The sequence below is a fragment of the Zingiber officinale genome, chromosome 3A, assembly GCF_018446385.1.
Source record: "Zingiber officinale cultivar Zhangliang chromosome 3A, Zo_v1.1, whole genome shotgun sequence".
Lineage (NCBI taxonomy): Eukaryota > Viridiplantae > Streptophyta > Magnoliopsida > Zingiberales > Zingiberaceae > Zingiber > Zingiber officinale.
In genome coordinates, this window is record NC_055990.1 from 1583241 (window position 1) to 1725391 (window position 142151).

The 142151-nt window shown below is 38.0% G+C and overlaps 13 protein-coding genes across 21 annotated transcripts in view; 9 read left to right on the forward strand and 4 right to left on the reverse strand.

The window, feature by feature from the left end:
• The first annotated feature begins 14856 nt into the window (after window positions 1-14856).
• LOC122050959 (peroxisome biogenesis protein 2-like) lies at window positions 14857-22018 on the forward strand. The gene is made up of 8 exons (XM_042611836.1): window positions 14857-15131; window positions 15245-15358; window positions 15452-15608; window positions 18097-18233; window positions 18318-18418; window positions 19592-19709; window positions 20829-20992; window positions 21558-22018. The coding sequence occupies exons 1-8, from the start codon at window positions 14973-14975 to the stop codon at window positions 21706-21708; spliced, it is 1101 nt and encodes a 366-aa protein (XP_042467770.1). The 5' UTR covers window positions 14857-14972; the 3' UTR covers window positions 21709-22018.
• A 1623-nt stretch (window positions 22019-23641) lies between these two features.
• Window positions 23642-24583, forward strand: LOC122053447 (transcription repressor OFP8-like). The gene has a single exon (XM_042615499.1). The coding sequence runs from the start codon at window positions 23642-23644 to the stop codon at window positions 24581-24583; it is 942 nt and encodes a 313-aa protein (XP_042471433.1).
• Window positions 24584-28881: 4298 nt separating this feature from the next.
• Window positions 28882-31782, forward strand: LOC122050960 (mitochondrial import inner membrane translocase subunit TIM17-2-like). 3 transcript variants are annotated; one of them, XR_006131284.1, is made up of 3 exons: window positions 28882-29707; window positions 31039-31261; window positions 31420-31782. XR_006131284.1 is itself a non-coding variant. In XM_042611837.1 (2 exons), exon 1 carries the CDS (start codon window positions 28964-28966, stop codon window positions 29666-29668), a length of 705 nt encoding a protein of 234 aa, XP_042467771.1. In that variant the 5' UTR covers window positions 28882-28963; the 3' UTR covers window positions 29669-29707; window positions 31420-31782. The 3 variants fall into 3 exon arrangements, 1 of the variants encoding a protein (XP_042467771.1); XR_006131283.1 differs by having other exon boundaries at window positions 31104-31261; XM_042611837.1 differs by lacking the exon at window positions 31039-31261.
• Window positions 31783-32048: 266 nt separating this feature from the next.
• Window positions 32049-37700, forward strand: LOC122050961 (proline iminopeptidase-like). Its single transcript, XM_042611838.1, has 10 exons — window positions 32049-32336; window positions 32783-32919; window positions 33006-33179; window positions 34768-35004; window positions 35095-35195; window positions 35265-35337; window positions 35606-35674; window positions 35770-35877; window positions 36545-36670; window positions 37339-37700. Exons 1-10 carry the CDS (start codon window positions 32075-32077, stop codon window positions 37531-37533), a joined length of 1482 nt encoding a protein of 493 aa, XP_042467772.1. The 5' UTR covers window positions 32049-32074; the 3' UTR covers window positions 37534-37700.
• Window positions 37701-39335: 1635 nt separating this feature from the next.
• Window positions 39336-84877, reverse strand: LOC122050962 (E4 SUMO-protein ligase PIAL2-like). 3 transcript variants are annotated; one of them, XM_042611840.1, is made up of 17 exons: window positions 84559-84877; window positions 75012-75090; window positions 70239-70310; window positions 61884-61949; window positions 61709-61788; window positions 59590-59641; window positions 57376-57441; window positions 46122-46189; window positions 45998-46046; window positions 45833-45917; window positions 45620-45721; window positions 43727-43778; window positions 42310-42361; window positions 42122-42238; window positions 41351-42050; window positions 41179-41279; window positions 39336-40423 (listed from the first exon to the last, which is right to left on the reverse strand). In XM_042611840.1, the coding sequence occupies exons 1-17, from the start codon at window positions 84801-84803 to the stop codon at window positions 39839-39841; spliced, it is 2571 nt and encodes an 856-aa protein (XP_042467774.1). In that variant the 5' UTR covers window positions 84804-84877; the 3' UTR covers window positions 39336-39838. The 3 variants fall into 3 exon arrangements, with proteins under 3 accessions (XP_042467774.1, XP_042467773.1, XP_042467775.1); XM_042611839.1 differs by having other exon boundaries at window positions 45620-45724; window positions 84559-84876; XM_042611841.1 differs by lacking the exon at window positions 84559-84877 and having other exon boundaries at window positions 39337-40423; window positions 45620-45724; window positions 61709-61777; window positions 75012-75081.
• Window positions 84878-95884: 11007 nt separating this feature from the next.
• Window positions 95885-97569, forward strand: LOC122050963 (probable methyltransferase At1g29790). The gene has a single exon (XM_042611843.1). The coding sequence runs from the start codon at window positions 95983-95985 to the stop codon at window positions 97423-97425; it is 1443 nt and encodes a 480-aa protein (XP_042467777.1). The 5' UTR covers window positions 95885-95982; the 3' UTR covers window positions 97426-97569.
• A 2399-nt stretch (window positions 97570-99968) lies between these two features.
• LOC122050966 (uroporphyrinogen decarboxylase 1, chloroplastic-like) lies at window positions 99969-105926 on the forward strand. Of its 2 annotated transcripts, none has more exons than XM_042611845.1 (6): window positions 99969-100139; window positions 100233-100341; window positions 101416-101798; window positions 103108-103392; window positions 103612-103847; window positions 105583-105926. In XM_042611845.1, exons 3-6 carry the CDS (start codon window positions 101472-101474, stop codon window positions 105758-105760), a joined length of 1026 nt encoding a protein of 341 aa, XP_042467779.1. In that variant the 5' UTR covers window positions 99969-100139; window positions 100233-100341; window positions 101416-101471; the 3' UTR covers window positions 105761-105926. The 2 variants fall into 2 exon arrangements, with proteins under 2 accessions (XP_042467779.1, XP_042467778.1); XM_042611844.1 differs by having other exon boundaries at window positions 99970-100139; window positions 100233-100357.
• Window positions 105927-108358: 2432 nt separating this feature from the next.
• Window positions 108359-110707, forward strand: LOC122050967 (aluminum-activated malate transporter 9-like). The gene is made up of 7 exons (XM_042611846.1): window positions 108359-108501; window positions 108579-108901; window positions 108998-109138; window positions 109231-109500; window positions 109569-109708; window positions 109771-109917; window positions 110106-110707. Exons 1-7 carry the CDS (start codon window positions 108401-108403, stop codon window positions 110670-110672), a joined length of 1689 nt encoding a protein of 562 aa, XP_042467780.1. The 5' UTR covers window positions 108359-108400; the 3' UTR covers window positions 110673-110707.
• Window positions 110708-110827: 120 nt separating this feature from the next.
• LOC122050968 (magnesium-chelatase subunit ChlI, chloroplastic-like) lies at window positions 110828-112514 on the forward strand. 2 transcript variants are annotated; one of them, XM_042611848.1, is made up of 3 exons: window positions 110828-111012; window positions 111084-111193; window positions 111245-112514. In XM_042611848.1, the coding sequence occupies exons 1-3, from the start codon at window positions 110895-110897 to the stop codon at window positions 112304-112306; spliced, it is 1290 nt and encodes a 429-aa protein (XP_042467782.1). In that variant the 5' UTR covers window positions 110828-110894; the 3' UTR covers window positions 112307-112514. The 2 variants fall into 2 exon arrangements, with proteins under 2 accessions (XP_042467782.1, XP_042467783.1); XM_042611849.1 differs by having other exon boundaries at window positions 110829-111012; window positions 111257-112514.
• An 18499-nt stretch (window positions 112515-131013) lies between these two features.
• LOC122050969 lies at window positions 131014-134829 on the reverse strand. Its single transcript, XM_042611850.1, has 2 exons — window positions 131300-134829; window positions 131014-131213 (listed from the first exon to the last, which is right to left on the reverse strand). The coding sequence occupies exon 1, from the start codon at window positions 134724-134726 to the stop codon at window positions 132603-132605; it is 2124 nt and encodes a 707-aa protein (XP_042467784.1). The 5' UTR covers window positions 134727-134829; the 3' UTR covers window positions 131014-131213; window positions 131300-132602.
• Window positions 131334-131852, forward strand: LOC122053449 (RING-H2 finger protein ATL70-like). The gene has a single exon (XM_042615500.1). The coding sequence runs from the start codon at window positions 131334-131336 to the stop codon at window positions 131850-131852; it is 519 nt and encodes a 172-aa protein (XP_042471434.1).
• Window positions 134830-135856: 1027 nt separating the features above from the next.
• On the reverse strand, window positions 135857-140199 carry LOC122050970 (sodium/calcium exchanger NCL1-like). The gene is made up of 7 exons (XM_042611851.1): window positions 139712-140199; window positions 138343-138531; window positions 137440-137621; window positions 137167-137312; window positions 136829-137096; window positions 136441-136743; window positions 135857-136363 (listed from the first exon to the last, which is right to left on the reverse strand). Exons 1-7 carry the CDS (start codon window positions 140127-140129, stop codon window positions 136115-136117), a joined length of 1755 nt encoding a protein of 584 aa, XP_042467785.1. The 5' UTR covers window positions 140130-140199; the 3' UTR covers window positions 135857-136114.
• A 623-nt stretch (window positions 140200-140822) lies between these two features.
• The window catches only part of LOC122050971 (putative pentatricopeptide repeat-containing protein At1g74580), a 4485-nt gene continuing 3156 nt past the window's right edge, over window positions 140823-142151 (reverse strand). Inside the window, exons 2-3 of one of the 3 annotated variants that reach the window (XR_006131286.1) lie at window positions 141869-142151; window positions 140823-141214 (exon numbers count right to left, since the gene is read on the reverse strand). The exon at window positions 141869-142151 is cut by the window's right edge and continues 2358 nt beyond it. Coding sequence is in view for 1 of the 3 variants with exons in the window: in XM_042611852.1 (XP_042467786.1) it covers window positions 142138-142151 (14 nt within the window). In the remaining 2 variants the exon portion in view is untranslated. The other 2 variants (XR_006131285.1, XM_042611852.1) reach the window with 2 other exon arrangements.

The window sequence follows — 142151 nt, forward strand, 5'->3', positions numbered from 1 at the left end:
AAGAATGCGACGCGCTCAAGATTTGAAGGCATATCCGAGCTCTCTCCTGTGATAGCTGCCGATCATGGTGAGCCACTTTATATGTACTTGTCTTCAACCGAGCAAGCAATTGGCTTGGCATTAGTGAGGGCGAGCGGAGAAGAGCCTATTTTCTTAGTCATATTTTAAAAGATGCTGAATCTTCCCCCAGTGGTCGCTTGCCCGTCTCGCCGCCGCCGTCCCTACTTCCTAGCGCATACAATCATTGTCAAAACCAATAGCCCGCTCGGGCGTGAAGTTGCTGGCCGGCTCATCAAATGGACAATGGAGTTATGAATTTGACTTCCGGCCCACCCCGCAATCAAAGCGCATCCTGGCGATTTTGTGACCGAGGTGCGTAATCTGAGCCTAAGCTATGTGGAAAATATTTGTGAACGGATCATCCACTCGGCTAATATTGCTGCTCTCCTCAAGAAGAAAAGATGCACTTATCCGTCCTACTGGATTATAAAGCTACGAACAATGAAGGTAATATGAGGCCTCATAGCCGCTTTGCAGCAAGACGCATGTGGCGCCGGCCGGTAACGCTCATTCGGATTCCCACGCCAAGCCTCACGTGTACTTTTGAAATCAACAACGCTCAAGTCTTCGAAAACTCAGGGCCGACTTTAGAGAAGTTATTATCCAGAAGATACCCCGAGCGGAGAACCAAGCGGCTGACGAGTTAGCCAAACTTGCAAGCTCAATAACGCCGATCGCCATCCAGCAGCCAATTGAACAAGTATCTTTGGTGGCGCACGTCGACCGGATGGAGAGCCTCACGTTTCCGAGCGACTGGAGGACACCCATCACGGAGTTTCTGCGCTCGGGAGCCACACCGTCCGATCAGAATGAAGCCCAGCTGCTAAGGAGGAGAGCCGGTCGGTTCACACTCATCGGCGATCAGCTTTATAAGAAGGCTTTCTCACGCCCGCTGTTGAAATACGTGAGCTCGGAGGACTCGGCTTACATCCTCCAAGAAGTACATCAAGGATCATGCGGAGGGCATCCGGGCGGACGATCGCTGGCTAAGAAGATCCTGTTGGCAGGGTACTTCTGGCCAACCTTACAAGCAGACGCCGCTCGGACCGTGTCGACGTGCCTTTCGTGCCAGAAGTACCATAACTTCTACCACCGGTCGGCAGAGGAAATGAAGGCATCAACAGTCTCATGTCCGTTCGATCAGTGGGGAATGGATATTGTGGGTCCATTTCCTATGGCGACCGGACAACAGAAATTTCTGCTAGTGGCGGTTAATTATTTTTCCAAGTGGGTGGAGGCCGAGCCACTAGCCAAGATCACCGAGCAGATGGTCAAGAAATTTATTTGGCAGAACATCATCTGTCGGTTCGGCATCCCCCGACGACTTATTTCCGATAACGGGCGGCAGTTCACAAGAAAATTGCTTAAAGATTGGTGCCAAAGTTATGACATCGAGCAACACTTCACGTCCGTAGCATATCCCCAAAGCAATGGTCAAGCTGAAATAGCTAATCGTGAAATTCTTCGTATTCTGCGTGCTCGGCTCGACCATTTAGGAGGAAGTTGGGTGGATGAAGTGTCGGGCGTCCTATGGGCCATCCGAACGACTCCAAAGGAAGGGACGAGCGTCACGCCTTTCCACCTGGTGTATGGCGGCGAAGCGGTTATTCCTGTCGAAGTTGGAGTCGAGTCCGCTCGGATCCAGAATTATGATAACAACAACGCCGAGCGGAGGAACCTGGAGCTGGATTTGGTTGAGGAAGAGCGAGCCAAGGCGTCCGTTCGGTTGATGGCGTACTGTCAACGGATGAAGCAAAACTACAACAGGCGCGTAATCCCCAGATCATTCCAGGTCGGCGACCTTGTCTAGAAGAAAGTCAAGCCGGTCGGCGACGTCAGCAAGCTGGAAGCTCCGTGGGTGGGTCCTGGAGGGTGAAGACGGACGACAGCTGGACCGACCTTGGAGCGCAAATCATCTCCAGCCTTATCGAGCTGGGTGAAAGGTGCACTGATGTAATTCATTTTTGTGTATATTCTAGTCGCCCATGTCCTTGTAATGCAGGAAGCAGAAATGAATTAAAGGATGGCTAGTATACCCGCCGAGCGACTGTGTTAAAGATTAGCCGTTAAGGCCGTCGAGCTCCGACGTTAAAAATCGAGAGACGAGCCGGCGTCTATAAACCCTCCGAGCAGAAGATCGTCGAGCTCCGACGTTAAATATCGAGAGACGAGCCGGCGTTTATAAATTATCCGAGCGGAAGACCGTCGAGCTCCGACGTTAAATATCAAGAGACGAGCCGGCGTCTATAAATCATCCGAGCGGAAGACCGTCGAGCTCCGACGTTAAAAATAGAGAGACGAGCCGGCGTCTATAAATCATCCGAGCGGAAGACCGTCGAGCTCCGACGTTAAAAATCGAGAGACGAGCGGGCATCTGTAAATCATCCGAGCGGAAGACCGTCGAGCTACGACGTTAAAAATCGAGAGACGAGCCGGCGTCTATAAATCATCCGAGCGGAAGACCGTCGAGCTCCAACGTTAAAAATCGAGAGACGAGCCGGCGTCTATAAATCTTCCGAGCGGAAGACCGTCGAGCTCCGACGTTAAAAATCGAGACACGAGCCAGCGTCTCTAAATAATCCGAGCGAATTAAAGCATCTAATGTCCCGAGGCACGCGATTTCGATATCGTTCGATCGTCTCTACGCTCTGATTGGCCTAGTATCCAAAAGTACTTGGCATTGGGTAAACGAGCTCTACCATCAGAGAACACAGTATATTTCGCCGAGCGGGGAGATCACGACGATTACTTTGTTAAAATCCCTTATGGGGGAGTACGAGAAGTAATAATGGGCGAGCGGATAAACACACATCTTGGTTATGAAAGGAGACAACAAATACAAGGAAAACATTGCATTAAAGGTAAAGCTTTAGGCCGAGCGGCCCAATTACAAAAAAGGATGATATCCAGGCGGGTGACTGAATTACATAAAACTACTCAATATAATCATAGAGGTCCCTGGGAATGTTATTCAGAAGCTCCACTTGATCGCCGGCCGGAATAGTAGTGACTCCGGAAGAAGACCCTTAGACTTCAGATAAGTAGTGGTGGCGGTCATAGCCAAGTCGAAGGCTGTGTACATCCGCTCGCATATTTTCTCCGAGAATTCGGGCGAGCGGATGTAGCTCTGTCTTAAGGCAGCGATTCGACTCAGCTCGGCATCTTGATATTCTTTAAAAGCCGCCTGGGAGCCAGTGAGGGCCTCGTTCAGATTCTGAAGCTTTTCCGCGTCGGCCGAGCGGCCCGCCTTCTCCCTGTCGAGCTGCTCTGTCAACTCCTTTATCTTCAGCTCTAGGCCCCGAGCATCCACGTTCTTTTTCTCCAGATCGGAGATAGCTGTATTTTTTCGAGTGGTGGCCAAGGTTATTTTTGTGTCGAGCGACTTGACTTGTCGCTCGGACTCGGCCAGGGCGTGGGCCTGATCGACTGTCTTCTTCTGCTCGGCCGCCAGCAGATTTTGAGTCTTCTTCAGCTCCTTTTGCAGCTCGGAATATGAAGGGCCCTGAAGGCCGGACGGACCAACTGCTGCCTTCAGTTGTCGCAACTCTTCATCCACCAAGGCCAAGCGATTGGAAACTGCAATTTCCTCCACCCATCTCTGACGAGAGAAATTAGAAGATGTTAGTGGCCGATCGGAAGGAATGAATACAAAAGTTGGTAGATTACAAACTTACCCCCGTGGCCTGCTGCATATGGCTGTTAGCCAAATTCCCGATGGGGATCATGGCGACGCGGGCCCAAGCGTCGGCCCACATCTCGGCGATGTTAGGATCGTCGTACTCGGCTAGAGAGGGGGAGTGTGAATAGCCGACCCCAAATTGCTCGTTTCTTCCTACGATTAGGGTTAGCGCAGCGGAAATAACTAAATAGAAACGCAAAAAGGAAAGATCAAACCTCAAACTCGAACTCGACGATGTAACGAGGTTCGGAGATGAAACTCCTACTCCTCGGCGTGTCCGTAAGGTGGACGAAGCCTATCAATCCGTCGGTGGATGAGTCCCCGGAAAATCGGCTAATAAGAACTCCTTCTGGGTGGAGAAACCTCGCCACAATAGCTTGCAACAGCAATATGGAAATACAGAGAAGAGCAAGAACAAAATGCACAATGAATGTACAAATACTCGTTTGCCTTCTCGTCGACTGAAGTCCCGGATGAAGCACCAACTCCACGGATGAATGCCAACAAGCAACTCAGTCAAAGAAGCTCACCCGAAGCTTCGGAGCTCAGCAAAGCTCAAGAGCACAGCTTTCAGAAGAACAGCAGCTCAGTTCAGAGGAGGAAGAAGAAGTGTCAGAGAGAGAGTCTCCACTGTAGAAGCCCTCAGCCCTTTTATAGCCTGCATCCACCTGCGAGAAGAACAGTGGCCAAAGACAGCAGAAGAATCTAGCCGTTGTCTCAAGCTGCATGATCGTGCATCACCGATCGGTTCTGATCCGACGGCCGGGGACCGATCAGGGCTTTATGCCGATCGGTCCCGGACATCGATCAGAATCTGCCGCAGAGTTGCCCAACTCTGCAGCGTATCTGATCGGTCCCGGACCGATCAAGCTTCTGATCGGTCCCGCATCGATCGAAGCTCCTGAGGCACATCGATCGCTTTCGATCGGTCTCGCACCGATCCAGTCTTGATTTTGCCCAAACCAAGTCCAAACCAATATCCGGTCAACCTTGACCTCTTGGTACATCATGCTTAGCATCCGGTCACTCCCTTGACCTGCTAAGACTCCCCACCAAGTGTCCGGTCAATCCCTTTGACCCACTTGGACTTTTCTCTTCGTGTCAAGTATCCGGTCACTCCCTTGACCTACTTGACCTTCTCAATACCAGATGTCCGATCACCCTTGATCCATCTAGATTTTCCCTTGCCCGGCTTCACTCACCAGGACTTTCACCTAACTTCACTCACTAGGATTTTCACCTGGCTTCACTCACCAGGATTTCCAATCTGCCCGGCTTCACTCACCAGGACTTTCCAACTGTCTGGCTTCACTCACCAGGACTTTCCCACTGCCTGGCTTCACTCACCAGGACTTTCCCACTGCCTGGCTTCACTCACCAGGACTTCACCTAGCTTCACTCACTAGGGTTTTCACAACTGTCTGGCTTCACTCACCAGGACTTTCCCACTGCCTGGCTTCACTCACCAGGACTTATCCGTCTGCCTAGCTTCACTCACCAGGACTTTCCACATCCGGTCCAGAGAACGAGCTACCGAGCCCTCTCTGACCACAGTTCGGGGAACGAGCTACCGATCCCTCTCCGACTTCCATCCGGTCCAGAGAACAAGCTCCCGAGCCCTCTCTGACCACAGTCCGGAGAACGAGCTACCGAGCCCTCTTCGACTTCCCATGTGCCAAGCTTCCATACTTGGACTTCTCCGTGCCAAGTCTCCATACTTGGACTTTTCCCGTGCCAAGCTCCCTGCTTGGACTTTTCACCATGCCAAACTCCCTGCTTGGACTTTTCACCATGCCAAACTCCCTGCTTGGACTTTTCCCGTGCCAAGCTCCCTGCTTGGACTTTTCCGAGTCAGGTCAACTCACCTCGGGTCAACCAGGTCAACCTTGACCACGGGTTGCACCCACAATCTCCCAAGCTTGTATCCTTGTAAAACTACAAGATACAACTTTTCTGTTCACGTCAAACATTGTCAAACATAACTCGTCAAACATCAAAACACAACTCGAGTCAAGTCAACTCGAGTCTGGTCAACCAGGTCAACCTTGACCTAAGGTTGCACCAACAATCTCCCCCTTTTTGATGTTTGACAAAACTCATAATCAAGTTAGGTTAACCCGATAACCTAACTTAGGTTTTTTAATGTTCTTCCTTGAACGTTCTCCCCAAACCTACACTCTCCCCCTTTTTGACACACATCAAAAAGAGTGAATCAAGGTCAAGAGTTTCTTTCTAATGAAGGTCTCATACCTTTCATTGAAACCCTTAATTTCCCCCTTGATACTAAAGTCAACAATTAACTTAGTGATAATCTCATCACTCAAGTCTTTAGGAGTAAAAACTCCCCTTAAAAGTCAACTCTCCCTTGACTAATAGGTAAAACTCTCCCTAAAGGTCAACTCCCCCTTGACCATTGCACCAACAATGTCTTGGAGAGTTTCAAGCCTTTAGAAATTCAAAACACCAACTCCCAGCTGAAATTTCAGACAAAACAGTCGAAAATCAGCAAGTTGGCACGCGCTGATCGGTCACCTGACCGATCAGACATCCACAACTGCCTGGACCGATCAGACTCCCTTCTGATCGGTCCACAACCTCTGATATCAGTTTCTGAATTTCCTTCCGAAATTCAGAAACCCCTACAAAATTCCAGAAAATTTCAGAAATTATAAAACTTTGAGGATACATTCCTCATAACATATACTATCAAGGAAAAATAGTTTTCTATGAAAATATCTTCCATTTTTCAATCTTGATACAAAGTTCAAAAGTCTTTGAAATAGCTCAAAGTTAACTCATCTTTGTATCACTTTGCTCAATGATGAGAGCTATCACTAGAAAAGCTTCATCAAGGTTTTTCAAATCAATTTTAAAATGATTTTAAACCCTTTAATTTGGGACCACAATCTTAGGGCTAAATGTACATGACTTGTACACAAGCTTTCCCTATGATCCCCAATTAGAATTAGGCTCATTTAGGTACAAGAACTATGCACCTTGATCCTAACTCACAATCCTAATATCTCACACACATCTAAGGTGTATCAAACACATCCAAGTCAATTTTGATGTGAGATATGGGTTTAGGTTAGCTTAATCTAAGTTCTCATGCATTTTTCTAAATAACAATTTGATCTCCATATCAAATTGTGTTTCTTATCCTTAAATTAATTTCATTGATCATTAATGCACAAGATGATGACATGGCATATAATTGTATCATAAATGGAAACATGTGCCAATGTCATGATGTCATGGCATAAAGTATGAACTTAAATAAAGCATGACATTTAACTAACGTAAGCATTATCATGACATTTTAAATGATCATAAAATAAATATGATGTAATGACATGGCATATGGCAAACAATCTATGGCAAATAGCACATAAAGGTATAGAAAATACCTAATTCTAGCCTTAGTTGCCATTTTTGATAATTTTGATCATTTTGCCATAGGTTCTATATTCCTAAGTGTAATAGACCTAGCATCTTATACCAAAGATTTTTAGATCACTATGTGCCAATTAGATTGACTCTAGAAAACTCCTCAAATTTGATTGGCACATTCTAATCACCTTAGGAATAATTTTCCATTTCATTTTCAAGGCTTGATTACACCTTGAAAATTCCTAAAGTGTCACCTTTTGCCATGATTAGGTTAACTACCTATTCAAGTGAGGTTGGCATACCTTAAACCATCTAGCGTGATGGAATCACGCTCCTAGGAACCCAATACCTATTGGAGCTCATTGGGTTCACTAAATATTCACTAGGGATGACTTCCCTAGCAACCCTCCTAATGACCCTCCTAGGCTTTAAAACCTTAGTCATTTGGGACTCATTAAGATCAACCCTAGAGGCGACTCCCCTTGTGACCTTGGTGATGGTCTTCCTAGCCCTAGATTTTGTTCCATAATCGAATGGAACATTGTGATAAGTGGGCTTGACCACTTGGGTCTTAGGTTTGTGACCCAAACCTTTCATGTCCTTGGACTTGGGTTTTTGACCCTTAGACTCTAGAGTTGACTTCTCTAAATTTTTAAGGGTCTTTTCTAAAGTGTCAAGTCTTGACCTCAAGACTTGATTCTCCTTTTCTAATACCTCAAGTTTTAATTTGTCATTGTTCTTTGAGGTACTCCTAGGCATATGTCTAGTTGATTTGGGATTCCTACCTAGGTTTTTCTTAGCCTTAGATGAGTTAATTCTAGGGTTGGCTTTCCTAGTGTTATCCTTATCTAGGCTCACATGTTTGGCACCTAAGCATGTGTATCGATTTCTAATGTTATCATGCTTACCATTATTAACAATAGCAATAAGGCTACTAGCATGTGTCTTATTATTATTGCAATAATGTGCCTTAGAGATTACCTTAGGGTTTGCCTTAGCTCCCCCTATCGATGTGCTCGTTTTCTTGTCCTTATGAGGTTGCCTCCCCCTCGGACATTGGCTCCGATAATGTCCCCTTCGCTTGCATTGGAAGCACACCACGTGCTCCTTGCTCTTGCGTATCGGGACTCCGGCTTCCTTGATCTTTGGCGCCGGTGGAGTCTTCCTAACCCTCTTTGGGCATTTACTCTTGTAATGTCCAAGTTCCCTACACTCAAAGCATAATATATGCAATTTACTAGAACTTAAATTGCTTGAGTTACCTAGGGTTGAGGTGGGATATAAGCTCTCTCTTTCATCCCTTCCGGAGGTAGAAGCTTCTTCTCCTTGCTCCGAACTTGAAGAGGAACTCTCCTCCTCTTCTTTTTTAGATGTTGAGTAGCCCTCAACTTCTAAATCCATCCCTCCATGATGTGAACTCCTTGGCTCACTTGACTCCTCTTCATGGCTTGAAGTGGAGTTCCCCTCATGGAACTTAGCCAAGTTGTTCCACAACTCCTTGGCATTGTTGTATCCACCTATCTTACATAGAATGCCATTAGGTAATGAGAATTCAAATACTTTCATTACCTCATCGTTGATTGTGGAATGGTGGATTTGTTCCCTTGTCCACTTCTTCTTCTCGAGTGGTTTTCCTTCCTTATCCATTGGAGGCTTGAAACCTAATTGAACACAACTCCAATTTTCAAGGTTAGTCATAAGAAAATACCTCATTCTTACCTTCCAATACGCGAAGTCGTCGCGATCGTAGAAAGGTAGAATTGTGACGTCTTCTCCAAATAACTCCATTCTCTAGCTCGTGCTCCCCCGGGTGTTGATCTAACTAAGAGCGACCTCGCTCTGATACCACTTGTTAGGATCGTCGTACTCGGCTAGAGAGGGGGGTTGTGAATAGCCGACCCCAAATTGCTCGTTTCTTCCTACGATTAGGATTAGCGCAGCGGAAATAACTAAATAGAAACGAAAAAAGGAAAGATCAAACCTCAAACTCGAACTCGACGATGTAACGAGGTTCGGAGATGAAACTCCTACTCCTCGGCGTGTCCGTAAGGTGGACAAAGCCTATCAATCCGTCGGTGGATGAGTCCCCGGAAAACCGGCTAATAAGAACTCCTTCTGGGTGGAGAAACCTCGCCACAATAGCTTGCAACAGCAATATGGAAATACAAAGAAGAGCAAGAACAAAATACACAATGAATGTACAAATATTCGCTTGCCTTCTCGTCGACTGAAGTCCCGGATGAAGCACCAACTTCACGGACGAATGCCAACAAGCAACTCAGTCAAAGAAGCTCACCCGAAGCTTCGGAGCTCAGCAAAGCTCAAGAGCACAACTTCAGTTCAGAGGAGGAAGAAGAAGTATCAGAGAGAGTCTCCACTGTAGAAGCCCTCAGCCCTTTTATAGCCTGCATCCACCTGCGAGAAGAACAGTGGCCAAAGACAGCAGAAGAATCTAGCCGTTGTCTCTCAACGGCTAGGGCCAGACCGATCAGGCATCACCCTGATCGGTCGTGGGGACCGATCAGGCTCTATGCTGATCGGTCCCCGATCAGAAGGCTTCAGAGAGTTGCCCAACTCTCTGTGCGTACCCTGATCGGTCCCGGGGACCGATCAGGCTTCCTGCTGATCGGTCCCCAGACCGATCAGTAAGCTCACAGAGGCACACTGATCGCTTTCTGATCGGTCTCCAGACCGATCCAGGTCTTGGTTTTTGCCCAAACCAATATCCGGTCAACCTTGACCTCTTGGTACAGCATGCTTAGCATCCGGTCACTCCCTTGACCTGCTAAGACTCCCCACCAAGTGTCCGGTCAATCCCTTTGACCCACTTGGACTTTTCTCTTCGTGTCAAGTATCCGGTCACTCCCTTGACCTACTTGACCTTCTCAACACCAGATGTCCGATCACCCATGATCCATCTGGATTTTCCCTTGCCCGGCTTCACTCACCAGGACTTTCACCTAACTTCACTCACTAGGATTTTCACCTGGCTTCACTCACCAGGATTTCCAATCTGCTCGGCTTCACTCACCAGGACTTTCCCACTGCCTGGCTTCACTCACCAGGACTTTCCCACTGCCTGGCTTCACTCACCAGGACTTCACCTAACTTCACTCACTAGGGTTTTCACAACTGCCTGACTTCACTCACTAGGACTTTCCCACTGCCTGGCTTCACTCACCAGGACTTATCCGTCTGTCTGGCTTCACTCACCAGGACTTTCCACATCCGGTCCAGAGAACGAGCACCGAGCCCTCTCTGACCACAGTTCGGGGAACGAGCTATCGAGCCCTCTCCGACTTCCATCCGGTCCAGAGAACGAGCTCCCGAGCCCTCTCTGACCACAGTCCGGAGAACGAGCTACCGAGCCCTCTCCGACTTCCCATGTGCCAAGCTTCCATACTTGGACTTCTCCGTGCCAAGTCTCCATACTTAGACTTTTCCCGTGCCAAGCTCCCTGCTTGGACTTTTCACCATGCCAAACTCCCTGCTTGGACTTTTCCCATGCCAAGCTCCCTGCTTGAACTTTTCCGAGTCAGGTCAACTCACTTCGGGTCAACCAGGTCAACCTTGACCACGGGTTGCACCCACAATCTCCCAAGCTTGTATCATTGTAAAACATCAAGATACAACTTTTCTGTTCACGTCAAACATTGTCAAACATAACTCGTCAAACATCAAAACACAACTCGAGTCAAGTCAACTCGAGTCTGGTCAACCAGGTCAACCTTGACCTAAGGTTGCACCAACAGGCGAGAGGCCCCTTCAGGGTGATAGTATGCTCGGGCGCAGTCCGTTGGTCGGCCTTTGGCAGCAGCTCTTCAGTCGGGAGATGAAGAGTGACCCGAATCGTGCGGCCATGCCCGGGGGTCGTCCGACCGACGGTCGGAAGGGGATCAGAAGCCGGCGCAGAAAACTGGAAATGAATGGTCGAGCGCTGGACTGAGTGACGAGCGGGCGGAAGGGTGCTGATCGGAGTTGCCTCAACTGGAGCAGCTGGCTCGTCCCAGTCAGAAGGCGTCCGGTCGGACGAAATGGTTTCGGCCTCTGGCGCCTTGCCCCAAGCAGTCACAGTGACTCGCTCGGAGGGTTGGACCGCGGAGGTAGCCGAGCGCAGCGGAGTCTCCACTCGGCGCCTCTTTTGCAGAGGCTGCTCCTCCTCCCGAGCGGAACCTTCCTCGGGGGCAGTTGGTTCTCCAGGAGGGGTGGCTCCGCTGGCCACGTTTTGCTGAGAAGCTTGAGCAGCCGACTCAGCTTGAGTCCTGCCATTTCTTTGGCCGCCGCGGCTTCCAGAGCTGCCGCCTTTCTCTTCAAAACGCCGGCCATCACCGAGTCCATGACGATGTCCGCTGCAAAGGAAAGAAAAGAAATCAGTTAGCAATCAAAACAAATGCCAAAGCAAAATTCTTACCGAAGCCGGCCGGAAGAGGAGTCCGTATGGGACTCAGGCCGAAGATGTACATCACTCCTTCGTGAAGAAGCTTATTGATGTCAAGGCGCAGACCGACTAGCATATTTGCAGCATGGAGGTAGTCCGGTCGGGTCTTGAATTTCTTCAGCTCGGGAGTGGGAGGTAGGCTGACCTGCCACTGGGTCGGGAAGTTGGCCCGATCGGGCATACGGATGTAGAAAAAATAATCCTTCCAATGTTTATTGGAAGTAGGTAGCTTGTTGAAGAAGACTAAGCCGGGTCGAGCTTGGAACATGAAGGTGCCCGGCTCGGCTTGCTTAGTAGTAGAAATAAAAGAAGACCTCCGGTCGGAGGGGGATGTTGTGAATCTTGAACAAAACAACAACACCGCAGAGGAGACGAAAGGTGTTGGGTACTAGACTGCCGAGCGGCACACCGAAAAAATTACAAACATCTATGATGAAAGGATGTACAGGGAACCGCAGACCGGCGGTAAATTGGTCGCGGAAGACACAGAAGGCTCCGCGTGGCGGCCTGTGCAGCCGAGCGGAAGGACCGGCTAAGCGAATTTCGAAATCATCTGGGATTTCGAAATTGTCTTTTAGAATATCGAAGTCCCGCTGTTCGAATCGGGACTGCATGGTAGTGTACCATGGACCGAGGGACTGGTCTTCCGGATGAGAAGAACTAGCCATGGTTCGATCGGAAGGAATTGAAAAGGCAAAAAGGCAAAAGGAGGAAGACAGCGAACGAAAGGATATCCCGAGGATGAAAATATGGAAAAGGAATGTAAGGAAAGCGCCGGAAACAAGGAAAGATGGCCTTACGATGAGAAGGAGTGGAAAAGAGACGCCGGAGGTCGTCGGAAAGCAGAAGCGGAATCGCCGGAGCTCCAAAGCGCTGGGGGCAGGGGTCGAAATCGCGGAGGCAAATGAGAGAAAGAGAAGAAAATGAAGAATTTATAGGGTGGAGGCCGGGCGGCCTCCACCGTTGGATCCAGGTCACGGGAATCAAAGCGTGTATCGTACCGTCCATTTCGAATCGCTTCGATCCCATCAAAGCACCATGCCACCGCCGCCGTACGATGATGACAGTGCGCCACGTGGCATTCGACTATTCGAAGTATTTAATGAACGCATGCTCAGCCTTAATGTCGAAGATTGGCGCAGATTACGAGAGGATCCAGTGAATGCCATTAAATCAAGGCCATCTCTGCAGCAGGCCGATCGGGGGATACTAGCATGGAGGATCCGCCCGGCTAAATTCGCAGTCCAGTCAGTCGGACAAATTGCCTCCTTCGACTATACTTGAAGGGGAGGCAAGTGATCCGGTTGTAAGAACAGGGGACCCCCGTCCGGTGAGGTCAACGCCACGTGGAAGTCAAAGTGGCAGGAGTCCGGCCGGAGAGGTGTGGGTCCGACCTGCCGGACGGCCGGCCGGTGTGGTTAATGGTTAAAGGGGTCGTCGAAAGTCAGGGTTCCGGCGCTCAGTGGACAGGATTGCATGGCCGAGCGGACGACACGCTCGGCCGAAGCCATAAGGTAGCATGCTGCTAATAATCCCCACAAAGCAGGTGATTGAGAATCTCCCCAAGTAAACCACCATATACGTCCAGCCGGATGTCGCGGAAGCTGGCCGGCCGGACGCTAGGTCGGGAGCAAAGGGGAAAAGGACAAGGCACATCTCTTCATGACAGCGGGTATGCTCCCCATGTAGGCCATACTCCAAATCTTATGACAGGAGGTTCCGCTGTCCCATCAAGGACATGTCTGGACTGTAGCAGTATGGCGTCAGGTAAGCTTTCTGACAGACACATACCGAGGTATGGGTTGCGGACACGTATGCGCCTCGGAGGACGTGCAGGAACTCTTTCACCGCTCTATATAAAGAGCCTCATATTTCGCTGGAGGTGAGCGTAAGACATCTTTAGAGCCACTTTTTTCACTGCTTGCTTGCCTGACTTGAGCGTCGGAAGGTCGCCGCCGGGAACCCCTTCCCGGCCCGATTTCTGTGCAGGTTCGCCGGAGCTTCGTGCAACCAGTCGAAGATCCACACCAGCAGCCGGGGAGCGCCACGTGCCCAGCGTCCGTTGGTTCAGCATTCGGACAAGATCAAATAGGTTTGCAGAAGAGTATTGTGTTTGAATAAAAGGTTTTAATATCATTTTTAGGTTTTAATTTATGAATACATATAAATTAATACCTCAAATTTATAAATTGGATCGGTAGAGATCCATGAGGTTAGTGGAATGCAAAGATGACGCTTGAAAATCTCACCCACCAAGATCATGTAATAGTGCAATCGTCGGGGCTATATAGTAGTGCAATGCAAAGGTTTGAGAACTCCAACTGTCAAGGTTATACAGTAGTGCAACGCAAGGACAACGCTCGATAACCCTAGCCATCAGAGTCATGCAGCTAACCCTAGTCGTCATGGCCATGCAACCGCAAGCTATTATAATTGGCGTCCCCTCATAAAAAATTAATTTAAATTTTTATATTATAATTTAATTTTTTATATTAAAAATTAAACTGATAACAACATAAGCTACTTGATATTAATTAAAAGATCGAGAAAGATATATTTTTCAATGTTACCAATCCAAAATATTTATAGAAACTTCTCCGCTCATGATGTTTCAATTTTAAAATGTGAGATTAAAGAGAAATATGACAGTGTATATTTTTTATATAAAAAAATAGAAAAAATTGTTAATAAAATTTAAAATTATTTTCAATATAAAAAAGAAAAAAAATATTAATATAATTTTATTTTAAGTTCCACCAAAATTAGTTATTAAAAAGATTTAATTCTTAAATAGTAAAATAATATCAAGTGTATTATTTATATGTAAAATTATTAATATATTTATATATAAATTATTTTTTAGATATTTTTATTATTTATTACTTATATATATAAAATTTTTAGGATTTTTAATGGAATCGTAAGATTTTATCATCCGATTCGATCTTGATTTTAAATTGGTAGTATCGTAATTTTGACTATCGCTCAACTCCAACTGAACAATTGAGCAACTGTCAAGATCAAAGTGGTCTGAGATTAGCGTCTAAACTATCAAGATATGATAATATTGGATTGCTATAATTATGCCATAATGATGCTTGTAAAAAAATATATATATTAATATCTTTATATTTTTATATGAAAAATTATCAAAAAAAAATTAAAAATTGGAAGCCCATTAGACAAGTGTGAGTATTTGTAAAGACCGATAGAGAAAGGTGTGTGGGCCATCTAATAAAAAGCCGTATAATTGTTATTCTGCGCATCCTCGAATCCTTGATTATTTGACAAAACTACCCTCCCGTCGCTGGAAAGTACGCGGTCCCTGCGCTCGTCGGTTCTAACCTCAGCCTCTCTCTTCGCTGCGCCTTACTCGAGACGAGAGGAGCGAAGGCGGCCGCATCGATGCCTTTCGACAGGGATCCTCTGGTTCCCGTTTCCCTCTCACCTTCCTCCTCTTCTTCTCTGCCGTCTCTGAGGTCGGATCCTCCGCCGGAGAGTTCCTGGGTCGAGGAGTACCGCCGATCGTTCGCCCGGTGGAAGTCCTTGCGGGATTCTACTCAGGTAGTTCCTTGTTAGCTTCAATGCGTTCGTTTACCTTTCTTTGACTACAGAATGGCGCCGAGTAAAAATCTCCAGCGAGATTGATTGGAGTCGGTGATTTTGTGGATGAACAGCTTCCTATACAGCTTGCTGTATCGAGGGTTAATCAGTTTGATGCAGCGCGATTAGATGTGGAGATGTCGGCCATGCTGAAGGAGCAGCTTGTCAAAGTCTTCTCCTTGATGAAGGTAACCCTAGAAATTACAAAAACTTTGATGCCTCGTTGGTTGGTTTGCCAAGTTGATCCTGTTAGTTCTAAAGTGTATTTTTGGGGGGATTAGCCAGGATTTCTATTTCAATATGAGCCGGAACTAGATGCTTTCCTGGAGTTCCTGATTTGGAGATTCTCTATTTGGGTCGATAAGCCCACGCCAGGGAATGCACTCATGAACCTTAGATACAGAGATGAACGCGCTGTTCCTGCTGGTGGCAAAGAAGGCAAGTATAATAGAATTTCTGAATTTCACAAAAGTATAAAAAATAAAAAATAATTATGATACCGGGACACATTATAATGTAGTTTAAACCTACTATCATTGTGGGACATATGATGCTTAGATGACTATGAGAGAGTGGAATTAGCTAAACAAGTAGGTGCCCTTTATGAATAGTCTAAAAATGCAATTTTTGATTCTTATAGCTCACTTCTAGAGAACAAATAAAACTTCTACCTGCTTCTTGGACCATATTGTTTTTGTGGCCTTGTTTTCTTCCTCAAATAGCAATTTAAAACTTCCATGGGAAATATTTAATTTAGGCTGCTATAAGCCTATGAGACAAACCTGATAATTAACTGTCAAATGATTGTATATGTTAAATAATTCATGATAGATAAAACATATGAATCCAGATTGGTAAGGTATGATAGATCAACAGTGTGAACGCCAGATAAATTATAATAAACATCAAATAAGTCACAATAGATAGAACATATGAATTCCAAAATAGACTTATAGCAGAAGCCCGTTTGAGGTGGATATGCAATTCAAAGGTATCAAGTTCAACTTGATAGACCTACAATATCATTTCTGTGCCCAGATTTTAGATAGGTAGTACTTGTGTGATTGAGTGTGTTTTTATTATGTCAAAAGCAAAAAGAGAGAATGAATAAAACTATATTCTCTGATTTCATTATTATTAAATAACTTCATTTCATACCCATGAAAATTTTTGAAATTTTTGTGCGATGGAATATCTCCTAGATAATTCGATTGGATTCATTATTGCCTCCAATAGTTTCCTTCTTTCAAGGATCTTGAGATACATGATGAATAGGGTAAAATATTATATCTAATTTTAATGGATTATAGGTTCGTAAGAAATGGAAATTAAGAACTTGTATGGACAATGAGGTATGCAAAGAACCATTTCATTAAACGGAGAATGAGAACCATTATAGCAATCAGGTAATAGAATTGAAAAGTGAAGGTGGAAAGCAACATGCAATTACTTGTTATAGGAGAACATGCATCAAAATCAAGCAACCATAAAATCCTATTTCACAGTGGAAGCTATGTTGTGTATGCTGGACAAAATAGTGAACACGTAATAGGTACGAATAACACGTGCTAGCACAACCATATTCTACTCCATGATATCGTTTAATAGCATAAGCCATAACATCCAATGAAAGGTAATGGCACTTGAAATACAGGTGCAGGGGTAGCATAAGGTACTCAAACTAAGACATTCAATAGATATTATTGAAGAGCACTGTCAGCATCATTAATGTGAATAAAGTTGCATAAAATTCTTCAAATTGATATTTTAAAATTTTAGATATGTGGAGATAACCATAATGAGAAGGTGACAAGACGAATAAATGATCTTGGGTATAAACAATTAAATAAAGAAGATAATAATTATATGAAGAGGAAAGGAATTTTTTTCAATGGGTTGTGAACACAGATCTAAAAGAAGGATAGTAATGGTAGAATAGAAATAGAAAAGGTGAGAGAGGGATTGAAATGTGAGTTGTTAACCTGGGTAGGTGGAAAAAGATTGGGAATTCTGGACTAGTGGGATTGTGAAATCGCAACAGGAAAGGGGAGGCTCCATGAGAGGTTGAATTTGAGAAATTGAGAGGAAAAGGCAGTTCAATTGTGAGAGTCTTGTGTGATAGGAAATCTGTTTGAGAAATGTAGCAGATAAGGTAGCTACTTTATGTTATTTGAGAAATCAGAAAAGTAGGGTGGGGCTGGGGAGGGTGGTATGACAGGTAGTTGCCATTGTGAAATTGAGAGGTGGGATTGTTCCTGCTAGCGTTAAGCAAGCTAGAAGAGGAAAAATCACAAGGATTTGGCAGGCAAAGAAATTGTGGCAGTGAGGTGAAGCGAAGGGTTGGTTCTGATGCCCACTGACATGGTAGGCTTTTGTATTACTACCTCTTTATAATATAAACCATGTGCATATAGCCTCTAATTTAACTAATTCACAAAAAGATTGGATGTTGGGCCTTGGTCTATTGTTCCCATTATATATGACAGACCTAAGCAACATAAAATATGCTTCTTTTGTCTATTTGACAAATCTGATTTTCCTAAATCAATACTAACTTGGGCATTACCAAGCAAGGATTGATTTAGCTTGCACAATCCTTATATGACTAAGTGAATGCAATTCCAATCCAACAGTACATGCTTATGCTGCCACAGAAGAGGCTTATGTGGAGTCTTTTTTAATTTTCTTCAAAAATTTAACTCCCTTTTCTTATGGACTTGTCTGTATTGTCTGATGTGCTTCGTGTGGTAGAAAGTCACTTACCATTATTTATAGTAAAATTGTTAATTGACTTAATGAGTATTATAAATGTATATTTGGCTGGAAAGCTTTAAATGCTTCCCTATGATAAACTTCAGTTTGTAGGTCAGTTGATTTTTGTTGATGTTTATTGCACTTATTCATGTTATTATTGTTCTTCTTTCAGTCAGAACTGGGCTAGAAGGTCCTGGGCTTTCTGTTTCTCAAAAGCTCTGGTATTGCATTACCACTGTTGGTGGGCAATATATATGGTCTCGTGTACAATCATTCTCAGCTTTTCGCAGATGGGGTGATTCTGAACAGGTAGTCTAGAAGGTTTTCCTTCAACTTGGTAAGTTGCTTTGGGCTAGCAAAGCTTAATACTAACCCAACCTCTTTGCACTTTAGAGGTCATTGGCACGCCGAGCCTGGATTTTATTACAACACATTGAGGGGTTATACAAAGTTGCCTCCTTTAGCAACATGCTAGTTTTTCTTTATTCTGGAAGGTGAGAAACCTGTCCATATCATATTGATAGTTGTTAAGGGATTTTTTTTTCCTTTTCCATTACAAGTTTGTTTCCTTACTTTGATAGTTTTTAAATTTCTTGTATGCTGGTAAAGTAATCTGATGTGTTATTGTTAGTTCTACCTGTGAATTATCTAGATGGCTGGGAATATGAAAGTGTAAACACTTTCAGATAATCATATATGTGAACTATGTTACACATTGATACTAGCATCAACAGATTTGGGCATGTATGCATATGTTTGACGAACAACATCCAAAGAAAATTAAAATTTAAATCACTAAAAGGTCCATTGTAAATAACTAATACATAGAATAGTGAAAAATAAAAATATAATAAAAATTAAATAGAATTTTTATTAAAAATGACTTTCAGGAATTCTTTAATAAGATGCTAAACCAGGTTTTGTAATTGTTGGGAACCTTTTCCATTGACACATTTGTATGTGTGAGCAGTTCCTTAATAAATATGTTTTAGAAAGATTTTATGCTGTTGAACAATCAATTCAATGGTGACATAATATACTAATATTGTTTGTTTGCTGAGATTAGATAAGATGAAAAAATGGATATCATGACACATAGGAGCTTATCTTAATTAGGAGTATATATTGTGAATTTCTCTCATGTCTCGTTACTCTTTTCCAATAATCTTAACCTTGAGTTTGAGCTGGAGATTGGTACATTGGGTTAGGAAATGTTTCTCCCTTTCTTCCTTTCTCCCAATGCTATGCTATAGTTAGATGGCTCCATTAGGAATACTGCTGCTTCTTTCTTTCAAGGATTTTTTTGATATAGGGCGCTCTCTTCAAGAATTAAGTTGCCTCATGGTGTCATGGGCATGATTTCTGATAATTTAATATGTTCCAATTACATTCTATGAACAAGTGAATGTTTTATTGTGGCCAAGTCGGCTAATTGAGTGTTGGACTGATTCATTCTGAGAACTCAGTTCAACAAGAGCAATATTACCACTATCCCTTAGTCAAAGCTCCATGCAATTTGAATGGGAGGTGCATCAAACATAAATTGGTGCAGCTATATAATGATGCCTGATGAAGGGCTTAGACATACAAGCAACAACTGTAGTGTGGGTACACATGATGTATTTGTCTTTGCAAACTTTAAAATTCATGATATATTGGTGATGCAGGTACAGAAGTATCATTGAAAGGGTCCTTAGAGCAAGGCTCATATATGAGAGTCCTAACATGAATCGTGCTGTTAGCTTTGAGTACATGAATCGACAGTTGGTGTTGAATGAATTCTCGGTTAGTTTTTCCCTGTTACAAGTATTTGCTTTCTGATATGTTGCTCAGTGAAAAACTTTTTGTACCTTTTATTCTGAAGGAATATTTTGTTTCCATATTAGTAATCGGGAACTCTGTGTAGTCTAGGCAACAGAATGTAATTTTTTTTTTTTGTCAAATTTTTGTACTTTTAACTTGCTTTTCTTTGTAAGAAATCATAAGCTTTGAGCCGACGCAGGACTTTTGTTATTCTTCTTGCACAAAATTTCATTTTTTCCTAATCCATTTCATATCTAGGTGGTTACATCTTTTGCCAGAAGATAAGCAGTCATTACAAAACAAAATTTTCTTATATCTGTAAGTTTATCAAAGGTATTCGCAGAATGATTTCCTTGTTTAGTATTGGGAGATCACATATGCCCATAGTAGTACTCTGGGTGCTTTGTGTAGTCTAGGCAACAGAATGATTTTTTTTATCAATTTTTTGCACCTTTAACTCATTTTTCTTTATAAGAAATCATAGGCTTGAGCCAATGCAGGACTTTTCTTAGTCTTCTGGCACAAAATTTCAATTTTTCCTAATCCTTTCCGTATCTAAGTTGTTACATCTTTTGCCAGAATATAAGCAGTCATTACAAGACAAAATTTTCCCATATCTCCTTCTGTAAGTTTGTCAAAGGTGTTCGAGTTGTTTAATTGCTTCTGTGGAAGTGCCCTCCTTTGCCCATTTCACCTCAAGTAATCAAGGGGTCTGCCTGGATTTCCTCAAAATTGGATCCCTTTCTGTGGAAACCAACAAAATCACCCCAGCTAAACAATTCTTAAATGTTTATATTCAGTGATGTTCTCTAGAATTGGTGCTTAAGTGAGAATTCTGGAAACAGTTATTCTGTTATGAGATAAGTAGGGTATTTTTTTTAAAAAAATTGTCTTTATCTTGTTGGTTAATTTGGTAGTCATTCAACCTTTTTGTACAACAAGAAGGAAAATATTTCATGTTGGCTATGTTCCTTGAAAGGAATATTCAATCACTGTCAAGCATGCTGGTAAAGCATTACTGTTTTACCTGTCTTGTCGATATTTTTTGCATGGGAAAATGAAATGCATTTGTATGTATCTGAATTTGCTAATAATATGCAGGAGATGTTGCTCTTGCTTCTCCCTCTATTAAATTCTTCGTCTGCTAGAAGACTTCTTCCATTCTCCAAAGATAAGTCATCAAGTTCATCGAGTAATGAAACCGTCTGCCCCATCTGCGAATCAGATCCTGCAATTCCTTTTATTGCACTTCCTTGTCAACACAGGTAGTGGTGTCCATCGGAAGTAGTTACAAGTATTTTTCCTAACATATTTGTTTTTGTTTGTATTTGATTTTGATCCAATGTCTTGTGCTTTTAAAGGGCATTAGCACGTTAACCACACATACCATTTGTTTGTAACTAACACCATGAAGTGGTTACAATTAACTTTCATCATCATGGAATGATCATAAAGTAGGGGTGGGCATCTAGAAACTGAACCTGATAAACCATTAACCTGATTAGCAAACTGAACCAAAGCAATCGAAACTGAAAATTTTGGCTTATCAGTTTATCAGTTTGGTTTTGATTTTGATACTTGGTAAAATTATCAGTTTCAGTTTGAACATGTACAAATTATTTAAACTGCCTTTAACTGTTGAGGTTTTATAAGATGTATGTATGTATATATATTATTATCTTATTGATCTCAGCTTATATGTCTCAATTTTCTCTTTATTATTCTATAAATGAGCTAAAACTAAAATTGATTTCAGTTAATAAAATAATATTTGCTGTTTTTCTCCTAGCTTGTGTAAATTAGCACTGAATTCTCTATTTTCTCTTTCAGATTTTGCTATTACTGCCTCCGCACCCGCTGTTCTGCCGTCAATTCATACCGTTGTGCCCGTTGCAATGAACCTGTCGCTGCTATTCAACGATACGGGGCTAGTGAGATCAGAACATCCACACAAGGCGAAAGCAAAGAAATCTACAAATAAGATTCCTGATGTCCGCGACACAGATCTTGTAAATTACCTGCAGGGGCGAAATATTTATTCTTAGGAAGAATCTCACAACTTAGAGTTAGGAGTTGAATGAAATTACCAATTGTTTACACCATAGCAATGTAGTCTGTTTTAACTACAAAATCATTACATTCAACTGTGAACGGAATATGAAGCTTCAAGGTGTCTGTGTGACTCCATATTTTTTTTTAAAGAAAAATATTCAAGATCATGTTTTGCAGAATATAAGCAAAATATGAATTTTATCTAAGATTTTGTCATGGTCAAATTCAATTCTTAAATTGAAGAATGTCGAAGGAGTCTTTCTTTTACACCACCTTGTGCATCCTAATTTCTAGGGGGATTTGAACGCACTGAACGATCTGCTTGAATTCTTTATTAATTTTGAGACAACAGGAATCTTCAAGACAACGCAGAGAAACTGGAACCACATGAACGCTACAGGTCTGAGGATGTACCATTATTTTATATCAACTGTTGCAGTTTTCTCCTTTTCAATCTGTCATCATATCTCTAAACTTTCAAACTATTTTTTTATTGCAGAAAACAAACACAGGCTTCAGGTCACATATGAATGATGCTTCTGCATGAATCAAATGATGCCCCATCAAAAAGAAAAGAAAAGGTGATGAAGCTCCATCTCCTCCCTGTACTCACCCATTTGGAGCTCTTCCTTTCGTGTCCCAGAATGTTTGGACCCCTTTGCCTTCACTGTATGCAAGCTCTTGGAACCTACATCCTCTGAAAGATGCATGCATCCCCATCCCAATTCCCCTCATGGGAGTCAGAAAAATGTTAGCCCCACATGATGCCAAATTCCACATCTCACTGCTCATCTAGTGATGCAAATATCAATAAAGTAATCCTTGTCAACCTCCCTTCTTTCCCTTTGCTCTTGTCTCTTCTTACCTCTCTGACAGGTGCCAAGGGGAGTGAGCCACCAAGGACAAGAGAGGTGACAAATCTCACCACCTCCTCTGTCTGCCTGCCCTCTTCCCTCCATGCATGGATTTCAAAAGCCGGGCACGAGCCCATTGCTGATTTGCTATGCTTCTTGGGGGACTGTGATCCCAAGTGGGTGGCATACCAACTACTTTGTTTACTCATACCTTGTTAATGTCCATAATCCTGTTTAAGCTTGAGAGTCAATGAGGTTGTCACTTCCTTGATGTACTTCCACTCGTATGGAGATCGATGCCCCCTAATTGTTATCAAGTCTGAGCCTTGTCCTCTTCTTCTGGAAAAACTCACTGTTGTGGGAGCACAGCACATGCATGCTTGCTTGATTTATCCATTATGATTTCGAGTCGATGATGATCAACATCATCAACTCGAAAACAGGAATGTGCAGCTTGACGATGGAGAGTTGGCTGTCTTTTTAGGCATCAGAGACAAAGGAAAGAATGGGAATTTGGTGCAGACGAAATAAATGCACTCTCCCTCATTAATGCACTGGGCACCAGCATGTGAACAAACTGGCGAGTAGTTGGGCATCTTCAGCCATGAAAATGGCCATGCACGTCCAAACTGAGGAATGTTTCAATAAGAAAAAAAAAAAAAATTGGAATTTAGCGGGCTTTTAACTCCTTCAGCTACAAGAAAAAGCAAGTCTGGACAGAGATGCCATGCTAAAAAGACCCCTTTGAAGAAATGGCAAGAAAAGATGAATCATTCTCTGGCAGTGTGTGCCAAAAGCTTCTATGTCAAATGGCAGAATTCAAATTACGTATTTTTTTTTCTCTTTCTCTCTCCCTCTCTTAATTATGATACAATGACAATGAGCCATTTATATCACTATTTAATTAATGTTTTTGTTTGAAATTGAATTCGCAGGAGCAGAGCCGATCCAAAAGCTTATAAAAGGCCACCATGGCGTCTCTTCTCTTTTGCATTAGTGTTCTTTACAATGGAGAGCAGCAGCAAGCTGAAGCAGCGCCTCTCTCGCTTGTTCCGCGCCGCCTGCAAGCCGTCCACCTCATCCGTCCACCACACCGCCGTCGACCCGGCTTTTGTGGCCACCGTGGACTGCGGCGGCTGCCGTCCGGCAGCGGCGCAGGTGTGCGAGAGGCAGAGCCGGGGGAAGAAGGAGAGGCGCGTCAGGGAGACGGGCGGGTACTACGAGACCGGCCAGTGGGAGGGCAGTACGTGCCCTCCGGCCTCCCCGGCCTCCCCTTCCAAGTCCTCCTTCCCCGCCTACTACTACTATTGCATCCACGGCGACGACACCAAACGGCCGGAGCTATGCCCTTCGAGGTCAAAAGCAACGAAGAAGAGAAGCACGGTGCGGCTTCGGTCCAACGCGTACGGATTCACCAGCTCTTCGTCGACGGAAACCGACGACGACGGCCGTCAGGGTGACGGATTCTTCAGTAGCGAAGAGAGGGAAGCGTCGACCACGACGACGTTCTTCTCCTCCAGGAGCCTCTCCTCCGACTCCTCCGAGTTCTACGCGTCCGCCAAGAAGAGCAAGAAGCCCGCGGCGCAGCAGCGGAGTCGCCGGCGAGGGAGTAACCGCCGCGAAGCTTCATATTGGCCGCCGGGCGGGTGCAAGGGCGGATGCAAGGAAGGTTTCCGGCCGCTGGTCGCCTCCATCGACGACTGCAAGAAGAAGAAGAAGAAGAAGGAAAAGGACGAGAAGGGAGGCGGATTCGCAGTGACGAAGCGGTCCAAGGACCCATACAGCGACTTCCGTACGTCGATGGTGGAGATGATGATGGAGCGGCAGATGTTCGGAGCGCAGGAGCTGGAGCGCTTGCTGCACTCCTACTTGGCCCTGAATTCTTCGCACCTGCATCCGCTGATCCTGCAAGCCTTCTCCGACATATGGCTACTTCTCTTTGCTCAATGATCAGCTCAGCTCAGCTCAACTGTGTTCAATTCCTCCCTGCTCCACACAAAAACCTCGATCGATATCGATTAGTTTGATAAATGAGTAGCAGAGGCAGTGGCAGTAGCAGTAGAAATAGTAGTTGATCTCGATCTCTCATGCCTGCTGTAATTTTAACGTTGCATGTTCTTGTTTCATTCTCCAACTCCATCGTCTACCTCGTTTGCAACTTTCAAAAGTAAAATAAAAAAATAACTAAACAATAAATAAATTTCAGTTCCAGCATTCGAAAGTTCAAGCAATCCATCAAAGAAGCAAATTCTCACCCATCAGAAAAATGGAGGGAAGAAGGAAAGCTAGATTTGAGCATCACCCAGAAGGGAAAAAGAGAAACTAAAATTAAAACTAAACAAGGACAGGGGAATATCAGAAACAAAAAGACAGTAGAAACAAAAAGACAGTAGCAAGAGCTAGCGACAAGTCATTGCCTTCCTGCCTTTTTATGAACCCACTTTTGCTCTATTGTATGCGAATAACCACGTCCAATCTTTTTCATATCTCCGTTGGGCAAAAGGCCACAATTAAATTGCCGGCTGCTGTTCTGCTCAGTTATGATCGCAGAGAATGCTCTGTCGCAGAGGGGCGAGGAGAGGGGGCCTCCTGGATGGAGAGGAAGAAGAAAGGAGACAGGGAAATTAATAGGAGCAGCTTTGGTGCTGCACATATCGCTTTGCCCACAGTGGGCATGCATGCATGGCATGCAAGCCTAGGGGAAAGAGCATTCCTTGGTCGAGTGCAGTGAAGTCTGCATCATCTACAGGGGTTTGGGGACGAATGAGAGCAGCAGGGGAACTTGATTTGGTAGACGATCGAGCTCCAACGTCTGCACTCTGCGCCTGCATCGATCATGCTTCCTTTTTTGTTGTCATGCAATAACTGATATAGGAATAGGAGGATAGGCCAACAACTTCCTTGCTGCCTGCCTGCCTACTTCTTGTGCTGCTCCTGCACCTCCCTCCCTGGTCTCTAGCTAGCCACTGCACGCAAGGGAAACTCATCGGTGGCTGGAAGAAGCTAGATTCTCAGTTTAGGGAACAAATTGTAATACTAAAATTTTTTAAGTAAGACATGTAAATCGAGATTTTCTACATTTATAGAGATCTAAATCCAGATTTTTAGTGTTAATCCTGTCCAAAAAAGATAAAGGTAGTTGGCTGGGGATGTGACTCGACAGTTGATCTTATGAAGACTCCGTTCCGTTCTACAAAACTAAGAACATCAATGTCGGATTAGAGAAAGGGTCTCCACTATTGATCCTCCGACGCTCAAGTCAGTCACCAGACTAGTAGAAAGACAACAAAAAACTATAGCAACAATAGGAACCTAATGACAAATAACACATATCTACGTCGGTGCATAGACACCTTTTTATATAGTGCTTCAATAGTAGACGTGCACGTTTCTCAAGATGCATGCATGTGTTTTCCTACTATCATATGAAAAGGCACGTCTGAAAAATGTCCTTAACATCATTCTTTAACAAGATGTGTAAATCTCTGACATGACAGTAGAAGCTTCCGTCGTATGATTTATTTGTTGACCATGCCCCCTGTCAGCGGCACCAACTCCCAAAAGGATATAATGAGCTAAGCAAGAGGTCCCACTATTTTACCGAGCGGGGAAGCCGCTCGGCCGGAATTCCCCGCCCGATCACTCTCAGTTGTTCTTCTCCACGGTTGCTCAGTTCAATAGGTTGTTCCTCACACGACCAGATATGCGGTCTAGTCGGACTAGACCTTATAGGGTCTTCACAGTTATGAGGATCTAATGTCTCTCTATAATCATCCCGGTCGAATGAGCAATCTGCTCAAATAAGTCTCTAGCAAGGCTGAACAGACCCTTCAGGCCCGCTTAGTCCGTTACCACCCGCTCGACAACCTTTGATGACCAAGTAATTTTCTATCTTTGAGTGTCTTAACTTTGACCTCCATATCAATTATTGTTTCCTCCCTTGATTCATATTTGGTGGGCTCCTTTTTTTACCACCCATCAAGTGCTATTTAAATTTAACATTCTTGATAACATAATATGAGCTCAATGACAAGTTAATTGATTTATTCCAATAAAAAATGTTAAAGGAATTTGAAATTGAAATTCTGACATGTTGTGAGTTATAGGACTCGTATAAAGCTTGACTGAAGAATCAAGGTGAGCTTAGACATTTGAGGTTTCCAACCCTCAAATAATTTAACTAGATTAAATTAAATTTTTATTAACATATTTAAAAATATCTTTAAATGGGGCAATTCACGGAAGTTGTGAGTTTAGGGATCGACCCTTGATAAGCTTGAGTTGGCTCGTAAGTTGAGAAGAAAGAATTCTAAAATTTAATGGACTCCTGGGTTGGCCCGTCCAATCGTAATCCAAATCTAAAAATTTTAGGTGGCGTTTAATTTAAGAATTTAGGAATGAGGGAATGAATTCATTTCCAAATTTTATATTTGGTTGATGAGAATAGAATCAAGATTTTGGAATGAAACCTAAAAATTTAGGTATGGATAAAACTCACCCCCTCCCTTGAGTTTTGATAGAATAGGAATGTGAATTAAGTTTTGAACAAAAATATACTTAGTATATTTGTTCAATTTTTCATTTCATTTCACACTCTCTCTTCTTGTTCTCTCTCATCATATTTTCTCTCTCATTATTCTATCATCGCACTTTCTCTCTCAGTATACTTTCTCTCTCCTCATTATCTCTCATCACATATTCTCTATCATTTTCTCTCTATATTCTCTTCCGCCACACATACTCTCTCTCCTCATTTTATCTCTCTTTATTCTCTTCCATCATACTTTTTCTCTCATTACATACTCTCTCGTCATTTTTTCATCATACTTTCTCGCTTCTTAATCTCTCTCACAATTCACTCCTCATTTTCGCCTTTTTTGCCATCATTCTCTCCTCATTTTCTCTCATCACACTTTCTCTATTTTCATTCTCTCCCATCATTTTCTCTAATCATACTTTCTCAGTTTTCTCTTATCACACTTTCTCTTTCTTCATTTTTCTCATCACTCTTTCTCTCTCAATACACTTTCTCTCTCATCATATTTTGTCTCCCCTCGATCTTTCATTTTCTCTCATCATAATTTCTCTCTTTTCATTTTTTCCATCACCCTTTCTCTCTCAACTCACTTTCTCTCTTAACACACTTTCTCTTTTTATTTTCTCAATCTCTCCTATCATGTACTCTCTCTTCATTTTTTCTCATCATACTTTTCACTTTTTTTTCATTGTTTTTCACCACACTTTCTCTCTCATCACACTTTCTCTCTCATCATATATTTCTCTCACATTCAACTTTCCCTTCCATCTAATTTTCTCTCTTATGTTCCTCTAAAGGTAAAAAAGAAAATTTAGGTTCATTCCGATTGAAAATATTCAACTAACCAAATATTATTTTTAAGAATGATACCAAGCTCATATCAATTCTCATTCCATAATACTATGATACTCATTCTCATTCTGATTCCTAGGAGAAAATCAAACACCACCTTAATTCTTTTTTTTAATATTTTTAATGGACTCGTGGGCTTGTGGATGGATCGTGTAATCTGTAACACACCTTGGATTGACTAGATTGAGAATTTCTCAACAGGTTAAGATGGAGGATCAGCCTTCCCCGCCCCACTAGATTACGAGTTTTTGACGGACCGATTTGCCCTGTCATGAAAAGGTCGGTTTGACAGATCTAGACGCATCAAGTGTAGTTTGCTTAAAGAGTTTGCACATGAAGCCATGTTAGCACTTGCCGGTATATTTGAGTCGGCTTGCATGATTTTCAAATTGTAATGTGAACTAATTTATATTGGAGAGTTCTAAAGTGAGATGAAAATATTCGTCTATTCTTACTCATGTATAATTAACACTATGAACTTTGAGAAGGCAAGTGGCTTAAAGTTTCAAAAATCTAATAGAGAAAATATGATGCTTTTATTGTTTAATTTATTTTTATAAAACTATGATTTTTTTAAATAATAAACATATATTCTCCATTAAATCTTTGTCAAAAAAACTGTAATTTGTAATTTTATTTTAGGAATTTTTTTGGTTTGTTTTGTTTTAATGTTTAATGGACAAATTTGATTTGCTTGAAAAAAAAATCCAAATAAAATTTAAAATCGTATTTAAATATGGAAGAAATATTTTTTTAAAATAAAATTTAATTTTTTATTCTGGCCGACTTAAGATTCGGACCAAATCATCGCCACCTCGCTCTATTTAAGCTCTGCGCTGTTAGCGATTCAACCCTAGTTCGTTTTGCACGCGCTGCGGCTGCACCGACCGGAAGTTTTTAGGGTTTTCTATCCGTTCTCGAGGAGCCAGGAGAAGCAGGCGATGGGCACGCCGGAGATATCACGGGAGCCCTGCCCTGACCGTATTTTGGATGACGTCGGCAGCGCGTTCGGCATGGGCGCGGTTGGTGGCTCCGCCTTCCACTTCATCAAGGGTCTATACAACTCCCCCAACGGGGAGCGCCTTGTCGGAGGTGCCCAGGCCGTCCGCATGAACGCTCCACGCGTCGGAGGTAGCTTCGCCGTCTGGGGCGGCCTTTTCTCCACCTTCGATTGTTCCATGGTCTATCTCCGCCAGAAGGAGGACCCATGGAACTCCATCCTTGCCGGCGCCGCCACCGGCGGGTTCCTCCAGATGCGCCAGGGCCCAGGCCCTGCTGCTCGGTCTGCCCTCTTTGGTGGCGTCCTCCTCGCCCTCATTGAAGGTGCCGGCATCATGCTCAACCGCGTCCTCAGTTCCCCCCAGTATCTGCCTGCCTTGGAGGACCCCAATGTCTCCGCTCTCCCTCCCAACATTGCTGCCGCTGCCCCTACCTCGGGGTTCCAGCACATGGCCTATAAACACGATTCCCCTGGCAGCACTTCTTCCTCCTCTTCAACATCGTCTTCTTCATCCTGGTTTGGAGGATTTTTTGGTGGTGGTAAAAAGCATGATGATATTGAAGCTAAAAGGGGAGGCAGTAAGACAGAGGTGTTGGAGAGCTTTGACACACCAAGCACGCCAGCTCCAAAGTTTGAGTACAACTAACTTAGCAACCGTTCAATTTTCCAATAAAGAAGTTAATTTGTAAGTCATCTTTCTTGATATCTGATTTGCAATCTTGATATGTAGGTATAACTTATATTCATATCTTTTACAATGTTTACTGTTTCGTTCGTTCTCAGTGTTTTTAATTTTGTTTGTGTATATATGACAATATTAATATTAAAATAATTAGCATGATGAGATAATCAATACAAACTATAATCTCATACAAGAATCAAATAATTATCTGATTTGGAAGGAAGGATTATGATTTACTTTTGGAGGAAGAGGATGAGGCAGGGGCATGTCATAGCAATGGAGAAATCGTAAGCAGACTAGATCAACAGATGAGGGGAGATTGTTGTCATATTGGCATAGGGTAATGTTTCAGAAAGCCTAACCTTAGGAGAGCCTATTAGATACCATGTTAAATGGGAGAGAATAATGGTCTATTTGATCTTTTTATTATGATGTACCTATTGCATTATTTGTAACGGACGTAAACCTTATACCCCAAACATTTAATCTGGGCCAATTCACCAAACATGACTCATAATAGCTTCTAGCATTCTTGATCATATATAGTTAGCTCTGCATCTCGAAAACTATTTAGGGGATAACTAAACAACTATTTATATAATTATATATTATTAGCTGTTATGTAGGCCTATCTGGTGTATATATGAGCTTGCAGGTGACCTTGCATGACCAATTTTCTTATATGAAATTAACCATGTTCATGTGTGAATTGAAAACTATTGGGGTTCGATGGCTAATGAATACGACCATACGGATATGGTAACTCGAAGCAAATTTTGTGTGGTCATAATAATACAGGATGATCCTTGTCCAGATTTAACAAGAGCATGATCTATGTCTGGGTTTATTTGAACAGGAAGTTAGTAGGGGGAGGGAGGATGAGCGAAGATTAACCAAATTACATATTTTGTCTCAATTTGCCTTCTCTACCGCCTATATTTCTGTTGAAGAAAATCCACTCTATGATTATCCTTAGAGACATGGTCTGATGAACTTTTCAGGCCATGCAACATATCTGTAATTCAAGTCTCAGCACAGTACAAAGATCTGTGACTTCTGATATCGTAAAAAATAGCATTTTAACTTCATGATCAGCAACTATGAATTGCCAGTTAGCCCTGAACTCGTATATATGCACCTTACATATCTAGCTATTCTATTAAATTAAGTTAACAAGTTAAGTAATGGAAAGTATGGTACAAGTGATAGCCAAGAAAAGAGTGTGGGAAGCGAAAACAATCACTTTTCACAGTTGCTGACAGTAAAGGAATCTGTCAAGTGGTGAATGCTAATTTCTTTCTATGTTTTCAACTCACTTATGTGTGGTTGTGCAGGAAGGGATCATGAATCCTTTCTCTTTTCCACCCACTTATGTGTGGTTATGCATTTGCCCTGGCAGAGTGGCCCTTTGTATGGGTGAGGTCATATATCCAGCGAATCGTTTTGCATCTGTTGGGAATTGACCTCAAGATCTATTGGAGCAAGCGCTCATTCAAGTATCAACTGTGCTAACCTGTGGGGGCACTTTGAAAGTCATTCATGCCACGAAGATGAATGGTGAGATGCATTTTCAAGACATCTGCCTATATGCTCTGATTTTTTAATGACTTCTAGCCTTCGTCAAAGCAGAAATTAGAGTTTTAAAGTGACAGGAATTCAATCTTCACTGCATTTATTGGTTCAATTATGTGACTATTTTCATTTTGGTTTTCCAGAAATCTGATCGTAGAAAGGCTGCAGCGCTACGTCCTGGCAACTTCCATCCATGTATTCGTATCGCATAGAACCAGCACAACCTTTTTATCAGCTATACTTGATAAATATTTGTAGTACTGGCGACGTCAGTTGGATTGGATTAGTTTTATACGGCATGTTTTATGTTTTCATTGGAGAAACTGTTGCTAAGTCTGTTTGTACCTAAATCCTTCCATGCTTCAGTTTATGTTACGATATTTTTATCCTTTCTCTGCGGAAGTCAGGTGGGGAAAAATCATTTTTCGCCCCCCTTTGAACTTGGGGAAGTTAGTAACCTCGATGAGATATTCATTTATTTGTAATGTTAAACCTTGACATCTTTATATTCTTGTTGTTTTACGCACCAAATCCATCAAATGTGCTTGGGAGATATTGGCACTAAGGTTATAAATAAATTAATTAGAATTTCAATAGTAAAAGCATATATATATATATATATAATGAATAAAATTGAACAGTAATAAAATTAATTTATTAATATTTACAAATATGATTTATAAATAAATTTTAATGATTTTAGATTTTAGGAGTCCGTAGGAAAATAGTTTTAGATAGAATGAACAATAGGTGCGGCCTATTTAAATGTGTCATTACGCGTTGCGCCTGGCATCCCCGATGATCTCATCTACCGTTTCCATCTGCATCCGCGGTTCTAGATCCATCGACGCCCTCAACCCGCTGCGCGCTCTCTCCAGCCGCCTCTCGCCCACTCGGGTCTCGATATCGGCCATGGCAAACTTGGAAGCGGTCCACAACGCCGGCACTTGGTACTCCGTTCCGGATCTGAGTCTGCGCGACCACCGATTCACTGTGCCCCTCGATTATTCCGCTTCTTCCGGCGCCAACATCGCCGTCTTCGCTCGCGAGGTCGTCGCCGGTAACGCTTCCTTGCTCCCTGGCTTCATCGGATCGATAGAATTTTTTCAGGATGCGCAGGGTTGTAAGAAATAAGTGTACTGGTCCGACGATCGGAACCGCTGAACGCTAGCCAGTTAGGGTTGTTGAATTAAAATTTGTCTCATGTGCAAGAGTTTGTTAGTTTCAGTCTGAGAAAAGTTGGTTGTATCAATTTATTTCCTAGTACGACTAGAGCCAGTTAGAATCTCCACTGTGATTTCATGCCCTCAAAACCTTGTCAGCACGCGAAGAGGATTGGCGACAAAAAGCTGGCTCTAAATCTGAGTAAAATAGTAGTTTGTTATACCTGGATACTTCTACGTGTGTACCAGGGGAGTGTGTGGTCGGCAGTCTCTCTTATGGACTGTAGGGTTGTATACAAATAAGACAATGTGAATTTTAATTGTCGTATCCATCTTCTTGTAGTTGGGAAAGAAGATCAGCAATTGTCATACTTATTGTACCTCCAAGGTGGACCTGGATTCGAAAGTCCTCGGCCAACTGAGGCTAGTGGGTGGCTAAAGCGAGCATGTGAAGAATATAGAGTTATTTTGCTTGATCAGGCATGATCTTGAATTCTAAAGAACTTTCTCTTCTTTGATTTCATTATTTCACTTTATATTATTCAGCTTATGCCTAATGTTGTCAGCGAGGAACAGGTTTATCAACTCCATTAACAGTATCATCTCTTTCACAATTCACAACTGCAGCAGAGATGGTTGAGTATCTGCAGCATTTCCGAGCAGATAATATAGTCAAAGATGCTGAGTTTATTCGCAAACATCTTGTTCCAGATTTTGGTACTTGGACAGTGCTAGGGCAAGTATAAATTCTCACACAGATTATTTAATTTAGTTTTACTTTTCTTTATTAAAAAAAGTATAAATTCTATTTTCATTTAGAATTGAATTGAAATGGACAAGATGGTTCATCACTAATTGTTTCCAAGAATAGCATATTCATCAACGGTTTGTCTTTCTCAATTAAGTTCTAGTCACAAACGCACGGTGGCATTGACATTGTGTGAAAGGGGAAAAGGAAATTAACACTACATGAAGAGACAAAAATGAACAAAACTTCAACATATTAGTACTACTTAGTCTTCATTGACTCCAACCTTACCACCTTTGAATTTCAATGTATTAAACTTGTTATTATTATTAATTATCAAGTGTGGAAGCCCATAGGATACAACCGATTTCATGTTCTTGATCCTGTGTTCTATTAAATATAAAAATAATGATAGGAGATATGTTCTGAATCAAAATAAACTATTTTTAAAATTATAATTTGTCCCTTTAAAGTTTGATCAAATTTATGTTTATGCCCCTTGATTTGTAAATGTACCCATTAGGCTATTGTACAACATATCTACCTTATGAGTGTTAAGATTATCATGCATCTCACATGGGTATTGATGGTTAGATAAAGAGCCTATTTCCAGTTAGGGTAAAAGTTCATAGGGAAGTATGTGGCAAGATTTCCATAGGAAGGAAAATTTAAATTTCTAAAATCAATTTAAGACAAACATTAAAATAAATCAATAATAAATAGATGTGAATATAATATTTTTTGGATGGACTTATCAGACATTTTATAGAATAATGATTTTCTATCAAAATCAGGCAGAAACATCTGTGGTTGGAAATTGAGGAGAGTCTTTTGTAGCTCTTTTCTTCCCTCTCTCCGTTTTCATTCAAGGAAACATAAGAATAGAGCAGCTGGAGAATTCTTTATTCAACTATATTTCCTTTCTTTGGTGCTTCTGCTATTGGATATACACTCTAAATATTTAAGGTAATATCAAACAATAGATCGAATTACTAAAATCAGCTGATAATTATGAAGAACAAGATGTTCCCCCTCAAGAATTACATGGCCTTGTTGATCAGGGACATAATTAATGGGTGATGAGTAAGGTATCTTGAACCTATTGAATTTTTCCAACATAGTTAATAACCTTGTTTTGTTTGAAAAAATATATATTCTCTTTAAATTTGCCCTTTCAGTTTATTGATCTGATTCTATCTTTTTATTTTATGAGTATCATAGTTATATAAAAAAATTACTAGAAGATATGTAAATATTAAATAATAGACTTTCAATCATAAATAAATACAGTAAAAATTCACAAGTTGGTTTTTGTTACAAGTTCTCATCCATAGATAAGATTTTTTAAAAATTTTTACATATCTTATCAAGCTTAATTAAAAAAATTACATATTATGATTGTTTGGGCTTTATGATGTCCAGGTTGTATTTTTGAAATTTGAATGAATCACAATTTGCAATTTCAGAAGATACAATAAGAAAATTACGCTCTTAATTTCATACTACACTTATTCCTATGCATGTTAATGTTATGTTTGTCTCTTCTCAATTCCTATGCATCTATTCTTTTACTGGTGTAGAGCTATGGAGGCTTTTGTGCGGTTACCTACTTGAGTTTTGCCCCAGAAGGCCTCAAGTCTGTTCTTCTAACTGGTGGACTTCCACCAGTTGGTAAGGGTTGCACTGCAGATGTTGTTTACAAAGCATGCTTTGAGCAAGTTGTGCATCAAAATGAGAAGTACTATAAGAGGTTTCCTCAGGATGCTAAAGTTGTTTGTGATCTTGTAAATTATTTGGCCAAAGCTGAAGGTGGAGGGGTTAGTTACTTCATTACTCTTTTTTGATAATCTAGTAATGCTTTAGAGTTTAGCCTGAATGATAGTTCACAACCTTATCTGTCTGAATAGGTGCCTCTGCCTTCTGGTGGAATTTTAACTCCAAAGGGGTTGCAAACTATTGGACTTGCCGGTTTAGGCTCTGGTGGTGGTTTTGAACGTCTACATTACATGTAAGGGATCAATCCCATTATTAAAATCTTTCATCATAGCTTTTAAAGTTTGCCTTAACATCACTGCAGGTTTGAGAGAGTCTGGGATCCTGAACTTGTTCCAGGCACAGGGAAGCGAATAAGTTATTACTTTTTGAAGGCTGTAAATATCATTCCTTGACCTGTCCAAATATTTTTGTTGAATTTGCAAAGTCTATTTTATATCAGTCTTGGTGTAATTATTCTCTCGATGCAATGATTGCTTGTGAAAGCTATAGGGAAGAAGATTCTAAGAATCATTTATCATGGTGTATGGATCATCTCGTCTTATAACTGTTCATGTTTGTGCTTTAATCAATTTCGAATTTAGGGATTCTATAGGGACTTGAGTTTGATACATCTAATGTTATAACTTTCCTCTCTTTTTGCAGTTTGAGAGCTGGATAGAATTTGATACAAATCCACTCTATGCTCTTTTGCATGAATCTATATACTGTCAGGTAAACCAAGTACACTCTCTAACTAACTTCTTTGTCAAGCTTATGGGAATTAATAAATTAATGCATATTATTTGATTTACTCCATTTTTCTTCAGGGTGCCCCATCAAAATGGTCTGCTCAAAAAATAAGGAGTGAACATGAAAACATATTTGATCCAATTGGAGCTGCTAAAGAATGTCGCCCTGTATATTTTACTGGAGAGGCAAGTGCTAGCCATAAAATTGCTAGAAATATTTTGTTCTGGTTAAGATGCATTTTGATTGACATAATTGAGGCCATGCGGACAAAGAAAATATATTCCTTCAATTTAGGTTGCAACTTGCAAGAAGGTAATCAGGACATCTCCCTCTGATTTTTCCAAAACTACCCCTGTGCTTGTGCATGGGTATTGGAACATAACATTTATCATCTCTTCCATCCAATTTGCCAGACTTTTGTTTCTACCATAGTCATCAGTGTAAGAGTATTCAATCCAAGAGTTAAGGTACTTAAAACTATCTGTTGCAGGGTTTGAATCTTCACACACAATTTCTCGGGGAACAAGATACATATTTGTGATCTTTGGAAATTAAGAGAATTTTCTAGCTCAAAAACTGAAGTAATATGAAAAATATTGACAATACTTAGTGCCTGATTAAAAGAGATTAATAATTGCATGCATGACTGTTTGTTGTTTCCTTGCCTTTGTAAATACTACCTTTTTGACAACCTTTTGAGGTTAGATCCTTCAACACCAGAGAACAAACTTCTCATGTTTGCTAAGTTAACTAGCATTGTCACCTCTATCTATGCATTCACAAGTAATAAGTAAAGAATTAACTAAAATATTATATCGCTAGTGTTGAAGATCTCTTTTGCTTTTCTTGTAGATGATCTTTCCGTGGATATTTGATGAGATCCATGCCTTGAAAAGTCTCAAAGAAGCTGCTCATTTGTTGGCTGAGAAGAAAGATTGGCGTCCATTATACGACATTGACAGGCTAAACAACAATAAGGTATGATTTTCTGTTATAACTGATTTCTTCTGTGTAATATTAGTAGATAGGTCTGCATTGGTTCTTGAAGATTGTTTGGTATCGTTTTTTGCCATTTTGTTACGTGCAACAATCATTTGATTCAGATATTATTATATTGCTATCAAAATCATTGTTGGTAGAATTTAGGCGAGTACCAGGTTTATTAGGAATAAGCTAAACAATCGCATTCATTGGTTCACATAAATCAACAAAAAAAAAATGATAATCCCAGTTAGCCTCATTGACTATCCCTGGGTGATCGGCCCGATCCCTCGGAAATTTTCCACCGGCCACAAGGATAAATCGGAAAGCACACGCAGCGGCCAGCCCAGAAACTCAGCATCTTTTGATTACGCTCTCCATTTGAAGGAAAAATTTCTGCAAATACGTCGTGGCTAAGGTTTGAATTACGGATATCTGGAGGACAACCTAGATGTCCTACCACGGTACTATTGTCCTGAGGACACATAAATCAACCAAAGCACCTGCACAGTGTGAGAGAGAGAGAGAGAGAGAGAGAGAGAGGGGGATATAGAGATTTGACAAATGAAGCAAATGAGGCAAATATCGCATTCGCGTGAAGTCAGACTCATTGACTTTTTTTTGTTTCTTGATCCTAGTTATACTCCCATTATATTCTCATGCAGGTTCCTGTTGCTGCTGCTGTTTATTATGAAGACATGTATGTCAACTTCAAACTTGCAATGGAAACAGCTGCTGAAATTGCTGGGATCAGGCTTTGGGTAACAAATGAATACATGCATTCTGGACTCCGTGACAGTGGGCATCAAGTTTTCGATCAATTGATGGGTATGCTACAAGGAAAGAAACCTTGTTTCTGATTTTTTTTTTTAAATATATTTGCGAGAGCAATTAAGTTGAATCGTTTTTGCTGATTGCTTCCATATTACTAGAAGTATACCACCTTGTTATGGTAGCAAATGCTTTATTAGTATGTACTGATTCTGATTCATGTTGGCTTATATGGATAAAACGACATCTCTAGTTATGTTTTGTCCAAAATTTGGAGTTAATCAAGTCTGGCAAAAGGAAATAGCCATGGCTTGTGAACACGGAAGGTAAAACAACAATTGAAAGCGAACATCGAAGAGCAAGTTCTTTTGTTTTTCCTAATCTAGGCGTGGCAAAGTGGCTGGGCTGCCTGCAACATGACTAAGCACGACATAACATGGGATGTGCTCGGCATGGTTTGCCAAAAGCTTGGTTGTGTTTACTAAGGGCGTAAATGAGCCAAATCTTTCGTGAGCTATTTGCGAGTGGTTCCGTCAAAACTCGACTTGATTTTGAAGGTGATTGAGCTGACTTTGAGCTGAATTAATTAAAAATTGAGTCGAATTTGAATCTAATTATTACTGTCTTAGTGGCTCGTTAGTTTTGACTCGATTTTGAAGGTGATTGAGCTGACTTTGAGCTGAATTAATTAAAAATTGAGTCGAATTTGAATCTAATTATTACTGTCTTAGTGGCTCGTCGAACAAAACAAGTCAGTAATAATATATATTTTATAATATATAATATATTTATTTATTTATTTATTAAAAAATAATAAAATTTGAACCTGAGCCCATAATTAAATATGGAGCTCGATCTCAACTCTACAGGCTCGAGACTGGAGCGAGCTTGAGCTTGAGTTAGTCCGTATAAATCGAGCTGAGCTCGAGTCTAGGTTGACTCAAACTCAGCTTAGCTCCTTTGCAGCCCTAATGTTCATCAACCATGGGGCGGGCGGGCTCTAGTTTCCTGTTCTCAAGTTGTGCTCAACATGACCTATGTGTCGAGCATGACATGGCAGCTTAGTACGACCCTATGTCATTCCTGCATGACATGGCTGCTTAGTACGACCCTATTTCAAATAGGTTTGCGTGCTATTTAAAAAAAGGTTCTCGTCAAGAATCTTGAGAAAGAATTGAGTTTATTGTACATGATCGTATTCTTCTGCTTTACAGGAGATAAGTTTTTGAGATTCAAAAATCTCCTTTTCAGCATGCTATTTTAAACCTAGATTTTTTTAAATAGTAAATCTTGGTCAAGTTACGTCTAAAATATTATTATTATTTTGTTTGAAAGACAATTTTTTTTTTAAAAAAAAATATACTCTCAATCCCATTTCTTATTAACTTATTTGAAAGATTTTCATTTTAAGAGTATCCACACCATACCTTCTAGATTTTTTTTTATTCTCTTATAAATAAATTTTCTATTATATGCAATCTGATTTTGCACTCTTACCATGTATAACATTGGTGATTTATTTAAAAATTACATAAATAATAATTTAGATAAAATTGAATGCTCTTATCGCGTGTAACATTAGTGATTTATATAAAAATTACAGATATAATAACTGATATCAAACTTAACCAAATTTAGTCAAATAAGACCGTTTTTTCATCAAAATAATGATTGGAAAACAATGATTGGGAAATGGAGTCGTAAACGCAAGAAATTTAATCAAATACGACCGTTCTTGCATCAAAACAACTGGAGGAGACATAATCGTCGACTAAATTGAGAATTAGTTCTAAAAGCACAATAACTAGTCCAATGATCCAGCAAAATTCAGAAAGCTTATCAACGATTCTATCAAAAATATTTCATCGTCTAAACATCGATCCATCACCATCAAAATTTCCTTGCCACCCTATAACACGACAAATTTGACAAAGTAGGCTTTCACCCTAATTAAGGTTGGCATTCATCGTCTTATCACGAAAGTTTCATGCCTAATCCAACATCAAGTGTGTAACATACATTGAATTACAACTCCCTTCAAAAAACTGTGTTTTACATCGTGTCAAATATTAGCAACATCACAAGCTCTACCAATGGAATCAACGAGGTGGGAGGTTAAGGCTTCAAAGTGCTTTTCATAGAACCAAGGCAAGGAAAGCATCAATGACTGTTCTTTTTTTTTTTCCTAATCTTAAGATTAAACATGTTCTTAAACTATAAACCATTTTGTTAGTCCATTTAAACGTGTTATAAACAACTGAGAATCGTGAGCACAAATGTGCCATTCAGTCTCCAGCTTGTTGCCTGAAGAGACCACAGTTGAAAACTGTCAGTGAAGTTTTTTATACACCACTCAAGGTAGATAGCTACTGTATGAAGTCATTGTACCCCTCTTCACTTAAAATCAGTCATCCATTCACTGTCTTGACAACTTATCATGTTGGCAATTGATGGTTGTTTCTCGTTGGTAGAAACACTAGCTGAGAAAGGTGGAATTGGAGCTTGGGATGTCTGAGTAACCGTGTGATGATTAAGGGCAGCTTGGAAGGCATTGCCAGTTAGACTTCCTCTCATGCGCCCAGTTGGCTGCCAGTTCTGCTCAATTGGAAGGTCGGGCAAATGATCAAATACTGAAGGTAGCGGCCTACCTATATCAAGTGAGGGTAAAAATGCTTCTCTGGTTGATGGAATTCTTGCTGTGAGGGAATGTGCATGTGCAACACGTTGAGCAGACAAAGGTATATTACAACTACTTTGCCCTAGTGTTGAGTGTGCTGGATTGGTTGACGGTTGCTGAACCCAACTTGAAAGTGATGCACTAGATGGATTTGTGACACTATGCCTTCTTTGAGATTGATTGTTTCCTCTATAAGCGCCCATCCCTCTCAGATGGATTGGAGGTGCCTGAGTGCTGATATGGTTTGCTGCAGCAAGGTTTGCAACCTGTTGTACTGCAGTGTTACTCTGGTGGTGGTGACCCTGAATTTGGGCAGGCAAAAAAAAAAATTAATATCTACTACTAAAAATAATCCAAGATTAGTATAGTTAGCATATTCCAAGGAGTTGGCAGTTGCAAGTTGTTTATGTTTATTCCTCAGCTAATGAAGCAAAAAAGCAAGCAAACTATGAGTCCGTGCAAATGTCATATAATAAATTTTCACCTATTTAATGAATCTCCACGTGTCTGATTTGTTACTCGTACAAAAATGAGATGCTACCTTGGTCGCAAACATAAAGAATCAGCTAAAGGGAATTTACACCCTATTGCAGCCACATTTACTGGTCCAACTAAGAAAGATGTACAACTAAAAGAATATAAATAGTTTTCAGGGATAAGCTGTTGAAGCAAGATTACAAAAACTAGAATGTAGGATAGCCTCTCGAGCAAAATTAAGAGTGCTAAAAACTTAGACTCCTAACGTGGGAGAGATTGGATTAGGACATGGAGACAATCTTAGATGCCATGTACTATAAGTTATATTGGGTATCAAGGTTTGGTATACTAACAGTATTTAAGTCCATTAGGGCCAGACATTTGAATCCTTGAATTAGGACCATCATGATTCATTCATAGAACATAATCTATGTTTGACGCTAGCTGGCAATCTAACACAACCCTCAATCTTTTTCATCTAGGCTTAGGACCAGCATTGGCGGTTTTAGGACCATCATCATCCTTGAGAAAAAATTAATCCTCCTTTTATAATTTAACATAGCCACTTAAGCAAAATTACCAGAGCCGTGGAACGCATTGCTGTTGAAGCTGCATAGTTAGCCCTCGCGAGTTCATTGAATTGCACATTACCAATAACTGAACTGAACCTACTGGGAGTAGCTGTTAAAGAAGAAAGTGAATGATGACATAGAAAAGCAATATTGCTGGAATTATAGAATCACAAAAAAAACCTGTCTGTAGCCTTGGAAGTGAAACAGAACTTGGGGTTTGTGAAGGAAGTGCATGCGTTATTGTTGGGATTCTAGGAATATTAGGTATTGGAGATCTCCCAGCTTCATTGGTACTAATTGAACTTCTCGCATGCAATGACTGCAATGGCATACTTTCAGAAAGATTTGACAATCGTGGTTCATAATTAAAGTTCACTGAAGCATGTGAAACTCCAAAATCTGTGGTGCCCTGATTTTCTGCTGGAGGAATAGCATCAGCATGAGCAGGATTCAGCAGAACACTAGGCACAAGTGACTCCAATGTTCCCAGTGCATTATCTGATATTGCCAAAGACATAGGACAAATACTGCTTGCAGTGTGGCAAGTAACTGATTGGTGCAAAGAAGTATTTGCAGATGAGGAATTATACAAAGGATCAAGATTATCGTTACTTTCCCTGAATGGTTTCCTATCTTCTAATTCAGAGTTACCATTTTCACCTCTGTCTAGACTCTTTGTTCTATCAGGTAGGTAATTTTCTTCCATAACTAGATTCACAACATCAGTTGAAGCCACTGTGCCATTCTCCATGCTTGTTTCCTCCTTTCCAGACTTTCCTCCGTGCAATTGGTTGACACCTCGGTATTCAAAAGATGTCTTCCATGATCCATTGGAGAAAATAACAATATCTGTTTCATCCTCTCCTACCTCTTGTAGTACCTGGCAATATATAAAAGAATATGAGTTGTTTGGTAATGTATACCATAATTACTGTTGAAAAAATTACATGCCTTAACTATCTTTTGGTCAATGCGCAACTCGATACAACTAGTAGATGTGTTACAACATGGGCAACGCCACGAGGGCTTCCGGGAGTTCAATTCCATGAAATTGTCATAATCAAAACACTGCACAAACATACTTGAGTCAGAAATATTTCGAATGATTTTCATGATTAACTAAACAAGAAGAAACAGACCTGATGATGATTACAGAGACGTCCTTTAACGGGAGTTTTTATGCGCTTGAAACTGTAAGAGGCATAACAGAATAACATTTACAATTGTAGCGTGTAAAATATCTATGAATATAATAAACTTACAACAGTTGTAACAGTGGCATTACAACTATATCCGGGAACAAATGAAAATGATAATAAATATGAAATACAGGTTGGCTTTATGATATTAACATAAGACTATGACCCAATTAGACTTGTCTAAATGAATCATATCAGAACTTAAAAATAATTCAATGATTCCAGTCTCTCCCAATAGCAATAATTGGATCCAACAGGACAATGCTAATGTAGAAAAACTACATTGATGTTTATTGTTGTTAATTGTCTCTATAAATGCCTGCCACAAACAACCTGGAACCAAACCACCAACCATACTGACATGTGCCATGTATTGCATTAGTGCACATTGACTTCCCATGTTAGCATTGCATTTTTGGACTGCCACACGTAAAAGGTTAGCCAACATGTACATGGCGATTCCAGCATAAATAAATGGAGTCTTACTACAACTCAAGACACCAATTTTATGATGGAAGGGAGATTAAATAAGGAAATGGATTCAGTATTTCAGATTCCTGTTTAATAAGTAATAGACAGTTTTTAGGAAAAACTTTCTGCGATACTTGAAAGCAAGTCTTGTTATATTGATAGGCTATGCGAGGATAGGTATTCAAATCCTTCAGTTAGGATTAGTAGGTAGTCGTACAGTCTAGATTAGGGATGTCAAATAAAGAAATAGCCCACCTTCAACTAAATTCTGATGTGGAACTGTCTACATTTTGAATTTCATATAATTGATATATATATATATATATATATATATTATAACCAGCACAAATATTCAGGACAAGTCTGAGATGACACTAAGGTGTAACCAACAATGAATCCAAGTGGCTGCACACAAAGGCCAATCAGATTTAGCAAAAGAAAGATTGAGATTCAAAGCGCACATAGCACATGCAGGATAGTATGAGAGACAAATTAATGAAAATAAAAACAGCACTAAAATAGAAGGTGATTCATCAAAAACTTCCTTGGATCAACATAGATAAGAGAATGAATTTCTTAACAAATTATCTATTTACTGAACAATAATACCAGAGCCTACAAGCAATTTGTAAGGGACCTAATTGTAACTACCATGAGTATTAAAAGTTGCATCTACACCAATCAAGTGTAATGGGTAAGTCTCTCTTATGGTCATAAGAAATGTAGTACTTTTACCTTAATTAAAGATGGTTAGCACAATACTTAATTAATCCATGCAAAACAAGCTTCTATTAAACATTCATTAGAAAAAAAATAAATAAATAACAAGGGAAGGAAATAAACAATCATGAAAGCAATGCAAGTAACCAAGAAGCTTGCAACTCACCTTATAGGGCAATTTAGTGAGATTCTTGATGGCCCCTCAATTATGTCAGAATCTAAAGTCAATTTCAAACAGAAATCTTAATACTCATTGCAATTTGTCCAAATCAACAAAAAAAAGCAATAATTTTAGCATAACCTAGGCATAAATGTTAATTAGGAAGAAAACAAGTTGCTATACTAATAGCTCCACACAGTTTATGCACAATGACTATGAAGACAAAATTAACCAGGGAGGAAAAAAAATTACAAACTAAAATGTCTGTTCTCTGCATAGATCAGCATCATCGACTATATTTTTAGGCCAAAATTAATCTGAGTCCACAAAGACCAAGGTTTCAAAAAATTAAGCAGGCAGGGCACAGTTGATCCACTGCATACATATGAAATACATAGGACATATTTCAATGCATATATGGTTGATATTAAAATAATTTTTAAAATCCACTAACAATCTAAAGTACCTATAACTCGCAGAACAATTGCTTATGTTAAAAGTTACTAACTAAGCTTAGGATTTCAAGGATTTTTTTTTTGTAATATTCTCAAAATATTTTAGTTAGTTAATCATGAATTAGTTTAATTATTTGTATGTTGTGCCAACTGAATATTTTTTTTTGGGGTTGGGTGAGGTTAGTTGTGGGCATGTAAACATACTCAAGTCATTGCGTGGATGAGCGTAGGACAAGAGGATACAGTTTGTATTTTTTACAAACTTGAGGCTTGGAAATCAAAAGCTTGGGAAGGATTTTTGGTTATTTTATATTTTAGAGGAAGTTTATAAACATTCCATTAATTAATCATGAGGAAAAGGAAGAAATAGTAAACTTTTTGGAAATGATTTCAACAAATAAACCATTCAACTTTGGCTGGAATGGTGTCTATGACAATCAAATAGGAAAGTAACAAGGTTAATTGAAGAAAAAAAAATCATATATCACAATCATGAGCATTTGTTGGTCCTTCTATGGGTCCCTACTTCACAGAAAGCAGTAACAACTAAAATATTACTATGCACGCACTTCCCTCATGGTTTGGTTCACTAATTTATACAAAAGTTACAATTGATCCCGCACATAACACACAATGAACCTAACTTAAACTTTTTGTCAACCGCATCAAAATAAACCAATTGAACTTAACCACCTGAGGCATGATTGTACCAACATAAATTTCTTTTGTGAACAATCAACTTTCACATCACAGTGGTCCAACGTAAACATCAGGCTAGTTCCACTAGTATTGTTTCAGCATAGTAGTCCAGGCAACCTTTTTTTTTAAGTATAGAGGTTACTCGCTTAGAAGGAAAGGAGATATCTATATCTTACAAGGTAAGTATGTAAATATGTTCAAGGAGGTTAGCATGTTAGGAACTAAACCTGTAAATACTTCTATGGACCCCAATGTCAGATTAGCACCAAGAGAGAAAAGCGAGCCACCGAGTGATCCATAAAAGTATAGAAGTTTAATAGGAAAGGTGAACCATCTCACAATCACTAGTCTCAAGATTTCATTTGTTGTGAGCGTGACCACTCAATTTCTAGAGAGTACATGTCAATATCACTATGTAGTTATGTAGTTGCTGTAAGGATTTTACATTACCCAAAGGGTAGTCTGTGCAAATGTGGACCAAGGTCACATTAGATCATAAGATGTTCTGATGCAAATTAGATTAAGCAACATGCGACATTTGGATTGAGCATCTGAGGACCAATCTAGGATACACCCTTGTAGAGCTAGTGAACTATACTATGATAATCAACTGGCAATATGTATAACTTAAATCATTCTCCATTTCATGAGAGATCAAAGCATATAAAGAATCTTTATTATTATTTTATTAGAGAGAGTACAGATCATTGCTGTGAATGATGAGAAAGGACATGCATTCCATTACCTGAAACCATAGTTTGAGTCACTGGCTGCACATAATCTTCCAGTCTTGCAGCAGTCGGGGTCGCTATCATACTCAAAAAGGCTATGGCTATGACATAATTACCTGCTTTAATTTGAAGAAATTGTAGAAGATGTTCACAGGGAGAAGGTACTAACTATTGTATGTCAGAAAAGGTAAAAACAATTGATGCAAACAAAGCTTGAATAAGCATACCAGTGAAATACCCGATAGCCTGAAGAATATTCATCCCATATTTGAGCATGCTAGTAATATCTGAAGGAAACTGTGGTCCTGTATCCTACAAAATAACAAATTATACAATAGGTATTAATACTAGCATTGTGAAGGTAAATATCCCAACAGTCAAGTTCTACAAACCATTGAAGAGTTTGTCCTCCTTGCAACACCCTTCCCGTTTACCAAAAAGCTGAGTATAAAGTGGGAACAAAACAATTCAATATTCTCTCACTGAAATAGAAGGTAGGGATGGCAACAGATATACCTAACATGTTGGGGGTTTATGATACACGATGAAGTCTCTAGATTATCCATTTGAGCAACTAGTAGACACTGCCAACAGAGAGATCAAATTATATCTAAACCCTATCAACTCAAAAACAAGTAATCTGATGAAAAAATTGCAAACCATTTACAGCTAAGGGAAATTAACTAAGCAAATAGCTCTCATGCAGGAATTTTTAGAGAGGGAAGAGAGCAACATACATATTATCATCTTAGAAATCAATTAAGAGATATTGCAAATTCCCAGACAATGAACAGAAATTCTGTGTACATTTATCAAGAACTCAACTGGCATATCTCTTTTCAACCAGAAAAGGCATGAAACGTGACTCTCTCCCTTTTTAATGGGATACAAGGAAGACCTCTTGGGATCTTTAGAATTATATTGCTAAGTGTTGTCTCGAATCTTTCCCTAAAATCTTTTGAGTTAGCAAAGAGTTGGTTAGCTTTGGCTCAGGTCAAGGTTGAACTCAATACTTATGATTATCATCAAGTTGTGCCAATACCAACTATTTGAAGTTCTACATGGATCTTATTGTGACTCAATACTATATCTCTAGTGATATATTCAGACCTCTTAAATCCCTTTACTTCACTGGCAAAAGTTTTCTTTGGTTTTTCCCTACTCTTCCAGCCCTTTCTTGTGAGTGAAGGAAACAACTAGAAGAAAGAGTTTACAGGGGGAAAAAAAATCATATGAAAAGGATTGGAAATAATTTCCTAGTTTTGGTTTCCTTGGAGAGAAAGAAAATATAATTTTCCTTCAGACCATTTCCTTGGAGGATGGAAACTTAATTTCATACTTCATTTTTTAAAACATAACAAAAAACATAAATCAAAAATGGATTTTAAGCGTCCAAATCGGATAGAAGCAAAATTGGGGCAAACTAGGAAAAGGTTTCCTAAGCTTTTCTCTTCCCTCCCTCAGTTTCTGATGAAGGTAGCAGAAGGTAAGTGTTACTGGGAAATCTTTTTGTCATCTTGCTTCCATCCACATTTCCTTCCCTTATAGGAAGCAGACACTAAACTTTCATTCTAGTTGATTGAACTTGGCTATGTATGTAATCTAACAACCATCTTCACATGATTGTATTATCTTAGTGTTTTACTTCTCATTTTTATCTTGTATTTAAGCTACCTATAGTTAGTCACAGAGAGTGTTGTTCATTATCTTTTCTTACTAACTCAACATAAGCATCTTAGCATTTTACCTACACTGCATTAAGTTTTTGTACAAGTTGTAATCTGACTGTCCAACGCATTGGCCCATATAATAAGACAAATTGTAGTCTTAATATTATTTTTCCTTTTATCTTTAATAAATTTACATTATATAACATAATAATATATATACACACACGCACAAATACTATGATAATATAAGCTATAATTTTTTCCTGTAAATGAGATGTTATCCCAAAATAATGTCTTGATCGAATAATATCAAAGATGCTATTATTATGTAATTTATGAGTTGGCATAGTTGCAGTTTAATCTATTATATCGAAACACTATTCACTAATTTTCAATAAATTTAATTCCTTTCCTTGGCACTTTAATTTTTATAGTAAAGTATTATTTTGTTTTTGTAAAGAGATGAGATAAAAAGTATATGTCTTTATTGAAAAGTGAGGCATATTTATATACAAACACGGGATCTAATTTTAGGAAACTATAATTAGGCTAATTGACAAATTAGCTTAATTAACATATATCAATTAACTAATTTGTACCAATAATATGGTAACTAATATATACAGTTATGGTAACTAATATATATAAATATGGTAACTAATAATTATATATATAATACTCCCCCTCAAATTGGAGCATAGATATTAATCATACCCAACTTCTTATAAAGATTATCAACCCGAACCTCATTTAAAGCTTTTGTGAATATGTCCCCAAGTTGTTCTCCGATCTTCACATATCCGGTAGAAATTAAGTTTTTGTTGAATTTTCTCACGAACAAAATGACAATCAATTTCAATGCGTTTGGTTTGCTCATGAAACACCGGATATGATGCAATATGAAGAGCAGCTTGGCTATCACACCACAATTTAGCTGGCACTGAAATTTTAAGTCCTACTTTAGTCAAGAGTTGATATATCCATATTATCTCGCACACAGACTGTGTCATGACCCTGACTCTGCACTGGATCGTGACACAACGTTTTGCTCCTTACTCCTCCATGAAATTAAATTTCCTCCAACAAAGATATAATAACCTGAGGTAGATCTTCTATCCATTTTAAAACATGTCTAATCTGCATCTGAAAAACATTCAATATGAGTGGTCCCATGAATTTTATATATGATACCCCGTCCGAGTGCTCCCTTCAAATAATACAAAATTTGTTCTAACACTGCCCAATGATAAACAATTGGAGATGGCATAAACAAACTAACAAGACTAACTGAATATACAATATCTAGACGAGCCACGGTAAGATAATTTAACTTCTCAACCAACCTTCGATATCTCTCAAAATGTTCAAATCGTTTCCCATCTCTTGTGAGACACATGTTCTGAGTCATTGGAGTACTAGAAGGCTTTGCCCCCAATTTTCTTATTTCAGTAAATAAGTCAAGGACATATTTTCCCTGAGATAGAAATATACCTTTTTTACTCCTTGTAACTTCAACACCCAAGAAATACTTTAGCACCCCGTATGCAACTGAGTATGAATGAAAGATTTAAGAGATGAGATTCCCGTAGTATCATTTCCAGTGATAACAATATCATCTACATATACAACTAATAGAACGATACCAACTCCTGACTGCTTGTAGACACAGAATGATTAGACTCTTTTCATCATACCAAATTTTTCAATAATTTGACTAAATTTTCAAACCAAGCATGAGGACTCTATTTCAAACCATACAAAGATTTTCGAAGACAACAAACTCGCCCTGACTCCCCCTGAGCAACAAAACAAGGAGGTTGCTCTATATACACCTCCCGAATATCACCACGAACAAAAGTATTCTTAACATCAAGTTGATGTAAAGGCCAATGATGGGTAGCGGCTATTGAAATAAACAATTGAACAGATGTTAACTTTGCAACAGGAGAAAAAGTGCCAGAATAATCCACCCAATAAATCTGAGCATAGCCTTTAACGAAAAAACATGCTTTTAATCGAGCAACTGGCCCATTCAGATTTACTTTAATTGTGAATATCTATTTGCATCCAATAGTTCGTTTCCCTGAATGTAGATCAACCAAGTCCCAAGTGTCATTGTCATCTAAAGCATTCATCTCCTCTATCATTACTTCTTTCCAGCCAGGATTAGATATGACCTCACACACATTCTTAGGAATAGAGACAGAATCAAATGGAGCAATAAAAGAACAAGAGGAAGACGACAAGCCATTATAAGAAACAAAAGAAGAGGTAGGATAGTACACTATCGTTTACCTTTGTGTCAGGACTAGATCTGATGACGAAGTCATAGGTGCAGGATATGAATCTAGAGGGTGACACCTAGAGTAGACTTGAATAATAGGAGGCTTGACAGAAGCTGATTCTGGGGTGTGATAGAATACACCATCAAATCCTCCTCCTTTTGATGAGTCAAAATAGGATGGAAAATAAGGTGTCTTCCATGAAGGTACCATCAATTGAGATAAGATACTTGTTAATACTAGGACATAACCTTTCTGAAGATGAGAATAACCAAGAAAAATAAACTTCAAAGACTTAGGATCTAATTTAGTAATATATGGACGAACATCCCAAACAAAACAAATGCTACCAAATATCCTGGGGTTAATAGGAATTAGGAAATAACGACTTGTTAGGAAAAAAGATTTTGTAAGGGATCTCACCATAAAGAATAGAAAACAACATGCAGTTAATGAAAAAACTTGCTGTGGAAACTGCATCAGCCCAAAAAGGTTTAGGAATATTCATTTGAAATAAAAGGGTCCGTGCAATTTCAAGAAGTTGTCTATTTTTACGTTCAACTACACCATTTTGGGATGAAGTGTTAACACAAGAGGTTTCATGAAGTATGTCATTTGGGCCATATACGATTGGAATAAACTAGACATATACTCCTTAGCATTATCACTTCGTAGCGTACGGATGTATTGAATTGAGTTTTAATCTCAACACAAAAGGCACAAAACAAAGAAAATAACTTAGAACGATTTTCATTAAATATAACAAGGTTACATGAGAGTAATCATCGACAAAAGTAACAAACTACCTAAAACTAGGTTTAGATGAACATGACAAGGACCCCAAATATCAGAATGAACTAATTCAAAAGGAGTAGTAGTATGTTTATTTACTCTAGGACTTGAACTGAGACGATGATGTTTTGCAAACCGACATGACTCACAATCTAATGAAGACAGCTTACCATATTGTAGACAAAGTTTTTTGAGCAAAGGTAGAGATGGATGTTTTAGATGACAATGGCACTTGGGATTTGGATGATCTACCTTCAAGGAAACAGGCTCTGATACCATTCAGGGCGAGTTTGTCGTCTTCAAAAATCTTTGTATGGTTTGAAACAGAATCCTTGTGCCTGGTTTGGAAAATTTAGTCAAATTATTGAAAAATTTAATATGATGAAAAGCAAATCTAATCACTCTGGGTTCTACAAGCAATCAGGAGCTAGTGTCATTCTATTAGTTGTTTATGTAGATGATATTGTTATCACTGTAAATGATACTACGAGAATCTCATCTCGCATGTATGAGGTTTGTAAAGCATTTTATCGTGTGGAAAAACAAGATCAACCTCTCATCAATTATTTTATGGCATTCAAAAGCATATTAAGCTCCTCATATGTCTTCTTGAATGCCATAAAATAATTGATAAGAGGTTGATCTTGTGTTTCCATACAATAAAATGCTTTACAAATCTCATACATGCGAGAGAGATTCCCTTTCACAGAATACAGAAATTCCAAGTAATTCATTAGTTCTTTAACAAATTCACAATGATTAATCAAACTTATTACCTCACCATCAATATAATTCCGAATCCGAAGGAACAAGCGAGCATCTTCTCTAAGCCATGTTTGCTTTGAGTCATCTTGAACGTCATCAGTCAAATGACCAACTTTGTCAATACTTCGTAGATAAAGATGAACCGTCTTATTCCAATCCAAATAGTTTAGGCCATTTAGCTTATAGTTCGTGATTTTAGACATCACTAGTACCATATCCATCACAAAAGAAAGCTTATTTCAGCCATGAGGCTTTATCCCAAAGAAAGTCAAATAAAAGATGAAAGAAGGAAGACTTCTCTTATTTCTGCCAAAGGACGATGGAGCAGCAGCTGCTGCTTGGAGAGAGAACAGCATCAGAAAGTCTGGAGGCGGCGGTGTGAGGCGAAGCAGCAGCTGCTGCTGCTTGGAGAGGGAACAGCAACAAAGGAAGACTTCACTGCGTTAGGGCTAGAGGCAGCGGTGTGAGGCAGCAACAAAGGAAGACTTCATAGAGCAAGCGAGACGAAGAAGTAGCTAATAGAGGTTGCTGTCCGGCGAAACAGGTTAATGTCTGGTAACTTTTCCTGCTGCCCATTCACTTGAAGATCAGTAGGTGAGGGCTGTGATGGCCGAAAACTCACTGGCAACCAACAGTTGGCCGATGATGAGCGGAAGAGGGCTTGGTTTGATAAAGTAGGGCTGTAAACAAACCGAGCTGAGCCGAGCTTTGGGGTGTTCAAGCTTGTTTAATAAGGTAACCAAGCCGAGCCGAGCTTAAAATGAACCAAGCTTTTGAAATGACTGTTCAAGCTTGGCTTGAGCTTGGTTCGAGCTTGACTTGAGTTTGGTTCGTTTAGATGTTATCAAGCTCTCAATTCAAATTTGTTTGATTGTTTGAAACTTTTAGTTGTTTGATTGATTATTGAGATTGATAATTTAAATTTATTTATTTTATTTTATTTTATTGTTTATTTAGCATATTGAAAAGAATTTTATTAATGAATATGGTTCATGAACGTTCAGTATTCAAAAACACGGGCTAGGCGGCCGCCTAGGCACTGTGTGGCAGCAGGCCGCACCGGAAAACCCCAGGCGAGTGACCTAGGCGGCCCTCGGCGTAGTTATTTAGGTTTTAACTTTTTATATTTTGTACCAAATTTGCTATTTCCGTTGTCGTCTCTCAGCGTCGCTTCATCTTCTCTCATCGTTGCTGCGAGCCTGCGTCGAAGGCTTCGACACTCCGGTAAGTTTTTACACGTTTTTTTTTCTTACGTTCTGTTAATTTTTTTATTCCTGTTGAGTCATCGTCGTGGGCCTCGCGGCACGTCTCCGGCGGCGTCGAACGCGTCCGCAGCCGCCAAAAGCGATGCAGGACGCGTCCAACAACATCTCATGATGCTTCCAACGGCACTGGAAGCTTTCCGAGACGCTTCCGGCGCCGCTGGAAGCAACGTCGGACGTTGCCGGACGCGCCGGAGGCCTCCCGCGAGGCGCCGGTGGCGTCTGGGCTGTCGCGCGAGTCGCGACAGTGTCGCAACGACGTTTTTTTTTTAGATTTAATAAATTAAAACAATTCCTAAGGGGGATAATTTCAATAATAGGGTATTAGGGTTGATTCATAAAGCCTAATAAAATTACGATCCCAATTAAATATATTTAAAATTTATTTTTTTATAATAAATATTATTAATTTATATAAAACAAATTTAAATATATAAAATTATATATAAAATTCTAATAACCATTATTAATTTTATAATTTATATAATCAGATTTAAATATATAAATAATATATTTAATTTTTTAAAATAAATAATATTAAATATTAATTTATATATTAACAGATTTAAAAAACTATAATAAATATTATCATTTATCAGATTTAAAAATATAAAAAATATTTAAAATTAAAAACAAATATATAATACATATTATTAATTTATATAAATTATATTTATAAATTTTATATATTATTAATTTATATTAATCAGATTTATAAATATTAAAATTATATTAAAATTTTAAAAATTCTAATAAATTTATTAATTTTATATAAATCAGTTTTAAAAATATGAAAAATTAAATTAAAATTTTAAAAATTCCAATAAATATTATTAATTTATATATAAAAGTATAAAACATATTTAAAAATATAAAAAATATATTTAAAATTTAAATTATTTAACCAAATATCTAATAAATTTTATTAATTAGATTAAGATATATAAAAAAAATATTTTCAGACTTGTTAATGACTTAATGTTATATTTCATTATTTTGTATTGTATGCCTGTATGGTATAATTAAATTTTATTACCATGCTATGCCTTGTTATATATAATTTTTTCAGATTATCTGTTATCAATGGCAAGCAATCCATCTTCGACAGCATCTGTCACTCAACCCGAATCCGGGATTCTTAAAAGAAAGTCAAATGACATCGGATGGGAGTTTGGGATATTGATTGATCCTAAGAACTTCGACAAAATTAAATATAAGTTATGTGGAAAAGCAATGTCAAGGGGAGTGTATAGGATAAAGGAGCACATTGGAAATATACCTGGAAATGTATCTGGTTGTCGAAAAGCATCTCAAGAAGACAAAAATAAGTGCAAACAAGCTATTTTAGAAGGGAGGAACAGAAAAAAGAACAAAATAATGGAAGAACAAAGTTGTAGAACAGAGGTGGCTATTTCTCTAGATGAAGAAGAAGGTCTTGAAATTGAAGGGATGGATGAAATTAAAAAACCTCTTCCACTTGGCCCCATGGATAGATATGCATCGGCAATTGCTCCAGAAAATGCAGGCTCCCGTGGAAGTAAAGTGCTTCGCCAAAAAAATATAAATGAGGCTCTTTTCAAAGAGAGAACTCAACAAGTTCAACAATAGGTTGGGAGATGGGTTTATGAAAATGGAATCTCATTCAATGCTGTTGATAATGATAGCTTCAAGCAACTAATGGAGGCAATGGGTCAATTTGGACCAGGATTCAAGCCTCCAACTCAATATCAACTTAAGGAGCCTCTATTGAAAGCCGAATTTGAAAGAACAAAACAATTGCTGAAGAAATATGAAGAAGAATGGGCAAAGAATGGATGCTCGATCATGATAGAAGCATGGAGTGATAGAAAAAGAAGAAGCATCTTAAATTTGTGTGTTAATTGCAAAGAGGGTACTACATTTTTAGAGTCTAAGGAGTCTTCAAACGAGGCGCATACAGCTGAACTTATTTTTGAGCATGTTGACAAGTGTGTTGAACAAGTAGGAGCTCAGAATATTGTTCAAATTGTAACAGACAATGCCACCAATAATATGGCTGCAGCTAAATTGATGAGAGAAAAGCGACCTAGGATTTTTTGGAGTTCATGTGCAACTCACACGATTAATCTCATGCTTGAAAATATTGGCAAACTTCCACGATATAAAAAGGTTATTGAGCAATCCAAGCCTTTTACCATTTTCATCTATGCTCACCATAAGACTTTGTCATTGATGAGAAATTTCACGAAGAAGAGAGACATAGTCCGACCAAGAGTTACCAGATTTGCATCAAATTTCCTTACATTTTAAAGTTTGATTGAAAAAAAAAAGCTAGTTTAAGGGCCATGTTTACAAGGGATATGTGGGAGAAATGTAAATGGTCAAAAACAAATAAAAGAAAATTGACTTACTCTACAGTGATGAGCATGAGTTTTTGGAATGATGTGACACTTTGTTTGAAAATATTTGCTCATTTGATAAGAGTTCTTCGATTGATAGATGGAGATAGAAAGTCATCGATGGGGTTTCTATATAGGGAGCTTCTTCAAGCTAAAGAAGATATCAAGGTGGCTCTGAACAACGTGGAATCAAATTATCAGCCTATCATAGCCATTATTGAGTCAAAAATGAAGGATAGACTTGATACATCATTACATACCACTATTTTTTGTTGAATCCTTATTTTTACTATAAAGATGGTTCTATTGCTCTTTATGAGGAGGTCACGATGGGGATTTTTGAATGCATGGAAACATTGCATGCCAATGAGTTAGATCTACAAGATACAATTATTAACAAAGAATTTCCAAAATATAGAAATAAGATAGGGTTATTTGGAAAAACATTGGCAGCATGTGAAAAAAATGATGATACATTTGATCCATGTGCATGGTGGAGTACATACGGTGCTCACACACCTAACTTGCTAAGGGTGACATTGAGGATACTTTCATTAACTACAAGTTCATCTGGGTGTGAAAGAAATTGGAGTATATTTGAAGAAGTAAGTTTTAAACTTTCAGTCTTTAATTAAATTAGCTATAATTTTTAACGTCTATACTCTATATTCAGGTACTACCCATAATATTTACTTTCTCTGTTTTTTTTAGATTCATACAAAGAAAAGAAATAGGTTGGATGCCAACAGGTTGAACAATCTAGTATTTGTCCAATTTAATGCTAGATTGTTGAACAAACAAAAAAGAGAAAAAGAAAGGAATGTCGATGTCCTTCTTGCAAAAGATGTTTCAAATGCACAAGGTTGGATTGTGGATGGTGGGGAAGATGATGAAGTTGAACTAGGTTCTGGACTCACTTGGCAAATGGTTGATGAAGCAAGTGAAGCAGATGAAAATCTACAACCCCGAAAAAGCTCTAGAGTGAGAGAACTTCATGAAGATGATTTTGAATCCGAAGAAGAAGACGAGGATCACAATAATGATATTGAGTTTGTGTCCGATGAAGAAGAAGTTATTGAAAATTATGGAGAAGAAGAAGTAGAATAAATATGAGTCTATGAGATATTATTAGTTGTGTAATTTTGAACTCATTTTGTTAAGACATGATTTATATTATTCAACAATTATATTTTGCTTAGTGGTTATGATTACTGGTTGACAATGCATTGTAATCTTGAATTAAACTATTGCTACTATTTTCTAATCTTTTCCACCACTAAAGTTGTTTTAGCTTATAGCAAGGTTTTAAAATTTGAATTGGATATATGTTCTACTGTTTACTACATGATTATGATAACTTACTTCATGTTCTACTGTTCAACTGTCCACAGTCCACATGAAACAAGGGATACCGAGGAATCCGCCTAGCAGCGCCAAATCCCCGCCTAATCGGCCTAGGCGCTGGTCTGCCGCCCGACTAGCGCCTAGAGAATTTTCGAACCTTGTGAACGTTGTTCACGAACGTTAACGAGCTGAACACATATGTGTTCAAGCTTGTTTGTTTAGCTTAACGAGCTGTTCAAGCTTGTTTGTTTAATTAATCTTATGTATATTGAACGAGCATAAACAAGCTCTTACTAAGCCAAACACCAAGCTTGTTCACGAACACTTGGTTCATTTACAGCCCTAGGCGGCAGCACAAAACCTAGCTGGACAGCAGCGAACAAAATCTGTTCGCCAACTCCTTTGCTATGGAAGGCGGTGGCTGACCAAAGGGATGTCCTCCGGGGTCCTGGCCAGCAAAGAGGCGTTGTCTCGGGCTTGATGGCCGAAGTGGCAGATTTGGGGAAAACATAGCAGCTTCCAGACGAACCCTAATTTCAAATTGATGCTCTGATACCATGTAAAGAGATGAGATAAAAAGTATATGTCTTTATTGAAAAGTGAGACATATTTATATACAAACACAGGATCTAATTTTAGGAAACTATAATTAGACTAATTGACAAATTAGTCTAATTAATATATATCTATTAATTAATTTGTACCAATAATATGATAAGTAATATGTAAAAATATGGTAACTAATAATTATATATATATACAGATAATAGTTTTATTAAGTGATCTGACCAATCCAATATGGCTGATTGTACGAATTGTGGACTGACTAATCCCAGAACTAGTTCAACAAACTATACACTCCCATGCCATTGCTTGACTCTTCAATTAACCACTCTCCAACTTCCATAAAATATTTATTCTACAATGCATTCCTATTATATTTGTCAATCTGACCTAACTTCTCATAACAAAACGAGCACCTAAACGATTGTCATTTTGTATATATGAATGTGTGAATGATATATGTATGTTTATTTGTAGAAGAATGACATTTCATCAGAAGAACCACCAGGATTATATATCACTGATCTAGCTCAAATCAAGTATGCGGCAAGAGTAGCAAATTGCTTGACATCATAAATTGATTCACAAAAAAAGATACAAACACAAATGCAAAACTTTGACTGGAATTTGTGGTTTGTTCATACAGTCAAAAATGGACAGACAAAATTTTTACTCAGAAACCTATGATAAAGAACATCAATGAAACTGCTTACAATCCTTTCATCTGGAGGTATGTTCCTCTGAATGGAGAAATCAGCCACTAGAACATCATAACCAGGCTGCAAAAAATGAACAATGAATTACAAGATGTATAAATACATCCACGAGAAACATCATAAGTAGGCTGTGACTAGACAGAGGTAAATCAACCATTGTAGCATCAAAATTAGGATGCAACAGAGAAACAACGAATTACTAGTTGCTTCAAGGGGGGAAAAAAAAGAAACAAACAAGTAGTGTAAAATACAGCATACAAGATGGATGTAGGAATACAAGAAAGGAAATTCAGCATCTACTTTGATTCCAAATATTATCCAAAAGAAAAAAGGAATAATAACCATGCTAAAGTGTATCTAAATAAAGCCACAGATACATACAAACAACAATTTCTATGTAAATTAATACCCTCATTAACATCATGCAAGTCCTTAAACCTTAGATATCATATTTTCTTTAATGAGGGACACACAGAATATTGTTTCAAACCTCAGACACAGGATGGTGCATGTTGTCATAACACACACTTCTATACACAAGGAGTTTGGACCTTGGTCAGCCAAAATGAGCCAGATTAGTAAATATATCTATAAAATCTTTATGGTGACGTTACCAATGAAAAAAGAAGTTAACTGCACATTAATAATGATGAAAGTATAATTATTTTAAAGTATAATTTTTTTTAAAGTATAATTCACAATAAATGTTTAAGTAAGCATTCATGATATGTCATTAGTTCTATAAAATTATTTCTGAATCATAGTCAAACTAGGCTGATCCTGAAATGCATCATGTAAGTTGGATAGAATTGGAAGTAGATAATTCAATTCGAGTTGAAATCTTGATCATGCACTAATTCTTGCTTCAAGAGTCACCACTGAAGGAATGGTTTGGTGTTTCTGAAATCTCGATGAAACTTGTCCAAACCAAGAGATATTGAGATCATATTTGTAAAAAATTTCCTATTTTTCAGTAGATCTCAGTCAACTCAGTCATTTTATTGAGATCTCCATCTAGATTAAAAATGGTAAGGAGGAAGAGATGAACCTGGGAAGAGAGGAAATGTTGCTACAATTAGCATGGATACAATTAGCATTGAGGAGCCTGTTACCTACCAAAGCCAAAAGTTGAGCTCTCCACAAGAATTAGACATCGAACAGACCTTGTAGTCGTCATAGAAGAGCAAGAAGACAAGCAGCATCTTCAGATCATATCCTCAATTTGATCAAAGAGCAATGAATGTCAATTATAGAACTAGTGGGTTGTAGGTACATATATGGTGATGTAAATAACTAGTTAACTAATAAGTAGTGCTAAAATAAGTATTGTATTTTATTTGGTTATAGTAATAATATGGGTGGCAAGCTAGGTATTAACATAATAGAACAAATTATTTACATAATGATATGTTGTATAAGTATTTAATTATGCTAGTAATACTAATAATAGGCTATTTAGTTTATAATAGTGTGCAAGTCCAAGGTAATTATACCAGGTATGAGATTAAGGACTTAGGAAGAATTAATGAATAATTTATTCCTATTAAGGAATTGGTGATACTGTATTAACTATTAAAATCGGTAATCAATTGTAATATTCCCTGTTTTTTTTTTCAATAATTTGTGTTTGAAAATTCATCTTGCCTTCTCTTGGTTTGATGCTTTTCGTCACCTAACGGAAAAGGAACCAAGTGATAGACATTTGAAAGGGAGATGATGAGAAAATGAGGTCAACCAAGGAAGGAATTTCTCTCCTCTTGGTAATGCACAAACTGCCGCACCCCTCCCCTCTCTCCCTATTGGGATTAAATTTTGCTTGGCCAAGAGTTCCTAACACGATTTAGTTATGTTCCAAGAGGAATAACACACCATACATGTCTTTACCAAATCACTTTTGTTGCTTAATTTATGCCTTCATGTAATTAAGCATTTAAATCTATGTCCCAACTTGAGGTGAGCATTAGAAAGAATATGCACAAATAATCTAGCTTATACTTACCTACTCTAGTTTCCTAATTTTTAGGTCAGTTAATTATCTTAGAGTATATTAATAGATGAATTGTAATCATATTTGTAATAACAAAACATATCAAGTTTTTAGAAAAACAAAGGCAAACAATGCCACAGGAAAAGAAACAAAAACCAATGAACTGACATAGAAATGGATGTTCAAGATTTCACATTATAAAGAAAATAAATACACTACCAGACCTTTGCTTCAAGCGAAACAATTACACGCTGAAATTGGTACTGTGGATAAAACCTTCAAGAAAGAACAAAAAGAATATAATAAATAACCAGATTAGTATTTCTTGAAAAGTTACTACAGGTATTGCATTCTTAAATGATAGAGAAACGAGTGAGGTCAAAGCCGAAGATAAAGCAAAGGAATAAATGATTGCATCAGTAGCTACACATAAAGTAGCGATCTCTAATATAAAGATGTAGGCAGATGTAATGTTTACTGAAAAGAATAACTAAAACATTTAAGAATTATCTAAATGATATAATGAAGCAGAACATTATTTAAAGTGGAATGGGCATATGATCAATCCTATTAAAGCACAATCAAGATAAGATCTGTCTTGGAAAGAGGCAGTAAACAAGCTCAGCTGCAGAATTTTCAAATTTTTAATCCTGTGGCCTTGTGGGTAAGCTTGGCTGTTTAGCATTAAAGGAGAAAGAGGATTTACCTATGTCATACCTCGTGCAACATGCCTAAGCTTGCAGAAGAGAGAGAAGAGGAGGAAGACTCTATTTCAATCCTTGTAGAAGACACCGGCAACTAGCAGAAGATATACTGAAGAATGAGCAACTAAAGAACTTTTCTCTATGACAATTAGCGATTCAAAGAAGGATGAGCGGATTCATAGATTTTGAATCTTCTTGCAACAAAGAATGAGCAAATGAAGAGCTTCCAAAGCTCCTCATGATGAAGGTAGTAGTTTTTCTCATTCACCAGCATATAGGTAGCTTCTTGTGTGCTAGTCGAAGAGCGGAATGAAAATTTTCACCTATGCTGACAAGTATGGAACCAGATTTAAAACACAGAGCTAACTACCACTAGCTTTCTCTCTCACATGCACCTTGTTTCCATCAACAGCCACAACCAACAATTCCAAAAGTTGGTAAATCCCTCTTTTTGTTGCCCTCATTTTTTATAACAGCCAAATACTCGATTTGTGGAAGCAGGAAGCCAATATCTCTTCTGACATCCCAGAATTAAACTCCCTAGAGTTCTCATTGAAAACGTCATATTCTCATCTAATTCTAAAGTAGCACCCACAATTACTCCTCTAGCCTTTATGATTCCATGACCAATCGCCATGCAAGAAACTAAACAGAATGCACATTTTTAGCAAGCTGCAACTCTCCAGATTAGATTCATTGGACAAGGTTAGAGAATCATAGGAGTGGATTGATGCTCACTTAGCAATCCAATGACCTAATCCTCATGAGCATCTTGATTGCTTCTTCTACTGCCATAAGACAACCCTTAAAGCATGTGGTTTTGATGTTTAGGAAAAAGTTTCAGTTATACCTATATCGTAATTACTGAAATGGTGTGTCAAGTCTAGTCTAAGTAGATTGAAGCTGACTGGATATTTGGAAATGAAGTCCAAGTAGCTCAAGAGTCAAATACTTGGTAGGTGAAAGTCCAAGCACGTTGAAGATGACCAGATGCATAGCACATGGAAATCCTAGCAGGTGGAGATCCACAGTTGTTTAGTAAACAAGGAAATCCCAGAGGCAAGGTCTATTGACATGGAAGACCAGAAAGAGAGGCTTTTTGGCACATAAAGCCCTAGAGGCACAACCTCTTGGCATGCAACTTAGGGTGTAATTGAAAGTTGAGTGCACTTGTATAAATGGTTATAGGTGGGACTAAACTTAGACAGAGACTCAACCTTCTGTACGTGACAAAATGTATATCTGACACCTAACTCGTGGCTAAAATTATTTAAAACCCAATTCTTCCACAATTTGATCTCCATCTTCTAGTGGTCTATTCACAAGCTAGATATCAAGATGTTTTCCTTCAAGGTGACCTAATGGAATTGATTTATATGAAGCAATTTGTTACTCGAGAAGCTAGTGGTTCTTATATGCAATGAGAAAAAACTTTACATAGCCTAAAGCAAAAATCCTAAAGCATGGTTAAGATTGAACCAAAGTCTTCAATCTCAGAGCTAGCAACTTACTGATGAGAATTAATTAAATTTATTTTATATAAGGATGGTGTATTTCATGGATTAAGAAACCCCTTAATATTTTACAATATAGTGAGACAAGGTGCAAAAAGTAGTTCTGAGGAAAGAAAAATATATACCTGGGCAGAATCTTGTAAATAATAACTTGAGCACTGCCCGCAATGGTATTACTCACTGACATGCAAAAGCTGCTATATAGCTAGGTATCATAATTTATGTAATTAGAAAGACCATACTTACGGCTAGAATAGAAAAGATATAAAAAATTAAAAATCTTAAGAAAAATATTTGCACCTCATTTGTCTTGTCAAGTAGTTCTTTCGCATCTGAATTGGGAAACCATTCCTTGGCACAAGCATTCTGTGAGAAAATAAATTTTAGAAAAATATGAAATGAATGATAGTTGTGAAACTCATCTGTTTAAATAATAAGTTAATAGTAATCAATATTCCAAGAAGATCAAAGGGCACATAGTTTATTGTTCAAAGAAAAAAAAAATATGGACAGAAAAACTCAGTCATAAGCAAAATGGAAAATATGTTATTTTAACAAATTTTGAGATGCTTTGCAAGGATAGCCCGCTCTAAATCTCAAAAAGTAAAAGTAAAAAAAACAATAAAATAAATAAAATAAGCATCACGTAGGCATCCAAATCATATGCAGAATATTGCACATTCACTTCTTACAACAGCCCATACAAAATGGAGTGCAGCTCACTGATTAAGGACCATATTATGCAATGTTTTTAAGCTTATACAGATCTATATACATCTATTAACTGCTCTAGGCTGGCCAACTTCAATCTCATTATAAGGATAAGGAACATAGTTCACCATCCATATATACATGTGTTAACTTAATCCAGCTTATTAGGCAATGCCATGGAGCCTACTATTTTAATAAAATGGTGTTTGAAGAGGATTTAAGAAATGTTAATAAACTTACCACTCAATAATGTGTTGATGAGCCTATATTTGGGATGACAGATTATGCCTCATACATTGAGCTAGTCTATATTGTTCTTAGTTTCAATATCAAACAATCAACAAGAACATATATAAACACTTATTTCCAAGAATCTGAAAATCACTATGAACCAACCAGATTATGACACAATGAAAACTTAGCAAAAAAAAAAGTATATATGTTCAAAACCTAGTGTTTATTGGTTGTCTCATTAATAACCTAAAATCTTTATGGAAACCACCCAATCTAGGCAGTATATGTCATCCAACCATTGTTATGTTTTAGTTAGCTTTCATAGGAAGTGGAAGGAGCATTAATAACTTCAACGTCCATATTCTTTCTTGATTTTTCTTTCTCCCCTTCATCCTTAAACCATATTTTTGAAATAAATGATATTTAAACACCATTAAAATTATTTACTCTCAATAATAAGACTTCTTGGGGTGAAATTAACTCAGTTCTGTATATAAGCTTCAAAGTTAAATATGCTTGGTGTCAAGGAGGCTTGATTTCTAAGGAAGCTCCTTAATTTGAAGCCAATTTCCACATTGAATAAAAATGTCAGCTGGACAGTATGTACTTGAAATGTAAATTAAAGCAAAGAATATTGGGATAGTGTTAATACAAAGCATGTTACAATTTAGTACAATAGTAGGACCCTCTAAAGACATGTGGTTCAAGAACTAAGGAAAGATAATGGAACCAGCCTATGGTAGAGAGTAAGTCATAGTGGACGATATTGAGCTAGTGTCCATTCAAAGTGTAGCACTACAATTTAATATCAGAGTAGGACCTCTCTAGTAGGAATATGGTTTGTCAAGAAGTCATCAAAGCTAATGGAACCAGTCTAAGAAGAGCAAGGAGTAATTGTCAAGGAAAATAGTTTAGACAAGATGCAACTCCTAACAAACTCCTAAAAAATTGATTCTCATTAACTGGGCGTCATTTGGTGGAATTAACTAGGATTTTCACAAGAACTTCAGTTAAACATGCTCTTCGTACAGCAATTTTGAAATGGGTGCTTTCTAAGAAAACTCCATACTTATGAAATTCATGTCTAACAGTGGACAACCATGAGGCTGAAATTATAAAATGTGAATTAAAATAAAGAATGCCTCGATGTTGAAATTGCAAGGAGGCTTATAAAATTGAAAAGAGATAATACAGCAAGATCAGGTAAAAATGACATTCCTTTTTCTTGAAAATTATTCATGATGATTCATGATAGCCAAAACAAGGAACAAGGTTTCAATATAAACTAATTGATCAGAATCAATTTTCTTCAAGTCTAACAATAATCAACAACCAACATCTCCATCAAACTGACAAGCCAGAAATCAGGAATTAGCTATAATCAAAACTGAAAACCATAGTGCAGATTAGATGCTCATATGAAAACACATTCGTAAATTATAAAAATGCAGAAGTGTTGCAGAAAGAGTTGATTGAGTTGAATAAGATTGCATCTAGAGGTCAATTGTGAGATATTGTACTCCAAAAGATCATTTTTATTATATACACATGCATGTCTTAATCATATTGAATCTATTGTGATTTATATGAGTAGTGGACCTTTACATTTGAAACAATGCTACAGCATTGTATGATTATTATGCTGACGGGGTATTATGTAATGGGTTTAGTTGCACATGGGTGCTTCTAGGTTAGGGTTTTATCATTACATATAATCATATAAAACCAATGGCAGATTCATGAAAGTTTAAGCAAGCATGTAGAAATTCATGAACCTCAAAGTTGAGCCCAAACGTCCAGTAAACTGCTATGTAAGAATGGATGTATTGAACTTGTAGAATATTATATTTGACTCATGGATGTGATTCCATGAGTTATCTAACAGAACCATGTTATAAATTTTATATTATTTACTAATTATACTAAGTGTAAATTATTGATATCTAATACAGCTAAAGTGCAGATAGCTTCACATTCTTTTTCCAAATTTTATTCATGGATTTATGAAAATGTTTCAATTATAGCCCACCAGAAAGCTCATGTTGATACCAATGTAGGCGAGAGTTTTAGATATTTTAGATTTTAATTCAAGAATGGGATATACAACAACAACAACAACTAAATCTTATCCCACTAGGTAGGGTATGGATCCTTTTACGCCATTGAGCTCTATCTCCTACTATATCATCATCTATATTTAAATAAATTTTATCTTATTTTATTTTTGTTAACCAAGTTTTTTTTTTATCTTCCTCTTCCTCGTTGGATATGCGTCTTTGTCATAGTATCACATCACCTAACTGGTACATTTATTGGTCGTCTAAGTACATGCTCGTACCATCTTAAACGTGTCTCTCGGAGTTTTACCTCAATAGATGTAACTCCGACTTTCTCTCTAATACTCTCATTTCTTATTCTGTCCATTCTTGTATGTCCATACATCCACTTCACATCCTTATTTCTGCAACTCTCATCTTCTGCTCATGTATCATAGCCCAACACTCAACTTCATATAACATAGCAGGTCAAACTACGGTTTTGTAGAATTTTCCTTTAAGTTTTAAAGATACTTTACGGTCACATAAGTCACCAGACGCTCTACTCCATTTCAATCATCCCGCTTATATTCTATGTAAAACATCTCTCTCAATCCCTCCATCATTTTACAAAAATGATCCTAAATATCTAAAACTCTCGATTCCGGGCAACTCGCCATCTCCTATGATAACAATGTAGGAGCAGCGGAGACCGGCAAGAGGGGGGTGAATTGCTGAAAACCAAAAATAAAATACCCTCCTCGGATTTCAACTCAGAAATAAATGCAGCAATAAAATAATAGCAACTAAATTAAGGAAACAGAAAAAGAAACAGGAATAAACGAGACTCAAGGATTTAACCTAATTACAACCAAGGAGGTTGTTAATCCAAGACAGTAGAAAAAGCGCAGTAAGAAAAATCTCCTTCTCTGAAGGCGGAGAAACCTTTTACACTTTGGAAGCTCACTAGTTGCTTAGGAATCGCTTACAGATTGATTGCTTGAGTTATTGTTGAATTCCTAGCTCCAGGGGCCTTTATATAACTCCTGGAAAGTCTATCTCGAGGGTCCAAGGCGCCTCCAACAAGGTTCAAGGCGCCTCCAGCTCGGTCAGCGGATAAAACTTTATCCGCAACGCAAACGGTCAAAACTGACCTATTGAAGGTGCCTTCAACAGGGTTGAAGGCGCCTTCAAGCTGGAGGCGCCTCCAAGTTTCTTCAGCTTCCGACGCTCCGTTCTTTTGGGTGATTGCGGCCAACCGGAATAGAGTTCACCCGAACCCAATTCCCGGCCTTCTCCTCGAGCAGCCTTCCGTCCCGGCTTAACGTCCCTCGAATGCCGCGCACGCTCTTCACGCCCACCGGAGTACTCTTCCGCAGCTCTCTCGTCCTTCGGACGCACCAAGCCCGTCGGCTCTCTTCCCGTGCCGTCCTTCTCGCTAGCTGCGTCTTCCGCTCGACTTCCTGTGCTCCTTAGCTCCTGCACACTCAGACACAGGGATCAAACACAGCAGGACCTAACCAACTTGGTTGATCACATCAAAACTATCACGGGGTCCAACAAACAATTGTCTCATTATGTCTAATATTGCTAAACTTAAATTTCATATATTCTGTCTTTATTCTATTAAGCCTAAAGCATTTCCCTTCTAGTGTTTCCCGCCAAAATTTTAATTTAGCATTGACCTTTTCACATGTTTCATCTACCAAAATAATATCATCTGCAAACAATATGCACCACGATACTGTGTCTTGAATATGTACAGTGAGTTCGTCCATAATTAGTGTAAAAAGATAGGGACTTAGAACTGATCCTTGATGTAACCCTATTTTTATTGGAAATGGTTCAGTTAGCTTGAAATTTTTTACTCTAATCGTTACATCCTTGTACATATCCTTAATTAGTTCAATATATGTTACGCTAATACATATCTTTTTTAGAATTCTCCATATAATTTCTTTTGGAACTCTATCATAAACTTTTTCTAAGTCAATAAATACCATGTGTAGATCTTGTTTTTGCTCCCAATACTTTTCAATTAATTATCTAAGAAGATATATAGCTTCTATTGTTGTCCTTCCAAGCATGAACTCAAATTGATTTTCAGTCACCGTGGTCTCCTTCCTTAATTTTTTTAATTAATTTTCCCGAAGTTTCATGTATGACTCATTAGTTTAATACCCTTATAGTTTCCACAATTTTATACATTTCCCTTGTTCTTATATAAAGGAACTAGAGTATTTATCCTCCATTGATCAAACATTTTTTTTTGTTGTCAATATCATATTAACTAATTTTGTAAATCATTCAATATCTTATTTTCCTAGGTACTTCCATGCCTCTACGAAATATCATTCAGTCCATGTGCATCCCATTTAAAGCTTATTCTACTTCTAAATTTTGAATTTTACAATAAAAATTTAAATTTCTATGCTCATTTAATCTATTTAAATTACCTAAGTTGGTCACCTAAACCTTCATTAAAAAGTTGATGAAAATACCTCTTCTACCGCTCTTTTATTTCTCCATCATTTACTAGTACCCTATTCCATTCATCTTTAATATATTTTATTTAGATACTTTAGCTATTCTATAAATGTCTCTTTCCCCTTTTTTTATCCAATTTTTGATATAATCATTTAAAAGTTTTATTCTTTGCTTCATTCACTACTCTGTTAACTTCTTTCTTGGCTATTATATACTTTTTAAAGTTTTCCTTCTTACAAATATATAATTCCTTATAAGTTATTAGTTTTTTCTTCACTTTCTCTTGTACTTTCTCATTCCACCACCAAGATTCCTTACTTAGTGGTGCATGTCCCTTTGACTCACCGAATATACTCTTAGCTACTATTTTTAACTTTGATATCATCTTATCACATGTCATATTAGAATCATCGTATATTTCACCTAATGCTTGTACTTCTACCTTCTCCTTAAATATATTTTGCTTCCCATCCTTTAACTTCCACCACTTAATTCTAACAGTCATATATATTTTCTTTCTATTGGGTAGTTAAGCTTTCTCCACGAATGACCTTGCAATCTTTACAAATCTTTCTATCTTCTTCCTAACCATAAGAAAATCAATTTGCGATTTATTATTCGCACTTTCAAACGTGACTAAGTGTTATTCTCCTTTCTTTAAAAACATATTAGCTAATATAAGGTCATATACTATCACAAAATCTAACATAGTTTTCCCTTTCTCATTTCTCGTTCCAAACCCATAACTCTCATGTACCCTCTCATATTCCTTATTTTTCACTCCGACATGCCCATTTAGATCACCTCATATTAAAATCATTTTATTTGGCAGAATGTTTTGTAATATGTCATCTAAGTCGTCCCAAAATCTTGATTTGGTAGCTTCATCTAATCCTACTTGCGGTGCATATACGTTAATTATGTTCATAGTTTCTTTTGCCAATATTATCTTAAAGGTTATAATTCTATCCTCTTTTCTAACTACTCATACAACTTTAACGAACTATCTACAACAATACTCACTCTATTTCTTGTTTTACTCTTTCGTGTGTACCATAACTTGAAACCTGAGTTCTCTCTTAGTTTTGCCTTCTTGCCACTATTTCTTGATTGTCTCTTGTACACACAAAATACTAATTTTTCTCCTAATCATCGTATTTACTACCTCCATTGATTTACCAGTGAGGGTTCCTATGTTCTATATTCTAAATCTTAGATTATTAGTTTTCCTATCATATTTGTTCTTATCTAACTTATAATGTGAGAACTCTTGCCTATTTTAACACTAGGCCTAAGTTTTCATGAAGATGTAGTGGTCCTTGCCAATATGTTACAGTCGGACCCTACAACGCGAACTCTTACATATTTAGCACTATACTAGAGTTTTGAAGATGTAGCGATCCTTGCCGAAACGTTACAGTCGGATAATGCAACGCGTTCCTCCGGGGAACAACCTAGTATTAGCACAATAGTTTAATGAATTCATTCATTGAATATTTGTCATAATTTTAACGCTGGTTGGCAACCTAACACAAACCTCCTTTAACCGGACTTTGGACAGGCCATGATGGGTTTATCATAGGCGAAGTTCAAGAATGGGTTATAGAAGAACAAATTATTAATAGGTTACAGAAAGTGTGATCAAAATGGAGAGGAGATTTTGAAGTCTTGTGAGCTCGACGCTACCCCTTAGGTTATTGGAGATTAGCATTGTAGTAAATTTGTGGACCTAGATGTAAATATAAAACTTACATGTAAATATTCAAAGTAGTTGTAAATATACAATCTCCATGGGTGTACTTGTAATGTTACAATAAGTCTAATACATATACATGGTAGAGTAGGGAATAGCTCGAATAATTTCGCCACTACAATAGATGGCCTTAGAGTCCTCCCATCGAATCATTTTGTTTTCATCTCGAGTTTGGCAATCTCTCGACTAGTTTTCATGCCTTCTTCTACAAACCAAGTGATACCCACCCAATAAAGAAACGGCTGTGTATCACATGTTCTTCCCTAACCAAGCAACACACCTAATAGAGTAACACTCACCCTAATAAAGCAAAGCTCAAGTTGTGTGCACCACAGAGACTCATGTGCTTAATTTTGCGCGAGTTCTGCCGGACCCATGGTCTAGCAATGTTCAATGAAGTCCCACCAGGTCTCAACTGACCTGGCTTTGGATTCGACCATCACTAGCTCCAGAAGTCACACTTAAATTGTTTAAATTTCCTTCTCTGATATTTATTTCTCTTCCAATCACTAGATTATATCTCGCCTCTATCATTCTGTTGGGTCTTCCTCAGTTTTGGCACTCTGTCATCATCCAAAATTTCTCTATTCTTCTACCTGGATGCAGCTGCCTGCAATTCCAGAATGTCAAATTCCTTAATAAAATCACTACATTTTCAGTTTATTACTCATTGGGCTTCTATTTTTTGTCCTAATATTTCTACAACAGTCCCATTTATCATAATCTAAGATTACCTACAACCTTGTAGCGATGCACATTCTTATATTTAATGAACAATTGACTCTTCATATGCTCTCTCCATTCCATGTGCGATGTCAACACTTAAACATGAGCACTCTAAGTGGACATATAATATACTAGTCCTTGTGTAGAAATCTACAAACATAATTATGTTGGACACTCAGAAGTTAGATCCTTACTCATGTTGGATCTTTGTACTCAAATCTACATAAATATAGATACACAAACAAAAGTCAAACAGAGAAATCAGTATTCAAGGAAATACATTGGACCAGAAATCTAAGCCAGTTATAGATGAAAGAATACATGAAAGTAGTATAGAGTAGCACAAATTAAATTCAATAATCTTAGATGGAAACTAAATGATAGGTAGCAACAAGACAAATAAAAAAATATATATACGTCAGTTTTCTAATCAAAGTTAAATTAGCAATCGTTCACGTCCCTCTTTTCCTTGCAGATCTAATTTGTTCTCATAAAAATACCTCCATGGTTGATTTATCATCTGAATTACATTTCTCTTCAGTTAATTGATCTGAGAAATGTTGAAAAGCTCAAAAAAAAACTTGAAAAACACTCAGATCATTTATGCTACTTGGATGCTTCAACATAATGCAAATTTAAACAGATATATTACCTAAAATCAAATGCATTAAACTAACTGAAGATTCAAGACTGATTAAGAATTACTACCTTGACAGCAATCATTAGAGCCATGATAGCTGTTTGGAGTGAAGTGTCACTCTGGTTCTGACATTGATAAACCTATATGACACGATGGTGAAAGAATATAACAATTGGCTTCCACAAACAAGATTTGATTGACATGAGAACAGATAAGAACTACAAGATAATATGCAAAATCAAATAATTAAGCAGTAGAACTTATTAAGAATTTATTAATCGAGCATCAAAAGAAAAACAATATAAAGCTGCAGTAACAAAAAAAAAACGAATGTACATAAATTAAGCTGTCAAAAAAGAAATTTCTTTGTGACTCTCTCTCTCTCTCTCTCTCTGTACTAGGTGATAGAAAACCAGGAAGAACAAGATGGCTCCACTTCATTATGCAAAATTATACTTGTTTACGTATCATACATAAGCATTCATACAGTTTATGTGACAATAACAATACAAACCTATTGGAGAAGATTCACAGCTATAATGTTCCCTTGAAGGCATCATATTTCATGCAAACGTAATGGTGCTCAAAATATTTAGGTGGAACTGACCCATCAAGACCAGCATAAATCTATGCCAAAAGTACAAGCTGAACATGTAGCAGGCAATGGAGTATCAACTTAAGTATATCTGTATTTAAGAGCATCCATATCAGCTTTCCTAAATACAAAATTTATCTTAAATTTTATATTTTATGTAAAAAAAACTTTTGTATCAACTACCACACTCATTCTTTAAATTTAGATTTCATGAATAGTACTTTTCTAAATTTTGGAAATGAAATTCATTCCCTATACATTAAAATATCATTTAATTTAGGAGAGAGAAAAAGTAAACGGAATGGATTGGGTAATGAAAAATAGATATTACATAGGGAGAGAGAAAAAATAATAAAAAAGTGGAAGGGAGAGAAGAACACAATAAAAATAAATAAAGATAAGAGAAATTTTAGGGTAGGTGATGTAGTGTGTAGTGAAAAATGATTGTCTAAATTTAATAAAGTAGATGGTTTACCCTAAATTTTAAGATATTATAGAGAAACTGATGAGGATACTCTAAATAGACTAGCTGAACTTGCATGTCAATCTAGTTTCCTTGTGTTGTGAAAGTGGAAGTTTCAATGTATCTTATTCTGTATCTAGATCTCTATACATCATGTTCTATATACAAATATATGTGCATACTCACTTTCAGGAATGCTACTGCCTGTGACTTAGGTTTACATCTTACAGCTCGTTAATGTTATCTGGAAAAATAAAAATGGGAAATTGAAAAATGCATCTCACCGCAACTTTGGCTCAGAGTATAACTTGTTCATGTTACTAAAAGAAATCAAACCAGTGAATTGAACAAAACAAGAACAATGAACTCAAAATGTGATGCGGTGGATAACTATCAATTTCATTGATTCGCGCACGAATACCAAAATCGTCTATCAAATCCGTTGATTCACGCACAAATATCGGAAGAGATTTTCTAAACCTCTTGATTCGAAGAAGAATGCCAAGAAGTAGAAAAATAACAACTCAACCAAAAATAGCATTGATCAAAAAACTCTCTTTAAAACATGAAACACACTTATATAGACCGCATACCCTAAGACTCGAAGAAAGGAAAGAAATCCTTATATATGGACCTCAATTCCTATCTTTTACTGAAAGAAAAGAAATCTTACCAGGAAAAAAAAAATCTTAACAAAAAATCCTAATTAACAAAACTGGATGCCAACATAAACAAATCCTAACTCATATATACCAGAAATACCAAAAATACCCGAAATACCATAAAAATAAAAATTATCAAAATAGTAAAAATATGTGACCTAAACGGTGGACTTTGGCCCAAAACTTGGATTCCCGTGACAAACATAGATCTTTGAATTATGCACGCGTGGCCACCGACAAAATTGATTCTGAGTCACGAGTCAAAAGTTTATGGCTTCGAGAAGATTGCACTATCGAACCTGCATCAGAATGCAAGATCTTCATTTGATAATTTGCTAAATTAGACCGCCATTAGTGTGTCCCTCCATAATGATTCATGACCCTAGAGCTTGTTACTCTAATGAGTCGCTTTCCTTATCTACTACTTGTCATCACATTGAAGTTTTTACTAAGTTAATATAGAGACACGAGGCAACACTGGGAAAAAAAATTATATCAAGTAATCATTGTTGTAAAGTCCAAATTATCCTTTTAAATTCATGAACACAAATTGTCTCATACTTCCTTCTCTAAAAGCATTAATTCCACGATTCCTGCCCCCTCAAGCAGTGTGATAGTTAAGACATAGGGTGTTGCCATATTAGGTCATAAGATCGAAACTCGACGCATCCAAGCATACCTTCCCCATGTCTTGGCTACTATACTAATGGCTAGTAGTCACCCATGATTTACCTCCTCCGTGTTGGTCTAGGGAAGGATTGACGGAGATATTGGGGGCGAGCGAATCACCTTATGTCACATTAATTCCACCATTCCTACTTGTGAGTGAAATTTACTTAAATACATTATTTAACTTTACCAACTTATTCTCTTTTATATCTATCCTATGAGATACTTTTCCATCTTTGTATGTTACTATCACAGGTTACATGCCATTAATCCTAGTACCTTCATACTAGATAGGATAATGTGTGTTGGGTTGCAATGGTTGCAAATAAAGTCTCACGTTGAAACCCCAGGAAAAGGATCATAGACTTATAAGGAAAAGATATCTCCATTGGTATAAGGTCTTTTGGGTAGAGGCCAAAAACAAAACCATGAGGGTTTAGACCCAAAGTGGACAATATTTTACTATTATGGAAATATCTTAATTCTTTTGGTCATAACAATTAGTATCAGAGTCTAGACGACAGAAGGATTAACCGTCAACTGTGCACAAGAGCCAAGGTCCAATCGAGTCATGTGACCTCTAACGAAGGAAGTGGGAGCACCTATGTCTAGATCAAGATGACTAGACACCAGGCGGAAAAGTCTTAGTTGTGGCTAAACAAGGAAGACCTAGCAAGTCGGTTGGACTGAGAGGCCAAAAAAAAAGTCCTAGTAGGTCAGGTGGATCGAGGGGTAAGGAAGTCCTAATAAGTTGATTGGGTCGAGAGGCAGGAAAGTCCTGCTGAATCAAGGATAAGATGACATTAAGCGGATAGACTTGAGGGGGCAATCCTTCGTTTAAAGGGGGATTATTGGGTTGCAATGGTTGCAAACAAAGTCCCACATTGAAAACACATGAAAATGATCATAGACTTATAAGAGAAAGATATCTCCATTGGTATAAAATCTTTTGGGTAGAGCCCAAAAATAAAACCATGAGAGTTTAGATCCAAAGTGGACAATATCATACTATTGTGGAGACATCTTAATTATTTTAGTCCTAACAATGTGGAGCTACATAGAACATAGTTCCACAAAGCATAGCGACTTTATAATGAGACAATTGACTAAGTTTAGTTCTTTAAAAAACAGAAAGAAAAAGAAGATACAATAATTTTTGACTAATCTGAAAGGGTGTCTAAAGAAAAGGAAATAAGATAAAGCAAATATGAAGATGACATCACTTTCTCACTCATTGGAAGGTAGATCGTGTAAAGATAACCATGTAGCCATGCTAAACAAAGTTGGTGAGACAACTAATCCTTATGCTTGAAAATGATGGCCAACAAAGAAGCTAATCACTTATCTGGCATCAAGTTATACTTGGTCAAGGCGAATGATCTTGCTTCAAAATCAAGGTATAATTACGGTATAAGTTTTAAATTCTTAATGCTCCGTTTACCTAAAAGAGTGGATGATGGATGGATAAAATAAACCTAGGGACATGGGAAGAGAATGGAAAGAGGAAGAAATCTCTTCCTCTGCATGCTTGTTTACCTTGATTGAGGAAGGTAGGTACATGCAATGTAATGTTTTAACTGAAAAAGGATACATGCGTCATTTTTTAGGTATATGGTGTAATTTTGTGAGTTAAAAATGGTGCATGCTATATATAGTGTAATTTTGTAAATGAAAAGAGGTACATGCGTCATTTTTTTTATCCATTGCTTTCCGCACGATTTTGAGGTGATCGATTTTGACTCTAAAACCATCCCTCTTAAAATTCTAATGAAGTAAACGGTGGAAACTTTTTCCCTGCGAAAACTTTTACTTAGTTTTGTTTTCCGCTCTCCCAAGTAAACATAGCATAAAAGTTGATTTCTTTTATTTCTTTAAGTTTCTTTTTCTTTTTTGGATGCAAACTAAGCCTTGTCTTAGGAGTCTTTGGCCTTTATTATTTGGATTATTAATAGGGTTTAGATCCTCATGTGAGAATATTTTTCGATTTAGAAAAATTTTCCCTCTTTGTAAGATGAGATAATTTCTGATGCTACACATGCTAGGGCTGCTAGTGAGATGGTATTAATCAGCACCCATCAAGAGCAGAAACCAAAGGATACCAACCAAGAGAAAGAAGATAAAAACTAAATACACAAGAGAACAAAGAAATATCTTCTTCAAATTCTAGTTTACAGTCTCTGTTTTCCATATTCTGACAACAAACTCCAAATGATCATCTTAATCTTTAGCTTCGAACAAAGTTCATTTTTGATAAAGTACTATTGATTAATTATGAAATAAATGCACTAACATTCATAAATACTTTGCTAAGTTGATCGAGTTGTAATCCTGTTACAAATTAAAAGAATTGCAAGCAGAATGTATTTTTCCATACGATACAATCTAGCTAAATGTTTTTCCATGCATTGAGGATAAAAGTTGACCCAAACTTTAATATGAAATAACTAATTACCTGTTTTATTATTGGAAAAAGACAGTGAAGAACTCCACGTTCAGGAATATCATTATGTGAGAGAGCATAGTCAATGCATCTGCATTTACAAAAGAAATGTTCTTCAAATGAAACAGAATAAAACATAGCTAATAGTGTGTTCAGATACAATAGATAGATATGAATGATATTTACCAATTTGTTGATAACGCTGAACCTTGATATACAAAAATAATAGTAACATACTAAAGTTGTAGAAATGGTACTAGTAAATAAAAGCAACGGGATAAAAGTAACAACGCAAACCTTGTTTTAGGATTATGTATCTCAAGACTGAGATTAACTTCCACCTTGAACACTCACTGATGTAAAATAGGATTTTGTTTGACTTTTAAGTTTTGATTTCTAAAAATTTATTTTCATAAGATCGTCATTTTAGGAGAATAAGTGTTTGAAAAATTGTTTTAAGTTGGTAATTGTTTAATTTTGAGTTAAGCTGTCTCAGTAATTTCTAAATGTAGAAGAGATAGTGATGTAGGAGCAGCACGGCCAATTTGTGTCCTCTAATACGACTATGTTCCCCTTCGAGCTATGACGAAAAGAAAACAACGATGTCAGCCTCCCTTTTGGGTCTTGACCAAGTCAACAAGCGAGTTAATATATGACGAGGTACTTTATGGTGATGATTGTGAGATTTTGGTCATTCTTAAGATTCCAGATGGCAGATTATCTGAGGATGCAGTGCATGTTCCATCAGAGCCGGCCAAAAATTTAACTGAGTTAATGTTAGAGGATCTTTTTCCTGTTCTAACACTTACGAGACGACTTTTGATTTACCGGCACTCGAGGACTTTTGATCTTGAAGGCACTACCTTGAACTCGAGGACGAGTTCTTTTCAACCCGGGGCGTTTGATATAGGAGCATTCAGGAGCACGATCATTTTATTTCCTTCGATACAGTTATGTTCCCCTTCGAGCTGTGACGAGAAGAAGACGAGGCTACCAGCCTCCCTTTTGGATATTAAAGAAGAACGATCGAGACTACCGACAAGGAATATGACCAGCCCATGGCCTCCTGACTCAGTTGCGCTCTATTCAGAGTCCGAACGAGACGGAATCATCTTTCTAGTGGCTGACACAGTCATCCCGTGCCCCCTGACATGAGCGTGTTATGCTATGTCTTTTGATGAACTATAGATTTAGTCTTTTAACCTTTTCTTTTATTTATTTTAAATTTTTAGGATTAAACTTCTTTTCTAAAAGTTAGTTTTGATTTTATCTCTTTTTTTAAGATGAGTTTTCTTTTACTTTTTTCTTTTATCTGTTGCGATTTTTTCTTATTTCTTAGGTTATTTAAACAAGGGTTAGGGCTCTTGTAAAAACATGTTGAGTTTGATTTTGATTTGAATAAAAATTTATTTTCGTTTAAACCTAGAGGCAGCTTCTCTTCGTTGGCGAATCCCCCTCTTTCTACGCTTTCTCTGCAACCTATACTCTAACGTTGCTCTAAGAGATTCCTTCTCTTCAAATAGTTATGGTAGGAGTATCAATTAGATTGCCTTATTCCTAATTTATAATTTAATTTTCCTAGCTTCTTTAGGTTGGCCTATGAAAGAGGTGCAATTTTAAACGTTGATCATCTTTGAGTTAACTCCGCTCATGATCAATGGAGGATAAGTACTCTAGTTCCCTTATATAAGAACAAGGGAGACATACAAAATTGTGCAAACTATAGGGGTATTAAACTAATGAGTCATACTATGAAACTTTGAGAAAAAGTAATAGAAAAAAGATTAAGGAAGGAGACCACAGTGACAGAAAATCAATTTAGGTTCATGCCTGGAAGATCGACAATAGAAGTTATACATCTCCTTAGACAATTAATTGAAAAATATCAGGAGCAAAAATAAGATCTACACATGGTATTCATTGACTTGGAAAAAGCTTATGATAGAGTTCCAAGAGAAATTATATAGAGAATTTTAGAAAAGAGAAGTGTTAGCGTAACATATATTGAACTAATTAAGGATATGTATAAGGATGTAACGACCAGAGTAAAGACTTCAGGCGGAGTAACTGAAGCATTTCCAATAAAGATAGGGTTACATCAAGGATCAGCCCTAAGTCCCTATCTTTTTACACTAATTATGGACGAACTCACTGCGGACATTCAAGAAACAGTACCGTGGTGCATGTTGTTTGCAGATGATATTATTTTGGTAGATGAGACACGTGAAGGAGTAAATGCTAAGCTAGAATCTTGGAGGGAAACACTAGAAGGGAAAGGTTTTAAGCTTAGTAGATTAAAGACAGAATATATGGAATTTAAATTTAGCAATATTAGAAGTAATGAAACAATTGTTAAGATAGAGAGGACTGCCCGGAACCGAGAGATTTAATATTTAGGATCATTTTTACAAAATGATGGAGGAATTGAGAGACGCCTTACATGTAATCAAGCGGGACGGGTGAAATGGAGGGAGCGCGGGTGTTTTATGGATCAGAAGTACCTCTTAAACTTAAAGGTAAGTTCTATAAAACCATGTTAGACCTGCTATGTTATATGGGCTATGACTCGAGCACATGAGCATAAGATGAGAGTTGCAGAGATAAGGATGTTAAGGTGGATGTGTGGACATACGAAGATGGACAAAATAAGGAATGAGAGCATTGGAAAGAAAGTCGGAGTTGCATCTATTGAGGACAAACTTCGAGAGACACGTTTAAGATGGTACGGACATGTACTTAGACGACCAATAAATGCTCCAGTTAGGCGATGTGAAACTATGATAAACATGCATATCAAACGAGGAAGAGGAAGACCAAAAAAAACTTGGTTAGCAACAATAAAACAAGATAAAATTTATTTAAATATAGATGATGATATAATAGGAGATAGAGCTCAATGGCGTAAAAGGATTCATACAGCCGACCCCACCTAGTGGGAAAAGGCTTGGTTGTTGTTGTTGTTGTTGATCATCTTTGAGTTGACCAAAATTCCTCTTTGTTCAATGTTTGTATGACTTGTGTGATCAGTGAGATATGTGCTACATTAATCAGTATCAAAGTGGTTTGGTACTTAGTGTTTGTATGTTTGGCTTGTACTTAGTGTTAGTGCAATGATGCTTCTAAGCGGTTTGGGAAGCTTGTTACCGCAATAATGCTCATAAGCGGATGGGTCGACAATATTGCTTGGAAGATGTTTTAATGTGTTTGGCAAAGGATTTAAATTAGATTTGTCTAATATGTGCTTAAAGTTTACAAGGATTTAGCAGGTAGCACATAAAGTGACTCAACAAAATCTCATTTTGGCTCGATTCAATGGCTCAAAGGCTTGACACAAGGTGGGACCAGAGGTGATCGACGAAGGATGGTATAAGATATCTAGGAGCCAAAATATTGCCAGTGAGGTGGACTCTAGGACCAATAGCATGGAGCTGGTGGAGACCTAGAGGCAAGGCTTTTGGGCAAGTGGTGAAGACCTGGAGGGGAGGCCTTTGAGCAAGTGAGAGCTTGAGGCAAGGCCTTTAGGTAAGCGAAGAGCTTGAGGTGGCCTTTAGAAAAGTGGTGAAGACCACAAGCAAGGTCATTGGACAAGTGAAAATCTTAATCATAAAGCTTAGGGCGACTTTATTGTGAATGCAGAGGCATGTGAATATCTAGAAAATAACTACCTATGAGAGGTTGTGTGCAAATATAGTCTAGGGTTCAGCTTTTAGGCAACATCATTGGACATTGTGGATAAACTAGATAGGGGCTACCTACTTGGCTGGTAGAGAGCATTCGACCAAGAAATGTTGTATGTTACTATCAATTCAATCTTGGAATTTTAAGTAGGTTGAGGGGTAAATCGAGTAAAGTGAGTATCTGTGAACAGATTGTATCAAGTGCAAGTGATCACAATCGATTGGAATGTTGAATTTGACTACACACTCTTTGTTTGGAAAGAGAATGTTCTATGTTGACTTGAGTTGACTATATTGGGACTTGAGTGAACAGGGTCAAATGGCTCGCAACGACTGGCTTAAGAATTTGTGAAACCTAACCATTAGCTAGCTATTAGAAGTTATTCAATATAAACATTACACGTGTTTTCACTTCACAAGTGTGCATGAATTGAGTACTGAGTGGTCAGAAAATCATCCAAGAGCTTACAGAGGCTTTCTCTAGGAGCTTTTAAAAATTCCTCTCTGTGTTCTTATTGTTATATTTTTAATACGAGAAAGAAGTTTATTGTACAAGGTTTCTCCACTTTTTGCAAAGAAGATTCTCTTAGTGAATTTCGAAAGTGAATCACCTTACAAATCAGTAGGCTGTAGAGTAGGAATAGGGGCCCAAATTGCGTATGATTCCTTGATTATATTGCTTTTATTATTGTTATATGTGCACCATAATTTATCGATATCTCCTAATTAATATACCCATGTGTATTGACATATACCCCTTTGGACCCTATTCCACACAAAGCAAACATAAACAATCTCTCTCCCAAGATGTGAACACTCCCTCTCACTCTCCTTGCGTGACGAGAAAGTATTTTGTATGATGATAAATCAATGGAGGTAATAAATACGATGATTAGGAGAAGAATTAGTATTTTGTATGTACAAAAGATAAAATGGATAGACGAGAAAGTAAAAATGATAGAGAACTCGGGTTTTAAGTTATGGTATATAGGAAAGAGTAAAACAAGAAATAAAATGGGTATTGTTGTAGATAGTTCATTAAAGGATGATGTAGAAGTAGTTAGAAAAAGGGATAGAATTATAACCCCTAAGATAATAGTGGCGAAAGAATCTATGAATGTAATTAGCATATATATGCACCGCAAGATTAGATGAAACTACTAAATCAAAGTTTTGGTAGGACCTAGATGAAGTATTACCAAACATTCTACTAAATGAAATGATTTTAATAGGAGATGATCTAAATAGATATGTCGGAGTGAAAAATGAGGCATATAAGAAGGTATATGGGGGTTAAGGGTTTGGAACGAGAAATGAAGAAAGGAAAACTATATTAGATTTTGCGATAACATATGACATTATATTAATTAATATATATTTTAAGAAAAACGAAGAACACTTGGTCATATTCAAAAGTGAGAATAATAAATCGCAAATTGATTTTCTTATGGTTAGGAAGAAAAATAGAAAGATTTGTAAAAATTACAAGGTCAACCCTAGAGAAACCTTAACTATCCAACATAGGTTAGTAGTATTAGATATATAGGCCTCAAGCATAGTATCAATAGAAAAAAATATATACAACTCTTATAATTAAGTGGTGAAAGTTAAAGGATGAGAAGCAAAATATATTTAAGAAAAAGGTAGTAGTACATGAAATATATGGTGAGTTTAATATGATATGTGATAAGATGGTTTCAAAGTTAAAAATAGTAGATAAGAGTGTAGTCAAAGGGACATGCACTACTAAGTAACGAATTTTAATGGTGGAATGAGAAAGTGAAGGAAAAACAAAGAATTGTATATTTGAAAGAACGAATGAAACTTAAGAAAATATACAATATCCAATAAAGATGCTAAAAAAAATAATGAATGAAGTAAAAAATGAAACTTTTGAATGATTATATCAAAAATTGGATACAAAAGAAGGGAAAAAAGATATTTATAGAATAGCTAAAGTGAGAAAAAGAAAAACAAGAGGTCTTATCCCAATAAAATATATTAAAGATAAATGTAATAGGGTATTAGCAAACGATGGAGAAATAAAAAAACGGTAGAAAAGGTATTTTTATCAATTTTTAATGAAAGTTTAGATGGCCAACTTAACTTAGGTAATTTAAGTATGTCAAATGAGTATAGAAATTTAAATGTTTATCGTACAATTCAAAACTTCAGAAGTAGAACAAACTTTAAATGGGATGCACAATGAAAAAGTCATTGAACCTGATGATATTCCAATAGAGGTATGGAAATGTCTAGGAAAACAAAGTATTGAATGACTTACAAATTATTTAACATAATATTAAAAACGAAAAAAATACCTAATCAACGAAGGACAAGTACTCTAGTTTCCTTATAGGAATTATAAAAATTATAGGAATATTAAATTAATGAGTCGTACGATTAACCTTTGAGAAAGAGAAATTGAAAAAAAGATTAATGAAGGAGACCACGATGATTGAAAATCAATTTGGGTTCATACTTACAAGGTCGACAATAGAAGTTATACATCTTTTTAGACAACTAATTGAAAAATTATTGAGAGCAAAAAACAAGATTCATTGACTTGAAAAAGTTGATGATAGAATCCTAAAAAAAATTATATGGAGAATTCTAAAAAAGAGAGATGTTAGCGTTAACATATATTGAACTAAATAAGGATATGTATGAAAACTAAGGTGGCGTTTGGTTCTCTCCTAGGAATCAGAATCGGAATGGGTATCATAGTATTGTGGAATGGGAATGGGTATGAGCTTGGGTGTTATTCTTAAAAATAATGTTTGGTTAGATGAATATTTTCAATCGGAATGAACTTAAATTTCCTTTTTTACCCTTAGAGGAAAATAAGAGAAAAATTAGATGGAAGAGAAAGTTGAATGTGAAAGAAACATATGATGAGAGAGAATGATAAGAGAGAAAGTGTGATGGGAAAAATGAAGAGAGGGAAGTGTGATGAGAGAAAATGAGGAGAGTGTGATAAGAGAGATTAAGAAGAGAAAAAGTATGATGAGAGGGAAAGTGTGTTGAGAGAGAAAGAGTGATGGGAAAAAATGAAAAGAGAGAAAATGTGATAGAGAAAATGAGAGATTGAGGAGAGAAAATGTAATGAGAGAGAAAGTGTGATGGGAAAAAATGAAGAGAGGGAAGTGTGATAAGAGAAAATGAGGAGAGAGAGTGTGATGGACGAGAATGAAAGAGAGAAAGTGTGATGAGAGAAAATCTGGAGAGAGAGAGTATGGTAAGAGAGATTGAGGAGAAAGAAAGTATGATGAGAGAGAAAGTATGATGAAAAATAAGGAGAGAATGAAGAGAGAGAAAATAATGAGAGAGTATGTGTGATGAGAGAGAATACAGAGAGAAAATGGTAGAGAATGTGTGTTGAGAGAGAATGAGGAGAGAGAGTGTGATGGAAGAGAGAGAAAGTGTGATGAGATAAAATATGGAGAGAGAGTATTGTAAGAACGATTGAGGAGACAGAAAATAATGAGAGAGGGTGTGTGATGATAGAGAATACAGAGAGAAAATGATAGAGAATGTGTGATGAGAGAGAAAGTATGTTGAGAGAAAAAATATGATGATAGAATAAGGAGAGAAAAACTATGATGAGAGAGAACAAGGAGAGAGAGTGAAATGAAAGAAAAATTGAACAAATATGCTAAAGGTATTTTCGTCCAAAACTTAATTCTTATTCTCATTCATCAAAACTCAAAGGAGGGGGTGGGTTTCATCCATACCCAAGTTTTTGGGTTTCATTCCAAAGTCTTGATTCCATTCCTATCAACCAAATATAAGGTTTGGGAATGAATCAATTCCCTCATTCCCAAACCTCTAAACCAAACGCCACCTAAAACTTCAGGCGGAGTAACTGAAGCATTTGCAATAAAGATAGGATTACATCAAAGATCTCTATCATTTTACACTAATTATGGAAGAATTCACTATACACATTCAAGACAGTACCGTGATGCATGTTGTTTGTAGATGATATTATTTTGGTAAATGAAACACGTGAAAGAGTAAATGCTAGACTAGAATATTGGCAGGAAACACTAGGAGGAAAAGATTTTAGGCTTAGTAGAATAAAAACATAATATATGGAATTTAAGTTTAGCAATATTAGACATAATGAGACAATTGTAAAGATAGAAAATGACAAATTGCCTAAACTAAGAGCTTTAAATATTTAGGATCATTTTTACAAAATGATAGAGGGATTGAGAGAAATGTCATACATAGAATACAAGCAGGATGGTTGAAATAGAGGAGAGCATCGAGTGTTTTATGTGATCGTAAAGTACATCTAAAACTTAAAGAAAATTTCTACAAGATTGCAGTGAGACCGACCATGTTATATGGAGTTCAATGTTGGGCTATGACTTCAGCACATGAGCATAAGATGAGAGTTGCTGAGATGAGGATGTTAAGATAGATGTGTGATATACGAGGAAGAACAGAATAAGAAATGAGAGCATTAAAGAGAAAGTCGAAGTTGCATATATTAAGGAAAAACTCTAAAAGACACATTTAAGATAGTACAGGCATGTACTTAGACAACCAATAAATAATTTAGTTAGGCGTTGAGAAACTATAACAAACATACACATCAACGAGGAAGACCTAAAAAGTCTTGGTTAGCAGTAATAAAATAAGATAAGACTTATTCAAGTATAGATGATGATATAGTGAGGGATAGAACTCAATAGCATAAAAGGATCCATATAGCCGACCCCACCTAGTGGGATAAGGCTTGGTTGTTGTTGTTGTCTCAATGCTCATGTCAACACGGGTACAATAGGGAGGAAAGATGAGTTTGAGTGGCACAAAAAATGAGTGAATTCAAGAGGTAGTAAACTGATAAATAGCGGAGAGCAATGATAACCGGCTTCAGAGATATAACCACCTATTTTACAGCAAATTGTGTAATATTTTTCAGTAAATGCATATCAGTGAAATAACCAAGGAGATCAATATAACAGAATGATCGACATGCGCCTATACTAATGTTGCCTATAGTTCCATAGTTGGTATTTAATAAACCTATCGCACAGTAGATGCCCAACAGAGAACAGTAGAAGAAGAAGATCAACGATGTCGTAGAAAAATAAAATAAAAACTTTGACAACAAATAGAGTAAGCAGTAACAGAGGCCAGAAATGAATTCCACACAATGTACCTATTACTTGCAAGAGCAACAAGCGTCAAGTTAAGACAACAAGAGAATGGAGGTTTTAAGCAGACATATGGATGTCCCAGAAGCATCTAGTAGTATTAGAAAAACTGAACATTTCACTAATGGAAATACAGAATTATACGGATTTAAATTTCACGGACCGAAAAGAAAGCATAAAAACAGACAAATGCTGAATCCCAACTACTTGAGGTCAGTCAATTCAATCAGTTTCAAGGATCTATCTATTCTTGAACTTTGTATTGCTTCCAATTATAAATAGTTTAAGTTGATCTCAATTGTCAACTAGAGTTTTTTTCTACCTCTTCGACTCACATCTTGAAAACAAACTGATTCGACTTGGCTAGCTAATTATCTCATGTATTTGATCCTCTAAAACATTTTCATCACTGTAACTGAGAGGATGACATCTGGTTGCAGATAGGTCTTCAGTGATCATTTTTTTTTTAAAAAGTACCTTCACTTGAATTATAAGGCATAGCTATCATCCTTGAGTTAATTCAGCCAGTTTCTGACGACTATTGAAGAGCAGTTCCAGGCCCCGCTAGCAGACGTCTGAAGCCTAAAGTAAGCCTATAAACGAAAACTATTGTGTACCTTAATCCCTAAGTCTCTACACTTAGGAACATTGTAGAGCACAAATCCTCCACAGAATTACTGCATTAAAACGAAAATAAGAAACGTACGACCCGACCTCGCAAGGGAGATCACGAGGTAGAAGAGCTCCTGGGCGTCCAAAGATATGCTTCCAGAGAAATTCATGTGGAGGCGCTTGGCAATCATCCTGAGGCGGACCTTGTTCGCAATCATAGGCGGACACGGACTCTGAGAAGTAGCGAGGGGTGAGGCAGCGGCCTGCTGCAGGTTGTGGGGCGCAGGCGCGGCCATGCCACGGTGCCGGAGGGGCTGAGTAACAGCATACGATCCAGGAACATCCATCGCCGCTCTCGAGTAGGGTCCGTCGAAGCGGAAGAGGAAGAGAGAGAACAGAGCAAAGAGGCGGTCTCCGATTCTTTTTGTATGAAGAATAATTTTCGAAAGTTTTTGCGATTACTTAACAACCTTTTTAATTCACACGGGCACGGGAGGGTTCCCTCTCTCGAGTGTAACGAGGGTAGAAAAGTGGGTAGACATGTTGTGTGAGAAAAGAGATTGCAAGTTGTAACCGACTATGAGGTCGATAATTGAATGACTCTCGGTCGTGTGTGCCCGCGATCTGCGACTGTTGGGGATGAATATTAAATTAGCATTTACTATGGATAATTGAACGGCAATTCATCAAGCAGGTTTGCGAAGTAGATGGCGAACTATATTTTCAGTATTTATTAAAAAAATGTATTTGTTTTTTTTTCTCGTTCTATTCCTCCCGTTTATATGCATACATATATAATGTAGGTATAATATAAATTATATCACGTTCGCGAGATTTAAGATTTAGTTATATTTATAATAATATTTTAAAATAAGTAATAAAATTTATCGTTGAAATTTTTATAGCTTTAAAAATCTATAGAACTTAAAATTGATCTAATTGGACCTATTTAAATTTATCAGTGAGTTTCGATTAAAACTCATTAATTGACCTAGACTAGAGATCTCAAATTATAATCATTTTAAGTTCTATAAATCTCTGAGACTACGAGAAGTCTAACAGTATCCTCCATTACTTATTTTAACTTCTCTTGATGTATTAAAATATTATCGAAAAAATTAACTAAACCTTCAACCTATGTGGGTATGATATGATTTCATATAGGCTCATGGGGTTTTAGGTTTACGTTGATTCTTTAAATAATACCTTAACACCTTTAAAGAAGACGGAATAAGTAATGGAAATAATCGTTGGACTCCTCGCAGTCAAAAAAATTTAAAGGACATGAAATGTGTCCAATCAAATATGCCTAGGTCTGTCAGTGGATTTCTGTCATTAAAATCATTTGATCGACTTAAAGACCTCAAATTACAACCATATTCAGGTTCTGTGGATTTCTTATGCTGCAAGAAGTCCAACAATATCTTTATTGCTTATTATGGCTTCTCAAAGGTATTAAAACGTTGTCGAAAGAATCAACTAAATCTTAAGCTCGGGAGTCTAAACATGGATTCATATCAGATCCACGAGATTTAGGTTTTTGCTAATTATTCAAATAACATTTTTAACACCTTTAGAAAAGCTAAAATAAGTAATAGAGGACATCGTTAGACTACTTACAGCCTTAGAAATTCACAACACCTGAAATGAGTATAAGGACTTGTTTAGGTCCATCAGTAAATTTTGTCAAAACTCATTGATCGACATAAATATCTCATATTACAACTATTTCATGTTCTGTAGAATTTTTAGGTTATAAAGAGTCCAACAGTGTGTCCTCCATTACTTATTTCAGCTTCTTAGAGATATTAAAATGCTATATAAGAAGTTAACTAAACTCTAAACCAATGCATGCATAAAAATAGAGGAAAGAGAATGTAGGAGAGAAAAAAATAAAGATATTGTATACATAGAAGAGAGGAAAGAGAAGAGATAAAGGTTGAAGGGTAGAACTGGAAGAGTAGAAAAATGAGTACATCTTTTGGTCAATTTATAAACCTATGTGAGTTCTTTGGTAAATTATCTATAATTGAATGAACCACGAACCAACACTGATGATTTATACTAAAATGTTGTCGCATATAAATTTATGATCGATTTACAATAGATGCCAAATGCATTGTCTCAATTCTTATATGTGCACTATTATTGTAGGATAAAGTCTCCCAAAATTTACTCCCTCAAAACGTACGAGGTTGTCATGTAGGGTCGTCTCAAGATTCATTGAGACCCTTGGCAAAAATAAATTAAAAAATTCCTTTAATATATTTAAAAAAATTTCATTTGAATTTGGGATTGAGAATGACCGGTTAAAAAAAATATTTTTTTTAAACAAAAAATAATATTTTTATATAAAATTTAATTTTTTCACTAATATTTAGGTATATTTTTTAATATTGTTAAATTATTTAATTGTTTTTAGACATTGAACGTAAATAAAATTTTATTAATTTTATTATTTTTTTTATGAAGCATATTACTTTAAGTTGTATGGATAAAAAAATCTCTAATTCATATTATTATAAGAAAAAAATAGTGAGAAAGAAATATTATCAGTGAGGGTGGAGAGGGTGTTCTCTAAAAGTATCATTGCAAGAGAACGTAAACGTACAAAATTATTGATGAGAAAAGAAAAATAACCACCGATGAGAAAATATAAACATACAAAATTAATGAAGAGAAAGAAATAGACACGAATGATTGGTGAAAGAACAATTGGGGTTTCTTCAGAGATATTGAGAAGGAAAAAGTTTATTAGTATAATTAAATAGAATAAAATCTTGACTAAGTGCAATTATGAGTAAATAAGATTAAATAAATAAATAAAATCTTGGCTAATTGTAATTATGAGGAAATAAGGATTGTAAATAGGAATAATGAATTAATTAATAAGATGTTATTAATGGGTTAGCATGATATTTATTAATGTGTATGTTATTATTAACTAATATTAATGACTCAATTTAATTTTTTTAATGTATTTATTTAATTATTTAATCAATGAGCCTCAATAATATTGGAATCTTAGGCATAGACCATTATAGCTGGGCCTGCTGTCATGTAGGGAGTATTGAAATGATGATTTCATTTTTTATATAGATATTGAATGATTCTTATAACACCCAACTTATTCCGTGTATTTCACTTTTATATCTTGTCTAGTAAATAAAAATAAACATTCAAATCATATTTTAAAATTCATCTTTTATAAAAAAAATGTTTAGTATTTGAATATTATAAAAAAAAATCTTTTACTATGATCCTATCCGGTTGGTACCACAGTCATATGTGTAAGGAGACTATATATACAGGGGTGGATCGACAGGGGGGCTTAGAGGTACTTTAGCCCCCCCCCCCCCCTCCTCCTTCTCCTCAAGTTCGTTGGAATCGTCTAGTATGACAGTTTCTGACTGTGGGGGCTGCTTTTGTAACCCTTAATCTTTTTCTCCGATCAAGTTTTACGCAGAAGGTGATGAGACGGATGGTGTTGGTGGAGAAATGAAGTCAACCTAAACTTCAGACATTCCACCTTCTGTCTCCTCCCCATCTTTTTCCCCACCCAAAATGACACATTGAACCATGTGTGTGCATGTGATCAACGGCGACAGTGACGGATAGCCTATGAGTGTGGATCAAGTCCCCTTTAAAAAAAATTTCTAGTTCCATCCCTATATATACACGAATCTGATATCCTGCACGACGCGCACAGTGCGCGACTGTGCGCATCGCGCAAGATATAAGTGCTTTCTTTTATTTTTAATTTTGAATTAAAAAATAATTAAAATATTTTTAAATATTTTATTTATAGGGTTCATACTTACCAATTGGGTTATAATTTGTAAACTTTTTTTAAAAAAAGATTTTACCTCTAGGATTCAAATTTTCCAATTGAGTTATAGTATTTAGTAAAAAGAAAACTTAAAAATACAATATATTTAAGTATTTATGGAGTATTGTAATATGTGTTAGGACCTTTGTGTCTGCTAGAGGGGGGTGAATAGTATTTCATCGCTTCGTTGGTTGCTCGTTCTTGCTTCGTCTTGATAATGTGCAGCGGAATACAAAGACAAAACAAAACAAAACACTCACAACGCTAACACCTAGGGTTTACTTGGTATCCACCTCAATATGAGGTGACTAATCCAAGGATCCACACGACACACCTATCTCCACTATGAAAACCTCCTTCTCGGTCGCAGCCGGAGGCGGAGAAGCTTTGTACAACACTCACACACAACACAACATAGATACAACAAGAAGAAAAAAAAATACAACTCAATACACTCTTCTTCTTGCTTACTTGTTGCTTGTCGTGACCTCTTGAACCTTGGGGATGCACCCAAGAGCCTTCGAGAACTGGCGGAGAAGCTCAGAGAAAATCGCTGTAGATCACAGTAAGCTCGCGCAAGAAAGTTCGCAAAGAACTATGGAGAAAACGCTCCGCAACGACTATATACAGTGCCTCCAATCGATCCAAAACAGCTCTAATTGATTACCACGTCAGCCCTGCACAATCCCAGGCATCCATCGCCTGCAACCTGCGCAACGGTCGAATTCCCAATCGATCGACCGATCGATTAGGACCATCTGAATCGATCGGCCGATCGATTCAGACCCATTATGTGCTTTTTAGAAATGGCTAGATCGATCGGTCAATCGATCCAGTTGTTCTCGCGACTCCTCGCGCGAGAACTCTAGGTCCCAATCGATCCACCGATCGATTGGGATGCCTTCTGTGCTCGCGAGTGATGCTCCCAATCGATCGACCGATCGATTGGAGCCATTCCACACTCGCAGCACACTCCAATCGATCGATTGATCGATTGGAGCCTTGTTCAATCGATCGCCCGATCGATTGAACAACCTGGACTTGACTCAAACTCAAGTCCAAACTCTCCAACCCAACTCTTGGTCAACCGTGACCTGTTGGGTCTTCATGCCTAGCATTTGGCCACACCCGACTAACCTCGAACTAGCCTTCTAGCCTCCTCCATCAACCTTGCGTCTCTCGGATATCTCTCATCCTTCACGTCTTGCCTTCAGGAGCTTCCTTCGCCCTCATCCTAGTTGTCGGATTATACACCACACTCGATCAACCTCGAACTAGCCTTCTAGCCTCCTCCATCAGCCTTGCGTCCCTCGGATATCTACCCATCCTTCACGCTTTGCCTTCAGGAGCTTCCTTCAGCCTCATCTTAGTTATCGAGTTCTCTTTGTCAAGTCACACTAGGACTTACCTTGCCAAGAACACATGCTTGGACTTCCCAATTGCCTGGATCCTTACCAGGGCTTTCTCCTTTGCCAAGATCACACTTGGACTTTCAACCTGTGCCAAGATCACACTTGAACTTTCCAAATGTCTGGCTCCTCACCAGGACTTTCCCTTTGCCTAGCCATACTAGGACTTTTCAATTGTCTGATCTCACTTATCAGGACTTTCACCACCAAGTATGGTCAACACTAACCTACTTGGATTTTCACTCTTGCCAACCTTCCTATTGGACTTATCTTTGCCTAATCTCCAATTAGGACTTACCCAGTCAAGTCTCCTGTCAACCTTGACCTACTTGACTTCTCTCTTGTCTAACCTCCAATTAGGACTTTCCCATTGCCTAAACTCCAGTAAGGACTTACCCGGTCAAGTCTCCGGTCAACACTAACCCACTTGACTTGTCTTCTCATCAACCTAGTCAATTTCTTGACCATCTCCACAATCGGACGATTGCTCCAGCAATCTCCATATATTGTCAAACGGACGATTGCCCAAGTAATCTCCATATATTGTCAAACATCAAAATTCAAATCCCGACTCAAACTTGACTTAACTAAAGTTTAGTCAAACTGGTCAAATTTGACCTAAGAAAATTACCCAACAATATGTTTAGGGGATATATTCATGGATTAGGGATTTATATATAAGAAAATATTGATTTTTTAAAATTCAAAATTGAAATAATAGATATCCTATATTATTATTTATTCTTTATTATTATTATTTTAAAATTTTAAATTAAAAAAATTAATTAAAATATTTTTTTAAGATTTTATTTTAGGGTTCATGCTTCCCACTTGGGTTATAATTTTCAAGCTATTTTTTTTAAGATTTTACCTCTAGGGTTTAGACATTTCAATTGGGTTATAGTGTTTAGTAAAAAGAAAAATTAAAAATGAAATAAATTTAAATATTTATGAAGTATTATAATATGTTTAGGGGATATATTTATATATTAGGGATATATATATATAGAAATATTGATTTTTTTAATTCAATTTTAAAAAAAAATAAGAAAAGTCTGATACGCTGCGCGTGCATAGTCGTAACATATCAATATTATATATATATATAGAGAGAGTTTTGATATGTTGGGCGACGCTTTATGCGCGACCGTGAGCGACGCGCAGACGTGGCGCCGCCAGCTCGGTTTCACTACAAATAAAATAATCAATGGAAGTTACTCTCTCCCTTTCTCGCCATTGTTCAAAATTTCGGCGGCGCTTATTACCAAAAATAAAATCTCCCTCACCTCTCCCTCCCTGCTCTCTCTCCCTCGCTCCCGGTCCCCTCCGACGTCCGTCCTCCGGGCGACCTGACGCTTCCTCGGAAAGTTCAATATTTTTTGTCTGGCTCGCCGCTCCCCTCCCCCCCCTCCCTCAATCCCTCTGTCAAAACTCGTCCCTCGCGCTCCCGGGCGAAAAGTTGCTCCGGCGTCTTCAATCGCAGGTCTACTGTGAGATCCTACCACCTCACTCCAATTTAATTTTTTAATCCACACCATTATTACCTTGTGAAATCGGTATAAAAATAGCTGTAATAATTGTATAAAGATGCACCGCGACTTTGCTCTCATTTCTAACCGTTGCATCAACTACTACGACTGATGAAACCGTGCTTGTAGGATATGACTTGGATTGGTCGTGGTAGAAGGTCGGAAGGACTTATGCTACGACCTGGATGGTCGACGGCTCCAACAACCGTCTGCTCTCCGGTGGACTTTCATTTGCTGCTACAAGGTGTAGCAGCTTCATGGGGAGGAAGCTGCTATACAACGTGTAGCAGTTAACTGTGCATGAAGCTGCCACACCTTGTAGCAGCTATCTTGTCATTTTATAGCAGAGATTAACGTACTCAGTACCCATAGTTTTCATATTGTATTTATCAACCCGATTAAAAAATTATTTTTAAAATTTTTTTCACTGCTTCAGCCCCTTTCCTACTACAGATTGATTGGAATTCTCTCTCCTTCGCTCCCTCCGTCTCCCTCGTCTTCGTCGAAGGTCGTCCAGCTGACCACTTGGGCCCCTGCCGGGAAAGTGAAAGGTCGGTTGCACCAACCGCCTGCTCTCCGGTGGACTTTCATTTGCTGCTACAAGATGTAGCAGTTAACTGTGCATGAAGCTGCCACACCTTATAGCAGCTACCTTGGTTAGTCGGATTCCTAGCCCCTCTATTTTCTAGCATAGATTAACACTACACTTTAGCCACACAATATGAAAACTATGGCTAAAGTGTAGTGTTAATCTATGCTAGAAAATAGAGGGGCTAGGAATCCGACTAATCAAGGTAGCTGCTACAAGGTGTGGCAGCTTCATGCACAGTTAACTGCTACACGTTGTAACAGCTTTCTCCCCATGAAGTTGCTACACCTTGTAACAGCAAATGAAAGTCCACCGGAGAGCAGGCGATTGTTGGAGCCGTCAACCATTCAGGTCGTAGCATAAGTCCTTCCGACCTTCTACCACGACCAATCCAAGTCATATCCTACAAGCACGGTTTCATCAGTCGTAGTAGTTGATGCAACGGTTAGAAATGAGAGCAAAGCCGCGGTGCATCTTTATACAATTATTACAGCTATTTTATACCGATTTCACAAGGTAATAACGGTGTGGATTAAGAAATTAAATTGGAGTGAGGTGGTAGGATCTCACAGTAGACCTGCGATTGAAGACGCCGGAGCAACTTTCCGCCCGGGAGCGCGAGGGACGAGTTTCGACGGAGGGATCGAGGGAAGGGGGGGGGAGAGCGGCGAGCCAGTATTGAATTTTCCGGGGAAGCGTCAGGTCGCCCAGAGGACGGACGGTGGAGGGGACCGGGAGCGAGGGAGAGAGAGCGACGAGGGAGATTATATTTTTGGTAATAAACGCCGCCGAAATTTTGAACAAAGGCGAGAAAGGGAGAGAGTAACTTCCATGGATTATTTTATTTGTAGTGAAACCGAGCTGACGGCGCCACGTCTGCGCGTCGCTCACGGTCACGCACAAAGCGTCGCCCAACATATCAAAACTCTCTCTCTAGATATATATATATATATCTTATTATTTTATTAAAAATCTCCCCCCTTTACTAACTAACTTTGATGAAGCCTAAAATGTATATACGTTAACGCCCTTTTTTCTATTTACACTAAAAATAATTTCAATGTTTATTGGTAATTCCACAAGCGAAACAATCTAGAATTGTTCTTATCATTAATTTTCTGATTGTTTTATATAAAAAAATATAGTTCTCTTTAGTCTCATATCTTAGAATTGACAACACTATAATCAAAGAAGCTTCTATAAATATTTTAAGTCGACAATGTTAAAAAATATACTTTTCTTAATTTTTTTTACTAAGACAAGTATAATATTAAATTAAAATATTTTTTTGCATAGGGAAGAGATTCTCTAGCGTCATTATTGCATGAGTCTGACGAATCTTACCAAAATAATTAATTTTTGGTTTATAAAACAATTCGGATTTTCAAATACCCAAATAATTTATATATTATTATATTACACATGCAATGCGTGCACGATCACACTAGTATATATGAGTAAGATGATTGTGTAAATTAGATTTTATTTTATTATAATTATTTTTTTAATCTAAATATATTGGTCCAATTAATAACGGTCCACCAGTTACATTAAGAAAATGCAAGAAGGTCATAATAATATAGCACCCAGTATCATCAGAATACAACTTCATGAACGTTAAAAAAATACTCAACGTTAGATTTGATTTTTTATTGCATGGAATCATTCCTGCCGCTTAACATCAATTAGCTATTTTCTTTATAATTTTAAAGACATCAATTTAGCTTTATAAAAATTTTTGATCGGCTAATCTTAAATTTATTATTCCGTTAAAGTGCATCATAGTTAAAATTTAAAATTTAAATATTTGATGACAAAAGATAAATATGTTCACCCCCAATATTCATCTCAGAATTGATATGAAAGAGATAAATTATAGATAATTATTAATTTTTGAAATAATGAATAACATATATGAGAGACATTTACCTAGATTATATTGAGATTCGAACTCCAAATTTTATGATATAATATTTCATGCGTTTACTACTAGACAATTATAAAAGGACTTAAATTTTACATACTTGATGACAAAAGATGAATACATTCACCCCCAGTACCCGCCAACACATATCTTCCGAAAATAAATCCATAACGACCTTAAATTTTACATACTTGATGGCAAAAGGCGAATATGCTCGCCCCTAACGTCCCCGTCAATCCGTCTCAGGGCCAATACGGAGTAGGTAAATCACAGGCGACTACTAGCCTTTGGAATAATTAGTACATAAGGGAAGTATTTACCTCAATTTTATCAAGATTCGAACCACAGACCTTATGTCGAAATTGGAACCCCAAACCTTATTAAATTTTACATACTTGAATAATTAGTTGGAGGGTCTAATTGCCCCATTATAGAACAAATTTAAAGCTCCTGTATGTGTATAAGGAATCCATAGGTTACCTGTTCTTAATAATATCATTTGCTATGTGTACAGGATATACATAGGGCGAAAAAACAAAGTTTGAAGATATTGTTGGCAATGGTTAGATGGTTAAGCAAGATAAAATAGAAAAAACACTTAAGATATTTTAACAATATTAAAATTTTAAAGGTGTGTTTTCAAAACATAACTAAACTTCATTAATATTAAAATTTTAAAGGTGTGTTTTTCAAAACATAACTAAACTTCATTGATGCATTTTGAAAATTCTATTAGGACGCTCATATTAGTATTATAATATCCATTTAATATTTTTTTTATATTATAAGTAAATATTATAATGTCCATTAGCATGAGAAAGAAGAGATGTTCAAAGCTATTAACACTTTAAAAAAACTCTCTCCTGTTTTTTTGCGGTAAAAGTTTTAATATTATTATTTTTTAAATAATAATTTTTTAAAAATAATATATATTATTATTAAAAAATAATAATAATAATTTAAATATTTTAAAATATATTTATTTAATATGATATAATTTTAGAAATCGAACATTTATTATTAGATCAGCCTTGTATCCTAACATGCTCGTGAAATTCCGCTTTCTTAAATCCTAAGGGTGTGTTTGGTTCAAGTCATCATGTATAACTTTGGTTATGTGATTACCAGGTAATCACATAACCAAGGTTATAGGGAATAAAATATAATCAAATGTTGTTTGGTTCAACTTAGTTAATGCAACAAAAACTTGTTTGTTTGAAGGTTTTAATGAATACCCTAGTTTAATATTTTACCGTATTACCCTCAGTTACAAAACCAACTATACATAATATTATTATTATTATTTATTTATTTATTTTAATGTTTTTTTACTTTTTTTTTTCATGTATATTTTTTTATTTTTTTATGTGTTTTTTTAGTTTTTAATTTTTTATATTTTTATATTTTTATTTTTTTACATTTTTTAAATTTTAATTTTTATTTATTTATTTTATTTTTAATTTTTTTTTATTTTTATTTTTTTAAAATTTTTTAAAATTTTTAAATTTTATAATTTTTTTAAAAATGTTTAAAATTTTTAAAATTTTTTATTTTTTTAAAATTTTGTTTACATTTTTAAAATTTTTATTTTTTATTTTTTTTTATTTTTTATTTTTTAAAATTATTTATTTAAAAAAAAATGAATTTTTAAATTTTTTAAAACATCTTTTTGTTTTTTTACATTTTTTAATATTTTTTTACAATTTTTTTTCCTTTTTTTCATGTTTTTTCTTATCGGAGGATATTTTTGATAAAAAAAATTCGTTAACCCCGGAATCAACAAAAACCTTAGTTTTCTGAGATTTTCTGATTCCGGGCTGCATGACCCTTTTGCTGACGTGTCAGGCATAGAACATTACTTGGGAATCATCGAATACCTAAACCAAACAAGGTTTTTTTTGATAACCTTGAATGGATAATCAAGATTATCAAGAATAACCCCGAACCAAACGCACCCTAAACGTTATTCCTCAACCCGATGCGAGTCCTTAATATTTAATACGTATCCAATAAATAACTCTCATGGAAACCCGAAACGAGAGCTGGTCACGTTAAATACAATACTTATTTTATTTGTTCTGTGCGATAAACGCAATATTAAGTAAATTAACGAGTCTCCAAGTCAAACGAGGTATCAACTTCTTCTCCTTCTTCCTCCTCACCACAATCCTTAATTAGATATCATCGTCTCCATGATTCAATCTACATTTTTCCTCCTCAGGGACAGATCTTGAGCAAACCTTGTCATGAGGAGTCCCAGGCAGCAGCCGCGTGTCTCCTGGCTTGGAATCAAGAGAAGGGTCTGCACCTTCGCCCTTTTCTTGGCTCTGCTCGCCTTTCTCCTGACTCTCACCTCGCTCTCCAGATTTTACTCCCAAACCAGCTCCAGCTTCAGCGTCGACGCCTTCGCTGCTCTGCTCACCGCCGGCGACACCCACTCCGTCGGCGACAGTACCGTCGACCGCGTCATCGCCAAAATTGTCTCCCAGCTGGAAAACCTGAGAGAGCGGCCGGCCGATTCCCCCCAATACGACCGGAAGCTGAGGCACGAGAGAGACGGACAAATCGCCTTCCTCACCGAAATCCTCGGCCTGGTCGTGTCGCTCAAAGAATCCCCGCAGCCGGTTCGGCGGGATGCTCCGACGACGAGCCAAGGGGCTCAGCATCCTCTGTCGCGGGGCGAGCGGCCGTACCACGAGCCGGTGGAGTACTTCCTGGTGGAGGAGATCCGGAAGTACGTGAAGGCGAAGCCGAACCGGCTGGGGAAGCAGAACTTCATGGGCGCGAACGGCACCTTCGCCAGCATCGGCCACGCCTGCTTCGCCATGAAGGAGGAGCTGGAGGAGTACATGGACTACGACGTCGGAGACTTCTGCAAGGACGACTGGAAGCAGGCGCAGCGGCTGATGGTCCACGGATGCGACCCGCTCCCCCGCCGCCGCTGCTTCGCCGCCGCGCCCAAGCTCTACGCCCGCCCCCGCCCCATCGCCGACTCGCTCTGGAACTACCCCGACGACCGCAACGTCCTCTGGAGCCACTACAAGTGCAAGAGCTTCGCCTGCCTCGCGCGCAACGCCACCGGAAAGGGCTTCTTCAAGTGCAGCGAGTGCTTCAACCTCACCCACCACGAGCTGCCCCGGTGGATGAGCTACTCCTACGTCGATCCTGCTAGGAACTCGACGGCGGACTTCCTGATCGAGGAGGTGCTGGAGGTGAAGCCCGGGGAGATCCGCGTGGGGCTGGATTACAGCGTGGGGACGGGGAGTTTCGCGGCGAGGATGAGGGAGTTCAACGTCACCGTCGTCTCGGCCACCATCAACCTCGGCGCTCCCTTCAGCGAGACGATCGCGCTGAGGGGGCTGGTGCCTCTGTACGTGACCGTGAACCAGAGGTTGCCCTTCTTCGACAACACGCTGGACATGATTCACACCACGAGGTTCCTGGATGGATGGATCGACTTCGTACTTCTGGACTTCGTGCTGTACGACTGGGACAGAGTGCTGAGGCCCGGAGGCCTGCTGTGGATAGACAGCTTCTTCTGCCGCACCGGCGACCTGGAGGACTACTTGGAGGCGTTCGAGGTTCTGAGGTACAAGAAGCACAGGTGGACAGTGGTGCCCAAGGTCGACAAGGCCGGGAAGGAGGTCTTCTTCTCTGCTCTGCTAGAGAAACCGCCGAGACCTCTCTGAAACTTGAGAAAATCGATCGAGCATCTTGCGCATCGATCTTTAATTTACTCACAGTTTCATATATATAAAGATCGATCGGAGAATTGAAGGATCTTCGTTGCCGTTTGATACCTGTTTATAGTTCTTAACCCGCTCTTTGTGTGTGATCAGCTTAATTAACATTGTAAAAATTTCACTGTTCCTCTTTATTTGGAGAAATCAGAGATTCTGAGAACATTATAATGATGAGATTTTTTTTTTTAAAAAAAACAATGGGCTAGGCAAAACTCTTAGAAAGTTTTTAAAAAACAATCAAACAAAGAGGGGAGGCTTTATGGATGACCACAAAAGAATGCTTTTAAAATTTGACTAGTTTAAATTTATATAATCATATTCAAAAGTCAAATGGGAAGCATGAAATAATTTTATAGTTTCTAAGGAAATACAATATATCAAAGGTGCCTTCCCGCAACATTAATTAGGCGATTATGGATTCAAGTTCCTAACATAGTCTTTTAGAATATAAGATATCTATTTTTACGGGATGTTCAATTTAGAGGGTGATATATTTATTATAATGGAATTAGAGATTAATTTTCAATGGACGCATATCATAAAAAAAAACTCTCTTACCTCCTAGTCAATTTAGCGGTCGGTTATAAATTGATTATATAATTTACCTCTCTTCACATAATTTAGAAATGAATTATGAAGGATGTTTGAGATGAACGTAATCATCTTTGCTATAATTAATTGTAAGATAAGATTATGTATAATAAAAAACTTTATGATTGATGTTATTTGAAATCAGTGAAAATGGTAGATGGGATTACCAATGAGCTGACTTCAAAATTAACTTGGAAAAAGATATTGAAACAGGAATATCTACAAATTCATAGGAGAAAAGAGTGTTGGCAAGCAGGCTAAGAGGTTTCTAACGTAGCTACTATGATGTTCAAATAAGTAAAGTGAATGAGAGGTAGAAGATGAATAATAGTAAAATTATGACATACATGTATAGTAAAAAGTGTACTTGTATTTCCCGAGAAAGATCGTTTTTATAATATCTTTGTAATCTCTCTCGTTAATTAGACATCGTATCATGTTAAGAAAAATGTTAAATCATTATATTTTTACTGTATTGATAAAGCTCTTCCTTGATATCTTGTATTTGTATAATGATTCTATTGCATGTGCTACTGACATTTTATGTGTAACATTTATTGTAGAGTTAGCCCGTATACCGTAAACTGTGTTGGGATTTTGAGGTCAGGTCACATAAGAAGGGTTTTAGTAGAGACCGGTGAGATAATACAAAATACAAGGGCAGGAGCTCTGATCTAAAGTGAAATGATCTGATTTCTAGATTTGTTCATCTATTAGAGATAGAAAGGAGTTAAGTCTAGGGGTGTCAAAAATGAATCCGACCCGACGATTCAATCCGAGTCGACCCGAAAAAAATCAGGTTCGGGTTGGGCATTTTCGGGTTCGGGTCGGGTTCGGGTTGGAGGGTTGGAGAGTAACAAATTTTCGGGTTGGGTCGGGTTGGGTTCGGGTTGACCCGGGTTGACTTAAATATAGGGTTTTATGGGTTTTTTGGGGTTAAATCAAATTTTATTTTAAAAATTTAGATGTTTTTATGTATATTTGTATGATAATGATGAAGTATTGAGATAAAAGTGAAGAATTATAGGGAAAATAGTCCAAAAAAGTCGTTTTGAATCGGATTTTCGGGTTATATGGGTCGGGTTCGGGTTGATCGGGTTGGTCGGGTTCGGGTTCGGGTTTAGATGATTTGGGTTGAACTCGGGTTCGGGTCGGGTTTTGGTTAGGTTAAAAAAAAAAAAAAAAACTCAACCCGACCCGACCCGACCCGACCCGATCCATCCGAATTGACACCCTAGTTAAGTCCCTAGAATTGGTGGAAATCGCTAGCAGAGTAAAGTACATGCAAAGGAAAGCTAAGTCCCGTGGTGGGTAGAATCTGACCAGCTGGTAAATTCAAAATGGCCTCTGTAATCAATCATCTCAATGGACCCTAAAGGACTTTGACCCATTCTGTGAAGCTTTCTATATTGCCTACATTAGTGATTTTAAAAATTTAACCAATTTAAATTTATCTAATAGTAAAATTTCTAGGTAAAATATACTAGGAACAGGACTCAAATAATTAAGACTAGAGTATAAAATGGCAAAAAGTTTAAAGCAACTTCTTCTCACATAATTCGAATTCTTATTAGCACCTGAGGGCTAATTTATATATTTGACACATGTAAAATAGTGTTAATGATTTAAAATAGTTAATTTAAATTAATAATTTTTTTAAATAAAAATCTCATGATAGTATTATTTTTTTAAGTTTAGGAAGGAAAAAAAATCAATATTTATAATATTTAAAAAATATCTCATGATGTTAAAAAAGAAACATAAGAGAAGATGAGCCGATTGGAAGTCTCTGTTAAAACTTGTACAATTTTAAGAGTGGTTTTTGGAAAATTTGCATGCATTAAAAGGGGACTAGAAGGTATATCGATAATTTTGAGGATAATAATGCAATTTGTAAACCACTAGAACAGCGAGAAAAGAGATCCATCAGGATAAGAGAGGGAGGAGTCTAGGAGAACGCCAAAGGGCAAGCTTTCTCCTCTCGATTTCCTCGATTTCTCTGGTTACATCGAGCTCCGTGTTACCCTTCGAAGAAGTGAAATGTATCTGAGCTCGATACCCATGAGAAGGTTCGTTTTCTCGCTTTCTCCTCACCAGGTTGATGGACCAGGCGAAAAAATTTCGAATTTTTGTACCTAAAATTTCAATTACAAATTGGGCAGTGGCTTCTTGATCTCTCCGAGTTATCCCGACTGCTTCCGTCTCGGCTTCCTTCCCAATGGGAAGACACGAAGCGTCGGGGTCGTATCGAGAAGGCGAAGATCTCCTAGGGCAAGTCTCTCTTCCGGTACTCCTCCATAATTTCTTACCAATTTGTTTCTTTCACTAATTTAGCTACTTTTAGCAATTTAACATCATCATTCCTCTTAATTATTTAGTAGTTTAAACAATTTGGTCTCAAGTTTTGTTCTAAGTAATATTAGAGGTATGACGGAACTAAAGTCTAGTACATGTCATAAAAGTAGAAAAATACAAATTGAACGATTAGTTCAGTTTTTTTTAGATAGAATCATTGTACCATGCATCATATAACATTTTTGTGGATAGAATAAACATACGATATTATGTCTCTGCACACGTCAGAAATTAAACTCAAATCCATATTAAACTCTTTGTTAAACACATCAAAATAATCGGTTGAACCCGACCACTTAAAAGTATCATTGTACCAACAAAACTTCAGGATTTCACAATGACAATATTATGAAATAAGACTATGACTAAGAATAGAAAAAAGACTATTAAATGGGAATAAAAGTATAAAAGCAATACATCAACAAACATTTTAGCACGATGGTAGCTTGCATATGCTCCAGTCAGATTAAACTATTATCCAGAAGATTTGTAGTTTTGTACTTCACTTAAAGTGCACATTTATCATTTCTAGGGCTTCCTTACCAAGTTATTTATCCTTATTTCTTAGACTTGCTACTATCTGTGGTCTACATCTTATATTTACTTGAAACATGGTTGGATCTATATGATTTGTGTTATATTATCCTCTTCTGTAATAGTGGAGTATGAATACACTACTCTTATTAAAGTTCCTTTTTTTTATCAAACATTTTGATAGTGGTTAATTTCCTAGCCTTTATTGACATTTCGTTAATTATTTCAATCTCAAGCATGGATGACTATATTAGCTGGAAATTTGACTAAGAGATACATAAGGTATATTGTTTGAATTGACATTGTTGCAGAGGCTTTCTCTTTTTTATTTAGCAAAAAAATTATTTCATTACAATCTTTTACTGATTCACACATAATAACATAAATGTATTTTTTTTTTCCTTTTGATAAGCAAAAGAAGCATAGTTTTTCACTGACATGATTTTTTTTTTTCAGATCCACTTCTGATCCAGGCCGCTAGAGAAAATGCAGTAAGTCGGCCTCCAGCATGGATGATGCGCCAAGCAGGAAGGTATATGGCTGTTTATAGAAAGCTCGCCGAGAAATATCCATCCTTTCGACAGAGGTCTGAGACAATTGACCTCATAGTAGAAATTTCTTTGCAGCCATGGCGAGCTTTTCGGCCTGATGGAGTTATTATTTTTTCTGACATACTTACACCTTTACCTGCATTTGGCGTTCCTTTTGATATACATGAAGTACGAGGCCCTATTATTCAATCTCCCATTTGTGATGAGGAAGGGCTTAAATGTTTGCACCCCATTGACCTAGACAAACTTCAATTTGTAGGGGAATCTCTAAAGATCTTGCATGGAGAGGTATATGGCAGTTTTATAATTTTTTCACAAGATTCAGATTCAGAAGAGTTAGTATTTAATTATCTTATTTGGGTTGTAATTTGTCATTGGGAATTGTACTCGTCTATTTCAATCAAAAAATTCACACAAACACAACCCTGAAGATGGGTGATTCATTAGGGTTGTTAGTTGCTTACTAGTTAGATACATTTGATGAAAGTAGTCTCTTTCTTGGTGTTTAAATGCCCAATGGTTTGCAAATTGTAAACCATTTTCATGTAAGCTATAAAATCTGCAAATTTGATGTCACTACATATTATCATAATCCACATTTGTAGCTTGGAATTAACATGAAAAACACATTTTAGAGATAAAATGATAAAACTAGTAAGCTCAAAAAATAATACACAATATAACAATAACATGTTTTAACAGCTTTCTTTAGTTTTAAATATATTAAGTCAACAGTATAACATTATGATAAAATTTAAAAACTGTAATAACTAAAAGTTTTTTTTTTATAATGATAAAAATTAGCTAGTCAAAAATTAATTATTTTATACTCATGTTAAAATAAGTGATTCATAAATGCATAAAAATTATGTAAAATATCAACTTAATGTCATATAGAAACAATTTTGTTTTGTATGTGGAAATGTTACAATTTTCTGTGGTTGCTTAAAGAACTATCACTACCCCTAGGGCGTAGCGTAGATGGTGGGCGCATGACATCTTTGGCATAATGGTCAGGTCGATTCGAACTGACGACGTGAGGTCTATCTCACCATGCGTCTATGGCCTGTGTACCTGCATTCACTTCCCTCCATATTTGTGGGCCGACACTATGGGACCGTTAAGGTAGCAGTTCTACCTTTTTTTTAGAACTATCACTCACAAAAATCCAAGTATTTACAGGTCCAAATATTCTGTAGATTTGCACTTGTCTAAAATGGTTATTTGCATGTATCACTTTGTACATTTTTTTTTTCTGCAGTAGTCAATATATACCTTAAAAAAGATGTGCATAATGTATATTTGCACGCATTCCGGGAGACTAAGATTTGATACATCAAAATAGTTCCTTTATCTATAAAGATAAAGTATGCACAAAGACCCTATTAGTCATCATTCTTGCTATATAATGCAAGGTGTGGTGACAATCAATAATGTAATATTATCATTGTTCAGTCTTTCTTTTTTAATATCATGTTGCTTTTGACATTTTAGTTAAATATTGGCCTTCTATCTGGGGTGTATGCATGGAGTTAGCCTATTGACTTATTATTTGTCTCTCCTTCGTTTCAGTTTTAACATTTCCTTTTTGACATAGGTTGGCAACAAAGCTGCAGTACTTGGTTTTGTAGGGGCACCATGGACAATTGCCACTTACATTGTTGAAGGTGGCATGACACGTACATATACAACTATAAAAAGGATGTGCCATACCGCACCACATGTTCTGAAGGCTCTTCTTTTGCACTTGACACAAGCAATATCCGACTATATCATTTTTCAAGTGAAATCAGGAGCTCAGTGCATACAGATTTTTGATTCTTGGGGTGGACAGTTGCCGCCTAATGTTTGGGAGCAATGGTCAAAACCATATATTAAACAGGTTATGAACTCAAAATTTTCTCTTTTCTACTTTTTTTACTGTTGACGCTTATGTTTCCTCAAGCTGTAATTTTTGTTTAGAGGTCAATAGGTGACCTTCTTGATTTGATTTTTCAATCTTGGTAATTTCTATTTTAATTTGAATGAGATAATTCTGACATCAAGAACACATCACTTCAATTTCCAACTTCGCCCTCTGATAGTACCTTTACAAATGTAGATAGTGAGTTCAGTGAGAAAAGAGTGCCCTCAGACACCGCTTGTGTTGTACATCAATGGTAATGGTGGTTTACTTGAGCGCATGACAGAAACTGGAGTTGATGTGATTGGTCTAGATTGGACAGTGGATATGGCAGATGCAAGACGACGTCTTGGAAGTAGTGTTAATGTGCAAGGAAATGTCGACCCAGCTTATCTCTTCTCTCCACATCCAGTTTTGACTGATGAAATACATAGGTCAGTGGCATTTGTTTTTAGTTGTCTAATTGCTGTCGTTATTCTTTTATAATTTACAGCCTAAATTTTTCTTGTATGTGCTGTTAGTATTCTGAAATCTGAACATTCCAGAGTGGAGGCTAACATTGTAGGTTAAATTTGTAAAAATAGTATACTCAATTTATTTTCCCAAACATAATTGAAAGGTGTATATCTCTGTTTCTGAGAAAAAAATTGGAGAATTTGGTAAGTAAAATAATTAAGACACTTAAAAACAAATTAAAAAATCATAAAATATTTTACTTTGTTTCTATGGAAACATTGTCCTGGGAAAATATTTTTATGAATTTTATAATGATTGTAGCAATAGAAAATCATGGTTAATGGAATTTTTTTAGTCAATGGATATATATATATATATATATATATATATATTTTTTTTTTTTTTTGAGGAAAGTGGCTTCCTTTGCAAAGAATGGAAGTTATTTTGTTAAAAATATAGGCATTCAAAAATCTAGAACATTGGGTTGATGACTGACGTTTAGGATTAAGAAAGAGGAATTTTCAAAATGCATCCTGAAGTTTAGTTATGTCATAACATGGACTATTTGCACATTGCTCTAGGACTGTACCTTTTTGTTGGGATAGTTTCCTTTGAGATCCCCATGTCTTGACTTGATTACTGAACATCCTTAAGTTATTTAGATTTGTATCTAAATTTTTAATGTAATCTTGCTTTGACGGTTACCAATTCTTGCTCCCTACTTATATAACAAGTTGATTCCAACCTGAAATAAAGACTTCTTACTTTTACCAATGTATGCATTTGTTTCATTTTTTCGTCTCTTGTAGAAGTCACTTTCTTTTTCCATCTAAGAGTGTCACTACAAGTGTATCAAATGTGTCAGACAACCAAAGTTTTAAACTTGTATCAAATCATCACATTGCACGCTCTCATTTTATTTCACCTGGCTGATTCACAATGCCTCATCTATTTTGATTCACATTGTCATCAACTGTATAGATTTTGCAACCTTTTTCAGGGCTAGACCTTATACTAACACCACTCGTTATGTAAATCTACACCAATCTTTCTATGACCTTGTGCTGCAGTCTCAGTGACTGGAACTGCTTCATCTTCTTCAAGTTGTCCTTGATAATATATGACGATTGCTCTTTTCTTTTCCTATAAACCTAGCATACCCTTACAAAAGATATTTTTATCTTTTATAAAAAAATAATTCCACCGTGCCAAATATATGAATTTATTTTCAATGGTTCTCAATCATCCAAAGATGACTTCTTAACTGTCATATAGCATTAGGGAGTGACTTTCCAAACTTTCCTGATATTGTGAACTTATTCTGAACCAAGCATAAGAGAGTAGCTTGATTTTCAATAATTGTAATTCAGAGTAACAACAGGTAGATGCAACACTTGGCACCATTGACTTAAATTCATGTATTTTAACTATACTATAGTCTGTAGGAACTACATGGACAATCTGATAAATGAATTACATTATAAACACTAATGTTTAGCATAGCACATATATCATAACGACCATGATAGATTGCTAGCATTCAGTGCTCTGGCTTTTGGATTGACTATGTAATCAGGAAATTATTAGAATATTCCTATCCTACCTGTTGAAAGGAAAATGTTGTATCATTCTAACTAAAAGCTATCTTTGGATAATTTTCTCCAATTAAAATTACCACCAAAAAGCAGTACATGACCAATTGTTCATTTGCAGGGTTGTGAAATGTGCCGGTCGAAAGGGCCATATTCTTAATCTGGGCCATGGTGTTCTTGTGAATACCCCAGAAGAGGCTGTTGCTCATTTCTTTGATGTTGTGAGAAGCTTGAGCTATGATACACTTTTTGAAGATGACATGGCCACCAAAGAATTAGAGCCCCTAAGTACATTGTAAAATTTATGAGCCAAACTAGCCTTCCATTTTTCCCTATTACTTGAGGGTGCTGTAATTCGGTAATCAGTGGGGAATATTATCCATGCTAAATTCTGTCAAAAACTGTCATGTGAGAATATTTTTCTTCTCATCACTTTTATGCAAATTAAATACTTTTTTCTGCAAACGCTTATCTTTCCCATACAAGGTCATCGTCACGGCATGGAAGTTTGTAAAACTGAGGAAAACTGCAAACTAGTGCATTAATCTAACTCAGTATTTTGTATCAATAGCTATCTGAGTATGTAGAAACATTTTTCTGGTTCTTTCAGTGTCTTATGCGATATACATGTTCTAAATTTTTAAATATTTAGTTGATGTCTTTTTCATTCTTATGTGAAGGAGCAATTATATGATTCTTGTGTTCATGATCTGTGCTGATGAAACTTGATTGGCCTAAACCACATGGCCAAATTGCCTAGATCCAATTATTGATCGTAGTCACTGAAACTAATCAAGCATATTAATATTGACCAACACGAATAGTCTCTAAAAATGCTTCCTGCCCTAGTCTCCAGTTGACATGGTTGGCAGTATAACATATTTGGGATGGGCACTATTCTTTGTTAAACGTCTTCTTTTACATTTTTGTTACTGCTTTTCACTCACTGGTTGTCTTGTTCTTATGGTCTAGCTTGACATGGATTAATTTGGTTTTACATTCCTCAACATGGTTTTAAATTAGGAAAGAATCATGTGCGATTTTTTTTTTATTTAGCACTGTTGTCTTTGTCCGTGGATTAACACATGCTAGTTAATCACGCTTACTTTTAAATGCATCAACAATATTCTTCTCTTGCAATTTGCAAATAATGCAAGAGATGCTTATAAAGCTTCTCATAATATTTCACATGTACATTTCAATTTTTTTCCCCTTAGCAAATTGCTGTGTTGGAGACAATTTATTGCCATTCTTTTGTGAGCATATGCCTATCCTGCAAATTCTCATTGGAACATTCTGCTTCAGAAGCAAAAGTAGAACTACTATGCCTTCCCCAGTTAAGGTTTCTTCTAATTGTCCTTTTTTCTCTAAGCAATTTTTTTAAATTAAATATCTGGTGTTGGAATCCGTAATTATTACCTTTTCAAGAATACAGATAGATATTTGCTTAATTTGGCCATCAACAAGAGAGAAATATTTGAAACTCACAAAGTTCTGATGCTTCAAAAAAATGCTTACATAAACTAATGAAGTGCTTGTGTCAATTTGATTTATTATGTTCACAGCCCAAGATGAATGTGCGGTTGCATAATCCAATTGTAAACTGCAGCAAGTGCAACTATCAAATTTGTGATGTTTCTGTGGGGTTGGCTTCGATGCTGAGAATTGTGACAATGAGTTTTCCTTTCAAATCATGAAAGGGGAGTCCATTTATTTTATTTTTTATAAAAAAACATCCCATTTTATTGTTCAACTATGTATAATTACTTAATTCCCTCTGGTACTATTCAATAATGTTTAGTAATATTATCTCCTGTTTAAATCTCCCATCAATTTCTAAACCGATCTGGTGCCTTAAAGCTGATACAAAGTGTAGTTGTTAAATATGTTGTAATAAATATGATTTTATAATTGTTACAATATGAATGCTATATGAATAAATTGAATCCGTATTGTAGTAATTATAGTCTCGTAATTATTACAATAGTTGTAATAGTTATGATTTTATATCTGCTACAACTAGATGAGTAAGTTGAATCCGTATTGTAACAATTATAATTTCCTATCAATGTTGAATGATTTAAGTATGTATTTTAACAGCTATGAAATCATAGCGTTGCTATAATATATGTAGAAGTAAAAAATTGTAGCTATTATAACGTCACGCATTCGGCTGACTCAAGATTTTGATTGGAAATATAATATTAAAGTACAGTTAAATCATTATACATGATTGAATAATAAGATGGAGTATTATTTTAATAAACAAATTTAAGACGGACGTCTCTTTAATGATTTAGAAAAAATAGAGGTTTTGTTTTACTTTTGCTCCATAAGAGATGAGTCTTTTTAGTAGGAATCTTGCTTTTTTTACTTGTGGATACAAAAAGTTATTTATTATTATGTTGTGCACACACTTTTACTCTCATAGTCTCATGTTAATTTAAATATTGTATTAGGTGTTATGGATGAATTGTTTAAGGTTCTTGAGAACCTATAATATAAAAATAAAAGCTTGGGCACAATATGCACTTATTCCCTGTAAAATATATAAATGATAGACGTTGAAAATTTCAGTGTTTTTCAGTAGGATCATATTCAATTTTCAAATTTACTTGTTTTAGGTATAAATACTGTTTGCCTTGTTCTTCCACATACTTTGACGAGGCAGAGTGATGGAACCATGCCGAGCAAAAAAGTGGCTAGCTAATTAATGTTTCGTCAATGGCAAACCACGCATTCATTATTCTAATTCTCTATCTATAATACATTATTTTGTTCTCAAGCATCCATGATCACATCATCAAATTATCTCTATGCATGTTTACTAAATGCATCTTTCTTTCTATTATTAATAGGTATCATTCTCCACATTAAGCTAAAATTTAGCCACTACCCCACTCTTTCATCCACTTGCACCAACATGATCTCATCTACCTATGCTCTTTAAATGCTCTCCTATGTCAATCTCTCCATTCACTCATTGCAGCACCAACAAAGAGCTAGCTTCACATACATCAACAATCACTCTATTCTTCAGGTAAGATATATAAATAGATTTTTGTTTTTAAATTTTCTTGTATACATGTGCTATCGATGTTGTTTTCTTATATGTAGAACTACAATGAACGGAAAGAAAGGTAGCAGTATTCGGATCGACATTTGCTTGCCGCCAAACACGACACAACAATCAGAAACCATGAAGAAATCTGCCAATGATATTCATGATGGCAAAGACGCGATACCAATGAGGAAATTGATGATGGAAGTATGGGAGTTCGTCATAGAGGACACAAACAGGATGACCTTTTCCCTCAAGGTTGGCTTGGCTTGCCTCCTAGTCTCCCTTCTCATTCTCATCCAGAAACCCTATCAAGTCTTCGGCACCAACATCATTTGGTCGATCCTCACCGTCGCCATCATGTTCGAGTACACAGTTGGTAAAACCTTAATCACACACCATCCTATCAATTAACTAGTCTGCCTATATATAAATATAATCACTGACTTGTTATTCCCTACTTAATTAATTATAGGCGCCACCTTTAATCGAGGGTTCAATCGAGCATTGGGGAGTTTACTTGCCGGAATCTTTGCCATTGTAGTGATCCAAGTAGCGATGTCCAGTGGCCACATTGCAGAGCCTTATGTCATTGGTCTCAGCATCTTCCTCATCGGTATAAATTACTAGCTAGCTCCTTAATTAATTGCACCAGTGACGTGAATTCGTTATATATATATGCCTGCATTAATTAACGTACGCTTGCAGGATCGGTAGCCTCGTTCATGAAGCTGTGGCCGTCGCTGGTGCCGTACGAGTACGGGTTCAGGGTCATCCTCTTCACCTACTGCCTCATCATCGTGTCGGGCTACCGGATGGGGAACCCCGTGAGGACGGCGATGGACCGGCTCTACTCCATCGCCATCGGCGCCATCGTCGCCGTCCTCGTCAACGTCCTCATCTTCCCCATTTGGGCCGGCGAGCAGCTCCACAAGGAGCTCGTCAGCCATTTCAACGCCGTCGCCGATTCCCTCGAAGGTATTAATATATACATGCTGCTGCTGATGATCACTTAGCTAATTCCTAGCTAGTTCAAAATATTACAGAGTGCGTGAGGAAATATCTGAGCGACGACGGATCGAACCACCCGGAGTTCTCGAGCACAGTGATGGACGACTTCCAAGACGAGCCAGCGTACCGCAAGTGTCGAGCCACCTTAAACTCCTCTGCCAAGCTTGATTCATTGGTAATTAATCGATCGATTGAGATTTAATTTGTACCAAATTAACCAATTCTAATTATATGCAGGCGAGCTCTGCAAAATGGGAGCCTCCTCATGGAAGATTCATGCAGATGTTCTATCCGTGGGGGGAGTACGTGAAAGTTGGAGCCGTGCTTCGCCATTGCGCTTACGAGGTCATGGCCCTGCATGGCTGCCTCCACTCCGAGATACAGGTACCTCTTTAATTTGACATCGAATCAGAATTAAGGCAGCTAATTAATTGGAATAGCATCATATGCTGTGAAATTAATCTCGAATTTAGCATCCGAATCCGATTCCATGAAACCTTAATGGAACGTCGACGTCCATTGTATTGTAAGAACACTAGCTAGCTCTTTGGTTTTCTCTCTTTCTAATTCAGGCGGCTTACAATCTGAGGTGCACGTTCCGCACGGAGATTCTCGACGCCACCGACCAGGCGGCGGAGCTCCTCCGCCGCTTGGCCAAGGACATCAACAACATGAAGCACAACGTGCAGACGAGCCTCCTCAAGCACGTCCACGGCTCGTCGGAGCGCCTCCAACGCTCTGTCGACGTGCATTCCTATCTCTTCACCTTGCGCGGCCACCAAGACGCCTCCCCCCCTTCCAAACCATCCTCCAGGCTCTCCAATACCTTCTCATTTAACAACAATAACAATGACGAGGAGACAACAGCGGTGCAAGCTGAGTCATACCATGAGATGATGAGGAGACAGCAACGGCGGCTCCACTCGTGGCCGTCGAGGGAGGTGGACGGCTTCGAGGAGGATGCCGCCGCCGGGGCCGACTCGTTCCCGAGGATGCGCGCGCTGGAGAGCACCGCCGCCTTGTCGTTGGTCACCTTCACTTCCTTGCTCATCGAGTTCGTAGCTCGGCTCGATCACTTGGTCGAGGCCGTGGCTGAGCTTGCCAAGTTAGCCAACTTCAGGCAGGACGTGGCATGCTAAACCCGAAATGTAACACAATAAGTTGATTTCATGTATACATTTGTATTCTAGAGGGATATTAACGCTAGACTTATAACGCGCACATAAATGGGCCTTTATTTGGGCCTTTCGGGCCCAAATTCCAGATAAGCGTAAGGGGAATCTGCCTGTGCAATCCGCTGCTTCTCTGTCTATCCTCTTATCCGACCGTCAGGTGGGCGACCTTCTCACTTCGCTCCTCTCATGGCGGGTCTCCTCGCTCCCTCTTCCTCCTCCGCCGCCGGCGCCGGCGGACTCTATGGATCCACGCGTCGAACTCCATCCCTCTCCGTCGCTCCTCTCTTTCCGACTTCGCTTCCCGGTGAGACGGTTTAGTACCATTACGGCTTAGTTCTGACTCGTAACGCTCTTCTCGCTCGATTCACTTCGCAGTTTTTCACCGGAGAGGTCTCGACGGAGGAGGACGAGTTGGGTTTAAGAACCGCACCCGCCTTGTGACCCCCAAGGCCATCGCCGCCACTGAGCTCGCCTCCACCGAAGAGGTAATGCCTTTTGTGCGCTGAGATCCTTCTTCGATGTGTGATTGCGATTAGGGATTTTGGCAGGGGAAGACGCTGGCGAGCGAAAGCCAGCGGCCGGTCTACCCTTTCTCGGCCATAGTGGGGCAGGACGAGATGAAGCTTTCTCTACTTCTCAACGTGATCGACCCCAAGATCGGAGGCGTCATGATCATGGGCGACCGCGGCACCGGCAAGTCCACCACCGTCCGCTCGCTGGTCGACCTTCTCCCCGAGATTAAGGTGGTCGTGGGTGACCCCTTCAACTCTGACCCCGAGGACCCCGAATCCATGGGCATGGACGTCCGTGAGCGTCTCGTCCGCGGAGAGCGGCTCTCTGTCGCCTCCACCAAGATCACCATGGTCGATCTCCCTCTCGGTGCCACCGAGGACCGCGTCTGCGGTACCATCGACATAGAGAAGGCGCTCACCGAGGGCGTCAAGGCCTTCGAGCCCGGCCTGCTCGCCAAGGCTAACAGGGGCATCCTCTACGTCGACGAGGTGAATCTTTTGGACGACCACCTGGTGGACGTGCTCCTTGACTCCGCTGCCTCCGGATGGAACACCGTGGAGAGGGAGGGAATCTCCATTTCTCACCCCGCTCGCTTCATTCTAATCGGTTCCGGCAACCCCGAGGAGGGTGAGCTCCGGCCGCAGCTCCTCGACCGGTTCGGAATGCATGCCCAAGTCGGCACCGTGCGGGATGCAGAGCTGAGAGTCAAGATCGTCGAGGAGAGAGCTCGGTTCGACAGTGACCCCAAGGGGTTCAGAGAAACATACCAGGCTGAGCAAGAGAAGCTACAGCAGCAGATTGCCTCGGCACGCAGCTCGCTTCCTTCGGTGCAAATCGACCGTGATCTTCGTGTGAAGATATCGAAAGTCTGCGCAGAGCTCAATGTGGATGGTCTGAGAGGGGACATCGTCACCAACAGGGCTGCCAAGGCCTTGGCTGCATTGAAAGGTAGGGATAAGGTGACTGTGGAAGACATAGCCACAGTCATTCCCAACAGCTTGAGGCACCGGCTTCGGAAAGATCCTCTCGAATCCATCGACTCAGGCGTGCTCGTCATCGAGAAGTTCTATGAGGTCTTTGGATGAGCAACTCTACGAGGTAAAATTTTCAAGAATTCCAAGAACCATTTGGATGTTTTTTAGATCATTGTCACATTGATTTCTTAAGCTCTACAATTTTAAGCTGTTATATTTTGTGGAGAGCGTGATGGTAGAAGAATTCCAAGAATCATTTGAATGTCTTATACATCATTGTCACATAGATTTCTTAAGCTCTACAATTTTAAGTTGTTTACTTTGTCAAGAGTGTTATGGTCTGAGAATACTCATCAAGTTCGTTTTTTCTGAAAGATTAAATATTTTGTGGTAAAAATGATAGTGTTCGTTTCTATTTTTTAAAAAATTTTATTTAGTTTTATTTTTTAAATTAATTTAGTTTATTATTTTTTCATTAATACTTATATATGTATTTTAATTTTATTTTTTAATTAGTTTTGTTTTTTCATTAATATTTATATATATATATATTTTAATTTTATTTAATTTTTATTTAGTTTTATTTTTTTAATTAATTTTATTTATTATTTGTTCATTAATACTTATATATATATAATTTTATTTAGTTTTATTTTGTTAATTAATTTTGTTTATTATTTTTTTAAAAATATTTTTAATTTTTATTTAGTTTTATTTCTTTAATTAATTTTGTTTATTATTTTTTTATCAATTTTTTTAATTTTATTTTGTCAAAATCTCTCTTTTCCTTTAAATTACTTTAATTATCTTTCTAATTCGACACTTAAATTATTCCCATCCAACTCTTGGCACATGTTAAAACATTTTATCCTGTTAAATCATCTTTTCCTCCAACCATTGAGTCCTTTGTTGGTGCAATTGATCCAAGTTTGATAGGTACGATCATGGTTTTGATGTGTTTGTCAAAGAATTTAAGTTAGACTTTCATATGTGTTTGATATGTGTGTTTGAGTCTTGCAGGACTTGGTGAAACACACATGAGGAGCTTGGTGCAACTAAGCTTGGGAAGCTCATCCTAGGGATAGGATCCTTGAGTCGGTGAAGGATGGTTTGGAAGGTATCCGAGGGACTGCCGGACGAGGAGCAACGGAGTGGAGCCAAGGGAAGTAGACTTCAAGGCAACGTGAATGATGACACGGAGAGGAGCCGCGGGCTCGGGTGCATCTCAGGGACAAAGGCCGAGGAAGAGGACTTTAAGGGCGACTCCGGAGAGAATGAGTGTGAGTGTGTAACAAGGTGCAGTCCAGTCGGTTGCAACTTTTAGCAGTCAACTGCACCAGTCGACTGCATGTTTTAGCAGTCGACTACACCAGTCGACTGGCAGCGAACAGAAGCATTCTATTCGGTCAGCAAATAGCTATCAGTCGACTGCTAGTTTTAGCAGTCAACATGTAAATAACCGTTGACAGACCGTTGGTGCTGCAAAATAGCCGTTGGCTACCTCCAACGGTAGTACCAGTCGACTGATGGTTTTGCCAGTCGACTAGTGTCGAGATGAGTTGATATGATGATCAACTCTCTCCTCTTATTTAAAGGAAGCTTTGGGGCTTGAAGGAACTCACTGATTATTGTTGAATCACTCATTGTCATTGCCCAAAGCTTCCAAGCCTACTCTCTTCCTCCTAAATGTAAGTTCATCTTGTAAGAGGAAGAGAACCTTGTGAGAGGTTGTACTCCACCGAGAAGGAGTAAGCTCTAGCCGGAGATTGCCGAGGATTGATCCATCGAAGGATCAAGGGTTCGTCCACCTCAAGGACACGCCGTGTGTTAGGATCCTTCGTACTCGGCTAGAGAGGGGGGTGTGAATAGCCGCCCCAAATCGCTCGTTTCTTCCTACAATTCGTTAGCGCAGCGGAAAAATAAACTAGAAACGAAAGGAAGACTACAAACCTCAAACAAACCGATGTAACGAGGTTCGGAGATTAGGGCTCCTACTCCTCGGCGTGTCCGTAAGGTGGACGACTCCAGTCAATCCGTCGGTGGATGAGTCCCCGGAGAACCGGCTAATACAAACTCCTTATGGGTGGAGAAACCTCGCCACAACACACTCTTGCAACAGCAAGTAAGGAGAGTACAGAAATACAAAGAAAAACAGCAAGAAATACAACAGTAAGAAAACTCTTGCTTGCCTTCTCTTCGACTGGAAGAAGCAGCAGCTCCAAGCGCCTACAACAGCAGGTGACCAGCCAAAAGGAAGCTCACGCAAAGCTTCAACGCTTCAAGAACTCAGCAGAGCTCAGCAGCAGAAAGAAGAGGAAGAAGGAGAGAGACGCACAGCAGATGCCCTTGATCCTTTATACCTGCGAAGAAGAAACAGTGAAGAAACTAGCCGTTGCGTCGCAACGGCTAGGACCCTGATCGGTCCACAGACCGATCAGGGAAGAGGTGGATCGGTCCACAGACCGATCCCCTTCCTTTCCTTCTCGCGATGCTCGTCTCTGATCGGTCCACAGACCGATCAGGACATCGATCGTGGACCGATCGCCGCTTTCTTTCGCCTGTTTTCTTATCGACGGCCGATCGATAACCAACAGAGCTTCGATATCGATCGGTCACGGACCGTCGAGAAAATATAGACACCGGATCGGTCGGTGACCGATCCGAGCTTGGTTTTGCCCAAACCAAGTCCCAAGACTTCAAACCAATATCCGGTCAACCTCGACCTATTGGTACTTCATCCCTAGCATCCGGTCACTCCCTCGACTGCTAGAACTCCCCGCCAAGTGTCCGGTCCAATCCTTTGACCTACTTGGACTTTCCTCAACACCGGATGTCCGATCATCCCCGATCCATCTGGATTTTCCTGCTCGCTTCACTTACGGGACTTTCACCGCTTCACTCACGATTTCCACACCGCCTAACATCCCGTTAGGACTTTCCCACCGCTCGGCTTCACTCACCGGGACTTTCACCGGCTTCACTCACCGGGACTTTCCTTTCACCTAGCTTCACTCACTAGGATTTTCACCGCCGCTTCACTCGATTTCCACACCGCCTAGCTTCACTCACTAGGTCTTTCCTCTGGCTTCACTCACCGGGACTTTCTCCAACCGCTGGCTTCACTCACCAGGACTTTCCGACTGCCTGGCTTCACTCACCAGGACTTTCTCCCGTGCCAAACTCCCTGTTTGGACTTTCCCCGTGCCAAGTCTCCATACTTGGACTTTCCGCGTGCCAAGCTACCTGCTTGGACTTTTCCCCGTGCCAAGTCTCCGTACTTGGACTTTTCCAGTGCCAAGTCTCCATACTTGGACTTTTCGCGTGCCAAGCTCCCTGCTTGGACTTTTCCGTTTGCCAAGTCTCCATACTTGGACTTTTCAGGTCAACCAGGTCAACCTTGACCTAGGGTTGCACCAATAATCTCCCAACCATCTATTCTTGTCTCACATCAAGAATACAACTCTTCCACGAGTGTCAAACATCAACATGCAACTCAACTAGGTCAATCTTGACCTAAGGTTGCATCAACAATCTTCCCAAGTCAAACATCAAAATACAACTCGAGTCAAGTCAACTCGAGTCGGGTCAACCAGGTCAACCTTGACCTAAGGTTGCACCAACACCGTGGAGTAGGAGTAATCTATCTCTGAACCACGTAAATGAATCGTGTTAGCGTTTGTATTCTTGTTTATATTCGTTGTTTTAGTTTTCGTATTCCGCTTGTGTAACTAACCTTGTAGAGAGGAATCGAAGTTGGGGGTGACCTAGCTATCCAACCCCCCTTCAAGCCGGCCATCGATCTCTAACATCCTTGACACATAACACATGTCAGAATCTCTCACACTCTTTAAATTACTCATCCTCCAACCATTGACACTTGTCAAAATACCCCCTCCCTTTAAATTATCCCTCTTCAACGTTTGACATATGTCAGAACCTCCTCTCCTTTTAAATTACCTCCATTCCAGCCTTTGACATATGTCAAAATCTCTCATCACTTTGAATTACCCCCCCTTTCAACCCTTGACACATGCCAAAATCTCTCATCCCTTTAAATTACCCTACTTTTAACTCTTGACATATGTCAGAATTCCTCACTCTCTTTAAATTACCCATCTTTCAATCCTTGACACATGTCAATGTTGGATCATGAGAATTCGATAGAGGGGGGGGGGGTGAATATCGTTTCGAAAAATAACGAGTGTAAGCGCGGCGGAATTAAAAACAATAGACAAATGAACACCGTGTTTTTACTTCGTTCGGAGCCTGTGACGACTCCTACTCGAAGGCCCGCACTCCGTGAGTACTTTCGTTGGGCAATTTACTAGCAATTCGAAATAATAATTACAAAGACAGCACAAGAGATGCTAATAAAAAGTAAAACAAAGCTATACCGACAGAAGGAAAACTACAAGGACAAGAGCGCGTTGACGGAGATTCGTAAGCGTCGTTGGAGCGCAGAGCAGCAGAGCAAGCAATCTAAGAGTTCTAAAATTGATCGATGAAGCTCCACCCCTGGGACTTCTTTTATATGCTGCTCTGGGCGCCCGGATCTCTTCCGGGCGCCCGGAAGCAAGTATTATCCATGCCGAGTCGTCGCCACGGGCGCCCGGACCTCCTATTTCCAGAAATTCCTTCTCCTGCAAAATAGAGTTAGTCCGATGCAAATATATATCCTGTAAAATAGATTGTTAGCACAATTAAAGTTCAACAAAGTAATATGATTTAATAGAAAAGAGTATGACTTAAATTCCGTCTTTCCGAGACCGGAATCTAGTCACGATCTCGTCTTAGATATCCGAAATGGATCTAAGTCGGATCGACGCCTAATGTTTCCTTCCCGGGAACGCGTCCTCGCAGTCACTCCCCTCCAGTGACTTACCTTACTTACCTGCCCTTCGACCCGTCTGGACTTCTCGCCAGCAGCCCGTCGACCTAGCTGGACTTCGTGCCTAAGCGTCCGGTCAGCCCGTCGACCCGCTTGGACTTCGTGCCAGCTATCCGGTCAGCCCGTCGACCTCGCTGGACTTCGTGCCAGACATCCGGTCAGCCCGTCGACCTGTCTGGACTTCTCCTGCACACTCGATCAAAGTGTTAGACAACAACAAACTAACTTTACCTGATTTGTCATTCATCAAAACCTGAGTTAGACCGTTAGTGCTACCCGCACCAACAATCTCCCCCTTTTTGATGGAATGACAACCTGGTTAAGTTAGTGAAAACAGATGCAAGAAAAAACAAGTAAAAACGAGTAAATGGTTTTTAAGTTAAGTTTTGTGTTTTCAAATTGGTTTAGCTAACTTAGCTAACTTAACTACCTAACCCTCCCCCTTTATCATTCAACAAAAGAACTAATGTCAAGTAAGCATAAATACAGACTTCAGACAAAGTAGAAAATAATGTCAAGTTAACCTAGGGGAGTTTAGAATTAAAAGATAGTTTTACCTTTATTTCTTAAATCCTTGAAAAAAAAACTAAGTCTTGAAAAATAGCTGATTTATAACTTAGTAACTTTGAAAAATTTTTAAGTTTGCAAACATCACTTTTAAAAAAAATTTCAACACTAAGTTTTTGCAAATCAAATTATCAAAATTAAGTTAAACCTAATTTTTCAGAACTAGATTCAGGATAATTTTTAAAGTGAAGTTAAACATTTAGAAAAATAATCTTGAACTTTACTTTTAGTTTTCAAAGGAGTTTGGTAAAATTAATTTTGGTAAAGTAAGATTACAAAAATAATTTTTAAAATAATTTTTAAAATGAAGGAGTTTTCAAAATAATTTTGTAAAATTCTTTTTCCAAAATCAAATTTTCAAAGTTCAAAAGTACTAGTTTTAAAACCATTGTTTAAAATACTTGAAAAGTTCAGTTTTCAAAAACTAAGTAAAAAGGATAAAAAGTTTGTAATTTAAAACAAACAATTTTGAGTTGATTTAAAAAAAATTCATAATTTTAAACAAGTTTATTTTGAAGATTGATTTTTAAATTTTGATTTTCAAAATTAAGTTTAAAATTCAATTTGAAAAACTGAATTAGTTTTATTTCTCCCCCTGAACCTGACATTAAATCAAATGTCTAACCAGTTAGTTACTGACTGACTATCAAAAGATAGCAACTTTCACTTGGTTAGTCAAGTTAAGTTCAAACTTAACTTGATTAATGTATATTTTGTGTTTAACGCCCAGACTTATATCGATGCACTGAAATAAGCATCTTAAGTCTTAGGCAAGTGGCCTATGCATATTACCCCTTTCTATGTTCATCAAACACAAGCAAGGTAATCCTAGGGTTTTGGTGAGATGCTCAAAAACTAGTCCTATGGGTACATTCTTTTTAAGGATTTTGATCTAGTCTAAGGCTAAAAGTATATATATATATATATTTTAAAATCTAAAAATAGGAAAGTTTTGAAAATGAAACATGTTTAACCTATAATTTGAGAACAATCATTTTTGAAATTTTGAAAAGCCTAGTCTATTAGGCACATTCCTTGTTTTCTACGCAAATTGCTAAATTCACTTTCAGGGAGTGGTTTGGTGAATATGTCAGCTAAGTTTGACTTGGACTCAATGTATTTGAGCTCAATGTCACCCTTAGTAACATGATCCCTGATAAAGTGGTACCTGATTTCAATGTGTTTGGTTCTTGAATGATGCACTGGATTTTTTGTTAAATTGATTGAGCTAATATTGTCAATTAAAACTTTTACATTTGTGATTTTTAAGTCGAAATCTTTTAAGGTGTCCATCATCTATAATAATTGGGCTACACATTCTCCTATGGCTATGTATTCTGACTCAGTTGTAGATAGTGCAATATAGTGTTGCTTTCTACTAAACCAGCTAACAAGTGATGGGCCTAGTAGTTGGCATCCACCACTTGTGCTTTTGCGGTCTAATTTGCACCCATCATAATCTAAGTCAGAATACCCTATTAATTCAAAGTTATTGGTCCTAGGATACCAAATTTCTACATTTGTTGTTCCCTTAAGATATCTAAAAATTCTTTTGACTTGAGTCAAATGGGATTCTTTAGCACAGGTTTGGTATCTAACACACATACTAACTGCAAATAAAATATCAGGTCGACTTGCAGTTAAGTAAAGTAGATTACCTATTGCACTTCTATAATACCTTAGATCCACTGGTTTTCCATTTGAGTCATTGTCTAAGATTGTGTTTACTGCCATAGGTGTTTTTATTTCTTTTGTATTTTCCATTCCGAATTTTTTAAGTAATTCTTTAGTGTATTTGTGTTGATAAATGTAATTTCCTTCATTTGTTTGTTTGATTTGTAATCCTAGGAAATAGGTCAATTTTCCGACTAAGCTCATTTCAAATTCTTGTTCCATTAGGTTAATAAATTCTTCTAAAATGTCTGAGTTAGTTGAACCAAATATTATATCATGTACATATATTTGTGCTATAAATATGTCGTTATTTAATAATTTAACAAACAAGGTTGGGTCAATTTGACCTTGGTTGAATCCTTTGGATGTTAAGTAAGATGTTAGCCTTTCATACCATGCCCTGGGTGCTTGTTTAAGTCCATATAATGCTTTCTTTAACTTAAAGACATAATCAGGGTGTTCTAGATTTTCAAACCCAGGAAGCTGACCTACATAAACTTCTTCTTTTATTAGTCCATTGAGAAAAGCTGACTTAACATCCATTTGATATAGTTTGAATCCCTTATGGGCTGCATAACTTAGTAACATTCTAATGGATTCTAATCTGGCTACTGGGGCATAGGTCTCATCGTAGTCAAGTCCTTCAACTTGACTGAACCCTTTGGCAGCTAGTCTAGCCTTATTCCTAGTAATTTTCCCAGTTTCACTTAATTTATTTCTAAATATCCATTTTGTTTCTATTATTTTCTTATCTTTAGGTGGTGGTACTAGATCCCAAACTTCATTACGCTCAAATTGAGCTAGTTCTTCTTGCATAGCGATGATCCAATCTGGATCAAATAGGGATTCAGCTACAGTTTTGGGTTCAATTTTTGAAATCAGGGAAATATGACTTAGGTTCCTAAAGGATGATCTGGTCTGAACCCTTAGGTCTGGGTCACCAATTATTTGATCAGTTGGATGGTTAGGGTTGACTCTTATAGTTCTAGGGGGTTGATTTTCTTGAGTGTATTTATCTTCTTCATAGTCTAGGGATTGATTGGTTTCTTTAGAATTATTATTTTCAATAGGTTGAAGTTGAGTTTGTCCTTGGGTTTCTTCAAATTTTACATTTGTGGTTTCCTCGATTTTTAACGTAATTTTATTATATATTCTGTAACCCCTACTGTTTAGAGAATATCCTACAAAAATTTCATTTTATACTTTAGAGGTAAATTTTCCTAAGTGTTCTCTAGTATTTAAGATGAAGGCTGGACACCCAAATACTTTAAAATATTTTATGTTGGGTTGTTTGTTATAAAATATTTCAAAGAAGGTTTTATTATGTCTTTTATTTAATGTTGTTCTATTTTGCACATATCACAGCTTCTACCCAAAAATATTTAGGTAAGTTATATTCATTTAACATAGTTCTAGAGACTTCTAGTAAGGTTCTATTTTTTCTTTCTACAATTTCATTTTATTGGGGGGTTTTAGGACACGAAAATTCGTGATGGTAGTCATTTTCAAGACAGAATTTGTTAAAATTATGTTTTTAAATTCTCTCCCGTTGTCACTCCTAATTCTTTTAATTTTAAGATTTTTTTCGTTTTCAATTTGTTTGCAAAAGTTTGTAAAGATTTCAAAAGTTTCGTCTTTATGTTTTAAAAATTTTACCTAAGTAAACCTAGAATAATCATCTATTATTACTAAACAATATAAGTTTCCATTTATGGATTTGACTCCATGGGAGTCAAAAAGGTCTAAATGTAGAAGTTCTAATATTGAGTTGGTTTGTGGCTGATTGGTTGGTTTGTGAGTGGATTTTGTTTGTTTACCTTGTTGACAAGCATTACATATGGTTGAATCTAGGTTAGGTAATTTTGGTAAGCCTCTCACTAGTCCATTTAATTTGCTTATATTTCTAAAGTTGGTGTGAGACATTCTCCTATGTCATAACCAAGTTTCTTTTTTTTGTGTTAAATAACACTTATTTGAAGAAGTGGTTAAGTTGATAGCATAGATGTTGTCTTTTCTAAAACCTTTTAGATTTATAGTAGGATTATCTAGATGTTTGATTAAACACTTTGTGGATAAAAATTTAACCTTATACCTAGTATCACACAATTGACTTATACTCAGGAGATTATATTTAAAATTCTCGACAAGTAGAACATTTGTAATTATGAAATCTATTTTTAATTCAATATTACCTATACCAATTACCTTGAGATTGTCGTTGTTTCCAAAGGCAACTGTTCCTAAGCTTTTGTAAGTGAGTTGAGTGAACTTGGTGTGATCTCCAGTCATGTGTTTGGAGCAACCACTGTCCAAAATCCACTTGGTTTCCTACAATGAGTAGGAATTTAGGTTAGTCTTTTAAGATTTTTATTTTTTTATTTTTTATTTTTTTGAAATAATTTTTAAAGTTAAAATTTAAAATAATTTTTAAAGTTAAAATTTAAAATAATTTTTAAAGTTAAAATAAATAAATAATTTTTAAATATTTAATTTTTAAAATATTTTTTTTAAAAGTTAATTTAATTTTTAAAATAATTTTTAAAGTTAATTAAAAAAATAATTTTCTTTTAAAGTTAATTTTTAAAATAATTTTTAAAGTTAGGTTAATTTTTAAAATAATTTTTAAAGTTAATTTAAAAAATAATTTTTTAAAGTTAATTTAATTTTTAAAATAACTTTTTAAAGTTAATTTAATTTTTAAAGTTAAATTAATCGTAATTCATTTTAGTTATTTAATTCGAAATTTGATTAATTCAAAATTTAACTTAACTAATTTAATTCGAAATTTAATTTAATTAACTTAATTTGAAATTTAATTTAATTAATTTAATTAATTTAATTCGAAATTTAATTTTGATCCTTCGTCATCTCACCCGATCTAAGTTTTCAATCAGGGAATCCTATAATTTTGTGTGATGAATTAGATTTAATTATAGAGTTTGGTTTAACTTGTGTTAGATTCAGGTTTAGCTTTGATCTCAACAAATAGGCATTTTTCAGATAAACTTCTAAGCTTGGTGAGTCACTTGGACATCATTAGAAGTAACCAACCTTTCGAGGTTTTCCGAATAGTCCTATCCACGGAGCTTAGTACTAAACCTTGGTCTAACTAGTTAGGATCCATTTAAAGGTAGATTCGGTCGGTTCCACTTGGCCAAATGCACCAGATTGAAGCCATATCTTTCTAGACATGCGATGCCCAAGCTTCCCCAACGTACTATCATCAAAAAATTTAACCAGTACCATGATTCAAGTTAAACTGGGTCCTTTTTAACTAATCCTAATTACCCTGCCGGGTTAGTTTATTTGGGTTACCCTATCGGGTAAGTTAGTTTTGGAGGTGCCAGCTATTCTGGAGCCTCCCCCTGAATTATTGGCCTTTAATTTAAATTTTCGTTTTAGATTTGTGTCTATTTCTTTTATAGTTATAATTAACTTGGTGATAATTTATATTTTGTTGAGTTTTAAAATGTTTAAATTTTGAATTTTTTGATTTAGGTTTGTATTTTGGTTTTTGATTTGGTTTATTCGAGTTTATATAATATATTTTTTCTTTAGGTATATAATATTGATTAAGTCCTACATGCGTGGTCAAACACGCTTTCGGAACCCAAGCTTGATTAGTTGATTTGTATTGAGTTATTAATGATTTAAAAATTTATTTGAGTTCGACTTGTATCCGAGTCCGGTTTTATTATAACACGTCTTTTGATTATTCAGGATTAAGTCTAGATTTTTTGATCTTGTAGTGAATTTTTCTAGCATTTCTTTTAACTTATTAATTTTTGATTTTAATGATGAATTCTCCTCAAGTGTTAGATCTTGAATTGGATTTGAATTTTTGATTTGTTCCTTGAGGTCTTGATTTTCCTCAAGGAGTGATTTGTTTTCATTTTCTATTTTAACCAATTTACTATTTAAGCAGGAAATAATTTTAAAAAAATTTTTGTTTAAATTGAAATATACCTCATCCGGGCCTTCGGAAACGAGTACGGACTCGTGGCTCGATTAGGGTTCGGACCCGTCTTCCGATTCATCTCCCGATTCGTCTTCCGTTTCAGCTTCGCGGGCCATCAGTGCGAGGTGGCTCTGGTGCTTCTGCTCTTCTACCTCCGATTCGTCTGAGGAGGAGTCGCCCCACGTTGCTTTGAGGGCCTTCTTTTTGGTCGACTTCGGTTTGTCGAGCTTCAGTCTTGGGCATTCGTTCTTGTAGTGCCCCTTTTTGTTGCATCCGAAGCAAGTCACGTTCTTTTGTTCCGCGGGAGAACTGATCTTTTGAAGGTCCTTCTTGCTGAAGTTCCTTTTTCTCCCGGTAAACATTTTTCTTACCAAGTTCACCAGGTATTCTTCGTCTTCAGAATCTAGATCGGAATCTTCTTTAGATTCAGACTTGCTCTTCTTTTCTTTGGAGGAGTCTGCAAATAAAGCAACACCTTTCTCGGGTCCAACATTAGTTTGTTCATGTAGTTCTAACTCACAAAAAAGCTCATCTAACTTTAATTTAGATAAATTTTTGGAAATTTTGTAGGCATCTACGATCGATGCCCACAAACTATTACGTGGAAAAACATTTAGTGTGTACCTTATTAAGTCTCTGTTTTCCATCTGGTGGCCTATCGCGTAGAGTCCGTTGAGGATGTCCTTGATCCTCACGTGCAGTTGACTTGCCGTTTCTGCTTTCTGCATTTTTATATTAAATATTTTATTTAAAATTAAGTCTCTTTTTGTTACCTTTGCGTCGCTCGTTCCTTCGTGCAGCTCGATCAGTTTGTCCCATAATTCTTTAGCGTTCTGATGCGGTCCAATCCGGTTCAGCTCTTCTCGTGTTAGACCGTAGTGTAGCGTGTTGATTGCTTTGTTTTCCATCGACGCCTTTTTCCTCATGTCCGGAGTCCACTGTTCCGGGTCTAGTAGATTTCCGGAGTTGTCGACTGGAGCTCGGTAGACCTTTATGACACTGAACCATTGATCGTAGTCCGCCTTTAGGTACACCTCCATTCTTTTCTTCCAGTATGAGAAGTCATCCCCGTTATATAGGGGAGGACGTACTGTGCTGAAGCCTTCTAGTTGAGACATCCTGCACATAAGTAAACAACGACAAAAAAAATATCCCAAGACTTGGTCTTGGATTAGCAGTGCGGGAAAAAATAATAGAAGTATCTAAATTGGTGTTGCACCAATTTAGATTTAATTGCAATGAAAAAAATTTCCAAAACAGGTAATAATACCAGATTGGAATTAAGCGTAAAACTGAAAACCGAAAAATAAAAGTTAATATTTCACCCCCTGTCTGATTGGTGGTTGCACCAAATCAGAACGGTACCTGCTCTGATACCACTTTTTGGATCGTGATAATTCGATAGAGGGGGGGGGGGTGAATATCGATTCGAAAAATAACGAGTGTAAGCGCGGCGGAATTAAAAACAATAGACAAATGAACACGGTGTTTTTACTTCGTTCGAAGCCTGTGACGACTCCTACTCGAAGGCCCGTACTCCGTGAGTACTTTCGTTGGGTAATTAAATAGCAATTCGAAATAATAATGACAAAGACAGTACAAGAGATGCTAATAAAAAGTAAAACAAAGTTATACCGACAGAAGGAAAACTACAAGGATAAGAGCGCGTTGTCGGAGCTTCGTTAGCGTCGTTCTGAAATCTAAGAGTTCTGAAATTGATTGATGAAGCTCCACCCTTGGGGCTTCTTTTAAATGCTGCTCCGGGCGCCGGGATCCCTTCTAGGCGCCCTGGTGCGACATGGCAAGTCTAATTACCGAACTCCACGTGGCGACGACTCGGCATAGATAATACTTGCTTCCAAGCAGAAGCACCACTTGTTGAGACCGAAAAGTAGCTAGAGGGGGGGGGGGGTGAATAACTCGTCGTGTGCTTCATGGTTGGCGTTGTTTGTTTCTTTAAAGATGTGCAGCGGAAATGCAAGAAAACAAACACACAACGCTAACTCTAGGGATTTACTTGGTCTTCACCTCACAAGAGGTGACTAATCCAAGGATCCACACACTCACGCACCCTCTACTATGAAACACACTCCTCTATGGTAACTACCGAAGGCGGAGAAGCCTTTACAAACTCTCAATACAAGAAGAAAGGAAAGGATATGAAATACAAACAAAAGCTTACAATAAACTCTAACCCTAACTTCTCTTCTTGCTTTTGATCCGCCTCTTGACTTGGAAGAACCTCCAAGAATCTTCAAGAACTGGCGATCTGAACTTGAGAGAGAGCTCTGGAGTCGCCGGTGAAGATCGGAGATGAATTGTGTAAGCCCTGCTGAAGGAAACGCTCGCCTGCAGCTAAATATGACGCCAACGGTCGGATCCCGATCGATTGGATTGCTCCCAATCAATCGGGGAGGCTTTGGATCAATCAACCGATCGATCCAGAGTGCCTCTGTGCTCTTTGGAATAGCCTGGATCGATCGGTTGATCTATCCAGGGCTTATCGCGCACAAATAGCAGCTCCCAATCGATCCATTGATCGATTGGGACCTCTGGATTGATCCACGGATCGATCCAAAGGGGTTCTGTTCGTGGGAACTCACCCGATCGATCAGCTGATCGATTGGGCATGATCCAATCGATCGGCTGATTGATCCAGATCTGCTGGATCAATCGGTTGATCAATCGAGATCTGCTGGATCAATCGGTTGATCAATCCAGATCTTGGTTTTTGTCCAAAAGCAAATCCATAGCCCCTAAACCAACATCCAGTCAATCATGACTTGTTGGTACATAAAACCTAGTATCCGGTCACCCTTGACCAGTTAGGACTTCTCACCAAGTGTCTGGTCAATCCCTTTGACCCACTTGGACTTTTCCTCATAGTGCCAAGTATCCGGTCACTCCCTTGACCTACTTGGACTTTTCTTCCTCGTGCCAAGTATCCGGTCAATTCCTTTGACCTACTTGGACTTTCACCAGATGTCTGGTCAACCTTGGCCCATCTGGATTTCCCCGTGCCTGACTTCACTCACCAGGACTTCCCTTTTGTCTAGCTTCACTCACTAGGACTTCTCTTCTGCCTGGCTTCACTCACCTGGTCTTCCCTTTTGCCTAGCTTCACTCACTAAGACTTCTCTTCTGCCTGGCTTCACTCACTAGGTCTTTCACCTAGCTTCACTCACTAAGATTTTCTTCTGCCTGGCTTCACTCACCAGGTCTTCCCTTTTGCCTAGCTTCACTCACTAGGACTTCTCTTCTGCCTAGCTTCACTCATCAGGTCTTTCACCTAGCTTCACTCACTAGGATTTTCTTCTGTCTGGCTTCAATCACCAGGACTTTCACCTAGCTTCACTCACTAGGATTTTCTTTTGTCTGGCTTCACTCACCAGGACTTTCACCTAGCTTCACTCACTAGGATTTTCAGTCAAGTATCCAGTCAATCTTGACCTACTTGACTCTCCTTCACAATCTCCCCACATGAACAATTGCACCTGCAATGTTCATGTGTTGTTTACAAGTATTGTCAAACATCGAAACCAAATCATCAAGACTCGAGCTTGACTCACTTCAAGCCCAGTCAAACAGATCAACCTTGACCTAGGGAATATTACACCAACAACATATATGCACCTTGGGAGCAATTCAAATCAAAGGTATAATTACTTTATAACTTTATTATTTAAATTTTATTCATTATTGTACTATTAAAACACAATACATTTTTTTTTATTACAGGATAGAATCTGCACATACGAGACTGAAGTTATATTTGGGAGATACCATGGCATCTCTACATACATCTTTTGAAAAAATACATAAGATGTTGAGAATTCAGTTCAGGGATATTAAGAAGTCATTTGAGAGATCTCTCAACATTCCACGTCATCAACATTTACATGATGACATTTCAGTCAAATAAGGTGTCAGATTTCATTAGAGGTAATGAAGTTGATTTCTGGTAAGCTAAAATGCATCGAGGAAGCATTTCACCAGTTAGTCGCTTGATGCAACTGTTCTATCAAAATTCTATACGGATTGTCATGTGAGCATGATCTTGTACATTACCGTTACTTTTCCATTCCAATTTCGCTTCAGAGTATCAACGCTCATTAGAGGAGATTGTCGATGCACGTACATTAGTTTAATGACGAGGGAGCACAACCTAACAGGACATCCCACGTTGTTGAGATATTAGATGGGATAGATCCACATATGCGAGAGCATATGATAGACAAGTTTTTCGATATGATAGATCCATCTCAAAGTACAACTCGAGCTCCTTCATATAATACAGAACATAGAGGTCGACCTATGGGTAGAGATGAGCAAAGTGGACGTCGCATACCTTCTTTTGCAGATGCATCCACTTCAGGATTTAGGGTCTCTCAACCGACTGCAATATCTCGAGGGAGAGGAAGACGTGGAAGGGGGTCGAAGGTTCGCAATACTCAAACGACTCATGATCACTTCCGAGTTCCACCCATCTATGATACTTATATTGAGAAATTATCTATGCCTTTGCAGCGTTATATTTCTCACACTGTTGATGTTCAACCTGATGATCATTATGGATTCAAGGCAATAGCTGCACTAATTGGGTATGGTGAAGAAGGTTGGTTTCAAGTACGATTCGAGGTTATAGAAGAGATTTAACAAATTAATGATCTATATGATCAACTTTATCCATATCGAAATTTGGTAATCAATCTATTATTTTTATTGAATTGGTTCAAGCGTGGGTACCAAATATGTATTGGATGGACTCTATGCCTTTGGGAATTGTCATTGCATCAAGGTACAATTTTGTAGTGTATACATTTGGTGAGAATATTAGGAGTTGTTTTACTCACTTGTCATTAAAAACTCCTTCAGTACCAAACCAAGAGTGTCGAAAAATTGCAACGTATAAGTTGTTTTACTCACTTGTTCATGTTGGTAATCACTTCGTATAAGTTTTCTTACATCCTCATTACCTGTACCATCCATTTCAACGTGGTGGTGACAATATTCATCGAATGAAGTTAAAGGATGGATCACTCGTTATAGGACACGTGTTCATGTATGGTACGAAGTAATAGGTACACCACCACCAAACGCGCCGGGAGCAGAATTTGGAGGTAAAAATTATGAATATGTTCATTATTAATTATTAGTATTTTTGTTAATTTTGAATATATAATTTTTATTTTGATCCATATTTTTATATTTTTAAAAATATTTACAAATAATAACTCCTAAAATTTATAACTAAAAATAAACAAAAAATTATAAACATATAAAAAAATTATTCAAGAAAATAAAACCCATAAAAAATTGATAAAAATAAATAAAATCAACAAAATAAAATAAAATTTTTCAAAAATAAATTTTTAAAAAATATATGTATTATGAAAAAAATAATAAATAAAATTTATAAAAAATAAAACTATATAAAATTAAATTTAAAAATAAAATATTGATAAAAAATAATAAATAAAATTGATTAAAAATGAAATTAAATAAAAATTAAATAAAATTAAAAAAAAATATCGTATTGATAAAAAATAATAAATTGAATGAATTAAAAAATAAAATTAGAAACCTGAGCTATTTTTAAACAAAATTAATTAAAAAAATAAAATTAAATAAAAAATAAAAAGAAGAGAATAGAAGCGTCATATGAGAGAGAGAGAGAGAGAGAGAGAGAGAGAGGAGGGGGGGGGGATGTGGTGCGGTGAGAAGTTTGGGGAGGACTTGCATGAACCATCCGTGTCTACTCAAGGGATTTGACCTGCAAACTTTGCAGATAAAATTGCTAATGTCTTCTTCTGATATTTCACATGAGTTGGCTACGTTGTCAAATAAAATAACAAAATTTTCCACCACGCTTTGCCCCTAATGCTACGTAAACAAGCTACATGAATATAATTTTTTTTAGTGGAAGGGATCAAAACAGAGAAAAAAGAAGGGATTTTCTGGCCTTTGAACTATAAACACCGACTAGTTCTCGAGGCACGTTGAAGTGAACCAACAAATGGCTATGCATCTGATAGTCTGGACTGCAACCATGTCCACAGATGCAGAGCAACAGCATAGGGACGAGATCATGAGCATCTCTGTTTTCTTTGCCATCGGCATTCTTCTCTTGCTCGCTGTCTGCGTCATCTGCAGCAAGCACCACCCCCGCATCGCCATCCCACCCATCGTCCCCCGCCGCGATCCCCAACAGCACCACGATATACCACTAACTTTGCATGCTGGACTCACCAAGGTCGAGATTGCCCTCATCCCCACCTTCACCTACAAAAGCCCCACCACGGCCATGAATTCCTCGGGCTCACCGGCGGCGGTGGTTCCGAACTGTGCAGTGTGTCTGAGCCCTGTGGCGGATGGGGAGATGGTGAGGCAGTTGCTGGCCTGCAACCATTTGTTTCATGTTGAGTGTGTGGATATGTGGTTGTTCTCAAACCCCACGTGCCCGCTTTGCCGAACGAATGCTAAAGCACCGGCGGCGGATCTGCCAGAGAAGGCAGAGGATACATTGCCTTCGCCGGTGCTCATCCAGAACTCACCAAGTTTAGCTGTTTGAGTTGCTAAGATTGTCTGCTAGTCCAAGATTAGTTGCCAATGTAGCTTAGTAAAGAAACTAAATTGAAAGCCAAATCATATGGAGATTCCTAAGTGTAAGCTTTTTTGCCCATTTGAGATGTTTTTATACATGTTTACTTACAATTTGTATGCTAAATTGCACAAAGTAAACTTTGAACAAGTTAGGAACAAGCTTTTTCGAATCAAGCTGCAAGTCGAGTAGACACGAGAGATCTGGGATAGAGCATTAGTTATTTGAAGCTTGCAACTGCGGGTTTAATGGCATCAGATGTGTTGCCAAACAAAAAACATGATAATGGTATCAATATCGTGTTTAAGGTGGACCCCTTTGACGGGGGTTAAAATTTACGAGGTCGGGTGACGTGAAAGTCAAGGTCAAGGTCAAGGGATGGACAACATCATTTAGAACAAGAGTAAGTTTGACCGAACCTCCATGCTAGGCAGACCGCGAGTGTTAAACCAAGGGTATGTCCGATCAGATCCTCCGGTCAGGACAACCTCAAAATCTGAGTTCATAATCAACAATGAAGTATGTAGTCAAGCACCTATTATCCCGACTGAGTGCTCCTGCCGATCAGATGTAGGATCCGATTGGACATACTAGACACTTGGTCAAGTATAATTTGAGTAAAGAGTAAAGAAGTTGAGTGACAATTGTGTCACTAACCAAGCACTTAAACATGAACCGAGAACTCCTCAGGAGTCACAGTTGGTCGGATTATATCGATGATGTGATTAGTTGGTCAAAGTAACTTATGACAAGTCCCACAACCTAATAAATTAATATGTTTGTTTTTGACCTTTTGCGCCACAAAGGACAAGGGATATTCTACAAGCAAATCGCACTTTAGAAATTTTCAGTTTGTCCAATCATAAAGATTTGCGGGTTCATTTTAGGAAAGATATTAAAATCACTTTATGACCTGTCTTTTTTTAAAGTGTTTCGTAATTCAATGTTATAAAAGAGGAGCTAGATAATTGAACAAGGATCGATTCCTGTTAAAATCGGCATAAAATACCTCCAACATAATGGCCTACTCACTTTTCTAATTTACTTCTCTATAGATATCTATGAGATCAGCCGTGCGGGCGCCAGCCGATATTTTGCATAAGGTTACCGAAATTTTAATGTTGCACAAGTTTGAAGTAAAAAATCAGTGAAGTTTCCATTTTCTAAAAGATTATATATTCAATCCTACATAAGGAAAGGATTTGACCTGGAAACTTTGAAGACAGCATTGCTAGTGTCTTCTTCTGATATTTCACATAAGTTGGCTACGTCGTCAAATAAAATAACAAATAATTCCACCATGATTTGCCGCAAATGCTACGTAAACAAGCTAGATAAATAGAAATACTTTAGTGGAAGGGATCAAAACAGAGAAAAAAGAGGGAATTTTCTGGCCTTTAAACTATAAACACTCACCAACTATAAACACTTTAGTGTCTGGAATGCAACCATGCCCACAGATGCTGAGCAACAGCATAAGGACCAGATCACGACCATCTCCATCTTCATTGGCATTGGCATTCTTTTCTTGGTCGCTGTCTGCATCATCTGCAGCAAGCGCCACCACCACATCGCCATCCCACTCGTCATCCCCCACCGGAATCACCAGCACCATCACGGTACACCGCTACCTTCGCATGCTGGACTCAGCAAGGTAGAGATCGCCCTCATCCCCACCTTCACCTACAAAAGCCCCACCACTGCCATGAATTCCTTGGGCTCACCAGCAGTGGTTCCGAACTGTGCAGTGTGTCTGAGCCCTGTGGCGGAGGGGGAGATGGTGAGGCAGTTGCTGGTCTGCAATCATTTGTTTCATGTTGAGTGTGTGGATTTGTGGTTGTTCTCAAACCCAACGTGCCCGCTTTGCCGAACGAATGTGAAAGCCCTAGCGGTGGATTTGACAGAGATGGCAGAGGATCCATCACCTTCGCCGGTGCTCATCCAGAACTCACCAAGTTTAGCTGTTTGAGTTGCTAAGATTGTCTGCTAGTCCAAGATTAGTTGCCAATGTAGCGAAGTAAAGAAACTAAATTGAAAGCCAAATCATATGGAGACTCGCAAGTATTCCGAAGTGCAAGTTTTTGCCCTTTTGAAATGTTTTTATTTATGTTTACTTACATTTTGTATGCTAAATTGCACAAACTAAACTTTGAACAAGATAGGAACAAGCTCTTTAGAATCGAGTTGCAAACAAATGGTATCTTCGTTTAAATTCTTAGCTATTGACTCACAGTGCAGGCCTGACATGAACTTGAAGAGATCCACATCGAAAATGTTTGCCGCGCAAATTAATATCTGGGACAGACTTCTACTTGTATAATCCAAATTGAGCACCTATCAAGAGCTAACAAATATCAAGAGCATAACAGTTCTTTATATGTTGCAGATTTAATGTACAAGTATCTATATGGTTCTATCATAAAGACATCTAGCTGGGTGCTGACCGTCTCCCAAAAGTTCATAAACGAACTATTTTATATGACATAGATGCTATCTTTAAGCAAAGTTAGATCAAATTGTGCACCAAAACATCTTTAAAAACATGTACAAAAGAAGCCATCACTTTGTTCAGGTATGAGGTATATGATCTGTCAGATTAACTTAGAATCGCATAATCAAACGTCTAAAAAGTTGCAAAACTACTAAACCATATAGATAGTAATAACCGTAAATGGATAAAATGAGGCAATTGGATTGGAAGCTTCGTCTCTGCGAGTATTTAAGCAGCTGATGTCACTGATTTTTCAAACCTTTCCTTCAAAAGTTTGATCTCTACTTGAAGTTCCATGATCCGCCTGCACAGAGTCAGAAGTGATGAGGCAGAACGTTCAAGCTTAAGCATCCATTCCTTCTCAAAACTATTAACTATGTTCATTGTGGCACAACGAAGTTCGTTCTGTTTCCCCAAACGTCGCCTCTCCAACTCATTTGTGCTGAGAACCAAACCACCAGAACCGATAACATCCTTGTAGAGAGGCTCTTCGCCCTGTGGGTACTTCTTTCTATATTCTGTAAAAGCTCTACGTGATTCATTCAATGCCCTCCTACAACCAATCATCAAGTTACCTAACAAATAGATCTCTTGCTCATAACGACAAGCCTCCATGCGCCACTTCTGTTGCTCCTCCACCCTTGTCTTCTCCAAGGACTGAATGACCCTATCCTTCTGCTGAAGAATCTCATTCAAATACTGCAACTGTAACTGGGTATTGATGCATGCTTTCTTTTTTTCTGCAGAAAGCAGTATAGCTTTTCCCGCATACAATTGGGTTTGCTCCATGATAGAATCAAATCCTGATGGGGGACTCTCCCAAACTGTGCTGCTCCTCGGCCTTTTTTGTTGATAACTCTGCTCCCTTGCCTGTGTTTCTTCATCCTCCTCATCTTCTTCTTCGTCGTCTATCTCACAAATCTTTCTTTTTCCATTATCAGCAGAAAAATAAGCTCTATCATTCTCATGGTCTAGAGGCATGGTCTTATGCCCATCACTCATCATCAAAAATACGCCATCTTGATCCACAACCAGGTCAGTTGATGTTAGCCTATCAAATGAACCCATCCTATCCAAGAAATCATATTTTCCTGAGAACTCTTCGCCAAAGTCCTCTTCTTTCCAACCATCCCCATCTCCAATACATAGATTCTCAAACTCCATATTTCTCGTCCCATGTGAATTGCAAAGCTTCAAACAATGTTCTGTACCTCCATTGTTTTCCACCTCTATATGCTGCTTCTTTCCCTCCTTGAACTGTTCAAAGCTATCTGCCATATCAGAATCACCTCCCAGTTCTGAAGATAACACAGGCACACACTTCTCTTCAATGGAAACACCAAAATCATCTGAGCTTCTAGCCCTTGAAGCAGCATACTCAGTGGCATCTTCGGCATCATCGTCTTCTTCCATTTCTACATCCGTGGAGTTCTCAACTTCACACTCAACCTCAGGAGTAGGCTCAATCTTACATTCAGATTCCAAAAACAATCTCGGCTGTTGGTATTTTATCAAGCACTGGAGGTGCGAGGCATAGTGGTAAACCCCTGAGTTGGGGACGTCGAGCAATTCCTTCTCCACAAACATCCACAACAACCCAGCCCAGTCGACCTTGTGCAGCAGCCCTTCCTTCACCATCCGGTGCGCTGTAACAACCTCAGTGGGCCATATGCATGCATCATCCTGGAATTGGAAAAGCAAGAAGACCGACATGAAGTCCACAACGGCGGAAATCGAGTCCTCCCTGGAGAACAAATCGTGGATGTTGTCCTCAGCGCGAGGCTCAGGGCAGCCAGACTTATCCTTCGTGACGGGGAGCATCAGAGCGCGCGCGAGGTCCGGACGGCTGATCGAGACGCGTAGGTCACCGACGAAGCTGCGGCGTTTTGTGGGTTCATAGTTGGCGATGAGGGGTACGAGCAGGTCGGAACGGATGCCGCGGTCCAATGGGAGACGAGCAAAGTCCCAGAGGCCGAGGGCGCGGAAGAGGGTCTCGTGGGCCGCGATATTGAGGGTGGCTAGCGCGTCATCAGGGGAGAAAGGAACTGGGCGGAAAGAGGCGGTGCGTAGCGCCAACTTCTGCTTGGCGGAAGGAGGCTTTTTGTGATTGAAGGAGGAATCGCGGCGGAGCTCCGGCGATCGGGGAGGTGGTGCTGGTGGCTCCTCACGGAGATCGGGGATGACGACGTCGGGGGTTGGGGAAACGGTTGCGTCTTCTTCTGAGGCGGCTTCAGGATCACGCCTTGCTTCCGCCGCCGCCGCCGCCGCCGCCGCGGGCGTAAGCGGTGGAGGCGGGCGTGAGTTATCGTGGGGCGAAGAGGGAAGGTCAAGAGGGAGATGTGGGAGGAGCATGGGGTTGGTCGGCTAAGATCGGGCATCCGCCATTGAAGAAGAAGACGAGGGCGAGGGTTTGAGAGCTGCCTTCTGCGTTTTCGTCGTTTCGCATCACATATCTTTTCCTTTTATAGAAAATCTTTACAAGCAATTTTTAATTATATCTGATAAAAAGACGTTTTGGAGTATTTTTCTTTTATTCCTAAAAAGTTGTTTGATCGAGACCCTTCTTTACTAATAAGAAAAAATTGAGAAGCATTTTTTTTAAAAAAAAAAATAATTAAGGAAACATGACATTAATTCTATAAAAATTGTATAGCTAATTTTGATGCTTAATTATAAATACAAAAAAAAATAACATTGCAAATCTGTTGTAAAAGATATTAAAAATTTTGAAGTATAATGAAACTAATTTGTGATAAAATTTAGTATAAAAAAGTTTAGAAAATTAAGATTTATGATGTTGTTTATAAGGATTATATAATTTATTATGACTTACTTAATATAATTGAATCCTGATTTAGGAATAATACTTTGTAAATTTTTAATGAGTATTAAAATACTAGCTAAATTTATCACTAACATGCTAAAAATCTAAAAAATGATTGAGTTCTAAAAATGGTAAAAGAATCTACAAAAAAAATTATGACGTGTTATAGTTATTTGAGACTCGTTTATAAATATTAGCTAAAAATCAAAAGAACAACCTTCATCATCATCATTATTATTATTTTTTAAATATCAAAATAATACTTCATCTTATTTTTTATTCCAAAAATATAGCAATTTTGACTAAAAGTATTATAATGTAAAATAAAATTAATCTTACTTAATCAAAATCATTGCACATAGAATATTGATATATAAAACATTCTTTTCTTAGTCAAAATTGTTCTAATTTAATATAAATTAATTAGGAAGAATCTCTGATGTTCAAATCAAGCATGTGATTCAAATTTGGTACGCAATTTAAATTAATTAGGAAGTAAAATAATGTCAAATTGACACGATTAAGCCTGCGTTTAGTTGGTAAATGGAGCATCATGAATCATTTGATAAGAAGAGAATCATCCAAATTATGGGATATAATAAGGTTTCAAGGAGGCCTGAGGAGAGAAGAAGCTGAGGGAAGGAGAGTAGACCTGATGTGCTAGTTGATCAAGTATTGTAATGTATTGGTTAACCAAACTGACTTGTGACAACCACTAATATTTGGAAGAACTGGATTAGGGCTCGCAATTGATGACAATATCCTTCAGACCATACACTTTCAAAATCACACAATTCCAAAAGCTATACGAAATTTAAACCACACAGGCCGATGTAGCACTCGCGATGTTAAATTGCAAAGAACAGGGTAGAAATATCTCACAAAAGCTTCTTCGTCCAAAAGGATTATGACCAGACTATGACCACCCGAAGACAAAGTCGAGCAGATATACAAGTCCCAATGAGAAGGGGTAGAGCAAGAACGCGACAAAGCAAGTCCACAGAGCAAAGGTCGTCCGGAAACTGGCGAAGAGGCCCATCACCACACAGACAATCAAAATGATCAAAACTTCAGCAGAGAAGTCCCATGTTAGGCCTCTAAAGTAAACTAGAGCCAAGAAGACAGCCAAGCAAAGTGTGTTGTTCATAGTCACTCCTCCATAGATCTGTACAAAAAAATTTTGGGTTATAAGTTGCAAACTAACAAAAGGAGAAGCGAGATAATTTGAGTCAGGAAACAAACCTCTGAGAAAGTGAGTGAAGAAGTTCTTTGCTTTTTTCGGCGGGCAAAAATGATTGAAGAGACAGCCTCACTGGAGTTGGTAGCCAAAGGCATGGCAATGAACGATATGAAGAATGAAGGTATGCTTGTAGCGAGAGAGAAGTTGTCGACAGCATCCACGAGTGGGTCAGCAAAAATTGCAGCAAGAAGAGTTCCAAGGAGCAAGAGTAAGATGGCTTTGAAAATTGTCAAACCGGGTTTATCAACGCTTTCTACAACTTCATCACTCTGATCAATCAATGTGTCGTGATCCTCCCTTGTTTTCTGCATAAATTATAAAGTTATATTTCATCATCCGGTTCGCATAGTATTATTGTAAGTTAAGGTAGCTTAGGGAACACAAATTTACCGAGTGAAACTCGTCCATGAATTTTTTTGAGTAAGAACTAGTATTTCCAACATAATGTCTGGCCTCGGTAAGCCATTTTGAGATTCCCACAACAAACTCTTGTTCTTCGATTGTTGAATTTCGTGACGTATCAAAATCATCCATGATTTTTTTAACAGCATCATCCATATCCAAATTTATTTCATCAATTTGGAGACCTATGATCAGAGCTCTTAACTCAGCATGTGATAGTGATCCATCTGAATTCTCATCTAGTTTATGGAACAACCTGTAAACCAACAGACTAACTAAAAACCAGTAAACATCTTACAATTAGTCAGTAAGATATAGATACCTACATTTTAAGAACATCTGGGTCAGGTGTTCCCTCCTTATCCATGAGTCGTCCGAGGGCTTGCATCTGAGCATGTCTTAGAATTCCTGATATTACATGCTTGTGCTTTGCATAAGCTAATCTTCTCCTCTGAATCCAAGGTTGAAATATCTGATTCATGATACAGAAAAAAAAAAAAAAAGAATCAAAGGTCAGTTTCTCAGATGGTAACTGAAATCATTATGGAAAGAAAAATCAATTATTATAACTGAAATCATTATGGAAAGAAAAATGTTACCTGATAGACACAATATGAAACCAAGAGCGCAACTGCAACAATAAGAGAAATCAAAACAGCTAGACGCTGTCCAGAGGGAAAATTGAAAACTCGTGGCAGTTGCACTAACACAAATGGGATGATAGATATTGCCATGATTCTTGCTGCATAGCTTGTTTGAATATCAGTGGAAACACCAGAACCTTAAAATATACAAAAAGGACAATCACCCAGCAGATTCGATAATAAACAAATTGTTGAAAGTTAATGCCCATATGATGATTAACCATTTTTTTACATGAATTCAATATTAAATTAGGACAGTTTATAACAGCAAATTTATAATGTTAGTAAGGATGAGCAGCAAATCATGCTGGTCTAGCCGATCGATCTAGTTGACCTTGTTCATAAGTTAGGGAAGTGAAGAAACTGAAGACAGATAAGAGTCACATGCAAGGATAGACTAGCTCAACTTTTGCAATGTTAGAATGGGTTCCTAATCATGTCTTGCAAATGCCTGATAATGCAACTGTACATTTAACAATTAGAAGTTGCCTTAACTTTGTTATACCCTAAGTTATGTTTCATGTACTAGAAAGGATGGGAAGGAAGTCATGCTGGTCTAGCTGGTGAGTTTAGTTGACCTTGTTCATAAGTTACAAGTTCCAATCTTTGAAACATTTGAAATGTTTGAAGGTTTTATCACTACATTGAAAGGTTACAGAAGAAACAAGAAAACAAGGTTACAAAAATGGTAGACATACTAAAAGCTTTAGTTAATGCCATCAACTCTAAATTTCTGAAAGTTTAATACAATTGAGTAATATAATATTTAACAAACTAGATTATTTCAGCTTCGGGAAAAACAAGGAAATTGAGGCCGTTCAGAATAATGACATTCTTTAGTTATTAAACTCTACTCACCAAATAGACTGAATAGATGTGTATCTTGTGAATCAATTGAGGTTAAATTCTCTGAAAGATCAGTCTTTCCCACAATAATACAAGATCCCCATAGTACTGTAAGCAGCATCACAGTCGATCCAGCAAGTAAACCCATTCCAATCAACACCTGATTTTGAGCAGTTTCTTTACTCCCAGATAGCCCAGATACTGGAGAAAATTATTAAATTTATGGTTAGAATAGGCATCAAAATAACTAATAGAAATGCTAAAAAAAACTTTGTTCTGTTCAATTCTGTAAACTGAATTATACAATTTCTTAGGATAAATCATAAATAATTGCTTGCTTACCTAAGAGATGTAAAATCAATTTAACACAAGGTGATATGAGTGTAATTTATTCACATTCCCAATTCAAAACAACTAACATATCTATTACCACAATATGCTTCGTCACCTAATCACAAGAATGTGTAGAACTATGGGCAACTAAGCAACCCCTCTAATGTATATTATAAGTTGAGAATAAATAGAAGGATTCTCACGCATTCTTCCAAAAAGAATTAGATATTACTAAAAGAATAGATGAAATAATGAAAATTTGATTTTCAAATGAAACCATCTGTCAATTGAATTTTCTTTACTTTGCATTACTTTTTTCTACAAAACGAAATTGAGGAAGTGATTAACAATACCCACCGGAACAATACAAAAAAAAAAATTGGAAGTTTTCAACGGTTTTGTTAGGTGAGCATCGACATAAAAAGGCCCAATTGGCTTGTTACCTACTGAGATGCTACCAGTTGACTTGGATATTTGTAGTTTTAGATCATCAAAAATATTTTGTTATTTGTTCGGAAGCGTCCAAAATTCAAATTCAAAGGCATGTGATACAGAACGGCGACCCTTTCAGTTGTGGAATAAACTAAAATGAGGTCCAATCCGGATCATACGGCCCTAAATGCGCAAGAGACGAGTCAAAGCACGTCAGCAGTACGTCAGCTGTTAAAAATAAAATAAAACAAAACGAAAACGACGTCCTCCTCCTTCTATCAAATTTGCCGGGCCTTCATCTTCTTTCCTGTCCTTCCGCATCCTCCATAAAATAAACCCCCAACCTCACTAAAATCTAAATCTGATCGCATCGATAAACTCGAAGAACAAAACCAAGACCGACGACTCCATTAATATATCTAAAAAAACAATCAGAAGCCAATTTCTCACAACAAATTTCACAAACTCCAAAATACAACACAAATGTCATTAGATGATAGATCTGATGCGACCAACCAATCCTTATCATGTATAAAGAAAGAAAGCTCAATTCCCTTTTCCAGAGAAAAGGAAACAAGAATTTTCACTACATGCGATGCGAAGAGATAAGACATACCTAATATTAGCATTGCGTCAGGGAGAGCCCCAAGAATCGGAAGGAAAAGCCCCCCGACAATACCCGGGCCCATGATTTCGAGGAGGAGCTCGCTCCCGGAGGAGAGGTACGTCGCCGCCTTGTACATCAGGAACCCGTACACAACGATGAGGAACATGTTCCCCACCACCGTGGTGGTGCAGGGGAGGAACCCGTACGTCTGCTCGCACTGCTCCCCGGAGAAAAGACGCGCGATCTCCGGACGGCGGAGGGAGGGAAGGATCAGGGTTCGGCCATCCGAGTAAGAGCGGGACGTGATACCGTCCGAGATCGGCAGATCGGCGTCCGCCTCGTCAGCCGGCGCCGAGATGGAGCGGCTGACGGCGAGGAGGGGGGAGAGACCGAGGAGCAGGAAGAGGAGGAGCTGAGGCGACCGCATCGGGTCCTGCTGCCACTGAATCGACGCCGAGGAAGAGGAGGAGGAGGAGGAAAAGTGGAAGGAGAGTTAACGCCTCGCTGTGCCCTTTTATAGTGGTAATTCGAGCCAGGACAGATCTTTCCATTTTATCCTATTCAAGGGGAACTTTCCAGAAAAGCCCACGATATTTATTATATTTATTGTCCCATTTGTTTCCTTATAATTTATGGGAGCGCAGTTTGGTGCGTGTTGGGTTGATAGGCCACTTGGCAATTTGACAAACACATCCACGCTTTCCCGCATACTCGTCTGGGACGCTGGTTTAACGCGGCTAGGAGGAAAAATGCGTATGCCGACTAGATCGGTTAGAGATGTGGATCAAGTCAGACGGTTTGCGACCTGACCAAACTAAACCTAGGCTAAGTTGCGCCCGACATGGCCTGATTGATTTAAATATTCCTCGGGTGGAGCCAGGTAGGGACAGCTCGACCCACAGGCTGAACCAGACACGGCCTGCTCCTGGGCCATGCCAAGCATGGCAAAAATCCTGTCTTTAGCATTTCTACAAACACACAGAGGGCATGTGAGCTTCATTTCAAAAGATACCTCTGGTACCTGTAATCGCACGAGCTCCTGTGCTTATTTTCGCTTACCTTGCAACCAGGGTCATATGCACAAGCTTATAGATAACAAATTATGCAGGAACACACGAGATGAAGGTTTCAAAGCATACCGATGTATGAATGCTTGCAAGCCGCTCTTATGCGTATCGTGTACAATGTATTTTGTAGCTATGAGTGAAATGGGCAATTGAAGTGTCAGCTATGAGTGAAATGGGCGATTGAAGTGTCGACCCTTTGAATTGGAAATAGAACTGCATGTACTCCGAGCACGATGAAAACAAGTGAGTGATAATATTCCTCACTTTACTGTGCAAATTTAGCTCTGGTCTTCTATCATGGTTGATTCGGTTGCACCGACACTTGGATTATATCCAGAATATGTTTGCATCAAAACGATTCCAGCAGCTTGAATTTCTTGGCATGCTTCTCTGCTCATTCCAAGCCGCTTCTATGGGCCCTCTACATGAATCCTAGCAAAGACGGCTGAAATAACAAGCATCAAAATTTCGTGGAAGAGCACACGTATTATGCACTAAAAGTGTAGTTTATAGAGTAAGCAGCAATATCGACAACCAATCACCCTTTACGGTCCATCCTCTGGTCCGCAAAGTCCCCGCCTGCACTTGTAGGAGCCATTAGTAATAAGTAGCCTCAGGAAAAAAAGTACTGGTTAGCACCATCAACTTGTTAAAATGTAATGATGCTTCAACTTGCTAAAGATCCGTAATTTAGCCTTAACAGTCAAGATTATAAATAAACAAGATCCATTAAGGAGAAATAATCACATAATAATTCTGTAAATAAATGTACAGTGCAGTAGCGTGAGAGCCAATCATTATTAAAAAAAATAGTCAAAGAATAGGAGTAAATGGAAGTACATAGTTTGATTGTTTTCAGCATAAAATATGACATATTTATCATAATTTCACTAAATTTCTGAAGAGTACACGACATGTTCAATATAGCTTAGATAGTTATTCAGTATTTGTGCATTTGCTAACCAAATTTCCACCATGACTTGAATCAACATAATTATAACAGAAGCATGGAGTAATTGTAATTGTTAATAAGAAATCAGTGCTATGGAAGTAGCATTACAAATTTAGAGGCTTAGAGTAAATAGATTATCGAGATTACCTCCTTGATTAACTGCAATCTGAGTGAGCACCAATGGGACCGATGGATAACACACTGTAACAGCATCTTGATTCAATTAATTGCATCAAAGAAGGTTTGCATTCCCAAAAATTTGCTTTCTGCAGTACTGATATTGCAGTGTTGCATCTTGCAAGTTGATCTCTTGTTTTCTTTTTCTTGTGAATAGTCTATTGGTTATTATGTGAAGATGTCAACTTCACGATAGCAATTCCAATAGTGTATATATCAGTTCTTCGGAAGGTCAGAGCTTATGTTTTTACAA

What these genes read in the sequence shown, in the direction of transcription:
- LOC122050959 (XM_042611836.1), top strand. Translation starts at nt 14,973, where the DNA reads ATGCCTTTCGACAGGGATCCTCTGGTTCCCGTTTCCCTCTCACCTTCC. An exon ending in CCTTGCGGGATTCTACTCAG is followed by an intron (nt 15,132 to 15,244) that starts GTAGTTCCTTGT and finishes GTGGATGAACAG; the next exon opens with CTTCCTATACAGCTTGCTGT. An exon ending in GATGGGGTGATTCTGAACAG is followed by an intron (nt 18,234 to 18,317) that starts GTAGTCTAGAAG and finishes TTTGCACTTTAG; the next exon opens with AGGTCATTGGCACGCCGAGC.
- LOC122053447 (XM_042615499.1), top strand. Translation starts at nt 23,642, where the DNA reads ATGGAGAGCAGCAGCAAGCTGAAGCAGCGCCTCTCTCGCTTGTTCCGC.
- LOC122050960 (XM_042611837.1), top strand. Translation starts at nt 28,964, where the DNA reads ATGGGCACGCCGGAGATATCACGGGAGCCCTGCCCTGACCGTATTTTG.
- LOC122050961 (XM_042611838.1), top strand. Translation starts at nt 32,075, where the DNA reads ATGATCTCATCTACCGTTTCCATCTGCATCCGCGGTTCTAGATCCATC. An exon ending in CTTGGACAGTGCTAGGGCAA is followed by an intron (nt 33,180 to 34,767) that starts GTATAAATTCTC and finishes TTACTGGTGTAG; the next exon opens with AGCTATGGAGGCTTTTGTGC. An exon ending in CTGTATATTTTACTGGAGAG is followed by an intron (nt 35,878 to 36,544) that starts GCAAGTGCTAGC and finishes CTTTTCTTGTAG; the next exon opens with ATGATCTTTCCGTGGATATT.
- LOC122050962 (XM_042611839.1), bottom strand. Translation starts at nt 84,803, where the DNA reads ATGGATGTTCCTGGATCGTATGCTGTTACTCAGCCCCTCCGGCACCGT. An exon ending in CTCTAATGATTGCTGTCAAG is followed by an intron (nt 61,950 to 70,238) that starts GTAGTAATTCTT and finishes ATTTTCTCACAG; the next exon opens with AATGCTTGTGCCAAGGAATG. An exon ending in ACTTCCAAGGCTACAGACAG is followed by an intron (nt 41,280 to 41,350) that starts GTTTTTTTTGTG and finishes CTTCTTTAACAG; the next exon opens with CTACTCCCAGTAGGTTCAGT.
- LOC122050963 (XM_042611843.1), top strand. Translation starts at nt 95,983, where the DNA reads ATGAGGAGTCCCAGGCAGCAGCCGCGTGTCTCCTGGCTTGGAATCAAG.
- LOC122050966 (XM_042611844.1), top strand. Translation starts at nt 100,111, where the DNA reads ATGTATCTGAGCTCGATACCCATGAGAAG. An exon ending in TAGGGCAAGTCTCTCTTCCG is followed by an intron (nt 100,358 to 101,415) that starts GTACTCCTCCAT and finishes TTTTTTTTTCAG; the next exon opens with ATCCACTTCTGATCCAGGCC. An exon ending in CAAAACCATATATTAAACAG is followed by an intron (nt 103,393 to 103,611) that starts GTTATGAACTCA and finishes TTACAAATGTAG; the next exon opens with ATAGTGAGTTCAGTGAGAAA.
- LOC122050967 (XM_042611846.1), top strand. Translation starts at nt 108,401, where the DNA reads ATGCTCTTTAAATGCTCTCCTATGTCAATCTCTCCATTCACTCATTGC. An exon ending in CGTCGCCGATTCCCTCGAAG is followed by an intron (nt 109,501 to 109,568) that starts GTATTAATATAT and finishes AAAATATTACAG; the next exon opens with AGTGCGTGAGGAAATATCTG. An exon ending in CTGCCAAGCTTGATTCATTG is followed by an intron (nt 109,709 to 109,770) that starts GTAATTAATCGA and finishes AATTATATGCAG; the next exon opens with GCGAGCTCTGCAAAATGGGA.
- LOC122050968 (XM_042611848.1), top strand. Translation starts at nt 110,895, where the DNA reads ATGGCGGGTCTCCTCGCTCCCTCTTCCTCCTCCGCCGCCGGCGCCGGC. An exon ending in CTTTCCGACTTCGCTTCCCG is followed by an intron (nt 111,013 to 111,083) that starts GTGAGACGGTTT and finishes TTCACTTCGCAG; the next exon opens with TTTTTCACCGGAGAGGTCTC. An exon ending in AGCTCGCCTCCACCGAAGAG is followed by an intron (nt 111,194 to 111,244) that starts GTAATGCCTTTT and finishes GATTGCGATTAG; the next exon opens with GGATTTTGGCAGGGGAAGAC.
- LOC122053449 (XM_042615500.1), top strand. Translation starts at nt 131,334, where the DNA reads ATGCCCACAGATGCTGAGCAACAGCATAAGGACCAGATCACGACCATC.
- LOC122050969 (XM_042611850.1), bottom strand. Translation starts at nt 134,726, where the DNA reads ATGCTCCTCCCACATCTCCCTCTTGACCTTCCCTCTTCGCCCCACGAT.
- LOC122050970 (XM_042611851.1), bottom strand. Translation starts at nt 140,129, where the DNA reads ATGCGGTCGCCTCAGCTCCTCCTCTTCCTGCTCCTCGGTCTCTCCCCC. An exon ending in ACATCTATTCAGTCTATTTG is followed by an intron (nt 137,622 to 138,342) that starts GTGAGTAGAGTT and finishes GTATATTTTAAG; the next exon opens with GTTCTGGTGTTTCCACTGAT. An exon ending in CTTCACTCACTTTCTCAGAG is followed by an intron (nt 136,364 to 136,440) that starts GTTTGTTTCCTG and finishes TTTTTTGTACAG; the next exon opens with ATCTATGGAGGAGTGACTAT.